At 33.2% G+C, this 144,179-nt stretch overlaps 5 protein-coding genes and 1 pseudogene across 9 annotated transcripts; 2 read left to right on the top strand and 4 right to left on the bottom strand.

Moving 5' to 3' along the window:
* Nucleotides 1-47,280: 47,280 nt before the first annotated feature.
* LOC114402754 (protein CRABS CLAW-like) lies at nucleotides 47,281-49,729 on the top strand. The gene is made up of 7 exons (XM_028365456.1): nucleotides 47,281-47,646; nucleotides 48,143-48,277; nucleotides 48,500-48,605; nucleotides 48,760-48,808; nucleotides 49,112-49,187; nucleotides 49,322-49,378; nucleotides 49,475-49,729. Exons 1-7 carry the CDS (start codon nucleotides 47,554-47,556, stop codon nucleotides 49,481-49,483), a joined length of 525 nt encoding a protein of 174 aa, XP_028221257.1. The 5' UTR covers nucleotides 47,281-47,553; the 3' UTR covers nucleotides 49,484-49,729.
* A 2,006-nt stretch (nucleotides 49,730-51,735) lies between these two features.
* On the bottom strand, nucleotides 51,736-71,989 carry LOC114412308 (transcriptional elongation regulator MINIYO-like). Of its 2 annotated transcripts, none has more exons than XM_028376146.1 (10): nucleotides 71,661-71,989; nucleotides 69,610-70,654; nucleotides 58,618-58,712; nucleotides 58,278-58,465; nucleotides 56,733-56,838; nucleotides 56,388-56,645; nucleotides 56,069-56,254; nucleotides 53,695-55,974; nucleotides 52,623-52,832; nucleotides 51,736-52,194 (listed from the first exon to the last, which is right to left on the bottom strand). In XM_028376146.1, the coding sequence occupies exons 1-10, from the start codon at nucleotides 71,883-71,885 to the stop codon at nucleotides 52,000-52,002; spliced, it is 4,788 nt and encodes a 1,595-aa protein (XP_028231947.1). In that variant the 5' UTR covers nucleotides 71,886-71,989; the 3' UTR covers nucleotides 51,736-51,999. The 2 variants fall into 2 exon arrangements, with proteins under 2 accessions (XP_028231947.1, XP_028231938.1); XM_028376137.1 differs by having other exon boundaries at nucleotides 56,388-56,648; nucleotides 71,661-71,988.
* Nucleotides 71,990-80,862: 8,873 nt separating this feature from the next.
* Nucleotides 80,863-86,768, bottom strand: LOC114412319 (squamosa promoter-binding-like protein 6). 4 transcript variants are annotated; one of them, XM_028376165.1, is made up of 4 exons: nucleotides 86,617-86,768; nucleotides 85,120-85,847; nucleotides 84,265-84,401; nucleotides 80,863-81,993 (listed from the first exon to the last, which is right to left on the bottom strand). In XM_028376165.1, the coding sequence occupies exons 2-4, from the start codon at nucleotides 85,797-85,799 to the stop codon at nucleotides 81,359-81,361; spliced, it is 1,452 nt and encodes a 483-aa protein (XP_028231966.1). In that variant the 5' UTR covers nucleotides 85,800-85,847; nucleotides 86,617-86,768; the 3' UTR covers nucleotides 80,863-81,358. The 4 variants fall into 4 exon arrangements, with proteins under 4 accessions (XP_028231966.1, XP_028231955.1, XP_028231963.1 ...); XM_028376154.1 differs by having other exon boundaries at nucleotides 86,599-86,767; XM_028376162.1 differs by having other exon boundaries at nucleotides 86,451-86,767.
* An 8,840-nt stretch (nucleotides 86,769-95,608) lies between these two features.
* On the top strand, nucleotides 95,609-96,292 carry LOC114396741. The gene is made up of 2 exons (XM_028359125.1): nucleotides 95,609-95,891; nucleotides 95,973-96,292. The coding sequence occupies exons 1-2, from the start codon at nucleotides 95,609-95,611 to the stop codon at nucleotides 96,290-96,292; spliced, it is 603 nt and encodes a 200-aa protein (XP_028214926.1).
* Nucleotides 96,293-117,606: 21,314 nt separating this feature from the next.
* Nucleotides 117,607-120,405, bottom strand: LOC114398364. Its single transcript, XM_028360809.1, has 6 exons — nucleotides 120,274-120,405; nucleotides 119,936-120,163; nucleotides 118,591-118,708; nucleotides 118,016-118,254; nucleotides 117,836-117,891; nucleotides 117,607-117,616 (listed from the first exon to the last, which is right to left on the bottom strand). Exons 1-6 carry the CDS (start codon nucleotides 120,403-120,405, stop codon nucleotides 117,607-117,609), a joined length of 783 nt encoding a protein of 260 aa, XP_028216610.1.
* A 15,554-nt stretch (nucleotides 120,406-135,959) lies between these two features.
* LOC114412341 lies at nucleotides 135,960-139,413 on the bottom strand (annotated as a pseudogene).
* Nucleotides 139,414-144,179: the final 4,766 nt, after the last annotated feature.

The following is a 144,179-nucleotide window of genomic DNA, read 5'->3' on the forward strand; positions in this document are numbered from 1 at the left end:
AGGAAGCGATCTTGAAATGCAACATCTGATGAAGCTTCTTGAACGTGATCAATATATTTATTGGCACAGAATAAAGGATGAAGACGTGGTTCGTGATATCTTTTGGTGTCACCCTGATTTAGTGAAGTTAGTCAACACATGCAATTTGGTGTTTTTGATAGACAACATCTACAAAACAAACCGGTATAGACTCCCATTGCTCGATTTTGTTGGGGTGACACCGACTGGGATGACATTCTCTGTCGGTTTTGCATATGTGGAGGGTGAACGCGTTAATAATTTGGTATGGGCTTTACAACGCTTTCGAGGCCTTTTTTTAAAGCGTGATGCCCTCCCTGAAGTTATTGTCACTAACAGAGACCAAGCATTGATGAATGCAGTGAAAGATGTATTCCCTGAATGCACAAATTTGTTGTGCATCTTTCACATAAACAAGAATGTGAAGGCTAAATGTAAATCACTAATTGCGCAAAAAAATGCTTGGGATTATGTCATGGATTGCTGGGGATCTCTGACTGATTGTCCTTCAGAATAGCAGTTTGATGAATGCTTGAAGAAGTTCGAAGTAGCTTGCACACGTTGGCCAATATTTTTTGACTATGTCAAGGAAACATGGATAATGCCACACAAGGAAAAATTTGTTTCCGCTTGGACTAATAAGGTGGTGCACTTAGGAAACACAACAACAAACAGGTATGAAACTGTTCAACTATTTCTATTAACGTTGAAAAATTTATGGAATTGTATTATTGTATATGTTTATTTTTATTTGTGTATTTGAAATGTAGGGTTGAATCTGCTCACTCGTCTTTAAAAAGACTATTACAAAATAGCATTGGAGACTTATGCAGTGTGTGGGATGTCGTGAACAACATGATTACGTTGCAGCACACACAGATTAAAGCATCATTTGAAACAAGTACACATGTCGTTGGACATGTGTTCCAAAAAACCTTATACAGGAGGCTGCTTGGAATGATTTCAAGGTATGCTTTAAATCAGATTGCTGCTGAATTAGAGTGTGTTCACTATACTGGCAAGAATCCCTCAAGTTGTGGTTGCGTGGTGAGAACCACGCTTGGTCTTCCTTGTGCTTGTGAGCTATCCAAATATGTTGGTGGTTACATCTCACTTGATTCAATCCATATGTTCTGGAGGAGACTCAGTTTTTCAGACCAAGGGTTATCTGAGCCCGAGGTGGGCATCAAGGACGTAATGGAAACAATATACCAAAAATTCGAAGAACTTGATGTTTGTGGCAAGTTTACTCTAAGAAGTAAACTTTGGGAAATTGCACACCCTGATCAGAATTCGATGTGTCCTCCTCCAGCAAAGGTTAACACAAAGGGGGCACCGAAGAAAACTACGAGTAGGAACCCAAGGTCAACAAAGCGCGATCCATCTTATTGGGAGTATGTAGATGCCTTTGAATCACAACAAAATAGCAATTCGTCGGTGAGACGTACTGCATCATCCTCTGAGCAACCGAATCGAAGAACGATGATGCCCATGATGAACCAGTTTCAGCCATTTATGCACGACTTCATTGATAAGATTGTTGATGTCAAAGGTGATGGTAACTGTGGATATCGGTCGGTTGTCGGTTTATTAGGTATGGGTCAAGACTCTTGGTCGGTGGTCCGCAACCATCTGCTTAAAGAACTTGCCAATTTCTCAGAAGACTATATCAAACTCTTTGGTGGCACGGAGAGATTTGAGGAATTAAGGATGTCACTACTTGTTGATGGGTTAACCAAGGTATGTAATTTATGAATTTGATTTTTAAGACTTTAGTTTGAAATTAAGTTTGACGTGTATATTTGTTTTATTCAGGTGACAACGAATAAGTGGATGGATATAACGGACATGGGACATTTCATTGCATCAAGGTATAACGTAATCGTTGTATCCTTGTCTAAACAACAAAGCATGACATTCTTTCCCCTTAGAAGTCAACCGCTGACAAATTCTTCATTGCATCGTATAATTTGTATTGGTCATGTGTATGACAATCATTTTGTTGAGGTACATTGTAGATATGAAGTGTTTTTTTTTATGATTATGCAATGAGTTTTGTAGGATTGAGTTAACATTTTTTTTTCGCATACACAACAGGTTTATTTAAAAGAACGTTGTCCCTTACCGCCTGTATCATTGTTATGGTCTAGCAATTGTCATCCGCAGGCGAAGTCGTGGCCAAATCCATATATTAGCATAATGCAGCATTACAAGAGCTTCGTGATGTTTAAGAGAGACTATGTTGACATAAATGATGATTGAACATGTAATTTATAAATGCCTGATCGTTTTGAACATGTAATTTATTTGTTACGTCCACAACAAAATTATTACTTAATTCTAAAAAAGCATGTATGATATATCGTTGTCTGACTTGACTACACATTATGGAAAACCGTGTATGATAAATTGTTGTCTTCATTAACATAAAGCGCGTGAAAGGATCCTGCACAGCATGACTACACATGTAGATCTGATGCAAGCTAAAGCATGTCATGTCATTCGTGTAGTTGACAACACATACAAAAAGCATGTGCATGTGTATTTTCAATCTTTAAAAAATGTAGCACTGATATTAAAATTCATCTATATATATGGCACAACCTAACCTTGTAAGAAAGCACAAGTTTCAATATCAACCTAAGTCTTACAAAAAACTATGGCATTCTTGGGAGAGACAAGCAGTCAGACAGTTGTGAACTCCACATTAGGTTTTATTTTTCCAAATGGATCCATTGTTCACAACGACAGTGGTGTTTCCTTCCAAGCTTCCACTCCAGTTCCCATTCAAGTACCTAACGGGTGTGATTTTCAAACGTTAAAAACCAGAATACACAATACCCTTAAGCTAACCGACAAGCAATTTTTGGATGAAATTTACTACCGGCAGTTTTTCACGTATGCAGGTAATCAATTTCGGTTTCAATGTATGCAACTGAAAGATGATGCTAATGTTAACACAATGTTAATGTGTAATCATGAATTTTCGTTTGTTGGTCCGATTGAGTCATTATTTTAAACTTACTTGAAACTACTATGAGCCCTACTCATGATGCCCTGCTATATTACAATGGGAGGTGGAACATGTCACGCCAAAATGAGTTTGTTGGTTACTCGTTCACATGAAAAAATCCCAAAAACTTTGACATTCCCACCGGATGTACCATGGATGAACTGAAGGATTTGATCAAACAAGTTGCGCCTCGTGGGATTCCCCCTTATGGTGTTGATGAAACACAAATGGTAAGGCCATTGTTTTTTCGGAAACCAAGTCACCATGAGTATTCAGAAAAAGTTATAAAATTTGAAATACTTGAACTCAAAACCAACGAGGACGTGATGAAGGTTCTCATTGAGTCTAACTACTGGAAAAAGATTGGGCCAATAGAAATTTTAGCTGTTTTCAGTAAACCTGTACCGCAAATGGAAGACGAGTTGTCCTAGTCGCAAAATTAGCATGAGTTAGTTAGTTGTAGTATTTGATGGAAATTTAATTTCGTTCGACTATGTTGAAGTTAATGTACTGTTTGAATTCATGTATTGCATAATCGTTTTCAATTACAAGAATCTCAACTAAAAAAATAGATTTCTATATATAACAAACTAATTAATAAATTATTGTTTTTCTTCTTACGGATCAAGGTGATCCGTACGTTGATCCGTAAGACACTTACGGATCAAGGTGATCTGTAAGTGTCTTACGGATCACCTTGATCCGTAAGAAGAAAAACAAGCAGGGGCAATTTTGGCATTTAATAGGTTTGCTAGGTGCACCAGCAATAGTGTTGGGTGCACCTAGCAACACTCTTAGAAGTAATGGATAGTCCAATCACATAATGGGCTTTCAAGGATGTCCATTTTTTGTACTTTACTCCAGACACAAAAGAGAGTTCTTGGTTCAATGAATTTAAAAAGAAAAAAAGAAGTATAAGAAATTATCCCATCAACAGAAATAGCAATAAACTAGTGATTATTTTTGCGCTAAGGGGAGGTGGATGAAGGGCTTGGGAACAATCGCTTTGTGAAACTAGTTTAGAACATGCTTCTATTTTGAGTGACAATTGGAAATATCTGGTCAGAGCATGCCATGCTCATTTAGGATTTGAGCTTTTTTTAATGTTGGGAAATTTTGGTGAGCTGAGTCTCAAAAGTTTTTCAGGATTAGGATAGTTCACAATTCAAAAATGTTTACTGAAATACTTTAAAATTATCTAACAGAAAGATTTTCATATTAGCAGTAAAATTAGAAGTATTTAAATATGAGTTTTATTATTTGTATAATGTTTATATTAAAAGTGTGGCTTGATGTTTATTATAAGATTGAATCTAAAATGTCATATATATATATATATATATAAAGTATCTTATAAAGGTTATATTTTGGTAAAATTATAACTAATAAACCAGCTGAAAGCTTATAAGTTATAAGTTAGGAGTTGAAAAATAAAAAATTAGTTGAAAACTTATAATTAATTGATTTAATTGAAAGTATTTAATAAGATCAATAGATAAATACCAAATGACGTAAAATGCCATATTTTAATATTTTTTACATTTGAATTTAATTCTAATAAATTTTATTCTTAAAAAGTATGATAATAATTTTTAAATTTTGTATTATAAGAAAATGGTAAATATTTGATAATTTTGCTCATATTGTTTAAACTCAAAATTTTCATTTTATTCCAAATAAGTAAAATAAATGAACTAAATTTTGTTACAATTATTTTGTTTAAAATTATTATTTTTACATTTAAATATTTTATTCATAATACTATTTAAAAACAAAAATGAATAGTTTTTTTTCTTTATAACTTTTTTAAACATTTATTTTTCTATTTATATGTACAATAATAACTTGGATGTATATGTCTCTCATTTGCATAACTACGAAACATGATAAAAAATGAGATCTTTTATTTAAAACTAATAATATATATTTGAAATTCTGTTTAAATTAGGTCATATAATTAAAAATAATAATTCAACAAACAATTATAAAGTTGATATGGTTTAAATAATTCTAACCTTAAGGTACGGCGTGATGATGGTGATTGATTGTTGTGTGTGTAAGAATGGTAAATTAGATAATAAAAGTTTTCTAAACAATAAAAAAAAAAGATAAGAGGTTCTAAATTAAATAAAAGGGTAAAACAAAATTTCAAATAAAATAACAAGGATAAAACTGAGAATAAAAAAGCTAGTAAGTTTTAAGTTAGCTTATTTTTTCATAAGTTACCTTAAGTAGCTTATGTTGATAAGCTACTTGAAGCATATTACGGAAAATAAGCTATTAAAATAAGTTCATGTACTAAACAAGTTTATTTTGATCAAAGTAGCTTATAAGCTAATCAAAAGTGTTTATAAGCTCCTCAAACGCCTTACCAAACATAACCAAGTCAATTCTAGCACAATGTGACAGTGAAAGAAACAATCCATTAATGTTTATTAAGTTTGTTTACAAGGATAGTTTTAAAAAAATACTAATTTAGGATAAACTTAATACTCTCAATTAAATTAATTAATTTTTTAATCTCAACAAATTAATTAACTTTTTTTTTGTTTAACCAAAGGTATTTGGGATTTCTTATCTGACATTCAACTAATCATCTCCTACCGAATTGATCCATTTTTGGATAAAATGATACCTCCACTTGCGACTCCATACCCAAACTGGTGATCGAACCCTAAATTTTAGTTAAAAAACTCAAGTGTCAAATCACTTGTGCCAATAATTTTTTATTCTAACAAATTAATTAACTGGACCTTATAATAATGATCGGAAAAGATATTAAAGAGTATTTCGTGACACTTCTCTTTTTCTATTTCAAATCAATTATGTGCAATTGTGCATGCATCTTGAGAGTATTTTGGTGATGGAATATTATAATATCATGTTCATGTAAAGGCTTATAACGTCCACCGAGGCCTTTTCAACCCAAACTAGGCTAGCACTTTAGCTGATTCAAACAAGCATTAATATCATGGATCAAGTTTCTTCGGCGATGTCACTTTTATATGACCTAAATGTAAATATTATGACCCAATGAAAAGGCCTTTAAATTTGATTGAGATGTCACTTATGAGAAATACATTTCACATATTATCATGAGAAAATAAATAATAAATTAATAGTATAAAATACTTATATATATTTCATTATTATTTATCTCATATCACTAATTTTTGTAGACACACTACTACAAAACAAGATAGAATTAACATCACCCAATTAACATTGGTTTTAAATTAACAAAAGCATGGTAACAATTTTGTAAATGAAGTTTTTTTGTTAACATCATACGACTAAAAACACAAGAAACCACGACGGTGAATTGACGACGGTTTTATCCGTCATCGTTACAAAATCGGGGGTAATTTTTGTAAATTTCAATAAAATTATAACGACAACTTTTAAAAAAATAACGTCAAAGCCTGAAATCGAAGACGATTCTTTGTAGAACTGTCATTGAACTCGTTAATTCAAAGATGGTTTTCAAAAACCGTCTTTGATGGTGAATTGTTTTGGCTTTTATACTCGAATCCTTTCTCAGCATCTCACTCTGTCTCATTAGCTAGCACCCTCTCAGAGTTTCTTTATGCCCTCTCTCACTCGTGCCACCGTCAAAGGTGTCCACCGCCACTGTCAAAGTTGTCCAACGCTGCCGTTGAAGGTGTTAGTGCCACCGTTGAAGCTTCCTTCCAAAGAAGAAGGTTATTGGCTACATATCGGTGACTATTCTTTGTATTTTTTTTGCAGCCTCCGGAGAAGAAGGTTCCTCACACCATCGAGAACACGAGGAAACTTGACAAGATCATTTGCAAGCCCGACGATGATGAGGTTTTGAACTTTTATTATTAGAATTTTTATTTTGATTTGTGCCTTGTGTATTATTGTCCTGAGTTTTAATGTGACAAGGTTGCAAGGTTTATGATAATTCCTTCGTATTCGTTTCATTTGGAACTCAAGTCCAGGTTCATGAATTAGGCTTCTCCTACATGAAATCTGCTTATTGTTTGCAAAATTTGTAAAATACTAATTTGTATGAGTCATAATGTGAGAAAGGAACAAATGGACGGTGGTCTTCAAATTTTTTTGTCGTGATCTCAAGTCTCGATGGTGTCATGGCTTCAAGAGTTGAACAACCCATCAATGGTTTTCTAGCTACCAAGATGTTTGAATAATGTTTCTTTGGGTTCGGATAAAGTTTGGAAATTTGTTATGTGTTTTCTATCTCACCTTTTATTTAATTTTAATTTTATTTTGTGTGTGTGGTTTAATGGGTGAGAATAAGCAGAAGAAGATTGTGAATTAACGTGTCTAAGGCTGTTGGATATACATCAGGTTGTCCTTCCAATCCCATAATTCTATTTATTTTCTTAAGAAAATGCAAGCTTTTTTTTTTATATTTCTTGGTCAATCAAATTCTACATAGGTTTCTTTTTTAAGAAAATGTCGAAATTGTCTGAATAAGTAAAAAAAAAAATTATTGCATGTTGAATAGCTAAATTTGAGAACAATGTATTTGACTTTCAAATTCAAGTCTCTTATTGCTTGACTCTGTCCTCATAATAAAAGAAAGGAATGGATTGATAAGGGTAAAAATATTACATTACTTATTTTGGTATTTACAATGTATTTATTCATTTCATTGTGGGGGAAGTCAAAGCTATGAAATGTTTAAAAAAGAGGAGCTTATCTGATGCTTATGTTCCTTTTTTTTTCAACCCATCATATGTAAATTCTTATGGATTTTATTTCAAGTAATGTAATATTAGTTGAGATGTTTTGGGTCTAATTTGTTGTGTCACTTTAAGAATTTGTGTGATGGAATTAATATATTTGTATGTTGAATCTTCCTAGGAGAAAAGTTCAATGTGTGGTGGTACCAATATTGAATGGAAGCTTGGAGAAGGAAAATATTCAATATATAGATACCTCCTTTACTCTCTGTCAAATTTATTTTGGATTTATATGCTTATTTCTTCCTTATTTTTTTTTTCTATTATCAGCGTATAGATATACAGCTTGGAATGGCAATTGATAGTACCAAAGCCACTCTTGTTGTGAAGTGTAGGCTTGCATGTGAGATGGTGAAATGTTGGCAACAGGTTTTATAACTTGTTTGTATGGTATCTCTACTTGATTGTTTTACTATTTATGTTATTGGGAATTACTCATTTTTATTTATTTGTGGTTGTATCTAACATTTCTAAAAGGATAGCACATTTCTCTTGGGATCTATATTGTATTGATAACAGTTTTTTCCTTTGACAAATTTTTGTCTCTATTCTATATGCTCTACTCATGTGTGTGTGCACTTGTGTGTGCATTAGTAATTTAACATGAGTGCATTTGATCAACATACATTGAGTTGATTACATTGTTTATTTACAGGCTCAAGATAACATTATGAATCTTCCATTAGATAATGGTTGGGGTGAAAAGCATTGTCTTTTTGTGAAATGGAAATATGTTGAAGCAAAGGTAAGTCCTTCCCCTTAGTTATTTGCTTCTTTATATTTAATTATTATTCTTACTGTATAGTTGTATGAATGGAGATCAATTTTCTGGTCTAAAGATTACCTTAAGCAAATAATGGAGATGAAGGTATAAATTGGTTCGAATAATTGATTTTCCTCTACAACTTCAATATGAAATATGGAGTTTGTGTGCAAAATTAAGAAGTCGAGGGGATTGAATCTTTGTTTTATGAGACCAATTTTAGTTGGAACTGGCTAAAGGGGTATTTGGTTGAATTTTCAAAACAGATAGGTGTTTTTGGTAATGAAACATTTACCATGTTGTTGCTAATTTTGAGATAGATGATGATGATTAAATCTTCTACTAAAGCTTTTACTATTGCTATCAACCAAGCCCAAATGGCTTTGATATTCTTGAACCATGATATTGTATCATGTTGTTGCATCTTACATTATAGGTAATCTGATAAATATTTTACCAGTCTCTAAGAATTATTTCATTATATTTTTCAACGCCATTTTATGAATACATATTATACATGATGAGTCCCTAAGGAACAATGTGATTTCGATATAAGAGATAAGGTATCTGCATAGTAGTTGGGGTATGGTTGTAAATGCTCAAGCAATTTGATGTTTTTTCTTAATTTTTTTGTTTGTAATAATTGTATTTAATGGCATAAGAGTGATAGGTACATATGTTATATGTTTTCTTGTGCTTTCAACATATTCATATTTAGTTTAGGAATGAGTATATGGGATGCATTCTGCTGAAGCAATTGATATGAAGTTGTGATATTTTTGTTCTAATGATTTACTAGGCTGCAACATATTATTATCATGGTTTGATTCTTGATGAGGGAAATACAGAAAAATCTCATGGGATGGTTGTAGTTGCTTTGCAAGCAGCAAATGAGTATTTCAAAGAAAGTAAGAAGTTGTGTGAGGCATTCAACGTAGCATCTCCATTGTCAAGGTTATCATTTTCCTTCCCTCTTACACACTTTTATGTTGTTATATGCTCTCAGAAAACAAGGTTTTAGCCTTCTTTAAGAACTTGCTGAACCAACAGTTAGATGTAATGCACATGTTTTTTGAATAATACAATACCATTATTAGTTGTGGTTATCTGCTGGAGCTGGAACTGGTAGTGTGATGTTTGGTTTCATGTTTTCTAATTAATATAATTCCATCTTCTTGAAATTCAGATAAATGTGAGTTAAGTTTCTAGTTTTTTGAGGCTATTCCCGGAAAACCTTGTGCGAAGCATCCTTGTGATCTTTGCTTTCTTCTAGTTTCTTGTACCTTCGAGAATTTATTCCTTACTTTCACCTTTGGATTACCCTTATAATGTGAGTATTTTTTTTTGCTAGAAGGAGTGTTTTTAATTTTTGTGTTTGTCAATCCTAGTTTTTGAGCAATTGAGTATTATAGCTGCTCTTATTTCTCTGCAGGGCTCTAAGCGGTCTCGAACAGGGGTGACAGAGTCGTTAAGTATAGCTACAAACATTTCTGTGCAAGATGCTTACATGTCTGATTTTGGTTCCATGGAAGTGAACAATCCAGCCATTATAGGAGTAGGAAATGAGCCAATTAGGTCTTATTGGAACTGGGATGATGATGATAGAGGCATGGAAATGGATATTCAAGCCATTCTATCAGAGTTTGGTGTTTTGGTGACTTCTTCGAAAATGATGTTTTGCCTTTTGGAGAGGTATCTGAATATTTATACTACTATTTAAAGAGGATTTCTTCTTTTAATTTCCACTTTTTTCTCCTCTATAATCCTGAGTTTAGTTAGAGCCATTGAGTTGTGACTTCCATTTCTTAACAAGTGCACAACACAATTAAACTCCCAAATTGTAAATTACGCATCCATAGAGTTGTGTTACTCTAAAATTATGCTTTTTTTTTCGTTCTAATAATTTATAAATTGGAACAAGTTTGGTTTTCTTATGGATAAAAATACAAGTTCCAAAGCTGGCTATAGAATCTTTTTATTAAAATTTTATTGTTTTATTAGAATTTTTCTTTTTATTATTTTATTAGAATTTTTAATTTTTTTTTAAAACATTCTAAGATGGTTCTTTGAAAAACCGTCTTAGAATCCTCAAATTTTTTTATTCTTTTTTTTAAAAAAAAAAATTCTAAAACGGTTTTCTAGAAAACCGTCTTAGAAAATCTATTTTCTAAGATGGTCTTTGGAAAACTCTTAGGATCCTCATTTTTTTATTTATAAAAACATACATTCTAAGACGGTTTTATGTTACCATTTTAGAAGGGTATCATTCTGAGACGGTTATTTGCCTTAAAACCGTCTTACATTACTAGAAAATAAGGTTTTTACATCGGTTATTTAAGACTTTTAACATTGGTTATTAACCGATGTTGAAGTAGCATCGTTAACATCGGATTTCCAAAACCGATGTTAACTAATAAATACAATATCAGTTATTTAAATAACCGATGTTTTACGATAAGAATTATGAAAAAAGTTATAAATCTAAATATCAACATCGGTTTTTAAAAAAAAACGATGTTGAATATCACTAACAACATTGGTTTTTTTAAAAATTGATGTTAAATGTCACTAACAACATCAGTTTTTAAAAAACGGATGTTGTAAGTGGAATTTAACATCGGCTTTTAAAAAAAACCGATGTTGTTAGTGACATTCAACATCGGTTTTTTAAAAAACCGATGTTGTTTTAGAACTTTTTTTTTAGTATGTTGTCTATTTTTTCAATAAATCCAAAATTAACCTACAAATTTTAAAACCAGACCACATAACATATAATTTTCATTCTGTTTTGAAACAGTTTTTACCCGAAATTCCATGAGAAATTTACTAATTACTATGAATTTAAAGCATATTTAATGTTGAAACATGAATTGTAAAAACTGTAAAGTAAGTAAATATAAACTACAATTACAAAATTGTCTAAACATTCTAAGTTTCATTTTTAACTTTCAAATAATATTTTGCCCACTGGATGCAAAGCGCCTTCAATCTCTTTGGTTCCAAGTTGGCCAACATCATCACACGGAAGCATAGGTCACAGCTTACCCTCCACAACTTCCATGACAATCTAATAATATAACATCAAACATTTTATTTCATGATAATCAAGATCAAGTGACATTTCAGATTGTTATACAATTGAGATTAGCATTGAACTACTTAATTAAACATTTACATAACAATTTAACAAAATTAACTAGGCAACTCAAGATTAGTGTGATGATCATATATACCTTGGTGGGACCATATTTTGTCTCAACGTATAGGTAATTTCTAGTTAAAAGCTCGTTCAATATAACCCCAAAACTGTACACATCACACTTTTCATTATAAGGTTCACATCGAATCACCTATGGTGCCATGTACACACAAAATCAATATCATTACGTGCCACGTTTTGAGAAAATGAAAGTTAACACCATTCAAGTTTATGTCATTTAGTACTCTTCTAAATTTTAAAAATACAAAATCAATATCTCACTCCCTCTTACGCTAAATCTCTACTTACTTAATTTTATCAATTCACGCTAATTAGAAAAAAACTCAATTGATAGGGTTCATACTCAACACAAGAGCATATCAATTTCACAAAAATTTCTTATTGTGGCATCAACTGGTTCATCAAACATATATAATTCAGTTATAATTATAAGGATTAAATAAAAAATTACAGAAACACCTTAAAACTCATTCCAATTGATACTTTAAGGATCCCTACACATGTTCTCACTAATCCCCAATTGTGAATAACTCATCCCTTACCTCGATATAGTCGCTCAAGCATTCTCCGTTATCAATTGTGGCATTTTTTATGCTCTCTAAAGCTCCTCTTTCGATTGCTCTGTTAGGGTTCCCAAACATTAGAGAGAATGAGAAGGGATTGAAGCCTCCATTTGTACTGTCTTTATGCGATTCCTTTTTCTCTTTCCATAAATATTATCTCACAAATCACAATGGTAAAGGTGTGCGAAATTGAATCATGAACCACATATCAAAATTTCACAACAATCCAACGGTTAACGAAACCGGGATCATAGTTTTATTGGGACAGTTTTGGATTTCTACAGGAAAAGAAAAGGCTATGATGAAAAGTGTATTTCTCTCAGCTCCGATATCTTCCCATGATTCCCAATGGTGAGAATACTTGAAATTGAGTTGTAAACTTGGTGCTTAAATTTAACGATGATCCAACGGTGAATGAGTCTGAGATCGTCATTTTTCTAAAACAGGTTTAATGGTATGCGAGAAAAAGAGAGAGTTTTAAGAGGAGAGGGAAAACGAAATTGAGAAAAAGAGAAGACACATGTAAAAAACTGACCTAACACGATTTATTTTTATAGAGAGGGTCTGGTGTGTTTATATTTTTATTACGTTAATTTTAATATTACGACATCGATTTTCAAATAATCGATGTTAAAATCACACTAAATTCAATTTTAACATCGGTTATTTTAAAACCGATGTGTTTAACAACATCGATTTTCAAATAATCGATGTTAAAATTGAATTATTTTAACATCAGTTATTTGAAAACCGATGTCGTTAAACACTTACAATATCGATTTTCAAATAACCGATGTTAAAATCACACTAAATTTAGTTTTAACATCGGTTATTTGAAAATCGATGTTGTAAGTGTTTAACGACACCGGTTTTCAAATAACTGATGTTAATAGAACGATGTTAAAACTCATTTTTTTATAGTGTTAGAATGATAGCTTTTCTAAGACAGTTTTTTTGGAATCGTCAACATTGATTTCAAAGACGATTCAAAACTGTCTTTGAATGTGTTCGAGAATCCTCGTTGAATGCACTTTTTCAGTAGTGTCGATTTTATTAAAATTGATGTTGCTAGTGGTAAGTTAACATCGATTCTAATAAAATCGATGTTATTTTATCCTTAACATCAATTTTATTAAAATTCGATGTTGTAAGTGGTAACTTAACATCAATTTTTAATAAAATAGATATTGTTATTTTTCTAATTTAATAAAACTCGGGCCCAAACATCTTAGAACCTGTTCTTCACCTATCACACGTACGCAATAACCTTTGGAGCCCTAGCCTATCATTGTCACTATTGTCAGTGTCGTCGCCTCTCTGCAGCTCCTCATTCCAATCCTTCTCTTCTCTCTTGTCTAGGGTTCTCATTGATTGAAGGGTGTTCCCATAAGCTGTCTGTATCATTCTCTCTCTCTCTCTCTCTTCTTTTTTTTTGCTAATGGTTGTTTTTCATTCCAATCCCTCTGCATGTTTTCAACTTTACATTTTGCACATGTTTTAGGAGGTCATTAGAGTTGGGAACGAACACTTTTTGATCTTCGTTTCTCTCTGCTCACACTCACTCATAGGGGGCCCACTCCTATTCTCTATCTTTCGCTAGGGATTTCTCCCCAAGGTTTCCATCTACCTCATACCCTAACCTCCCTCCACTTCACGTCTTTGCTGCTTCTTTTTTTCCATGTTTATGCCTTAATTGTTGATTCTTATTCTTTTTTAACTACATTAGAATTGAGGGCTTTACTTCAATCACTTAGGAAGGGGGAAATTGAAAATAGAATTTAATGTTAAATGATGTTCAATTGCAATGTTACGCTATATGTTTTGGATGGTTAGGTTAGGTTATGTCCAATGTTACAACCTTTGCTTTGGTTTTGGTTCCTTCCTTTGTAATGAAAATTCTTGAAGAAATATGTTTTTCATTCGCTAGCAATGTTTTTGTGTCAACATTTGTTTTCTAGTTGGGAAATCTTTATGCTTTGCCATGCTTCCACTTAACATCAATTATGAAAGTGTGATGAACTGTGTGTAAGTGACAAGTTGAGTATGTGTTAAATTGTGAGATCACATGTGTATTGAGATATTATGTGCATTGATTTGTGAGCTATGAATCATCAATCACACGACTGTAAAATCCTTTAAGGGCGACGAGTTAATGTGTGGTGAGTATTATGATGAGATTCATTGTAGGAACCCGACGAGTTGAATCACTTTGAGACACGATGAGTTAAAATTATTTTGAGAATAATTGAGGAGTCGTGTGTTTTGTATAGTTCATAGATAGAGTCTGCGTGTTAAAATATTTTATGGGTTGGACCTGAATCAGGAGGGAGAGACCCCGATGGATTCTTCGGAGTCTAGTTCTTGGGGGTAAATACACTCGATTCGAGTGCTCCTTTAAGTTTGTGTCGATCCCACATGGTTGGAGCATTCTCGCAAAATAGTGTGACCCTGACTGGGATCCCTATGATTTTACCTAGTGAGAGTGACCTAACTTATCAGTGTGTGGTCTGTCTTGTCATGTACTCCTAGGTGCTTGAAGAGGTTTTTCATTGACACGGTACCACATTACGTCTAGGATGGAGTCTTAGTATATCTGTTACATAATGTTTGTGTATTGATCATTATTGTCTAGTTGAGTGATATTGTGTTTTGATCCTTGAGTACATGAATGATGTGAAAATATGTGAGATGTGTTGTGTTGAGATAAGTGGTGGAATGATGTGAGATGTGTTTAAGTAAGTTGTATTTCATTTACATGATACGTATATCTACATGTCTCGTTTCTCTCTATTAGCTAGGAATGTGATAACTCACTCCCTATGTGTTGTTTGTGTTTGGATCCTGTGATAATTTCGAACCTTGTGTTTGTTGAGATACTGTGCTCTGATAGGATGTGACATTATGGCATGAGTTTCTGTATTAATTGCACGAAGTTCTAGACATGTAGGTTTTATCATTTTTGTTTTACATGTTGAGTCTTTAGTTTATTCTCTGGATTTTTGGACAGCCTTGTTTGAGCCGGAGATGTTTTCATACCCTTAATAGATAAGTTTTTAGTTTGGTGATTAACGCGAATGTGAACCTTTTACCACGTGAACTCCTTTATGTTTATTGAATAAAATCATTTTATGTAATTTTGCATTTACATGTATTTTATTATATAAATATGTATATCAAGGTAAAGGGTGTTACAACAATAGCATTGCGATAGACCACGAACACAAAATGATTCGTTCCATCCTTAACAAATAAGGCTTCACCTTAGTAAATTTCTTTCCAAAACCAGCACGACAACATGTTTCTTCCATGTTTGTGTGTTTGATTTCTATTTGCTAATGCTTGAAAACACTTTGATGAGATGTTCCCAAGTGTATGAAGTAGTCTTACTTATAAACACCAAGAGTAATGATTAAGACAAATTGCACTAGGGGAAAGCAAGAGGATAAGTATCGAAGTCCCTGTTTAAAGTTCTACTTTTGGTCAATCTCAAAGAGAAAAGCTATATTATTATTGTTTAGTGGGAGTGTCCGCAACTAGCTTTGCTTGATTCCCTCTCTATTTAGTTGCCGTGAGTCAGAACACACTTTAGCTGCTACAAGTTTTTTTCAGAAACGCACAACAATTAACTTTATATTATGCTACAAAAACAAAGACTATAGTTTGCTTTTATATATCATAATATTCTTACGTACGATTGTCTCTAAGTTGAACATTTTTTTCTTGCAATCCCAACATTCAATTTTAATTTCTAGAAGAGTAGGGAAAGACTACATTTAATAATAGTATAGTATTTTTATTTTTACAAAGGCGCAATTAACCAGGTTTGAACTTGAATCTTGTGTTAATTATTCAAATCTCCCAACACTAGTAGATGTATTAACCGTGTAGTAATTGCTAGGAATTCAAACCTGTTATCTGCTTGGAATTCATCTCCTTAGTTAATATGAGTTTTTTTTAAAGGGTAGATTAATTTTGTTGTAAAAACAAATTACACTGCAATTTAAAATTTAAAATTTATTTTCTGTCTTTTAAGTAGCTACATGTTATAGAGTTACATCTTTGGGTTCCTTGTAGAACCAGATTGGCTCGCTTATAATTATATATGGAAAATTTGGACAATTTTCACTTTTTTATTGAAAATTTGATGTGTTTTCCTTCCTTTCAGCATGTCGTTCCTTTACACATCTTCATTCTTTATTCCACTCCTTATGCTCTCTCTCTCTCTCTCTCTCTCTCTCTCTCTCTATATATATATATATATATATATATATATATATATATATATATATATATATATATTCTGAAAATTAATTGCAATATTTTCATGTTCGATGAAGCTTAATTAGCAGGAGAGAAGAGAAAAGAATTGTTACCTGATGTTAGCCCCAAAGTCACTGACCGCAAATCACCTACAAGCCTAGTTATTGAGGTAACAATTCTCTTACAAATACTATGTTCATTGCAAATATTTAACTTTAACCTGTTACAAATATTCACTGCAAATACTATATTCACTTCAATCTATTACAAGTTTAAAATTACTTGATAAAAGTTGTGTATGGTATGATTATTTTAATGTATCTCTTCATTCTATTAATTGTTGTTTTATATACAAGTTATGTTCATTATGAGTGGTAAACCTTAGTTTCCCGTTTGAAATTCAATACAATAATTCTTCCGGATAGTTTGGATTAATTGTTGTACTGAATCTTGAATTATTTGTTTGGATAGTTTGGGAAGAGTCATTTTTTATAGTAGATTCATACATATAGGTTAACTCTCTTTTCTTAAATTTGATAAAATTTAGGTATACTGAATTTCACTTTGTTCTCCGGGTGCATACTTGATTGTGGTGAAATTCATGTCACCGCTTTCATGTCGTGTACTTGGAGATCAATGTGAAATGTTATTGAAATTTCTTCAAATCTAAGAAAAGAGAATTAACCTTTACGTATGAATCTACTATAAAAAAATGTCTTACAGAATGGGATAGGGCCACACCTTTAATGAAAAAATGAGGTTTTCTTGCATGGAATAGCTTTGTGAGTATCACAAAGTTATTAGATGTATCGAAGTTGGATGAGTCCAAGTCGCATGAGTGCTACAAATGAGGAAGTGGTTGAACAGTTCTTGGAATTTTCCTTGGAAAGAACTCTACCGGATGAGGATGAGAAATATTTATGTTCTTGTATAAACTGTTTGAGAGACGACAAGTAGTAGACGACATATGAGAACATCCTTTGTGTGATGAGATTAAGAAGAATTATACAACATGGATATGACATGGTGAATTTACAAACATGTAAAGAGGCTCCCAAACTGAATCGGTTGATCTAAAAATGGGAGATCAATTAGAGGATATGATGATTCATGATCTTGGAAAGTCTTTTCAGTAAGCACATGACCCTATGTATGATACATTGGAAAGTGATTCGAAGAAGTCTTTGTATTCAGGGTGCAAGAAGTCATTGACGCTGTTGTTAGTGGTGTTAAGTCTTGTTAATGTGAAGGCCAGATATGGGTGAAGTGACAAAAACTTCACTTCATTCCTTAAGGTAATGCAGGGTATGCTTCCAGAAGAAAACATGTTGCTAAAAAGTTACTAAAAGGCGAAGAAGATATCGTGTCTGATGGGTATGGAGTATCAAAAAATTCATGCATACCTTAAAGGTTGCATATTGTATAGAGACGAGTTTGAAGAAATGCATAAATGCCCTAGGTGTGGGTATCATGGTAAAAAGTGAAGGATCATGATGAGTGTAGTAGTGATCAAAGCACAAAGAAAGGCCCCCTAATGAAGGTGTTATGGTATATTCCTATCATTTCAAGGTTTAAGCATTTGTCTGCTAATGGAGATGACACAAAAGACCTTAGATGGCATGTAGATGGGACAAACTGGGATGGAATGCTCTTCCATCTGGCTGATTCTTCCTAATGGGAGAAAATTAATCGTTTGTATTTGAATTTCGGGAAAGAGGGAAGAAATCTTAGGCTTGGACTTGCCACTAATGGAATGAATCTCTTTGGCAGTTTAAGCACTAAGCACAGTTTGTGGCCTGTTTTGCTAGTAATTTACAACTTACTTCCTTAGTTGTGCATGTAGTGAAAATACATTATGTTGTTTATGATGATATCAGGGCCAAGACAGCCAGGAATTGGCATCGTTATTTATCTAAGTCCCTTGATTGAAGAGTTGAGAAAGTTGTGGGACGAGTGGATTGACGTGTTTGATGGGAATCGAAATGAGACATTCAAGTTTCTTGTAATGGTATTTTGTACTATTTATGACTTTCTAGCATAAGGAAATTTGAGTAGATACAGTGTTAAGGGCCATCGTGCATGCCCTATTTTTGAAGAAGACATAAGCTACATACAACTAAAACATGGAAGAAAAATAGTGTACACTCGACATCGATGTTTTCTGAAACCTTATCACCCTTACCGGCGATTGAAAAAATCTTTTAATGGAAATCAAGAGCATAAAATTGCACTGATACCTTTAACTAGTCAATAGGTTCTTGAGCAGGTTAGGACATCAATACTATATTTGAAAAGACCCAAAAGAAGTTGACAAGTAAAACTTGCTTATGGAAAAAGAGGTCGATATTTTTTTATCCTTCCTACGGGTTCGATCTAGATGTTAGACATTGTATTGATGTTATGCATGTGGAGAAAAATGAGTGTGATAGTGTCCATGGCACACTTCTTAACATCCAAGGCAAAACAAAGGATGGTTTGAATACTCATCAGGATCTAGCTAAGATGGGTATACGTGATCAGTTACACCCAAGGTCTGATGGTAAGAAAATATGCTTGCCTCCAGCATGTCATACTTTGTCAAGAAAGGAGAAGACAAGTTTCTGTCAGTGTCTACAGTGTGTGAAACTGCCACTGGGATACTCTTCAAATATTAAAAGCCTTGTGCAGGTGAAAGATTTGAAATTCGTTGGCTTAAAGTCTTATGATTGTCATGTCTTGATGCAACAACTCTTGGTCATGGTGATATGAGACATCTTACTTAACAAAGTCAAGCATGCCATAATTCGCATGTGCTTTTTCTTAATGTCGTATGTTGCAAAGTCATTGACCCTCTATAGTTAGATGACTTGGAAAATGAGACTATTGTTATCTTGTGTCAAATGAAGATGTATTTTCCTCCTTCATTTTTGGACATCATGGTTCACTTAATTGTTCATCTGGTGAAGGAAACTAAATTGTGTGGTTCCATTTATTTATGGTAGATGTACTCGGTTGAATGATACATGAAGATCTTAAAAGGGTATACAAAAAATCTACACCATCCTGAAGCAAACATTGTTGAAAGGTACATTGCATAAGAAGTTGTTGAGTTTTGTTCAGAGTACATTGAAATGACAAAACTTGTTGGGCTTCCCGAGTTTTGGCATGACGAAAGCATGAGAGGTAAGGGTTCACGAGGGCTGCATGTTATAACTCTAAGTCTAGAGGAATTGAAACAAACTCATTTGTATATATTGAATAATAGTAATGAAGTTGTGTCATACATAGTTCATCATAAAGCCTTAGCCGAAGAAAGTAACCCAAAAATGCCCAAGAATAGGGTGTTAAAAGAGCATAACAACACTTTCCTAAATTGGTTTAAAGATTCAATTTTTGGTGACAATAGTACTTCTAAAACGTTATGGAAGTTAGCATATGGGTCTAAAAGAAATGTTAGAACATGACAGGGATACAATATCAACAAGTATTCGTTCTACACCAAATCAGAAGACGACAAGGGTACCTGTTAGTCGTCATTTACGACTAACTTTTGTATTGAAAAGTTTCATGAAATTTATATCTTTTCTCCAATTTGTGGTTTTTTTTTAGGTTTGTACATATTTTTATGTTTAGTTTAATTTTACTCAGTAGATATTCCCAATATTGTGAATTAATGTGGTTCAACTTCAGTTTCAGGCTAAAGGATGAAGAAGAAGAAGGTTGAAGCAGCTGGTGTCTCGCTAAGCGAGGCATATGCGCTTAGCGAGTAACATCTGCTAAGCGAGGCACTCAGCTCGCTAAGCGAGTTGGAGGAATCTGGAAGAGAATCTGTCATTCATGCACACGCTCAGCGCGCGATCAACTCACTCAGCGAGTCATTTGTCTCTTCTCACGCTCAGCGCGCCTAGCTCGCTAAGCAAAAATCCACTAACTCACGCTTAGCGGGAAAATGGCGCTAAGCGAGCCTTCAGAATCAAAAATCCCTTAAAAAGACTAAAGTTGGTGAAAAATGGAGAGTTCTTTTGGAAGAGAGACGTAACAAAGCCAAAAAATAGAGCAAGAGAGAAAAACTTGAACGAAAGGCCTCAGCTTTAAAGAGGATTTTAGGTTTAGGAGTGATTGTTAGGTTTTTAGAGGTGGAGGAGACATCCCCACCACTTTGTAATCTTAATTTTCTCTCAAAAACCTCATCTTGGTGTTGAAAGGTGCTAACTTGCAATGGAAGACTAAATCTCTTGTTAGGGATTTCTGCTGAGCTTTGATGTAAAACTATTCACTATCTATTTAAAGTTGTTTTTATGTGTTCATTGCTTCTATCTGTATTTAATTCTTGCATGCTCTTGGCTTGATCACCCATTTGTGTGTAAAGTTAGGAATTTTAGCATTGGAAAGTGTTTTAAATCCTGGGAACTGGATAGAGCAGACTAGAGAACTGTATGTCTGGACACGGAGTACAGGGATATAGTTTATAATATGCTGTAATCTTAATACAATTCGTTTAGGCTAAGTTCGACAAGGAATCTAGAACGAAGTTTAAATAGAATTAGACTCATTCACTAGAGGGATCTTAGTTTGAGTAGTCGTTTTCGGCATAGAACATAGAAACAACCTTAAATAGAGAAAAACACTTAAGTACATCATTTTGTTTAGTAGAAAGACCCAACGTTTTAATCATCTGTTTATCTCTCACATTTAGATAGTTAATTTTGTAGTTAAATTATAATTGTAGACACAACTTCTCTTTATATTTACTGGTTTTATACAAATGTTTACCTACTGAATGAATGCTCTCTGAATGAAATAAGTTTCCTTTGGACTCGACACTCAGTCTTACCGTTTTATATATTACTTGTGCGACTCAATACACTTGCCGATTAGCATCGCTGACCAGTGGAACAAGTTCTCAACGAAACAACAGTATCGGGCAAAACAGTGGGGTTAGTCTTAAGACTGAATCCCAACACTTTGCTACTATAAAGGATGACAACCCATGTATGGCGTCCTTGCCTTACTTTGGAGTCATTGAAGAAATCTGGGGGCTTAATTATGTTAAATTCATTGTGTGTGTTTTTAAGTGTAAGTGGGTTGATAGTAATATCGTTATGCGAACCGATGATTTCATCATGGCAGAACAAGCTAAATAGGTGTTTTATGTTCAAGATCCTTGTGATGGAAGGTGGTCAGTGGTTCTACACGGAAAAACCATTGGTGTTAATCTTAAAGATGATGATTCAACCCTTGATACTTGTCACACTCTTTTCTCCACACACATGCCTAACATCAATGGAGAAGAAGAAGTTGATGACATCCATGCAAATCGTAATGATGATAATGAAGGGGAATTAATTAACATCATATAATGTAATCATTTTTTATATATACTTGTTTCCATGTTTACAATTACATAACTTACTATACTTTTGAGTTGACTTTAATTAATGTTGTTTTTAACAAGCACATGGCTACACCAACAAGCTCCCCTCCTCCTGAGTCAACACCTTCACCGTCTATATCAAAGAGAACTAGAAAAGCAACACGATTCATATCATTGTCTGCCTGACCCATGGGGGTGGAGAGGCCACCGAATCATGTGAATCCTACCACTAGAAAAGCTTATGGTCCCTACAAAAAGAAATTAATGACCTATTTGGGAGTCATTGCTCGAGACAAGGTGGATGTTACATATGTTAACTAGAAATAGGTTCCTGCAGCTCAAAAGGATTTGATTTGGGAGGGCATTCAGGTATTTCAATTGAAACTTGTATGTTATGGTAATTGGATATATTAAATCGACACATTTTTGTTATTTACTAACTCTTACAATTCATTTTGTATCTAAGGCTCAATTTGATATTCCTGAAGCATCTAATAAAAGGAAAAAGAAGAAAATCCAACAGACTGTAGGATAGCACTGGAGACAATTTAAGTCCGATTTGACTTCCAAATGGGCTCTAGCGAAAGGCAAAGAGGAGGACAATGACAAAGTTTGTGAGAAGTACGGATTTAGAAAAGAGAAGTGGAACCAACTTTGTCAAAGCCGTAGAGATCCTTCATAGGAGGTTAGTTGTGGTCCTTCAACTTTTTGAAATTGACATTTACAATTGATTTAATCATTTTTTTATATACTGTCTATTTCTTATAGGATGTTAGAAAGAAGGCACAATCCATCCAAAAACAAAGCATTGCCCCTCACATGTTGTCTTATGGGGGTTATTATTTTTTTTGAACAAAAGTTAATGGAGGAAAAACAAAAGAAACGATTGGAGCAAGCATCCCAATCTAGGAGCACTAAAACAACCATTGATCCACCATCTCCCATTAAACGACAAGGGAAGTGGAAGATGGATTGCATAAAAAAATCAAGTTAGATGACATCTGAGGCGATATGCCAGATTTCTGATAGGATTATAAGTTAATTTTTAGTTTCAATTGTCTCTATATATAATAACAATAGTTCATAAACAATTTAAGATGTTGTTAATTGCAAGATTTCCTATAAGAGTAGTACGCACAGGGTAGCTTTGTAGCCCATGGCCATTAGGGTGTACTAATTGTTGCCATTGAGCGACTAGAGCACCCTGGTCGTGTCCATGTTGCTAGAGCCAGTGTGATAATTAGGCAATACTTTGGACCAACTTCAGCAGGCTCCTACACATCTACGTCAATCAGCCCAAAAGAGCTGGATTGACTCAAACAAAGTATTAAGGAGGAGCTGACACAAAATATTAGGGACGAGCTAGAGTAGTTGATCACTGAAAAAATGACGAGACAACTAATGTTGTCCTTTAGCCAAATGCAGCCCTAGGGAATTGTATCTCATGTTGTGCCTAAGGTAGCTCTTTCTGGTGCCCATGTCAATAGAAAGGGAAGTTGTGTTGATCGCTCAGGGCAATGGGTTATATGTTGATGACAATCCTCCTTGCCTGAAGAGTTTATGAGGGGTCGACAACCGTGCTCCATGTCCCTTTGGGCAATGATATGGTGAAGGTGGGTGTTGAGGAAGTTTGAGATGTTGATGCTCGCATCCTTGTACCCACTAATGAGGTTCATTTAATGAGTCAGACCCTTAACATCTTTCTTGCTTGGCCAACACATCTTGTATAGCCTTTTTCTAAAAATAGATATTTCATTTTTGTTGTGTTTATTATTATTAAAAAAATATTTATTACAAATAAAGTGTTAACTGTCATTGACTTATGTTTATTAACTGTGTAGGATAAACAGGTACCCAAGGGACCGATGAAGCCTGTTGATAAGTCAAAACCTAATGACGATCTCATATACACTACTACAAAAAAGACAAACGGCGACGGTGGAAAACAACATACAAAGACAATTTTGCACCATCTTTGAAGCTAACGTTGTTGAAAGCTAAGACTTTCAACGACGGTTCTATAAAACCCATCTTAGAAAAACGTTGTCTTCTAAGACGGTGATTAGCTAAACACCGTCTTAGAAAGGTATATTTCTAAGACAGTCGTTAGCTAAACAACGTCTTAGAAAGGTAACTTTCTAAGACGGTCGTTAGCTTAGCAACGTCTTAGAATTTAGAAAGGAACCTTTCTAAGACGATGGTTAGCTAAGTACCGTCTTAGAAAGGTACATTTCGAAGACATTGCTTAGCTAACCACTATCTTAGAAAGGTAACTTTCTAAGACGATCGTTAGTTAACGACTGTCTTAGAATGTTATTTTGAAAAAATAATAATTTAAAATAATAAAAGCATTATTATGAAATGACCAAAACAACATTAAAATAAAAACAATTTTGTTAGTTAGTTGAAGTTCTATCTATAAATACATTAAAATAATAAAAACAAGCATTATTATAAAAACAATTTTCTATTTCACCACCTAAAACAAAGTAAAAAAAGGTAGAAATCCAAAAGCAACTACATGCAAAGAGAAAAAGAACTTCCACAAAAAAACTCTCGATTTTCTTGAAGACCATTTCGGTCAAGCTATTTTAGAGCAACTACCTGCAAAGAGAATGATTTCATTATTAAAAATTAACAATGAGGCAGAGTTATAGTAACAGAGAAATAATCAGCAGGAACTACCTAATTCTTAAATATTTTACAGAAGAGTAGTAGTCATGATAATAGTAGCCATATAAGTTAAATAAATCAAATAATAAAATATACAAAAGAGTTCTTATATTTTATTATAAGTTGAGGGTAAAAATAAGAAATCATTTAATATATTTTATTATTTGATTTATTTAACTTTTTTTCCTAATTTCCTGAAACTATGTTTATGAAATTAAGATATCAAACTCAATTTTGTTGAACATTTCCTTAAGCAATGCAGAATTTCTTCCGCGTGTCATGTATATATATTAACAAACAACATATGACTCATATATCTTATAGGAATGAAAAAACCCTAGTATTGACTTTAGTTATGACTAATGACCTTAGTTTATTCGAGCCTTTCAATGAGCATGTGGGGTAGTGTAGTTGTATCAAAGCCATCATCAATCTATGTGTTTGACCGAGAATAATTATAGAGTTGATTATCCGGTAAAGTGGTTAAGAGGTTAAATGTTCCAAAATTGGGAATATATTGACCAAAATTTGTGTGTTTGAAAATTTCCTAGAAATTAACAACAAAAAGGAATTCAAAATAGTAAACCTTGATAACAATTTGTAGAATCTACTAATACAGTCTACAACTTGCAAGAAAAAATTATTGTTATACTCCCCTCTTAAGAATTATGTTTTATACTTGCACTTGATATACTTAAGAGTCTTGTTTTGACTATTTCCCTAAGGTTTTCTGCACATATTAATAGCTCAAGCTCAAATCAATTTCTGCTACATCATTAAATTAAAATTCTGGAATGGATTCAAGGAATTAAAATACCTTGGCTTTTGTTGGAGTACTATGCTTAACTGCAGTTGTGCTCCCAAAGCCAAACTTATTAGGCTTTCTATTTTCTACAGGCTTCAATATTTTAAAAGAGCACATAAGTTACTAAAACAAGAAAGGATACCATTTTATGTATATTGGGCAAGTTGTGTTAATATGATATTCAAAAGAATAAATACAAAATTTATCACAAATACCCAGAAATTTTTTTATAAATATATTACAAGAAAAAGAGATAAAAAAAATAACAGAAAACAAGTAAGACACCAATAGAGTTTAGAAAATAATGAGAAAAATGTTTCACCAACTAGAAGTAAAAATTAAAATCAGTGTCATATTTCATTTCACATTCCCAAAATTCACTACAAATGCACATGCATAGGTTTAATATCATAATGTAGAAACATAACAAACATGACACAAATAAAGGAAAGGAGGAAAACGTTAACCTAATAACTAAATAGAGAATTTCACTGCTGTAAAGGTTGAAGGGTCTTTTTATTTCCTTGAATTACATGATAATATGCAGTATATAGCATAGATGCCCACAAATTTCAAGTTAGGCTGTAGGAGTTGAACATGATTTTAAGAGGCTGATTTGATGCCCAAAAACAACTTAATTAAGCATAAGTTTTTATATCATACACAATAAAAAAACATACAATTTTATATCATATCATGGCCATACATAATCAAATTAAATATAAACTACAGGTCCAATCAATGAAAAGGCACAAATGATGCTTGCCAGAGAAATTTCAAACATCTATCCATGTAAATCAAATTTATAGAATTAAAAACAAGAATTTTGATTGCCCTTCTTAGTCTTCATTCCAAAGTTACATTGCCAATAACCAGTAAAATCCATACTATACTCTGCATTAACAATTTAACAGGAGAATCCACTACATTAGGCACCACTCAAAGAAACCAAAAAAAAAACTTGAGTATAATTGAAACTAGCTACCAAATCCATTTCACACAAAATCTTCAACAAAAACGAAGAGCAATCAACTAGTAAAGCCCAACAGCTAGCCATTTTGCTCCCAACAATAAACAATCTACTCAAATTAAGTAACTAAACAAATAAAAAGAAAAGAAAGAAACCAATAGACTTTAGATCTTGTCATAATATAAATTATAAGAACTTAAGCATAAAATAAAAGAGGAATGGGGAAAGGTACTTACTATGTAGATAAAAGTTAAAAATGCTAAATATTTAAAACTAGATAAAAGTTAAAATTAGATCCTGAGTTTTGCTCTTTCACTTTTTGAACTTAAAAATATTTAAAACTAGATAAAAGTTAAAACCAAAGAAAGCTAGATAAAGCAATAAAAGTATGTGTAAAGTTCTTTATATTGCAAGTTGCAACTTCTAATTTTGATGTGCATTGTGCATAATTGCATATCATTTTCATATAAGTTGGTAATTAAGTGTTGCATCACCAAATTATGCAAGCATATACCACCAAACTGGGAACCTTATACCCTAAATAACAAACTAATATAAGCTTTTAATATAAAGCATATACCACCAAACTGGGAACCAAAATGATCTCCGCAAGTTTTCCATTGTGCACAAGGTCTTTGGCTGCAGCAATGTCACCAAAATGCTAAAGGTCAATTTAATTAGTATCTATTTGTTTGTATGTTACTTTTCTATATGTAGGTAGGATCTTCTAGTTCACCAAGACAAGATGCAGAGAGCAGTTTAGAATCTTACCCAAGGGCTCCATCGCACATAATTTATATCCATGCCATGGGCCTTCTCCTTCTTTAGTAGCAACTTGTAGAGAGGACCACTAACCTATGTTATAAGCAAGCAATAAAATTTTCTCAATTTTAACCTCTTAATCACATGCATAATAACATTTTAATTATCAACAAATACCCTCTTCACATTAATCACATGAAAATGATTGTATTTTTAATTAGTAAAAAAGAAAACAAGTTGTAATTAGATAATCTGAGTAAATGAAATAAACATAATTATGACAATGGAGAAGCCACATTAGAAATCACAACAACAAGTTCAAGCATTCAATAAACATAATTATTTACTGGAAACCCAAAATCATCTTTAAGTGAAAAAGTGATAACATCCAAGAGGTTGATATTTTGTGTGCAATTATTTTCAGAGTCTTTTTCCTGCATGCCATCCCTAGCAAAGTTAATGCCCACGACAGGCTTAGGAAGCTCTGGAGGAACAAAACTAAAAAAATATAAAACAAAAATACAAAAATAAACCAACAAACAATTAGCACAGTTCACATATGAATGAAACATTGAGTGCATGCACATTGATAAAGAGTATCAATACATGACCATAATTTTTCTTTAACACTTTTGGGTTTTAATTAATTTAACCATATAAAATTAGTACTGCAAGGAAAATGCTATTGCAGTTCATCGAGCACTGCTAGCTGATACTCTTTACATTAATAAAATTTGATTTATCTTCTGATAAGAAATACTAATAATTAACTGGCTATGAAAATTTTGTCTTTCATTTTATTAATTTATTTAAGTCTGAAAGTGAAATTGCCGCAAGAAAATGAACAACTTAATTAAGAATTATAGTCCCCTTTCTCACTGTGTGTGTATGGATTATAATCCTCTTTCCCCTTTTCTAGGCATCAACAATGGCTCTCTTCTACACTCTAATTGGTATGTCTTCGTCTGATGTCTTCGATTTATAGAAGAGATGAACTAGAAATCATGTAATATTTTTAAACAGAACAAGATCATACCCCAAAGAGAAGCACTCTTCACAAGTGGTGGCACAGGTATGTCTTCTTCTGATGTCTTTATGATCCTGGTATTCAACAAGGACATGTGAGAAATTAATCACTCAGAAAAATAAGGATTCATATGTTGTGAACAACATAATATTAAATATTCTTTAGTATGAAAGCTACTTATTAAATATGTTGTGAACACTATATGGACAGTTTCTTTATCAGCAAACCATATGGTGGCACCAGTCTAAAAGTGCTCATAAAATGTTTGTCAAGTGAAAGACTTTAGTTTTTACAATGATGTGACACTTTGGTTTTGCAGAGTTTTTACATGGAAATTATCATATTTAAATATGCATTTATAATTTTACATCGATCAAATCTTAGAAAGCAAATAATAGACTCCAAAAAATGTTGAAGCATATGTATGCTTATTTATAACCAAAAAAATCCCAATGCTTTAATTAATTTTTAGTCATTTTTTTTACTAACAGAATCATCATACTATTAGATGATCCACAAGGCCAATTGCAGATATATGATTAAGTCCAAAAGCTTTAACACATGTGGTATGAGGGAAGGGGGTAGGGTGTATGAACAGGGAACGATACTTGTGTCTATAATCAAGCAAAATATGTATGAACAGGGAACGAGCATAGGGTGCCAACATACCAACCAAAGCAACATTAACAACCAGCCCAACAAGAAGATCTGCAAGATACAACTCAAATTCGACCCAAAAGTCTTTGCCTCTCTTTTTGAATTTCATCAAACGTAGCACAACATGTATCGATGACAATCTGCATATCCAAAATTAACCAACTATTCCAACAATAGTACATGAATGATTTTCACAGATAGCAGAGACCAGTCAATCTTAATTCTTAAATGCTACCAGTTATAGCTTATATGATATGAAGAATACAGCATAACTTCTTTTAGTATATAGATACCTTGTTACATAGGAAAACTATTTTAGTACCACAATTTCTAGCGTTCAAGATAGGGAAAGCAAACCAAGGAGGTTCAACTATGTCCTAGCCTCTCCAATAAATAAAGCACATTAATATATAATAGTTGTCAAATGGTGAACACTTACTGGCATATGTTATATAGAACAGTCACAACAATTGGATAACTCAAGGCACTGCATGTAGTCCTGCCATTAAATAATATGAACAGACAAAATTAGGATTACTATAAGACAAGCCCAACCAACCTCTGAGCCAATTTTGAAAAGAAATGCGGGATCAGCCAGTATTCGATTGTGAAGCATAGAGCATGATTTCATGAAAAATCCTAGAGGCCAAAAAGATCCCTGCAATTAAAACATCAAAAACAACAAAAACAATATTAAGAGTCCAAGGAAATGGTAATCTTGTTTTACACTTGTTGGCACTCGTAACCCATTACATAATCACAACTATGAGAGAATGGGAGAAAAATGTATGAACATATACAAACAGTACCTACAGATCTAAATATCTAAGAAGAAGCACCTTGCGGATTCCCACACTCTTAGTAGCCTCTATGCTATTTTCTTCTTGATGTTGATTAGTACTGCTTCACACCAATTCTTTTCCTTTTCTTCTCTCACTCTCTCTAGCTACCTTTCTTCTCCACTCTCCCAAATGGCCCAAAATGATTCCAACCCTACTCCGCCTCAGGAACCCCATGTAGTCGTAGTCGTAGCGGTGGAACCCATTATTGAGGATTTGGTCCAAGACAAAGAAGAAGAGAATGATAGTAGTAAGATTGTTATTCCAATCCTAGAGAACGAGTCCTTGTCATTGAAGGAGGTAGCAATAGGGTTTTTGATTCTGAGAAAAATGCCATTGATGAGCTGAAGAAACTCTTGAAAGAGGAATTAGAGGACGAGGAGGTTTCCATCTGGGGCGTCCCTCTCTTGAAGGATGACAGGACTGACATCATTCTCCTCAAGTTTCTTAGAGCGCGGGAGCTCAAAGTGAAGGGCGCCCTTGTCATGTTTCAAAACACTCTCCGATGGAGGAAGGACTTCAACATCGACGTCCTTCTGGATGAAGATCTGGGAGACGACTTGGAGAAGGTGGTCTTCATGCATGGACATGGCAGAGAGGGCCATCCTGTCTGTTACAACGTCTATGGCGAGTTCCAGAACAAGGACCTCTACCACAAGGCCTTCTCCTCTCAGGATAATCGAAACAAGTTTCTCCAATGGCATATTCAGTTGTTGGAGCGCAGTATTTGACACCTCGAGGATAATGAAGAAGAAGCTATAGTTGTTCATGAAACGACACACTAGGGTTCAAATGGTTCACGAAATGAGACACTAGGGTTCACGTTTTGGACGATGAAGGGGAAGAGATTGAAGAAGTGAGGCTTTAAGAAGAAGAAGGGGAATGAGGAAGAACCTGTTGCGGACCATTGCAACTAGTTCTCTGGCTAGCCTCAGGTTTAAGCGACACTACCAAGCTAGGTATGTAATTAAACTCCAAAGAAGAGGAAGGGGCGTGATGTGAAGAGGAACAGGCGCGAGGAAAAAAAAATATGTTTGCGACGATCCCTTTATAAACATCGACTTTGCATATCTTATTTTAAAGATGGGTTTGAAAAAAACCGCCTTTGAAAGATATCTTAAAAACGGTTTTGCAATAACTGTCTTTGAAAAATTATGATTATTTACAAAAATACCACCACGTTTTCGAAGACGACAATTTTTCTAGGACCGTCCTTGATGCAGTGTTGTAGTAGTGTTATTTTGTAGTAGTGATACTAGATGACATTGATGATCCCGTAACTTTTCCTCAAGCCTATACAGGTGTCGTGGGATGCAACTATGTTTGGGGTGTACAATGATAATGTCCCCTTGTACATAAAGCATGAAGATCTTGGAGAAATAGCACACAGTGCTCAATGTGTAAACATCCATGTTATACAATTATGGATTATGTAAGTAAATTTAAATTACAGTCCATTGCCTAATTGATTGCTTTAAATTGATGCATAATTTAATTTATTTTAACAAAAATAGGCATATGAATGAGTTAAGTCTGTGATCAGGGAATGCCTCTGTGTATGGATTCCTTGACCCATAGTCCATACAAAGATCTGGGCAATCAAAGTTTGAATTTGAGAATTATATTAAGAAATGGATGTAGAATTCACAGAGAGATGTCTACCTAGGAGTCAACTTGAATGGGTAAGTAAAAATGAACAAAAAAAATTAAATAATATATGCATTATAATAACTTAATGTTCTCCAATGCAGTGGACATTGACAACTGGTGATTATATGTCCTAAGGACAATGTAGTCGCCTGGTTTTGTTCCATGCACAATAAGCTCAACAACTACTTGAAAGGAATGATTAACATGTCAGTTTTAATTTGTAACACATTTACTTTATCATTAGTATTTGATATCAATATTTTAATTGTACAATATACATGCATGTTTCTCTTAATCAATGCAACTACTAAATGGATTCTAGTTAAATTAAGTCATTTAAACAATGTTTGATCTCTTCAAAATGACATTTTATTACTTTGTACATTAATTTTGGGATAACTTTGAATATCTTATTGAATTTAGTGTAATAATCTAATAGGAAGCACTGAGTGTGACTATTACGTCATGCATTGGATGTCAACCATAGTCCTAGGAGGTTTCAAGGATAATTGGAAAATGATAATTGTTTAGTTCAAAACTAAATTCATTTGTTATAGTTGTTGTTATTTACATTGATTAAGTTATGTTTTATTATATCATGCAGTAGTTTACTGACCCAAGACCATTGGAACCAAAAAGAATAAAGGCGATCATGTTCAGTGGGCAAGATCTTTTCTACGAGTTAAAAATGAAGCACTAAGTAGTGTTTAAGAAAATTTTCAAATCTTAGACTTATGTAAATCTTAGGTTATATATGATATTTATGTATTGACATTATTGTATTTATTAGTATTTATTCAATAATAATTTGAATATAATATATATTGTCTGGGTTGATTTTATTTTGGCCTAGATTGGTTTTGTTTTTAATTTGTAGGTTTGGGTTCATTTAACAAGTAAACAAAATATTTAAAAACAAATGCAAAAACAACATTGGTTCTCCCCAAAACTAATGTTGTATAGTACTTACAACATTGGTTTTGGGCAAAACCAATTTGTATATTACTATACAACATCGATTTTGTCCAAAACCAATGTTGTATGATGCATTATAGCATTGTTTTTGCCCAAAACTGATGTTGTATAGCGCAATATAACATTGATTTTGCCTACAACCGATGTTGTAAGTACTATACAACATCGATTTTTAGGAGAATCGATGTTGTTAGTGGATTTCAACATCATTTTTTATAACCAATGTTAAAAATGACCTACTTTTAACGATAGTCATTTCAACATCGATTTTAAACCAATGTTGAACATCCAAAATAATTGATGTTAAAAGCATTTTTTCTAGTAGTCACACTCAAACAAATATTCTTTCTAGTATTTCATAGTATTATTACTTTTATTTATATATGTGTACTTCAATTCCTTACTTGTCCATCTTTTTCAATTTATCATCTTCTATATTTATCTATAAATTGAATTTAATATTTTTTTTTTAAAATTGTCAGTAATTAAATATAATTATATATCACAATTTATATTATGTATTATAAATTTAAAATGCAATTTACATATGAGTTTAATGATCATGCATTGAGAGTGTAAAATAATTTTATACCATCATTCAATCACAAATAACCATTGATATGACTTTTAAAGTAATTATTATAAAAATCAAAAAACTTATCAAAAATGATGGATTGTGATTTGATGACGATATGTGTAAAACTGTTTTACATTGTCAATGCATAACTTATTTTCTTTTTATATATTTTGAAAAATTATTTATCATGAATTTTAATTATAATATAAATTCTATCTTTAAATAAAGATATTTATTTATTATAATTTTCATTATATAAAAACAAACATATGCCATGTAAAATGTATAGACTAAAATAGTAATTAAATAAATGTTTAAAAAATGATTCTACACATCATATTCATCCTTTTCTTAATCAACAATTCAAATTTCATTAAACTACACAAAAAGTGCTTGAAAATATTGTAAATAACCAAAATACCCCCACAAACATTTTACATCAACGCTAAAATTCCCAATTTTATCCATTTGTATCATATCACAAAGGCACCCTGTAAGTATTGTGAATGTATGAATACATGATTTTGATGATGTCAAAGAAGAATCAAACAAAGTTGTTTCAAAGGATAAGCATTGCTTCAAGATTAATACAAGGTTACTTCAACAAACAAAGCTTTGCTTCAAGATTAACTCAAGATCAAGTCTTGCCTCAAAACAAAGTGTTTCCAAGACATCCAAGGCTCTCGTAATCGATTACCAGAAGACAATTTTGAAAAATAGCTATTAAAAAGGATTTTGAATTTGAATTTTGAACCTATAATCGATTACCAGATGTTTGTAATCGATTACAAGCAACGAAACTCTTGAAATTCAAATTCAAAAGTCATGATCCTTCAAAATATAACTATGTAATTGATTACCAGAAACCTGTAATCGATTACCAGTGAAAAAATTCAAAAAAGCTTTTTGAAAAGGCACATCTCTTCAAACCATTTTGAAATGGCACGAAGGGCCTATATATATGTGTGTCTGATTTCAAAAAGCAAGAGAGAGATATTCCAAGAGAACTTCATTGTCAAATGTTCTCTCAACAACTCTTGGGCAAACACTTGCAAATCTATCGAGAATTCATCTAGGAACATCAAATTGTATTATCCACTCTAAAGGAGAGAAATCTTCTGTTCATCTCAGAAAGTAAGTTGTAATCAAGAGACTGGTTGTCTCTTGAATTATGAGTTTCCTGAACACAAGGGAAAGAGATTCCTTGGGTGTTCAGAAGTTGTAAAAAGGTTTTTTTTACAAATTTAGTGAAAATCTCAAGTGGGTTGCTTGAGGATTAGACGTAGGCACGGGAAGTGGCCGAACCAGTATAAATCAAGTTTGCATTTCTTTATTCCCTTATCTCAGTTATTTTACTGCAGTTTACTTTGTCTTGCGCATTTAAAAGAACATTGTTAAATTGATTGCTTCTTCTTCTTCTGCATTATGAGCCTATCATTTAGAAGGGGGTTAAAAGTTTGTTAGTGAGAAATTTTGAAACTTAATTCACCCCCCCTCTTAAGTTATTGAGGCCACTTGTTCAACAAGTATGCTATCACAGTAACCGAATATTAATATATACATCAAAGATATGCATATTAGAAGATTCAGCTCCCAATAAGTCCTATGTATGATCAAATGTTGACCCCAAAGGAACATAATGTGATATCCCCTTCCCTAAAACAAAAAACAATATCCTTCAGTCACCCAATGGGGCCAGCCATTAGACAACCAGCAGGAAAAGAATTCGATTGTTGAAAAGAATAGTGAAAGACTTTGTCATATGCTTTTAACCACGACCACACCAAAAACAAATTTTTTGAAGAATTTCTTGGTCTAGATTCTGACCATAAAAAATAAGGTCATTTCTTTGTTGTCATACACACCAAGTGATTGCACCCCACATCGTCGGCCATCAAGATTGCACCCACCCACCATTGAGACCCAATGCATCTTGCCAAAAATGTTGTCTATTATTATTTGGAAGCACGGTGCATATACCAAGAAGAAAGTAGCATTTCATCCAAATGTTTTGTATCACCCTACATGAGAAAATAACTTGTGACATAGATTCCTCCTCCTCAAGACAAAATGGAATAGAAGATCTCCATCAAGCGTAAGTATGTGACATATCTAGAGATTTTCTTTTATTTTTGGAAGTCTCATGAAATATCTCCACATGAATATAGCCACCTTTTGTGGAATGTTCAATTTCCACAAAGCTTTGAAGATGTCTATCTCTTCATTGCCAAACTTCAAAGCATGTAATTCCAAATATGATGAGCTCACCGTGTATATACATGAACCGAGGATCTTCCAAGCCTACCCTTCATCACCAACTTCCTTAATATTCACATTCTCAAAGCAATGGTAAAAAGTTGTTACCTTATCCTTTTCCCACTCAAATCATTCCTTCCTTTATTTAAACTTCCATTCCTATTTGCCTAAGTTATATTTTCCCATATTTGCGATGTTGTCCCCCCCTTTTGATTAGAATTTAGGAACAACCTAGGAGACTCAAAAGCCAAGCATACCCCCCCCCCCCCCAACCAAAATCTAGTCTTCCTCCAATCTCTAATATTCTACTCCACCAACTTATCAAACCAATTATTTTCCTCTGACCCTCCACACACTAATTTTAGTAGGTCCCGCCACCATATAAACTCACAGTTATTATCTACTTGCTCACCCAACCCTTTCCAACCTTGGCATTTTGACTCTAACACACCCACCCAAAGGGACTCCATATCATGGAACATATTCCATTTCCACTTTGCAAGTAATGCCTCATTAAACAAAGCAAGATCTTTAACCCCTAATCCTCCTTGCTCCCTTGGGTTGCAAATAGTTTCCCACCTAACCCAAGATATCTTCTCCCTACCATCTTCATTTCCCCACAAAAAACTATTTTGCAAAGCAATCAAATTCCCTAAAACCCCTTTTGGGATTTTGAAAAAAAAAGGTATTGAAGAAAGTACCGAATTTATCAAACAAGCTCTCCCGACCATGGACATGTGTTTATGTTTCCACATAGCAAGCTTTTTCTTGAATTTTTAATAGGACCTCATGTCTCCACCTTTCTCGAATTGACTCCATTCGGGAGGCCTAAATACATAAAGGGAAGGTTCAATATTCTACAATTCAAGTATCTTGCATATTTTTCAATAGCTTCTCCATCCACTCCAATGGCACCAAATCTACTTTTAAGAAAAATCACTTTCAACCTGGATGCCAACTTAAAACACCACAATATGCTTTTGATGACCACCACATTGTTAAGGCTCATTTCCCCAATATAGATAGTATCATCCACATATTGTAATAAATTCACTTCCACATTATTTTTACCCACCTTAAAGCCTGAAAACAAATTCTTAGAAGTTGTTTCCCTCATCAATCCACTAAGCCCTTTCCCCACTATATTGAAAAGAAAGGGAGCTAGTGGATCCCCTTGCCTAAGACCTTTTTGAAGCATGAACTCCTTGGTGGGTCTCCCATTAATGAGAATGGAAACTGAGCTTGATGCTAGACACCCCTTAATCCAAATTACCCTTGTTTCATTGAATCCTAATCTCCTCAACATGTAGAAAGGAAGCTTCAACATACAAAATCATAAGCCTACTCATAATCTACCTAGAAAACCAAACACCTTTTTTTCTTCTGTTTAGCTTCATCGTCAACTTCATTTGTAATCATCTCACTACGTAGAAGATTCCTACCTCCCAAAAAGGCATTTTGCCTATAGTCAATCACCTCATGTAACACCTTTTGCAATCTTTTTTCCAAAATCTTTGCCACAATTTTATACATACATCCCACCAAAAAGATTGGTCTAAAGTCCCCTAAACTAATAGGATTATTGATTTTAGGGATAAGAATGATAAAAGATGCATTTGTCCCTTTAGCAAAAGTTTCGGATGTATGAAAATCATCAAGAAATTTAACCATATCTTCCTTCAAAACCTCCCAAAATTTCATGATGAATTTGAAATTGAAACTATCGAGTCTTGGACTCTTTGAGCTACCACAATCCCAAACTGCCTCCCTAATTTACTCTAACCCAAAAGAAGTCATAAGCATATCATTATCTTCACTCGAAATACTTTTCAAATTCACCATATCTAGTGTAGGTATCTCTCAAGAATCTTCACTAAATATTTTCTTGAAGAAATTCCTTGCTTCCTCTTCAGTGCATAAATTGTGCTACCACTCCACGTCTCAAACCACTCATTTGATGTCAAGAACCTATAATTTCTACTTCTAGCTTTTCCATTAGGCCTAAACCAAGTGAAGTTTCTACCAACAATAAGAGATCCAATTCCAAATCATTGATGAAATTGTTGAACTCCAAACTTTCACCTCTTCCATAGTCCACCACACTTTCTCCTTGTCTTTCATTAATAGTCTTACACAATTAAAATCCTCAACTACACACCAAATTGTGTTTGAACTATTCACCTTAGATTTCTTAATATCTCACATAACCTCCACTTAGCTTCCAAATCATAAGGGAAATAAACGATTACAATAGTAACATTGTGACCTCATTTCTTCCATATCCCCTCCAAACAAATATATCCCTCCCCTTGATAGGAATTTAAAACTTGGAAAATGTCTTTACTCCATAAACACAACAAACCTCTTGCTCTATTAAATGTTGGTTATGAACACCATTCCACCTCTACATCCCTACCCCCTAAATGGCTTGACATAATTCTTTATTGATCACCTCTCTCTTTGTTTCTTGTAGGAAAAGCAATTGTAGTTCCTCCTTTATAACTATTTTTTTCACAAACTTCCATTTAACCCTCCCCCCAAGCTCCTCACATCATATGATAGGACTTTCATTGATCAAATCTTGTAAATCCTTCCTCAAATCTATGTGTTGCCCTTATTGCCTCCATTTGATCTCTCTCCACATAATGCACTAATTTTCCCATCAAAAAGTCATTTTTACCTTTACTCGACACTTTTAGCTTCATACCAACATCCCATACCTTTCCTGCCTGTTGCATCTCATCTCTAATTCTCAAGAGATTGTTACAGTTCATAATACAACCATCAGACATATTATCACAAAAGTCTAGAGATGCACTCCTTACCACCTTGTGCCTCCTAGATGCTTCCTTGCAAGTGGATATGTTTCCTTAAGAAATCGTTGGATGATATTCAATGGGGCCTCTTTCAAATACACATGAACTACCCACCTTTCCACCTTGAATACGAGATTGAGAGCCACCACACTCGCGCCACTATTTTGTCTCATAAGAAGTGCAATTGCACCAGGCTGACTAAGATCATGTTGTACCACTTGACCCCACCCCCTACATAGTTTCAACCCAACATTAAACTCCAAATACCCTTCTTATTTTCTGGTTGTCCCAAATTTATGTTGTTTCTATTAGCACTCTCACCACTAGATTTGTGAATAATAGGTCCACTTACATTAGCTTTGGGTCGAGTCCCATTATTTCCCTAACATCCTTGCAGAAAATTGTCTATAATGTCCAATGTGTCACCAATGGGCCTAAGTATTACTGCTTTAACATTTGGCTCATTTACTTCTTGAACTTCGCATGCAAAAGTTTGAATTTGTGTGTTTCCAACTGTCTCATATCCATCACACTTTATCCCCTCCCCTTGCTTTCTAGATTGTTCGGTTTCCTCATTATGACCATCTTGTTCAAAGGACATCTTTGTTGCCTCCAAACTCCCTTGTGTCGTCAAACACCCCCTTTTCGTGTAAGTCTTCCCTTTGAATCCCTTCAAATCCGCCTATCAAACCAATTTCTTTTCCTTTCTCCCCTTCTAACGGTTGAATTCTATCATCCTTTAGGCAGCTTTCATCAAAGAGACACTCTAAGTTGTTAGATTATTATCCAGGGGGTATTGTATGGTTCCCACTCTCTTTTTGTTGCAACCCTAGATCTTCCTTCACCAGTGGCCACCATCCTCCGCCCCCACCTCTATGTTATCACGAGCCTCTACTTTCTTGCAGAAAGATTGAACATCTATTCCAAGATCACTAGCACATGAGTTTTATGCCTCTATTGACAGTCAATAACACCACCCTTTACCTCTGTTACATGTCACCTTATATGGTAGTTCCTCAAATACATTTGTCTAGTAGAACACACCATCTTTTCTTACCCTCAAACTATGCAAAATTATCTGATGAGATGAAGTTCAGATAATAGCTAGAGAAAATTGCATATTTTCCAATTGCAAAGTTTCCTCTGCCAATGTTATCACCAAACAAAGGATCTATGAAATACACTCCAAATCCAGGTTGTTAATGTGATGCCCACACGCCGCACCTATGTCAGATGATTCCCCAAAATCAATCTCGGGTTCCATTTTTCAATAGAGTTTAAGATTGACCACAATCCTTCTCCATTCACCTTATTGCCCTGATATCAGTACCATATCATCCCCCAAGTGCTTCATGGAAATCTCCCAAGATACTCCAAGGAAAGACTCTTCATGGATTTTGTTGAACATTGTTACATCCTTAAGTGTGCCCACCCATTATCTTGTTAGCCAATTTAATGGAATTGGATTCATTTTGAAGTCTAACCCATTCCATGGCTCTTCACTTGATTCCTTTGTCCTATTCTTTCAAACTTGCCACACTTAATTTTGTTTTGTGCCACCTCTACCTGCATTTTGAAGGTAAGCCTTTTTCCTCCTTTCTCCAAAACCCTGTGTATTTCTTGTTGGCTGGTATCTTAGTTTATTAGCCCAATTCCCTCCTTGAAATCTATTTTGCCCCTGTCTATATGTGTTTTGGGTGTGATTGTTTTGTTGCCCATGCTCTACTTTCCTCCTTTCCTAACCATTCTCCTCCTTCCTTCTATATTCCTTTAATATTCTTTCCTCTTGCCTCCTTTCTTCTATCCTCCATTTGAATTTGGGAATGTTTACTTGAATCTTCCTATTCTAGATGAAGATATGATCAAGTTTTCTTTCCAAAAAAATTTCATCCAGCACTCCATTATATCTGACAAACCAGTATTTGAATCCATCATTATTCCTTCTTAGAACGATAAATAATTCTTTCACCTTTTCCCACCTTTGAAAAATAGCTCTCATGTCATTTTCCCCATAGTTTTCACGGAAATGTGAGAAGTAGAATGTTGATATTGCATCCTTTGGCTTCCTATTCCTTGGGCTAAATGTAGTCCATCCATCTTCATCGCCTGTTGTGCCCTCCCCTTGTGTTTCCCTACTGTCACTGGTTGTTTTCCCCTTTCCCTTACCTTTTCCTTCTCTCTTTCTCACTCACTCATCCTTTTTCAGTACCAAACATGTATACTAACCCAAGTAGCTAGTAATATTAGTTGGTACTTGTATTCATCCATGTCATTAAAAAAGAATCGTGTGTAACGTTGAATTATAATTGTCATATACTTAAAAATTGTTGATGAAAAATAAAGTAAAATTATTCTTCATCATGGATGATTGGTTGCCTTGTGGCTTGTTTTGTATATCTATTATTAGCCCCTGTAAACGTGATACACAACTGCTTTTTTATGATTAAAACTTGTAGAACGGGAAGACACTCTAAATACTATAGGTCAGGGCACCAATGACATATTGGGACAGCCAGAAGATGTCCACCTAGAGGATTACTGTATAGTCTTGAACTGCAAGATGTTCCACTCAGTTGCAACTAATCAACTACCCCCTAAGCATCAGAGGATCTCCCTGAAGAGGATTGCCCACCAAGCGGGGAAAGTGACGTAAGGGGGACAACAATTGCTTGATGAAAAGGGGTAAATTACAATTTTTAATTCTTATATTTTAGTTTATGTATTATTTTGGTTCCTTAATTAGTACTTTCATTTAGATTTTATAATTTTTTAATTATTAAAATTAAACTTTAACTTTAAATATCAACCAGTAATTAATGAAAATATAACAAAATATGACGTAAAATTAATTTATATTGATTAAAAAAATAAAAATATGTCAAATTTTTAAATAAAAATTAAAATAATGTGATTAAAGCTATTTTTTATCCTATTAAATTTATTTAAATATTCATACAATTTTCATTGTCAATTTATACAAATTAATCTCACTTTAAATATTTATTATATTCTCATTAGCAATGGATAAAATTTGAGGTTAACGACTTAATTTTAATAATTAAAAAGACTATAAAATTAACTCTGAACATGAAAACCGTGCTTTTAATAAGCAACATTTTGTTGATTTTGCGGTGGAAAAAAACTAGTTGGCTATTTAACATTATAATATTATTATAATAATATTTTAATATTCTTAAGGACTATTACACATTTAAAAGTGATTTTTATCAATATATCCAAACAATATTACTTTTACTAAAATCACTTCCTTCAAACTCACTTTTAATCAAGATCATGTACAAACACATTCACTTAATTAAGCATGTCACAAGAAATCCCTTCATAACATGATTATATTATGCACTATGACATATCCACGTTTAGACACGATAAAACTTTCATGATAGCTAGCCATTACTTTTGGCCATGTTTTGTCGATGAGTATTTTGTCTCATTGACCCTTCAGATTATGTAGCTAATGAAAGTAAGAGACAACCTTAGTCAGTGTAAACGAATTCACTTCTATCATAGAGGGAGAGGAGAGGAGAATTCGGGTTTTGTCCCAGTTTCCCGATATGGATAACAAGTTTGGGTAACTATAGATCAAATGATTGTGTCCAAATAAGTTAATGAACAGAACTAAACGTAGGAACATGATGTGAAAGGGGGGCGGTGTGCTATAGATATATGAATTGAAAAAAGACAAAGGAATCTCTAGGCCAAAAGTTTAATTTCAGTGTACTTTAAATATTTTTATATTCTCGACCAATTAAAAATTATTATAAATATATTTTTTAACATAATTATAATAAAAGAAGATATAAGATTGTGTTGATAGTTAAAGAGAAAAGAAGAAAGAAGAAGTTGTGGGTTTGAATTACTAAAATTAATAATTAATATTTTTCAATAAAAAAATATAATTATCATAAAAGTCAATAATTTTATTATTTATAATAATATCTTTTAAAAGAGACCACGTTACTTGATTTGAGTTAGAAGATCACAAGTAATAATTTTTCTTTTGAGTTTTTTTATTTATCATTCAAAACTCATATTTGAGACTGGTTATTAGATTAAAACAATTGTGTGTCAGTTAATTCTTGTGTATGATAATATATTACTCTCTCCGTTTGAAAATAAGTATCATAATAGGTTGTTTTATACAGATTAAGAAAACTAATAAATGAAAGAGAGTGATAATTTTACAAAATTAAACCTTATTAAATAGATGAAATAGAATAATATTAATATTAAATTTAAAAAGTGAAGTAAATTTTTTTAGGGATATTAGTGGAAAAGAATAATTAATGTTACAATGAAAAACCAAATGCAACACTTATTTTGAGAGACAATTTTTCCCAAGTGCAATACTTACTTTGGACTGGAGGTAATATTAAATAAGAATGTAATAATCAATATGTCACTGAACTAAGTGAGATTCGATTCAAACTTTTTAAATAAGATCTCATATTTGAATTATGTAGATAAAAATAAAAAAATAAAAAGACAAATATTAAATTATCTTATCCATGACTTTTTTTACGTTCTCTCGTGATTTTCACATTAAATACTTTATTTTTTTAGTTTCTTAATCAATGTTTTACATTGATTAGCAAGTCTTATAAAAAAAGTGATTAAGATGGAATACTTCCCTAAAAATGATCAATCAATTTTTTTAAATTTTTCGGCATATATTAATTATTAATAAAACCAGTCAACAGTACGAATAACATAGTAAGTAAAAAAAATATTGCGAATAAAATTTATGTATTTATGTGTATATCTATATCCCCATGGTGTAGTTGAATAGTCTCATTGAATTTATGTGGCAGCAGCAGGAGAGGAGAGACAGAGAGAGGGTTGAATGACTGGCCATTCATCGGACTAGAGAAAAGGAGAGGGGCTATGTAGGTGAGTGAATGAGCAAAAGGTGTGACTTGTGAGTGTGAGCCCTAGGGAAAGTGTGTATTTATACAAGCATAGAAAGGTAGGGGCCTGAAGTGAGGAGATAGATTTGTTTCCTTGTTTGGGAATTGTGAATCGTCCCATCACAAAAAGACACCACAATGCATTTGCCCTTTGCCTTGTAATGTAATTAGTCTCTGCCATGACCTTGACATGTGACTCTACCACATGTCACTCTCACATTTCCACTTCAAGCGCTGCACCCACAAAAAGGGGGTTTAGATAACAGGGTCCCTTTTCTTCACTATCTTTTCCCTCTTCCCTTTCCTCTCAATATTCAGCTTCTCCCAACTTATCTCGTGCTTCAACTACATTGTCATTGCCCTCCTTTTACATATATCTAGCCAGCCAATGCTTTAAGACTTAAGTATAGTCGGTTATTGATGTTGTTTTGGTGTTAATTAAGATTGGAGTCTCCTCACTTTAACATTCAACATTGACATTTATTATGTGAGAAAATTCTAATTTAATTAGAAAATAATTACATATTTTCTTTTTATACAAATCACACGTATTTTTTTATAAGAGATAATTTTACTTGAGTTAAATATGATTATTATAAATAATTTTTTTCCAAAATATTTAACCTAACTACAAATTTAGGATTTGAACTAGATATTACTTGACATTATCACATGTGATCTTAAACAACATTTTTATCTTAAAACTTATTAGTAAAAATGTTGTCAAAATTAAGATTTTAGTAATGTTTTTATTAAATGTTAAATAAAAAAAATATTAGTAAAAGTCACATGTGTATCAGTGTAAATTCAACATTATTGATTAAGTTAAAACAATGCTGCACAAACTAATTGACACGTTGACTTGACTAAACGTATTTAAGAAACTACATTTAAATATCGTTTAAATAAATATTAGTTAAGATTAAATATATATTATTAAATATTTGTTGCTTTTTGAAAAAATATTACTAAATATTTGTAATATTGTTACATGATTTTGTGTTTTTTACATAGTAAATAATTTCTTCTTCAAATAAAAACTTTCTATTTTTATTTCTTAACATTAGTTAGCATTTGTCCTTCAGCATGTGCATGTCCTAGTTTTATACCTCTAATTATTATAATTTGGTTTTTGGTTTATCAATTACTAGAAACTATGGTTCATGTGCCCATTTCATAAGGCTCGTAGTTTTTTTTTTCTTTCGAATTTCCATTATTAATCAAGATGGGTGAAAAAATTAAAGAAATCCAATGGTTTTTGTAATCAAATTTTTAAAGTATCTTGAATTCTGGCTCTGATTCCTTGTGTGTATTATGTTGAAGTTGACTTCTTTTTGGTTAGCTCATAATTGGTGTTTTGGAAGTTATTTATACACTTTTCATCTTCAGTTGATTTAATTGAGCTTCCCATGCATATTTACAGGGTGGGCTTCTAATTCCAATGAGGTTTATTACCATTCGCTTCGATCTATAGGTGGTGCAATCACTGCATCTGAGACATGAATGGGTGGCAAGGTGGGATCTGGGAAACAACTTGAATAAGCAATGCATTTATAATAATGGGGCAGTTCCTATACTTTATTTTCCATATTTGAGATGTAGAAGCATTATGGGTTGCAATTTGAGGGAAACATAATGAATAACGTCCAGAGAAAGTTGTTTTGGAACGGTTGAATACTAGGGTTACTTACGAAGTGTGTGTGTGTAGTGGTGAAAAAGAGGGGCCAGCTGCATGTTTATTTATGCAGTGGAAGTTTAGGGGAGGGGAGGGTTAGCTTCCAAAGTCATGATATGGTCAACTAGACTTTATGATGTGAAAAGATTTAGGTGTAACTAAAACAAGAAGTCTCTTACTATATGCTAAATGTGTACTGCAATTCAGTTATGAGAGTTATTTATATCTTCTACTTTAATAACATTTCATGAATACTTTAATTACATTTTTAATGTTTTTATGCAAGCTAACATACTATAATTAAGAATAGTATGAAACACATGTGGATTGCTTCCAAAAGATAATATATGTAAGAACAAAAAAGCACAAATCAAAAGACTAATTTATATCTTTAGTCCTTAAATTATCGTCAAAATTTGGTTTTCTTATTTTTTTTTTTTTTATATTTGATACCGTTGAGGACGAGCCCTGGTGCAGCGGTAAAGTTGTGCCTTGGTGACTTGTTGGTCATGGATTCGAATCCGGAAACAGCCTCTTTGCATATGCAAGGGTAAGGCTGCGTACAACATCCCTCCCCCATACCTTCGCATAGCGAAGAGCCTCTGGGCACTGGGGTACGAAATTTTTATATTTGATACCGTTATTATTTTACTCGTGTAATCTCTATTTGTCTGTTAATTTAGCATATAATATTTAACAAAAATATTAATGCTGGCATGGCATTGTAGGAGAGTGATATTTCAATTATGAATGTGTTGATGCGGAAGCACAAGAAAGTGTCATGTTAATATTTGCATTAATATTATATGTCAAGGAAAAAGGTAGTTCAGAATTATGCAATTAAAATAATTGGGAACCAAATTCCCATATACAAAATAAAGAGATTAAAATCAAATTTTAATAATAGTGGAAGAACTCAAATTGCAATTAATTAAGGAAAAAAAAGTAGGATTTGCAATAACTTTATACAATATTCTCTATAACTCGTTTTTTTTCTCTCTTTCCATTACATAACTTGTAAGAATTGTTGTTTTAAAATGTGTAAAAGTAAAAGTGTAAAACTATTCAAAATAAAATACTATTATATGGAAACATCTAAAAATATTTCTTATAAAGATTTATATCGCCTACCAATTAAATAGCATCAAGGATCAAACTTAAATCTTTCAAGAGTCTGTTAAACGTTAACCAACCTACCTTAACGTAACATGTTCATAGAATTAAAAAAAGAATGTTATATAACTTAGGAATAAAAAAGGCACGGGGCTTGCAAAAAAACAAAAAACTTGTGAATGTATAGTTTTCGCAGAAAGAGTGGGGATGAAAATTTCGGTTTTAAGTCGACATTTATAAAGCATTGGACCAGAGATTTAAAGTTATTTTATCCCCTAAAAAAATCTAGTTAAAAATACAGGAGTATTAAACAAGTGTTTTAATTTTGAGTGGTACATATAAACTAGTTAATTTAATTACAATTATTCCATATATATATGGCTAGTGGATGTTTGGAGTGGTGTAATTCCTCAAAGGAATATTGAAGGACCAGAAACATGCATGATTTTTTTTTTTTATGAATTTTGGTTGAAACAATTGAAAATCAACTTGTGTTCTTAAATACATTTAAGTCAACGTAAAAAAACTTGTAGCTTTTCAATTGGAGTGAAAAACTTATATTAAGTTTTAGATAAATTTTAATTACTTCCCTAATTAGAGTATAGTTAACTGATAAAAAAGTATTCTTTTAATAAAAATATTATTAATATATTCCCATCATGAGTATCCCTAATGTGATTTATACTAAGCTCTTTTTAATTTATTGTCTTCTTATCTAATGTCTTAACGGATTAACACGATCCTAAATTTTATCATAAAACTGATTTTTAAAATAAAATTTAAACGTAAATTACTTCATTTCTAAACTTCAACTAAAATTAACTTTATAAATCCAAACTATTCAAATTAAATTTAAAAATAATAACTCAAATACACATATAATTTGTCAAAATATTGTTTAAAAATTAAGATAAAATATGTTTTTTTCTTCAAAAAATCTCAAAACTCTTATAAAAATTTAATACATTTTTAATCTTTATATTTTAACAGAAACACATGCTTGTATTCTTTGATAAGGGGCTAAAACTGCATTACTTTTAGTAAATATGAAAATTAAAAACATATTAAATATGTATATATGGGGACTAAGATCAAAATTTAAAATATTTTAAGAGATCCAAAATATATTCTACCCTATAAATTATTATACCTAAAAAGTTATAACCGATGACAAACACTCCTTGCATTTTTTTACATTAGATGTCAAGCAAACAAAGCCTCCATTTTCTCTCTAAATTTTCCATTTACGATTGTAAGCTATACAACTTTTCTTTCTGTACATTATAACAAATACGTGCATACACAGATATATGCATATTAGTGTGTATATAATAAAATAGTGATAAACTTCTTAAACTCATGCGGATTTTTTTAATCATTCAACTGTTGTAAATTAACCTAATGAATGACTAGCCCTATAAATTTAAATTAATATTAAAGCTTACCTACAAAATAGTCTTCGATTAATAATCAAATTTTGAAACAGGATTTTAATTATATATATGGCTCACTCTCTCATTCATGTTCCTGCAGAGAATAGATATAGATATATAATACATGTATATATGTGCTAGTATAAAGTAATGAAGAACGATATTTTGGCGATTGTAGATGGTTAATTAGTGTCAGTGCTTGGTGCAGGTCATGTCTGCAAACAAAGCGTGCAATATAATGCTGCAGCAAATTGTACTACAAGAAGACCAAGTGGTAAAACCAAAACTACTCTTCTTTTTTTGACGCTATACCCCACAACACAACACAACTCCTATTCCTATTCCTATATATCACTCACTGACCCTTTCAAATTGCTATCTTAAACCCTACAACTGCAACATTTTCCTCCCTCTGCTTAACCCTACTCCTCTCTCTTTCACCCTTCTCCTCCTAGCTAATCCTTGTTCCTTCGAAATATGAACCACGAAGACAAACTCACCATGGACCTGGTTCCACCATCTGAACACCTCTGCTACGTTCGTTGCAACTTCTGCAACACTGTCCTCGCGGTAACTTCATCTTTAAACACCACTACAAAATAATATATACCTACCCCCTTTAACTTGTTTAATAACTCATGTTTCTACTCATTCATATTTATGTTATAGTATCATAAGGTTACGTTTATATTGAACTTTTATGTATCATACAAATATATATACCCAATGTTTTAAAACCGGTCGAAGACCATGATTTCGGTTGTAACGCCAAGGTTTTCGTCCACAATTTCTCGCAATAGCGAAACACAATGAAACTGCAAAACCGTGACCATCGTGATCATAATTTAAAACCTAGCATATGCACCTATTGGAAAATGGTTAACAATTTTTTTATATATATAAGAAAAATTAAACTTGTTAAATTCATGAGTACACAAGTGGTATACTCAGAATTACATTAACAAAAAATAATGTTACCTAAACTTGAAAGAGGGGAATGAACTAGAGATATATTTATTTATACATATATGTAGGGTCATATATGTTGATGTTTTTTATTGTGTAGGTTGGTATCCCATGCAAGAGGCTGTTAGACACTGTGACAGTGAAGTGTGGTCACTGCAGCAACCTCTCCTTTCTGAGCACCAGACCCCCAAGTTCTCAAAACCAAAGCATTGATCATACCACCCTAAGTCTGCAGGTTGTACATGCACCCCCCATAATAAAACATTAATTAATATTCTTGAACAAGACACATTTATATTCTATATATACTATACCTAATGCTTCTGTTTTAGTTTTCTTCTTCATTGTTATGCTATATTTGGTCTTTTCTTTGAGATGAATAGTATAGTGAGGGTTGGTTAGAAAAAGTGAGAGTGTGCATGTATACAAACATAAGCATCTGTTTTGTTTCCAGCAGGGGTTTTACAGTAATGCCAAAAAGGGGCAAGCATCATCTTCATCTTCCTCACCAACAACATCCAACGAGTCAGTGTCCCCAAAAGCAGCATCATTTGTTGTGAAACGTACGTAGTTACAACAGATCGAAACAAACCCTTTTTCAGAACCCCTAATCTCCAAACAATTATATAACACGACATTTACATAATCATATGATGTGCTTTTTTCTCAACCCCAACCATTATGTGTCCTTATTATTTTGTTTGATTTCTTTTTCAGCACCTGAGAAAAAGCACCGTCTCCCTTCTGCTTACAACCGTTTCATGAAGTAAGTGCAAAAGAGATGTGTACTTTTTTTTGTCTTTTTCTCTCACAACACAACCCTAAACAGTTTAACTAAAAAAAAAAATACTTGTTCAACATAGTTTTATTGTCAAATGAAAGTTTATTCATAAGTTTGATTATGAAGCTTAGTTAAGAATAACTTATTTAATAATTTCTTGAGAAGGGTTATTGTCTTATCGAAATGAATTTAAAAGGATTTTATAAAAAGATCATAAGTTGCTTTCATCAACATAATTTTCTTTTATTTTTTCATTTAGTACTTGGTTGATGTTGTTGTAAATGTCAGAGAGGAGATACAGCGCATCAAAGCTGCGAACCCTGAGATCCCACATCGAGAAGCTTTCAGTGCTGCAGCGAAAAATGTAATTTTTTTTTCTAACCCTTAGTTTAGTCTTCAGGGTTAGCACTGCACATACTTGTAACTAGCTTAACGTTTCTTGAAACTCACAAAATGTTCATACATATTCCTAACTTGTGCTTTACAACCAATTCACAGTGGGCTAGGTTCATTCCAAATTCACCAACCAGTTCAGTTTCTGCAACTAAAGTTAACGTAAGAATTCGTGATCATTATTATTATTTCCATGATTTAATGTTTTTCTCCAAGATTATTAATTATTGGTTAATTTTTATTAACTCGTGTGTGCAGGCTGATTGATAGAGTTGTGGCATGATGGTTTGGAGAGAATTGGATCAAGTTGACTAATTAATATAAACTAGGTGTCATGCACTTAGTTATATTAAACTATGTGTTGTTTAATTTCTCTATCTATATCTTTTAATTTCCTTCAGTATCGAGATGAACTTTATGCATGCCTATATGTAGATCCGAAACCTGTTTAATTAATGAAGGCAGGACCTATATGTATTTAGTACCAAATAGTAGTATTTGTTAATCTAAAAGATAAATAGCTAGAGTTTAATAGTAATGTTATGAAGTAAAAAAAAAAATAGTAATGTTACATTTTTAACCAATCAATAAATCCACTTTTCCTTTTATTATCTTTTAAATAGCCAATAAAATGCATACACGTTAACTAGTGCATATTTATATTGCATCTTTTTTTACGAAATAACATAACTCTTTTCGTATAGAGAAACGTTTCTTAGGAAAAAAAATATTTTACAAAATACACACAGGTCCTTCTTTGATTTTCAACAATTTCACTTTTCCTTTTTTTATCTTTTGAAATGTATACATGTTACTTTGTGCATATTCTTGCTATATAAGAGGTAATGTAATGGCATATGGGTGCATAATTGCTATATAAGAGGTAATACAATAGCCAATAAAATGTATACGTGTTTTTGTTAGAGAAAAAATGTGCATTCTATAACAACGGTTCGTAAAATGTCTGAAAACGCTTCGGAGTTTTGGTTCTGAGATGAATCAGTATACATGATAAGAAAGGGAATATGATTAATATGTATATGCTTATAACACTCAATCACGTGCTAGATGATTAATTGTTATGGAATGCTCCTAAAGCTGATTCACATGTATTAATCCTTCTTCCTTTGTTAGCACATGCATATTGTCTCTTCGACGGACCTAATACTCCTAGCTGTATAAGCATCTACCATACAACACTGGACTTCGTAAAATGTGTACGATGGCTATTACAAGGTTGATATAATACGCGAGTGTGAATTGAGAGAACTATTTTTATTCCATGCTTATATGAAGTATAAAAATGACATCTTATTTTATTTTTTATAAAAAAAATACCCCTTATAGTCCTTAATATAATGACAAATGGAAAGGTAAGTAGCCAACAAACATAAAGTGTGGTCATGACCGTTTTGACCATTTTCATTTTGTTAAACTAAGAATCATTTGTTTCGGCTAATTTTGGGTAGAGAGAAGTGGGTGAAAAAAAAAAGTGTGAGAATAAGGGCCTATTTGGTTTCTTCATTTTCTATTTTCATTATTAATGAAATAGAAAGTGATAAAGAAAATGAGTTTAGTTGTGTTTTAGGAAATATCTTTAATGAATTTTTTTAAAAAATTCTTGTAAAAATTAAAAATGATAAAAAAAAGTCATTTGCAGCATTTTCTCTAAAACATGAAAATGCAGTACATGTGGCACCACGACAAATATAACATCATTCATTTTATTTTGTTGTGTTTTTGCCCATGGTAACCGCTTCTGATTGAGCTCTCTTCAACGAACTGTTCTTTGTTTCCGTTTTAGAGATCAATGGGAAAATGACTGTTATCAATAATGCTTATGCATCAACATTTCACTGGAGAATTCACAAATCTCATGCTTGCATTAGTTTGAAATTTGGTATAAGGAAATTTTGTATTAGTTTATTTTGTTATTATTGTTTGCTTTGGACTGGAATTTGGTATATTGGGGAAGAGTCAGTGTCAATGCTGGCTTGTGTCAACCATGTTGGGAGGTTCCAAGTTCATTTTTTTAATGTTTTCCACTTTCAGAAAATTGGAAATGAAAATTAAAAATATTTTCCAAAAACAAACAGCCCCTAAATTTTCTTGTTTGGAAGTGGGAGACGAGACAAAAGTGTGGTGGAATCCACACCAATAAAACAAAATTCTCTTAAAAGTGCCGAGATTATGGCTAAAAAGGTTGAAAAGAATTGTGGGGCCATTAAAAAAAATTAAAAGGACAATTAGCCTTTTTAGCATTGTGTAAATACATATCTTTATAATATACATTTTTCTTTCTCTTTTACTTCTCTACTCTCAGTTCTCCTATACTTCTTTCTATTACAGTTCTCTCTACTTAAAATCTTCCATCATTCAAACAAAACATAAAAGAATAGTACTCAAAATCCACCTCAGTTTGAGGTAGATTTGAATGGAAGAGAAAAATGAAAAGATAAAAGAAAAGAGAGAAAGAGAAGCGACAAATATAATAAAGGAAGTGATAGAAAAGGACTAAATAGAAAGAAAATGGAGTGAAACAGTGTATTTTATAATAACCCGACTAAAATACTTGTATTCCTTCATTATGTACATTGCATGCCTTAGGACTCGATTAAAAAATCAGCAGACTCCATTCTAACAAAAAATATCAATATCAGTGGCCATGTATGCTCCAATTAATGCATTTGAGACCCCATTGCAAAAATCTATATATAAACCTTAGTTGTACTCATCGTATATCTCGAATATATTTACAAGCATTCGATATATTAGTTACCTCACTATGAACTCTTTTCTACAGCAGCCTTTAACTTCTCTACTACTATCAAAAGAGAGGAATTTCCCTCACAAGCCTCAACCAATACTTTTAATCTGGACTCTAACCAATTCCTTTCAGAAAGTACACCACCATTCAGCTCCTCTCCCATGACAGATGGTGGCGGCTTGTTATGGTGAATGAGGTTCAGTAACATACCCTGCAACAAGGGTTCCATTAGTAATGTCTGGCTACACCAACATTATGGCTATATAATCGTAAATACAGACGCAACAATGCAAATTAAATTAGGATGAAAAAGATAGGACAAAATCTTATACTTCTTCCATGGCCTCAAATTCTTGGTAATAAAAATACTGCAACTAGGATTTACCTAAACAGTGATGTCTCACTGCACACTCTTAAAATTTTATTAGGTAGGCCAAAGTCCTAGCTGATACATTCCAAACAACGTGATGACAGAACAAGCACACACGTGCACAGCACACATTCACATATAACATTTGATTTCCATAATCAGATGGGATAAAACTAATTGGAGAATGAATGGCAGCACAAGCTCTGAATGGTGATTTGCTTAAACTACCATTTGTCCATCAGGATAAAAGCTTTTAAGACTTTGGTTACCTCGTGTTGCTGTTTCCCAGCATAATCTCGCAACAGAGACCTAGCAAGTCTGTTTCGCAGCAATAACTTATCCATGGGACAGGCATGAAATATAAAGGAGGAAAGATGATGGACAACAAGAGTATATGCAACTGATCCTCGAATTGCAGCCCTGTCAAGGGCATCAGAAACCCACGACTTCGTATAAGCCTCCAAAATGGCTTCATTATCCTGCAGAGATACAGTACACCATTAATGTTGATAGATATATGGTGTATTCTGAGCCAATGACTAGTATGCATTGCTGGTGCAACCACACAGGTGGCAAGTGCACCCCTCCACAGATAATACAGTAGTAAACAATTATCACCTACCCATTTCCAATTGTTGCTATTCACAGAAGTTATAGATATTAACAAAAAATGGAAAATAAAAAAATTTAGATAAGGAAACTTGATGAACAACAATCCTCATTCCTCACGGTAACTTACACAACAAAGCCATCGTGATAGTTTCTAACTTCAAAGTATCAAAGATACAACCTTACATTTCTTCCCTACTAAAGACAAGCTTTAAAAACATGTCATTGTAAAAAATATGTGCATGTTTGGTGCTAAGTGACCCTATCTGTTATATTGCTGGAAGTATAAGATCCTTCACTATATCCAAAATTCCAATTAGGAACTTCACTTTATTATGCATCATATAAAAAATAAAAGGACCCAGTATCAGTATGGCTTATTTTGGTATTTCCTGTGCTCTCAAAAGCTTCCTCAAAATTCATGACAGATGCTACAATACAACCAATAAATGTCAAAGGTATTGTAAATTTTGTAACACAGTTAAACTCTGCAACATTAGCTGTACTTTGTAGCATACGCTTTTCTGTTTTTAAGCGCATTTTAAACAACCACTTTTTGAAAATTTACAAAATTATAATAAAATATAAAATATAAGTGACATTTATATATTCAACCCAATATCATCAACATAGAAAGGAAAAAAGTATCAAAAGAACAAGTACTCAATCAATATCCTCTGCAAATAATGCTCCAGAGTAAAATAGCTGGTAGTTAATGATTATTTTTTTTACCTCAGCAGGTTCAAGGTATCCTTCAGCACCAGAAAAGCATTTTTCTAAAGGTGGCAAAAGCTCAAGAACACGAGCATTGGACAGTGTATTCCAGGCAGCAAGTCGAATGGAAGTTTCAACATAACGGTGTAGATAAAGTGAAACTTGCCGGCCAAAAATAACATCACCATAAGAAACAGCAGAAAACTGCTCCACAAGTTCTTCAAGAAAAGTTGAGTAACTTTCATGAATCTCAGTTTGGAACCTCAGAAACTCAAGATGCTTTTTATCATTTGAAATAACTTCTTTACTTTGGTTTAACCTTGCCTTATCAAGAAGCTCACCATAAAGATCCTGCAAAGCTTCAAAAGTAACCCTGCTCCGATCTTGTTCAAGTATCTCCATTCCAACAAGGAAATTGACAGATAAGGAATGTAACTTCCATGTCAATGATACTTGTTCAACAGGAGAAGGAATGTCAGTGCCATGAAAAATGGACATTGCTTCAACACCTAAAACAAAGAAAAGTCCACATTTGGCAACTTCAATCAGATAAGATGGATCATGTAGTACATCATCAACTTTTTTAGTACCAGCCCGCTTGCTATGGAAAATTGTTGAGATTGGACTAAGGTAAAAGTGAACTGGAAGTGGTAGTTTCTGGTGAGCCCATTCTATCATTAAAGAATTACAGCACGGACTTGTCATGGAAGACATGTCTGAATCCTCATATATGGTTTCCAAACAAGCACCAACCTTTGGAGAGGTCTTAATGCCAGAGGAACTACTGCCATCCACAGATTTAGACTTCACCTTTACAGACAACCATCTGCTCCTGAAATGAGATGATAACATTCTTCTTAAGTGCATGTAATCCTCTTCTTCATGTTGCCAGCCAAAAGTTCTACCCCTTCTATTGAAGAGAAAATTATGTATGCAGAGATCAAGGTTCTTCAAAACAGAGACATGGAACAAGAGATCCAATGCCTTTTCTACAACAACCTTTTCTCTAGGTCCTGCAGTTAAACACAATCCCAAGCCAGCATTCACCCTTTGGATAATGAAGGTTGTTTCTTCAGTCACAACACCTTTAGACGCATTTTCAAAAATTTCCAGCAAAGAGACGAGAAATTTTGCATCTATTTGTGCCAATAAAAATGTTGCTGACCAAAATCCTCCACTTGGGGCACCCCATCCAATTCCTGCCCCTGGAACTGGTCCTCCTCTGCCAAATGACTCAATGGACTGTATGTGGTGCCACCCTGAAGAAACTGAAAACATGAAAGCATCAAGCATATACCTTAACTCAACCAAACACCCATTAACAATGCCGTCCTCAAGCACTTTTCCTTCTTTTGAGAGACTTTGTTCTTGGCGTGGGAGACTACAGATGCCAGCTTTGGCAGACAGTATCAGATTATCAATTGTAGTAATAATCTTGACCATTCCATTTAGACAACAGGTGGAAGCTAAAGACATTTCAATATCATCCTTCTGCCTCAAATAAACTAGTTCCTTCATAAAAGATTCACCTTCAGAATCTCTTCCAAATTTTGCCCCAAAGGATGCAGAAAAGCCCAAAAACCAATATTTGATCAACTCAAGTCCAATCTTAGGTACAAATTCTGGAAGCCATGGCACATGCCCTTCAGTTTCAAAAGAGCTGATAGTATCCCCCCATGTCATTCTTTCAAGCACTCTGAAAAGCATGCGAGTCACAGCAGCATACACCCACAACAAAGGAGTTGCAGAAAGATCTCGGAAAGGAAAGTCACATCTTCCTTCTTTCTGTCCCTCAAAGAACTTGGATACTTCTGGATCACTTCTGCTTGCTATCCACTTTATGGCTAAGTCAACCATTGGACCAACATAATTCCAAGACCATACCTCGGTGTCACCAGCAGACTCTGGAAGTTGGTTGTTTAGACACTGCTTTGAAAATAGATTAGGAAGCCTTCCAGCCAAAGACTCCAGAACAAGGTATGCCTCCCTAGAGATGGAAGTAGATTCATCCAAAACATCGTTTTCAACAAGTTTTTCAAATGAAGGTGGATTCAACCAAAAACACAAGGCAGGGAACATTTCCAAGAAGTAAGACACACAATATCCATATTGAATGCAGACCCTCCAGAAACGCATTTGTTCAACAATCAGAGCAGATGTGAGTTTACATTTTTCCTTCCCTAGCCTTAGCCAGTGGTCAACGGAGGAAGGACTTTGATATAAATTCCAAGTCATAGCCTGAAAATACCCTTTCTTTATAAACTCTAAACAAGTTTTCTGGTCTAACCGAGCAAACACCTTTTCCAAAATCAAATGAAACATTAGGAATGATTCTCTGGCTGCTGATGTAGAAATCACTTCCTATAAAATAAAATGGAAAATTACCACTCACCTTCAAGAGTTTTACAGATTTAGTCATAGAAGATCGAAGTTCAAAATTGTCAGCAGTAAATCTATTCACAATTGTCTGAACAAGTCTTTCACATTTCAGTACAGCATTAGCACATGTAGGTGAATGCCTCGCTATAGCAATCAGTATAGAAATGATACATTCTTCTAAAGCTGTTGTAGGATCTTTCTGCAACCATTAGAGAATAATGAATTTGACAAGGAAGTTCAAACATCATAAAACAAAAATATCCTTAATCTTTGTAGATAGAGTCTCATGACATCAAATGTTTCAGCATGATCAATGATTAATTATGTTTTACCTCCAAAAGATAACGAAGCCTAGGAAGGATTCCCATGCGAACTAGACCTACAGTAAAATCTTGCGCAGCAACCACTATATCGTCTTGAATAGTATGTTTTCCTTCAGTCTCATTATCCATTGAATCATCGCTGAAAGGAAGAATATTAGAAGGTTTGGCACTGTACTTCCAGAAACCCCCTTGAAGGAATCCATCATTAATATCTGGTCTGCTCCTAAAAACTGGAGCCGTGCAAATATCCATGTCACAAGTTGCTATCTTCTGGAATTAAAATAAAAAATCAGATGAATCTAATTTTAAACATAATAATATTGTCAAATTAAAAGATAATAAAAATCCAGTTACCTCTGACATATCACAGTAGTTCTCATTTGCATCATAACTCAATACAGATTGAACAACTTTTGTGCAGGCCAGAACTACAGAATTGTGGTTATCATCAAGACATATCCTACAAAATTAGAGCACAACTGCCGTCAAAAGATGCCCATATAATGAGGAAAAAAATAAATTTATGATAATACAATGAGAAAAAGGATTATGTACTGACAGTGTAAAAAGTTTTACAGTTATCCAATCACAACCCACAATGAATGGTAAGTTTTTTGACTTATAAAATAATTATTTTAAAGTAATTCAAACATTGATTTGTTATTGGATGACAGTGTCAAACTTTTTTACACTACCAATGCATGGGCATTAAACTCTAATACAATTTGAAAGAATTAAAGTATTCATCAGTATATTTATCATAAGCAACTCAAAATACCACATGGATTACAACATAATAATACCATCTATAGGCAAAATTCAAACATATTGACAAGATATATAGCCATCTATTTGGGATGACATTTATTTGCATTTAGTAATTTATAATTCATAATAAAAAATCTTTATAGCCTCACCAACACTCCATATTATTAAATACAAGAGGACAGAAGGTGTGAGTCAAGTATGCAATCTAGATTCCCACTCTTCCAATTGAATTTTAGAAACAGTTATGCAGGAAGTAAAATTCCCTAAGGGTCCAAGGGCCAACCAGCATCCATTTTAACATATGATGATCATCACAGTTTTAGGATGAAGACCACAAAAAAAGGGCACAGATTAGAAAAAGCCAGTATACACAAGAGCTCATCCCAAAGCATAATAATCAACAAAGCTTATATAAGCAAAGAATATATTAAGATAGAAGAGAAAGATACAAATATAAGAGGATAAGAATCCTCAAGGACTAAGGACACAGCGACCAAAAATTAAAAGAAAAAAAAAAACACAGAAACAAAGATGAGCACCCGTTTAGAGAACAAGGCAGCAAGTGATGGGGTCAAATCACAGATGATGGGATCACTTCGGAACCAGGTTCATATTATGGGGATTTAAATAAATAAAGAGAATAGGAGAGAATTTTATCTTCATTGGTGTGTAATGATATTTTACAAAAGACAAAGCACTAACCCTCATCCTTAAGACAAGGTTCCAAATCCTAAATTCCTAATAATTAAAAAATCATCAAAAATAATTAAATATGGAAACCACTCTCGAGATTAACTAAGATACTCTAAAGTATTCTAAGGCATAATAATATTATAAAACATTTTACCACAAATAAGGCTGGCTTCTAGGGTGCAAGACATGTAAATACTCAGTAATGGAACCAGATATATGTCACACGCCAGATGGAAGTGATATTAAAATTACACACATAAAACCTAGCTGGAATTTTACTTACATCCAAACCAATCAACTTGTATGCTTAATGATTAACAGCAATATAAACAACATTATTCATTTTCTTAAAAGAGGAAAAAGAAAACCATGCATCTTCACTCAGTTATAGCAGGTAGTTTATAATACCAACAGCTTGGACCAAAAAGCAAACTTTACCTAAGTGACAACACAAGCTCAGGTTCTGGGCCCAGTGCAAAAGCCCAAACAGCTTCCCAGTCAACTGATTTGTCAACTTTGTTCTCATTTTTTGTCATATACCCTGTTCTGTCTTTGCAAATATAGTGTAATGCCTTATCAAGCACAGACGAAAGGAGATGCAATGCAAGGGCTCTTTGTCCAGGAATCTAAAAAAAAAAATATTTGGCAGATGCTGTGTTACTAAAGGAGAAATACTATAAATTTTATTTATTTTATATTCATAATTGTAAATCCATGCAAACTGTTCCAGGTCCAGGCATCCAACTGAAATATACATCAGTTACAACAAATAACATACCACACTTCTAGTGAGTGCCACTGCTTCTTTAATTGTATAACCGGAAGCACCAGGATCTCCCTCGGTCCGTAGATAGTCTCGTTCATTGACATTGTCTGTATCATGACAGAATTGTCACATAAAGAAAATTCAAACTTTATATTTAAACCTCCATCCTATTTCCAAAATAAACAGGATATCAATGAATAGAGTAATATACAACAAATGCTAAGATTTGATGGATATCAGTGCTAACAATAATCAGGATGATATCCATGAATATTCATTATTCAAATCTTTATTTGCACCTCCATTCTGTTTTATGCAAATGCTAACATCAAATATTCTGAATATAGAACAGTAGCCATCTAATCAAGTCTATGAAACTGGAAACATTTAGAAGCAAAGGAAACCATACCAAAATTTCAGGCCAGACATGAAACAGAACAATATTGTAATTTGTGGCACAATGCAGGGGGGCAGGGGGCATAATCTACTCAGTGCTCTCAGACAGGCCATGATTTAGCAACACCATCCTTATTAGTGTATAAGTAAGTTTTACTTCATGATTAGTTAGGACAGCTGTTAGTATAGCTGTCAATTCTGTTATTCTGTTAGTGCAGTAACTAAGGTTAGTTAACTGCCTTAGTTAGGTTAATTGTAACCACAGCTGCTTTCTCTATAAATAGAGAAACATAAACCCCTGTTTTTCCTTCTCTTTTCTCTCTCAAAATCTATGATGGTATCAAAGCTTGAGATCCATCAATGGCGGCAAATCAAAATTCCACTTCTGCTACTCCTACTTTTCATCTGATTTCTCAGAAGTTAGATGATTCTAACTTCTTGCTATGGAGGCAACAAGTTGAACCTGTGATCAAGTCCCATAAACTCCAGCGTTTTGTGATGAATCCTCAGATTCCAATGCGCTTTCTCACAGAGGCAGATTGTGAAGCTGGAAATGAAAATCCAGCATATTCTGATTGGGAACAACAAGATCAAATCCTTCTGTTGTGGCTTCAATCGACTCTTTCGTTTCAATCCTATCTCGAATAATTGAATGTGTTCATTCCTATCAAGTTTGGGAACAGATCCATGAGTATTTTCAAGAGCAAACACGTGTGAAAGCTAGGATACTTTGAGCAGAGCTCAGAACTACATTGCTTGAGCAGAAAACGATGCATAAATTTTTTCTGCACATCAAATGTATAGTCGTTGCGCTTAAGCTAGCTCATGGAGTGAGAGTTGTCCCTCACTTATATACTCTATCTTGGCTTTATTTTTAGCCGATGTGGGACTAGAGTTTTTTCAAATTAAATGCGTAGTAGATGCGCTTGGATCATGAGGAGATCCTATTCTTCCGCGTGAACACCTCGATGTGATACTTGAAGGCCGACCGGAGGAGTACAGTCCAATGATCTCAGTGATCAAAAGTAATTTTGAGCCACTTCCGATTGGAGAAGTAGAGATGCTACTGCTGGTGCATGAGGCACGTATGAAAAAGTTTCAGAAACGCTTGGTGGATTCACCTTTGATCAATGTTGCTCAAGGTTACAATTCCTCTTCGAACTCTTATAGTTCCTCTTCGAATAACTTCATTTCGCAAAATCGGTCCAATTATTCTGGAAATCGCGGTGGAGGTCACCGTGGTGGTGGCAGAGATCGTGGTGGTCGTTATGCAAACTTTCAGTGCCAAGTTTGCTATAAATTTGGTCACACAGCAGCAATGTATCATTACCGCTATGATTCTGAGTATCTTTCAAGGCAATTCGTCGAACACCTTTGGTTCAGAACAGAATCAGGGAACTAATTCCAACAAAGACTCCCAACCTAGTGCAATGCTAGTCAACTCTGAAAATCAGAATCCCAACTCTACCACATGGATACCTGATTTTGGCGCATCCTTCCATGTGATTGGAGAGTCTCATAACATACAGTAGCTTGGTCCATTTGAGGGTCCAAACCAAATATGCATTGGTAATAGCCAAGGCAATCCTGCCTAGGGTAGCTTTGCTATTCTTAGCCGATCCCAAGCCCGGATAAAAGGAGAGGGTTGTGTTAGGCTTTCGACAGCCAACGTTAAACTTTGTCGAATCTCTATGACATGGATCAATTACGTAATAATGTGAATGCTAGGTCGTTGTCCGGAAGCAACGCGCTGTATGGCTCGAGTACAGTGTCAAAAGAGCAAGGGCCGCTGCATCGCCGCCCGGATGTAGTGAAAAGTAAGCAAGGGTTCCCACATTTTCGTGAACGGGTGTGGGTAAAGAAGCTAGTTCATGACAGGAGGATTCGCTTTGGTACATGGAATATAGGCACACTTACTGGAAAATCTATGGAAATAGTGGATGTTATGGTGAGGAGGAAGATCAATTTTATGTGCCTACAAGAAACTAAGTGGACAGGTGAAAAAGCGAAAGAATTAGACAACTCGGGATTTAAGCTGTGGTATACGGGAAAAATCAGATCAAGAAATGGGGTAGGGATTATTGTGGACAAGGAGTGGAAGAAGGATGTCGTGGATGTAAGAAGAGTAGGAGATCGTATCATAGTCTTAAAATTGGTAGTGGGACAGGACACCTTTAATGTTATTAGTGGGTACGCACCTCAGGTTGGGTTAGCAGAACACTTTAAGGTAAAATTTTGGGAGGATCTAGAAGGGGTACTTCAGGATATACCCCAAGGAGAGAAAGTTTTCCTAGGAGGGGATCTCAATGGACATGTAGGTAGCGTGGCTAGAGGTTTTGAGGGGGTGCATGGGGGTTTTGGCCTAGGGGAGATGAATGGGGAGGGTAAATCCATCTTGGAGTTTTCGGAGGCTTTGGATCTTTCTATAGCCAATACATGGTTTAAGAAAAGAGAGGAACATCTTATCACTTACAAAAGTGGAGGGACATGTTCTCAGATAGATTTCTTCCTTATCAGGAAGTCTGATAGGAAGTATTGCTTGAACTGTAAAGTTATCCCGGGAGAGAGCTTGACTACCCAACATAGAGTTTTGGTTATGGATGTAAGAATTAGAGATAGGGCAAAGAGAAGAAGTCCTCTGGTAGCACCAAGGATCAAATGGTGGCACTTGAAGGGTGAGAAACAAGGAATCTTCCAACAAAAGATATGGGAGGGTTGGTGTGGACAATCACAAGGAAGTGCAAATGATATGTGGAACAAGATGTCCCAAGAGATTATTAAAGTGGCTAAAGAGACGTTGGGTGAATCTAGAGGTTTTGGACCTAGGGGTAAAGAATCGTGGTGGTGGAATGAAAATGTTCAGAGCAAAGTTAGAGTAAAAAAGGAGTGTTTCAAGGAGTGGTCTAGGTGTAGAAATTCTGAAACTTGGGATAAGTATAAGATAGCTAGAAATGAAACCAAAAAGGCGGTGAGTGAGGCAAGAGCCCAAGCTTTTGACGGACTATACCAAGCTCTAGGAACCAGGGACGGAGAAAGATCTATATATAGGCTTGCTAAGGGTAGAGAGAGGAAGACTAGAGATTTGGATCAAGTAAAGTGTGTTAAGGATGAAGAAGGCAAAGTCTTAGTGCATGAAAAAGATATCAAGGAAAGGTGGAAGGCGTATTTCCACAACTTATTTAATGATGGATATGGATATGACTCTAGCAGTCTAGACACAAGAGAAGAGGACCGGAACTATAAGTACTATCGTCGGATTCAGAAACAGGAAGTAAAGGAAGCGTTGAAAAGAATGAGTAATGGTAAGGCGGTGGGGCCAGACAACATACCTATTGAAGTGTGGAAAACTCTTGGAGATAGAGGTCTTGAGTGGCTCACCGAACTCTTTAACGAAATTATGAGGTCAAAACGCATGCCGGAGGAATGGAGGAGAAGCACGTTAGTGCCAATCTATAAGAACAAGGGGGATATACAAAATTGTGCAAATTATAGGGGAATCAAGCTCATGAGTCATACCATGAAATTATGGGAAAGAGTGATCGAAAGGAGACTCAAGTTACTGAGAATCAATTTGGTTTCATGCCGGGAAGGTCGACCATGGAAGAGATTTATTTATTACGGCGGGTGATGGAGCTATATCGCATGGCCCAACAAGACTTGCACTTGATTTTTATTGACTTGGAGAAAGCATATGATAGAGTGCCTAGAGAGATTTTGTGGAAAGCTCTAGAGAAGAAAGGGGTTAGGGTTGCATATATTCGAGCTATCCAAGATATGTATGATAGGGTATCGACTAGTGTTAGGACACAGGGTGGAGAGTCAGACGATTTTCCCATCACAATTGGTTTACATCAAGGGTCAACCCTTAGCCCCTACCTTTTTACCTTAATTCTGGATGTCCTCACGGAACAAATCCAAGAGATAGTGCCGAGATGCATGCTTTTTGCAGATGACATAGTCCTCCTTGGAGAGTCGAGGGAGGAGTTGAATGAGAGGTTGGAAACTTAGAGACGAGCTCTAGAAACACATGGCTTTCGCCTAAGCAGAAGCAAATCGGAGTATATGGAATGTAAGTTCAACAAAAGAAGGAGGGTTTCTAACTCAGAGGTGAAAATAGGAGACCATATTATCCCTCAAGTCACACGGTTTAAATATCTTGGGTCTGTAATACAGGATGATGGGGAAATTGAAGGGGATGTGAATCATCGCATTCAAGCAGGATGGATGAAATGGAGAAAAGCATCGGGGGTGTTATGTGATGCAAAGGTACCGATCAAGCTAAAGGGAAAGTTTTATCGGACTGCGGTAAGACCGGCGATTTTGTACGGAACAGAATGTTGGGCGGTAAAGAGTCAACATGAGAATAAAGTAGGTGTAGCGGAGATGAGGATGTTGCGGTGGATGTGTGGTAAGACTCGACAGGATAAAATTAGAAACGAAGCTATTAGAGAGAGGGTTGGAGTAGCACCTATTGTAGAGAAGATGGTGGAAAATAGACTTAGGTGGTTTGGGCATGTAAAGAGAAGACCGGTAGACTCTGTAGTGAGGAGAGTAGACCAGATGGAGAGAAGACAAACAATTCGAGGCAGAGGAAGACCCAAAAAGACTATAAGAGAGGTTATCAAAAAGGATCTCGAAATTAATGGTTTGGATAGAAGTATGGTACTTGATAGAACATTATGGCGGAAGTTGATCCATGTAGCCGACCCCACCTAGTGGGATAAGGCGTTGTTGTTGTTGTTGTTGTAATAGCCAAGGCCTTGCTATTAACTCTTCTGGTTCCACTAAATTTTTTCTCCTATTAACCCTAGAGCCTCTATCATTGAAACAGTTATTGCATGTGCCTGCTATCACTAAAAACTTGATTAGTGTCAGCAAATTTACTAAGGATAACAATGTTTTCTTTGAGTTTTATCCTAACCATTGTGCTGTGAAATCACAGGGAACCAATAAAGTCCTACTTCAAGGTTCACTGGATCCTGATGGTCTCTATGTGTTTCCACATCTTGTACTCAGATTCTACTTCAGGCAACCTGCTTACTTTCAAATTCCAGTGTTGATTCTGTTGTTAATCCTGTTTCTAGTAGTTCTAATGCACAAATTTCTGATTCCATTGTAAATCCAGTTTCTCATGCTATGTCTGATGCCAAAACAGCACCTAGTACTAGCTCTCAAACTATATGGCACCTTAGATTGGGCCATCCTAATGCTAATGTACTAAAGCTTGTGCTTAATCATTGTAATATACCCATGGTTAATAAAACTATGTTTGAACTCTATGCAGCTTGTTGTGTTGGTAAGTCACATATCCCAAACTGTATATTCTGCTCCCCTTGAGCTCATATACAGTGATTTGTGGGAACTCTCTCATGTTTCATCTTCAAATGACTTCTCTTACTATATAAGCTTTGTTGATGCCTACTAGGTTCACTTGGATCTATTTTCTTAAAAATAAATCAGAAACTTTTCCTATTTTTCAGCAGTTTAAAACCATGGCTGAACTTCAATTTGATACTAAAATAAAGAGTGTTCATACAGATTGGGGAGGTTCATTTTTCAAACTCATGGAATTATTCATAAACTGATTTGCCCTCACACACACCAACAAAATGCTGTTGTGGAGAGAAAACACAGGCATATAGTTGAGTTAGGTCTCACCCTACTCAAACAAGCTTCTCTCCCTTTAAAATTTTGGGATTTTGCCTTCCAAACTGCAGTTTATTTGATAAACTGACTTCCCACTGCCTCTCTCAAGTTTCAAGTTCCTTACCCTGTTTTGTTCAATAAGTCACCTGATTACACCTTTTTGAGGAACTTTGGATGCTCTTGCTATCCTTTTCTTAGACCCTATAACAAACACAAGCTTGAGTTTAGGTCCCATGAATGTTTATTTCTTGGCTATTCCACTTCTCACAAAGGCTACAAGTGTCTCTCACCTAATGGAAAACTGTATGTTTCCAAAGATGTTGTCTTTAATGAGCTTAAATATCCTTACAATGATGTTTTTCCATCCTTATCCAACTCTGTCACTCCATCTAAGAGTAACTTTTTACCAACTGCTCATATTCCCATTGTTTCACCTTCTCCTAATGAACCCAGTCTTCCCTCTCAAACTGCTGAAACTAATCCTCCTTCTATAAATGCTGACCCTCCTATTCCCCTAAATGCTGAATCCACCAATTCCCAAAATGTCACACTATCTTCTCCCTTTTTGAATGCTGAACCAACTTCTGTAAATGATGAACACTCTAACACTGTTTCTGACTTTAAACAGAGATTCAAGTGAACTGTCTAATACTTCTTTTTCTAATTCTCACACTGTCAATCCCCCCTCTTCTAGTCCTATTCTTCATCCACAAAATGTCCATCCTATGCAAACCAGATCCAAGTCTAGAGTTCATCAACCTAGGCTGCATCCTTCACTATTTTTGGCACATTGTGAACCTAAGACAGTTAAACAGGCCCTTGCAAACCCTCAATGGTTTGCTTCTATGAAACAAGAATATAAGGCTCTTCTTAATAATAAAACATGGGATCTTGTTCCTCTTCCTAAAGATAGACAAGTTGTGGGTTGTAAGTGGGTCTTCAGAATTAAGGAGAATGCTGATGGGTCAATTAACAGGTTCAAGGCTTTGTTAGTGGCTAAAGGGTTTCATCAAGTTGCTGGTTGTGACTTTAACGAAACCTTTTTTCCTGTGATAAAACCTGTAACAATTAGGTTGATTATCACTCTTGCTCTCACTAATAAATGGGATTTGTTCCAGCTAGATGTCAACAATGCCTTTTTAAATGGCTATCTTGAAGAGAATATCTGCATGCAGCAGCCACAAGGCTTTGAAAGTTAAGATAAAACCCTGGTTTGTAAGCTAAATAAAGCTTTGTATGGCCTTAAACAGGCCCCAAGACAGTGGTTTGATAGATTAAAAGGGACTCTTTGGGTTTGCAGCGAGCAAGTGTGACCCTTCTTTGTTTGTTTACAAAGACAAAGGACATATCATCTACATTCTTGTTTATGTAGATGATATTATTATTACTGGTACCTCTAATGTTCTGGTTCAGCAACTCACCACCAAGCTTCATTCTGATTTTTCTCTTAAACAATTGGGGAAGCTTGACTATTTTCTTGGTATAGAAATCAAGTTTGTGGCTGATGGGTCTATTCTACTGACTTAAAGCAAATATATCAGAGATTTGCTTCAGAAAACCAAAATGGTAGAAGCACAATCTATTTCTTCCCCTATAACTGCTAATTGCAAGTTAACCAGAGCTGGCTTGGATTTCTATAATGACCTAACTCTCTACAGATCAGTTGTTGGTGCTCTCCAAAACACAACCATTACAAGGCCTGAGTTGAGCTATGCTGTGAACAAGGTCTGTCAGTTTATGGCTAATCCTATGGACTCTCACCGGACAGCTGTTAAACGCATTCTAAGGTACCTAAAAGGTTCTATTCATCATGGTCTGCATCTCAAGGCTGCTCCTTCCTCTCAGCCTTTCACTATTAAAGCCTTGTGTGATGCTGATTGGGCCCCGGATCCAGATGATAGGAGGCCTACCTCTGGTGCAGTGATTTATTTGGGTCCTAATTTGGTCTCTTGGCGGTCCAAGAAACAACAAATTTTGGCTAGGTCTTCTACTGAAGCTGAATACAAGAGCTTGGCTCAAGCCACTGCTGAAGTTACATGGATTCAAAATCTTTTAACAGAGTTGTCTGTTACTTTTCATACACCAGAGATTTACTGTGACAACCGAAGTGCAGTGGCTTTCATTCATAATCCAGTTCTTCATTTCCGGACTAAGCACATGGAGATTGATATCTTTTTTGTCAGGGAGAAAGTCTTGGCTAAGGAGCTCAAAGTGTATCATATTCCTGCTATAGATCAATGGGCTGATTCCCTCACTAAGCCTCTCTCACCCACTCGGTTTCTTTTTCTGAGGTCCAAACTCAATGTAGTTGAGTCTCTTTCTGATTCTCAACCCCATTGAGTTTGAGGGGGGTATTAGTGTATAAGTTTTACTTCATGATTAGTTAGGACAGCTGTTAGTACAGCGGTCAATTCTGTTATTCTATTAGTGCAGTAACTAACTAAGGTTAGTTAACTGCCTTAGTTAGGTTAATTGTAACCACAGCGGCTTTTTCTATAAATAGAGAAACATAAGCCCCTTTAACTAACTTTCCATTCTGTATCAATAACAGAACTTCTGTTTTTCCCTCTCTCTCAAAATCTATGATTCCTGTATTTGTATTTACCAGCAATATATTGCCTACAAGATACACATAGAAATGCTAACATGTTTGATAAAGATTAAATTTGTATAAATAATCGCCAATTTTTTAAAATCTCTCCTAGAAACAGAAAAAATGTGATTATTTCTCCAAATAAGTTGAACCAAACACCAAGTGTTTTTGGTTCATGTTATTAGAGTAGTAGAAAGGGAGGTGCAGTATTCAACTGCACACTCACTTAACTGTGACAGTCACCAAGTTAGTTCTTAGTTAGTTAAGTGTCAGAGTTAGTTAAGAGTTTGTTAGAAGGTTAGTTAGTAATAACCAACTGCTCTAGAACTCTATATATACTTCTCTTTGTAACAGAAATCAGTTGCCCAATCATAATAACATTTCCTGATTCTAAAAGTTCTTTCTCTTTTTCTCTTTATCTCATCTTCTTCAGTTCTGTTAAGAACTCTTTTATGGTATTAGAGCTTGGTGACGATCATCAATGGTGACACAACAGAATGCATTGTTTTCTGCTTCTTCATTTCCGAATTCAATTTCTCACAAGCTTGATGATTCAACTTTTCTTCTCTAGGGACAACAAGTCGAACCAGTTATCAAGTCCCATCAACTTCAGCGATTCGTCGTAAATCCCCAGATTCCACTCCGCTTCCTCTCTAAAGATGATCGTCACGCTGGCATTGAGAATCCAGCTTATGAAACTTGGGAGCAACAGGATCAAGTGCTCCTCACATGGCTTCAATCGACTCTCTCTACGTTGATTTTATCACGAGTTCTAGGATGCACCCACTCCTATGAGGTTTGGGAATGCATTCACGATTATTTCCACAAGCAAACAATAGCCACAGCTAGTCAACTTCGCACTCAACTTTGTGCTATGACACTTGCAGGCAACTCAATACGTGAATTTCTGTCACAGATTCGAGCAATTTCTGATTCTCTAGCTTCTGTTGGAAGCCGGATTATGCTTCAAGAGCATATTGATTCTATTCTTGAAGGTCTTTCGCCGGATTATCATCCGATTATTGCAATCATTGAAAGCAAATTTGAACCCCAGCCTATTGATCAAGTTGAGGCGTTTTTATTGGCTCATGAATCACACTTCAATAAGTTCAAGCAGTCTTCCTCTGGTTCGCCCTCAATCGCTCAGGTGTCAAACAAACAGGATCCAGAAAGCTTCTCCAATTTTCGAGGCGGTTCTAGCCATGAAGGTAGCTATAGTGGTGGTTTTAACCACAATGGTGGTCGTCAAGGTGGTGCCAGTAGTGGTGCTGGTGGCAGCAGTGGCCGTGGTCATGGTGCCGGTCACTACGCTAATTTCCAATGTCAGGTGTGTTATAAGTATGGGTACACTGCGTTCATTTGCCATTTTCACTTTGATGGGAATTATCAACCAAATTCCTCTTTAGTCCTTCATTTTCTTTTTTTGATCAGCAAAATTAAAATTATATTATAAATAATTCAGTACAAGGAGTACTGATGAGTGTACAGATCTTGAGCCAGATAAACAGAAATATGGTATCCTAATACAAGCTATATCTCAAGAATTAGGAGAACCTATATCTGACAGAATGCTTAGCTCACAACTACCCTCTTTAGTCCTTCATGATCCTACCTCACAGAATTATAGGCCTCAGAATCAGTACAATGGTGTTTCTGGTCAGAGAAATTCTAACCCTAATTCTGGGCAATATTATGGTGATTCTCGTCCCTAAAATGTTATTATACTGCACCTCCCTTTCTACTACTCTAATACATGTGCATTTAGAAGGGCAGTCTACCAAAAAAAGATCATTGATTGCTGGGAACATAAAATCATATAATGTATAATATTGAATACAAATCACAATCTATAAACAACGGTAGATGTTTCATGAAGAAAAGTATTCAAACATTAACAATGCAAACTATCACTAGCTGAGCTGAGCTGAGCTTTGATTTACTACATACCCCAAAAAGATAAAATTTAGAGGAGCATATATCTACATTAAGAAGACATACTATCACTAGCCAAGCATCTACATATGCAAAACACTAAATACAGAAGAACCCATATATTGTTAGGATTCATCGAGCAGAGAGAGAGCATTGAGATATTCAGACAGTGATTACTGATAAAATGTTTATTCATTGATTGAAAATAGAAGAGGTACGTCTGAGATCTATAGAGATAACCTAGCTGAAATTAATCTGTCAGTTACAACTGACACCAATAGCAGAATTCTTAGCTGGCATACATTAGTTAACTGCAGAATCCAGAATGGTACAAGGAGATACTCTAATAATACACACATGCTAGGATCATACAATGCATCATCTTGATATTAGAACCAAAAGATAGAAAAGAAACATAAGAAGATAGAAACACATACCATAGACTGATACACGTTCAGAATCAACAACATCCCCAGCCAAGGAAAATCGTAGCTCCCTAACAGCCTCAACTCTATTGCTCCAAGCATTCCATGCGCTACTACTAGCGGTGGTTGAAGTCTTTGTGCTAATTTTCTCATCATCTAGCTTTTCTTTGGATGGCGGCGCAATCACTGTTTGAGTGATGCCATCCTCTGTGTGCAGATGTTTTGCATCCTGAGGACTCTGAACATGTCCATTCACAGAGTCTGAGCCAGTACCCACTTCAGATTTTAGTTTCTTCAATTTATCCTGCCCCCTCTTCTGTAGTGCTTTTAGTAATGCAGGGCTCATCTTCTCCATTATCTCAGCCTGGGCTTCTGCAATCTCCTCAGCTGACATTTGCTGGATCTGAGCTCGATTCTCAGCATCAATTTCACTCTCAAGAGACACAGACTCTTTTTCACTTCTAATACTATTGGAACTAGGACAAGACCGCATGCTTGAAGTCAAGTCAGTTTGCCCTGGCCTTTGCAAATCTAGGGATCCAAAATTGTAATCAGCCATCCTATCAGAGGAAATTTGGTCCAATCCAGGCACAGATTCATTTTGTCCCTTGTCATCAAAAATTCTGGTGTATTTAACTTTTGCCTGGTGATTTACCTTATTTGATGTATCTACTTCCATAGTCGTAGTTGAATTGATAAACCCACCATCTGAGTTATCTAACAGTGGTTTAGTATCCACTTTCATCGGAGAAATGACATTATCATCTGAAGATGAGGTTTTCTTGTATGTACTCTTACTGCCCTTTTTGTTCTTTTTCCCTGTAGTTTGGCTAAAGCTTGACACATCTTCCTCTGTTTCCTTCCCCATGGAAGAACTATCATCCCGAGTGATCTCTTTCCATTTTCTAAAATCCAAACCCTTTTTCCTCCTCCTTTGTACCGGCATGGCAAAGGCTGAAACTTTTTCAAACTCCTGGAAATTTTTATCTTCTTCATCCTCAACATTATCATCACCCTCACCATCATCATTCCCTTTACTGCTCAGTGGACGCCAATGCTGTAAAATCACCAGAACCTAACTATCAGTCCACAAAGCTTACTACCCATTACACAAACTACATTCACAATAAACCAAAATGAGTCAATGTAAGCAGACATACTTTTATCTTATGCAGTCAACCCCACCACACGCAAAAACAAAGTATAACTTTGTGTATATCTCCCATTAATTTTTTTTATTTTTTTAAATGCAAAACGAATTTGTTAGATGCTGAAATGTAAAAGAGTACAAGATGTACCCATCCACTAAAAAATCAGATACAAGCAGCAGGAAGGTTCCTGCATAAATCTACATGGCTGCACTAATAATTTAAAACATACAAAACAGAACAGCATCAACCTATTATTTCCACTACTTTTTACCTCCATGACATGTCAGTTAATAAAAACCTCATGACAATTTAACCGCTCCAACACAGATGGTCTCTACACAAACCACCGATGCCAATGAATATCATGCACCAAGTCCTGTTGGCAATATGCTTATAATATCCCGCAACAACTTTGACTTCACAAACCTGCATCTCGTTGAACTGTTGCCACCATGATACCAATGAAGTACTGCATTAAAAGTGACAGAACCCATATTCCAACATACAATTAACCACCAAAATATCCCATGCCCACCACATATTTGAGAGAACTCCTGGTCGAACCTTCTCGTTATATTCAAACCACTCTCACTTATTTATACTGAGCAATTATTCCTTGCCATCCCCCTACATTCCTTCTCCATCAAATGCCATACCAACCCAGCCCTCTATCACTCTATGCATACTGTTTCCCATTAATTAACACTCACTAAATCTTAATTCAGAATTTTCCAACATATCCTCCTCAGCTAAACTCCCTATACGCCTAGAAAACATTAAAATTCTTTTCTTTTCTTTCTTTTCACACATTACTCGTAGCAATACATCTTAATTTCATTTAAGTTGAAGCATAATACAACACAACACAAGACTATTGCTTTACACTGAAAAGGGTAGTTACAGGGAACTTACAGGGCCATGTGAACGATGGCGCGCAACGGGGAAAGGAAGAACAGTGGGCTTGGGGAAAAAATGGAAGGGTGTTGTTGTGGGGTTGTTGTTGTGTGAATCAGAGATACCCTTTTCCACGATGGAACCAACCAAGTGAAAGGAATCGTTTTGGTTTATTTGGAGGGAGCTCGTGTTCACCACCTTCTTCTTGGGTTGCTCTCCTCCTTTGCCCTTTTGATTCTCCATTGTACAACACACTGGACCAATGCAACACAAGAAGAAGCGAAACAGAACAGAAAAAGTCAGAGAGGGAAGAAAAAGAGTGAAACTTTGGAGGGCAATATTTTGGGCATGGGTTGCTTGCCGGGAGATTTTCTTCCTGCACCAGCAATGTTCTTCATACATCCAGCGGTGAGAGAAAAAAACCGAAAATACCCTTCACTTAACCTACACATTCACCTTCTCCCCTTTCACACCATTCACGCTAGAGTTTCACCCTCTCCCCCTTCGCATCATGTTGTGTTCATAGATTCTCCTCTTCTCTTCATGGATCCCTTCACCTCATCAATCCATCCTTCATCAATTTGTCTCCCATCATCCTCGCGGCCGCCATCGTCCCACTCTCACAACAATGGCCATCGTCCCGCTCTCGCGGCAAACCGTCATAAGTTTTTTTCATCGTATTCTACCTATACGGATTGAAAATCCGTAATGCCTATACAATCCGTATGAACTATACGGATTGTCAATCCATATGGACTATACTGATTGTCAATCTGTATAGCCCAATAATCAAAATCTATTAGAAAGGATATGCTTCTCTATTATGTGTAAATCATATTTCACTTTCACTCACATTTTTTTAAGTGTTTTTTTTTTTTGAAATCTTGATTATAAATATTCTTTTGCTTGCCTACTTTTTTATGAAATAGTATTTTTTATAGTTACTAAATGACATTAATTGATATTAATGTGTAAATTTTTAGATTATGGTTAGAACGAGAGGATTGCGTTGGGGTTTAGGCAGAGCTTTAGGTAGAGAGGTTAGTGGTGATGAGGAAGAAGCCCCTTAGCGTCGACGACCGACAGCATTGGCACGTAGACAACGGGTAGCTGCAGCTGTTACCGAGGATATTTAGCATGTGGATGATGCTATTGACGAGGCTCATGAGGAGCCTCACAATCAAGTTACAAAGAATGTAGATGCTTATTCATAGGATTTTCCAGGCAAGCCCCAAGATACATCAGTGTTGATATCATGTGTTGATCATGTGGCAATAAAAGTGTGGGCAAGAGAGATAGTTATTTCTTTAATTATAACATATTTAAATTTTATTTGTGATTTTAATTTACCTAATTAATTATAATTATTTACAGAAACATACTGAGTTGAAGTTGGCATCTCATGGGAGGAAGGTCGAGAAATTAGGAAGGTCTATACCTCAAATTGAAGGTTTAGTGGTTGATACAAGCTTAAGTTCTTTTTTCACACAAGGAAACTAGCAGTTTCCATCTGCCCATAGGAGAGATGCGTATAACCCTCGATGATGTGGCATCGTTATTACATCTACTCATTATAGGTGCCTTCCATACCTATGTTGCAATAGATGCAGACCAGGCTGTGGAGTTGTTAGTTGAGTTGCTTGGAGTGACTACACAAGAAGCAATAGATGAGACAGAGCAATGTAGAAGGGCATATGTTCGTCTTGTCTGGCTATGAGACATTTACCGTGCCAAATGTCACGCAAGGCAATGGACACTAGCAGTTAGAGCATATTTGTTGCATCTTGTAGGTTGCATACTATTTGCTAACAAGAGTTCCACATATACCATTTGTAGTATTCTTGAACGCATTTCATGACCTTAATCAATATGGAGGGTTTTCATGGGGAGCGGTTGTACTAGTACTTATGTATGAGAATTTGAATTATGTGTCTCTGCACAAGGCTAAATATCTTGTAGGATATATCACTCTCTTTTAGGTAATTATATTGATTTTTATCATTGTTATTTGTTTTTAACTTTATATGTATTATTAACGTTTTCTTATTCATTTTTTTAAAATATGTGTAGTCTTGGATCTACGAGCATTTCCAAAGTATTGGGAATACGATTGCTAATGAGGACTACCATGAGAGCAAACCATGTGCGTGTCGTTGAAAGTGTGGGAAGGCATTGCTAGTGACCACTTATCATAAGTGGTTGGATAGGTTGACAGCAAATGTTGTTTGTTGGATATCTTATGGTGATCACCGTGCTTTCAAAGAATTTGAGTTGATTTCACTATTTTCTGGACATATTAGATAAGGTCCATATATTGTTAGACACCTACCAGAGAGGCTATTACTATAGTTTGGCTATGTTCAATCCATTCCTCCATTCCCTAGGGATTATAGCTCTCCATCTCTATCCATAGAGGACATTGATGATAAATGACTGCACTTTTCACAATACCTTGCACTGATAGGAGAGTTTGTTACTTTTCTTGCTCAGTGTACTCCAGGCTATATCGAGTGATATGATGTCTCACCCATTCATGAGCCCATCACAAGTTGGGGAGCCTCCTAGACATTCACTCATGGTGCATGATCCGACAACAATTATGACACATTCACCTGCAGCAGCACCTATTGATGCTAAGATGTCTCGACATGCAGTGGTATAATGTACTTACAATTCTATTAAGCAAAATTTTTCTTAAATATTATGATATTTATTATTCACGTTGTTGCCATTGTCTTAAGTCGTATGCCAAAAGATAGCAGAAAGATTGCAACACATGTCAGATATGAAGATGGTGATTGTTGGAACTGATGCAGACACTATAATAGACTGTGTATAAGATTAGTCAGGGGTGTCACTGAGAATGAAATTTTTTTATGTTCGGTCAAGACAAAGGAGGGATACACAGGGTAGAGATGATGGTGGACGAGGATGATGATTTTGTATTATTTCATTGACTATGTATCTAACTATGATTAACATATGCGTTTATTTTGTATCTGAATATTATAATTCGGAAACAAAAATTGTCTTCATTACACAAATATGATTACTAAAGTGTTACATGCATTATCCATGACATTACAACTGTCTAACTTACAAACCCATCAACAATAACAAAATCTTCCATCTTCAATCTTCTCATAGATCAACATGTTGTGTGGTCAACCTCATGAAATTAGTAAACCGGTGTATTCGACTAATATAAGGAGTAGGCCACTGTTTTGCTTCATAATAACAATTTGTTGACCATAACAAAGTAGTTCATGGCATAGGACAACCATCTCTCAAAAAAACCTATTACAATGACCAGTACACATTCAAATGTTAATAACATACGTTATAATAAAAAAATTAACGAAATGGTTCATTGCTATACCTGAACAAAATGATTGTCATAGACATGACCAATACATATAATGCAATGCACAAAACTATCTCTCGATGGTTGACTTCTAAGAAGGAAAAATGTCATGCTTTGTTGGAGAGAAAGAGAAACAAGGATGTCGTTATACTTTGATGTAATGACATCACTCATATTGATAATATTCATATACTTATCCATGTTTACCTGTACGTAAGAAATTTAATCAATATTATAATTATAATATTTATCCATCAATGTGTAACAAAATACTTTTATATCATGCATAACCCATCAACAAGTAGAGACCGCTTTAAATATTCATATCTATCTATGCCACCAAACAGGATTATATAGTCATCACGCCTTTGCCCAAGTTCTATGAGCAAATGATTATGAACCAAACACCATGAATCTTCACCCAAACCTAATAAGGAAGCAATTACACGATATCCACAATTATCATCAGCTTTGACATCAACAATGTCTTCAATGAAATCCTGCATGTATGGATGAAATTAATCCAATATTGGCATGTTCCTCTTCAGTTTTGTTTGTTCAGATGATGATCTAGACCGTTTCAGGGTGGAGGAGCTATCTTGCACCGAATGTAATGCATCCACATATTCAAAGTAAGATGGATCATGCTTCGTTGATCTTTGTTGTTCGATCATCCATTTCTTTTGACCACCTTTTGCTTTGACGTTTTCAGGAGGAGCACACATCAAAGTTAGGTTAGGGTATGCAAGTTCCCGAAGTTTACTCCTTAGAGTCACTTTGCCACATATATCAAGATTTTCAAATCGGATGAATATGGCTTCTATCTCTTAGGTCATGCAAACTTCAAGCTCAGATAAACCTTGGTCTGAAAAAATTAGCATTTGCCAAAACATATGGACTGTATCAAGTGGTATGCTACCAACAACATATCTAGCTAGCTCACATGCACATAGGAGACCATGAGTAGTCCTCATAATGCATCCACAATGAGAACTGTCAATGTCAGCATAATTCACTCGTTCTAACTCAATAGCAATCTGGTTTAACGCATATCTTGGTACCATGCCAATTAGTCTCTTGTATAAGATAACTTTAAAAACATGCCTGACCACATGTGTGTTTCTCTTAAAAGATGTCTTTATTTCATTGTGTTGCAAAATAATCATGGCATATCAAATACTACATAGGTCTCCAAGTCTATTTTGGAGTAATCTTTTAAGGTCCAATGTGAAGACTCAACCCTGCATTTAAAAAGGCAAAGAATTATTTTCATCCATTAATGTGTTCTTATAAAAAATAATATAGATTAACAATTTTCATATCTATTAGTTGTTGTATTTCCTAGATGTGTTACCTTATTCGTCCATACTTTTACAAATCTTTGTCTATGGGGAATCAATCATGTGTCTTTCACGTAGTCAACAAACATTAGCCATAGTGAACAAGCAATTTCAAACTTCGTAAGGCAGTCATCATACTCTATCTTAGTAGGACAATCCACAAGACTTCCCTTATGCTTCCATCACATAGCCTGATGCATTTTTTGACCCACATACATTTTACATTTTACCTTAACATTCTTATCAATGTGAAACCGACACAACAAGTTAGTTGACTCAGGGAACACAATTTTCACTACATTCATCCATGTTGAATCTCTGTCACTAATAATTACTTGAAGGATTGCATCACTTCTCATAAAAATACCTATAAACTGTTCAAGAGCCCAGGCAACATTGTTTATAGTTCACCCTCCAAATAGGCAAATGCAACTGAAAATGTCATCCCAGCAGATGTCACACCAACAATGTCAAGTAAAGGCAATTTGTATATGTTTGTTTTGTATGTATTGTCCATGAGGAATACCAAATGACATGCATTACTTAATTTTACTGCATCTGAATGTGTCCAAAATATATCACATACAACATTTTCATCCTTCAATCTATGCTAATGAATATACATATCACGTTCAAGTAGCTTCATTAATTGTTGCATTTCAATATTACTACCTCTTATAGAAGAACAATAAGCATATCTTGCATTATAGACTTGCCTCATTATTGTACAATTGTTGGCATTGTACTCCTTCAAAGTGAAAAGAATATTCTTTGGTTTTACCATTGACTTTGTCATATCACCAAGAATAATCTTCTCATCCTTAGTTAGTCGACCAACATATGGATGTCCACTCAATGACTTAGTCAATGTATGATTATGAGTCTCACATATTAACTTGACCATCCACCATTCACCTCCCGGAACTGGTTTCGCTCGTAGCTTAAAAGGGCAACCATATTTTCTAGTGCTAGTCACCATCGGTACTAAATCTTTCTTGTATGCTCTATACTTTCCAGTCCTCTCACAAACCAATTAAAACAAATGAGGTCTTTTTTCTCTTTTCAATTGATGTGTCAGACCTCATTATCACAGCCACAAAATCATATCATACGCAACAGTACGAGCCCATTACAATACGTCTTCATGGGTAAAAAACACCTACAAAAAGAACAATACATGTTTAGTCTTGTTAGAACTTTCATTTACATATTTTAACCAAATAGAAAATTATATCAATACCTGAGAAGTATTGAAGACATCAAAACAATCAATATTTTCAACCACAACAAGTTTGTCTCTTGTGTCTTCATTCATATTAATTTCTTTAGACATAATGCTCTCATATATCCACTTATCTTCATCCATCTTAACAAAACATTAAAAAGAAAAAATAATAATGACAAACTAAGGAAAACTAATGAAATTCGATACATATAGCCTATATGAATTGACAATCTGTTAGCTCATATAGATTGTTAATTCATATAGGCTATACGGATAAGTATTTCGCAGATATGTAAAAAACTTACCTTCGGACTGTTGTTGCCACCACAACAACCACCACCACAATAATGAAGGCAATGCAGGTAACAAACCACCACAAGTCAAGGGAAGAAGGAGCTCAACGAAGTAAGAAGAAGAAATTGAATGGTGTAAGAAGAAATTGAAAACGAAAGGAAGGAAGGAAGGAGAATAAGTAAAAAAAAAAAGACAATGTTGGAATTAATAAAAAAATTGAATGGCATAAGAAGAAAAACTTGCTTGTCGATGTCTTTAACTTGAGCCTCGGCCCATGTGAGCCCAACATGGTCGATGGAAGCAACTAATTGAAGATTGTTGCTTCCTGCATTTCCAAGTTGTCTTCTTTCACCTTTTTCAAAATACTTTCCAGAAGCCAAAATAGGAGATGCATTCTGCAATATAATTTTACATTCTAGATGCCAAAAAGATGCATACAGTAATTTGGAGGTGTAGGAAGCAACAACCCGAATTGACATCCAAACTCCGAATGAATGTGTGGGAGGGATGGGTGTATGTGTGTGGCTATTGCTATTTAGACTCCCTTAATTTATCAATGCCTCCCCATTTACTTTATGTTTTCTCGAATGATCCTGTAGAATACACTCCCTTTTATCAATATGCATCAACTCTCCCTACAATAGCACTAGCAACACAATTATGATAACCAAACCAAGAAGGTCTAGTTCAATTTGTTAAGTTGTATACGATACGTGAGTGTTGTAAACTTTTGATATTGTCTTTAATTCCTAAAAAAAAGTACAATTATGATCATGAGATCATTGACCTGATGACAATAGCATCGACTCACCAAGGCGTATAAATGTTTTTGACTGTTTCAAAAGTGAAAGTGGGGTGAGACAATAAAATCATATATCCCTTATTCTTTTTACAAGAAAAAAAGGTTTAAGTATGTTTTTAATCCCTATAAGTTTAAAGTTTTTTAATTTTGGTTCCTATAAAATATTTTGTCAATTTTTAGTCTTTGTAAGTGGATATTGTTTCAATTTTAATCCTGTAACATATTTTGCTCATTTTTAGTTCTTATAAGTTTGAGTTTTTCCAATTTTCATCCCTATAATCACAAACTTGTGGACTATGAATGAAAAAATTAAAATCTTAAAGAAACTAAAATTAAAAAAAACTCACAAGGATTAAAATTGAACAAAAAAACTTACAGGGATCAAAATTGAAAAAGCGTCAACTTACCAGAATTAAAATTAAAAAAAAAATGAACTTACAAGAATTAAAATTAAAAAAAAAATTAACTTTCTGGGTCCAAAAAAAAAAAAAGCGCTTACTACATATTGATGATTGTATATTGTTTTTATTTTAACAAATTGATAAATTGTACATAGTGTTTTTTTTTGTTTGCTTTGTTTTGTTTTATTCTCTGATCAAAGACTATATATATAGTTAATTTCAAACGCTACCATTATCAATGATGAGATGATAGGAGAGGCAACAGCAGCAGCATATATATTATTGAAACTCCCCGGTAGGTATATGAAGACCATTCACACGTGAACTATGATGCTCAGAATATTTTACGACTATGATTCTATCTTGCAACCATAATATGTGCTTTGTAATGATGGAATCCATTACATGAAGTGTGCAAGTTGGCGTTTCATGCAAATTTAAAAATGAAAGTGTTGCTTCTGGGAATTTGCTTACTTTATTCATTCTATAGTTTGTTGCGTGGCTGCTCTAAGCTAATTTTCTTATGGCAAGTGCTGAGGCTGTAAAGGGGATTCCCCTTCCCCTAGCGCAAAAGGATGCAACCAAATAGAACTATACCTAATATGGAACAATCATTCTAATTATAACCATTCCATTTTTAAAATTAAAGTTTGGTCTGGTCAAGAAGCCCTCTTAAATTAAACTTTCAAGACCATAGAGGCAAAAGTTAAGCTGAAATTTTGCAAAAGGTGACACCCTCCTAAGAGGATACGAAGACTCTTGTATATGATGGAGTATATTCTTCATAAACAAATCAATTGAAAACTACTCCGGTCTTTAAAGTTTAAACATTATTATCGTTGTCTTTGGACCACCGAAGAGCCAACAACCTGAATTAATAAGAACCTTAAATTAATTATTAAATTGTAAAGTAGAGACCTCAATTATATATCTACTTTTGCTGTCCCGATTCCATTTTGCATCTTCTCTTTGAATGTACCCCTGAAGTCAGAACCTAACCAAGAGCTTTATAGTAACATTCTAGCTAGGATTAATAATTATTTGGAATTATCTCGTAGCGCATGATCTAGTTTAGTGGCATATATATGCTGAAATGAAATCCTAGGAAGCACAATTCATATGTATAATGGAATAAGATTTTTTTTTTTTTAGAATAGTCGCACTGAAGTTTAAACCTTTGATCTCATATCTATTATCCCAAATCCTTCATCAATAAACCGATACTAGTGGTTCTTGTGATATGATTAATTAACACCGGGTATCGAATTTTTGCATTTATAGCACTTAATGATTTTTTTGCAGAATACAAATTTAATCAATTCAACCGTCCGATAACTTGATATTATCTTTTTAATCATATACATCAAATTTTACATAATTTAGACAATCATTTATATGTTATCCAGTAATGAACTTCTACTCATATTTTAAATAATATATTTGCTAAAATAAAGCAATGCTTTGAAATATCATTTAGTTTTTTATTTGTATGAAATTTTATAAATGAAATATATTTTATACAATAATTCAATCGAGCAGTTTGATTATTTAAATTCATATTCTACTAAAAAAGGTATTAATTTAAGAGAGGAAAAAATTGATACCTAGTGTAAATTGATTGTTTGTATCCTATAAGAAACGATCATGAGAAAACTTCTCATAAAACAATTTATTTTAACCATGACATCTATAAATGAATAATTAAGATCATAGATAAAATCAATATTAACCATTTTTATATATAATTATATAATCAAGATTTACTGTTCTGGTTAGAATAATTCACATGTGCTATATGTGCACATGCACACATTTTGCTCCCTTATCATTGGTTGACACTTAACATAAGTTTCATTAATAATAAAAAATAAGGTTATGTGACAAAATGAAATGTGTGCATAGACACTACTATTGTTGTTGTCCAAAGACACAGCTGAATTTCACCTAAACTACAGAAAATACATGTTCACTTCAAAGACATGAACATGAGTGTCACTGTCATTAACAACAGTTAATACAACTCAACCCAAATGGCTCGGTTCTTTTTTTATCCTTTTGAAATGCTCAAGTGGTATATGTGCTATACAGTTGGATTTTCTTGACCTTCCTTTTTCTCCTCAATACAAACACTCCGCTACCATGGTTAGTTAATAAGATATTTCTCCCTCCCCTATGAATCAATTCACCAATAACAGTCCCGCTAGACCACTACTACAGCATCACAAACATAGGTATCAATAAAAATGGTCATGCTAATGACACTTTGAGGCTTTAAACAATAAACAACCTTTCACACAGTTGGGAAACAGTAGTCCTCATTTTCCCACTTCACCAAAACAGAATTTCTTTGCTGCTCCACCCTCTGAAGATGTGAGGACAGTTGGAACAAATCAACCGTGGCTGCATGTTCCGAGGAAAAATGGTGTTTGACGTCGAGCAACTCTGATGGTTGGCAAATATCATCTCCGTGGTGGACTCGGAGAGCATGACCAGTGTTAGAAAATGTCGCAGCGGATCTATTCTTGATAACCTCCTTGGAGGTTGTATTACATGGAAAGGACTCATTTGGTGCATGTTTATCTGCAGAGCTTATCCTCAAAGGAGTTTCGGAAATTTGACCATCTCTGTTGGGTATGCAGATGCCACTAAAGACTCGATGACTGGTTAATGGATTGCATGCTGCGTGGTGTGACAGATACTGTGACTGATCTGACAGAAGAGAGAGAGCACAGCTTGATGATTCCTGATCAAGTGTGATGGGTGCAGTAAGTTGGGAACTGTAAATCGAGTCCTCTTCCAGTTTGACGCGTCCACTCTGAGAGATTTGAGCATGCTTTCCGGGGAAAAGGATGCTGCTTTGAAATATGTCTTGAAAGGGAAACATGGGTTTGTTCTGTAGTGAAGACCCCAGATACTTAGTACCTGCTAACACAATCAATATAAGAGAAGTCTCAGTCTCTCAGTGTAACTGCAGATACCCTTCCTATTGGGAAGGTTTGTTGGAAAAAGTAAGATTGTGACAGGAATACCAAAAATCCAACAAAGAAAATAAAAAAACAAGGAAAATTTTCTAGAGCACTTGTGAATGACAGATGAAATTAGAGTTGGATCTTGTATAACTTCATTACAACAGTTACAATCCTTAGTGTCAAGTTTAAGTATGCATAGTGTACACTTAGGATACATTTTACATTTCTCAGTGATTATGGAGTACACATCATCCTGGTAAGAAGATTCCAGCAGTGAATTTTGTTTTTCAAATTATGAATTGAAAAATCTTTAAATAACTGTATAATTGCAAATATACAAGTCCTACTATGATAAAGAAAAACATGCTTCAATACTGGTATGCTTTGCTTGAACTTTGTGCATAACTGCATAAAAAATTTTAATAAATAAATGCCAACATTTGTTAAATGGTTCACATCATTCCCTGGGACCACGATATAAGGTGATAAGAGTGATAACATAAAAAGAACCTGTAAGCACTTCTTTTGTCTGGAATGTTTAAAAAATTCATGGTGTCTTTTCAAGATATAATGGTTTTAATTTTCGTTCATGGCAGGAGTTGTATCATTATCTTTTGAAAACTCCTCCGGTGTAGTCAAAAAGTCATTGGACGGGGAGAATAAAAGAAGCTTTCAGTGCAGCTAACATAACCACATTAGCTTGAGTTGACCAAAATATCCCATGGTATTGGCATCTTACTGTTAAAAGAAGACACATTTGCTTTCTTGTTTAAATGACTTCATTCCCATGATAGATATTTGATAGAACAGAACATTTGAAGAATAAATATTATAACAGAATCAAACAAACATTATTTAGTTATACACTATCAGACAAAATTCTAGACATATCTGCTTATAGTGACCAAAAATGCATGATATCTATAGCATATGTCTAGAGGCAACTAATAGAAAATGCCAAAACTTATTTATATTTTGTCCCTTGAGGATGAGGATGAGGATTGACTATTGAGTAAAGAGATTTCTGCTATACAACTTGTACATCATAGACTCAGGAATATAATCACATAGAAGAGCACATAGAGTTAAAAAGAAATATATAAGCAAAAGGGAAAATAAAATAATATACCTATCAATGTCATATGGTGCTGCATCAACTATCAAAGTAAAAAATGTACACCAGTCTTCAAAATTCTTTTAGTAGTTAATTAAAAAAAATCTTCTATTCAAAGTCCTCCATTACATAGTTATAATTGCAGATAGACCCCACCCACCTTCACACATAATCCTAAGTAATATGGTTATGAATGTCTCTTGACATAGAAATGCTACAAAATGAAGCCACATAAGCAACATTGGCTCACAGTTTTGGCAATCATAATGCAACCACAATTGTGACTATGACCGCAATTTTAAAACTTGATAAAAACTCAATTTTATGTAATAGTGCATAGAGCCTATCAAATTTGATTTGCAGTATGCTACTCAAATTTAAGCAAGGGGTATGATTTTAATTGCTTTTTATTTTTTTCACTATGGATAAGTCATGCTTGCTTACCTAGCAGGTACTCCAAGTATGGACAACATGATATCGTAAAGAAATCATTATGAACAGCATGATGTCGATTTTGAAATATAATTCTAGTTGTCAGGTTATTGTATTGAAAGCTTCATGTCAATATCATTTCGCCATGGTTACATTGAACTATGTGTGATCAGCTAATAAGAACGGATTTTCAGTATGCATTGTCCTTCTTATTCTTTCTTATCAAGTGCTATAACTTCCCCTAACTCTTTTTCCAACATACACCTCTATGAAACCTCTAACTCTTCATAGTTCATACTAAAGCATTAGTGTCTAAACATTATGAATGTCTCAACTTTCTTGAATGATTTCTCTTTTTCTTTTATCAAAAATATCACTACCTAATATCCAATGGCTTCATTTATCCCTTTATCCTCATTCTATTGTATACCTGATTATTCATTTAAATTGTATTTCTGCTAAAGAAGTTAAACATGAAAAATTTTGAAATATGAAAAGTGCTTAACAAACTGGACATGAAATGCATCCACTAGAGCTGCTAAATGACAAGTCACACATCAAGAAATTACCAATATCAAAAATTGCAGTTGGACAATAAAATAGAAGTTTTAAAAGTTGAACTTTGAATGATAACTGTCTTATCTAATGCCAATGAAGACTATCAGAATGCATTTTTCATACCTTGATATGACTGAAGAATCTTGTGTTGTTTACCAGTCATGTAATCAAATTGGGGTTTCCTTCGGCGTTCATTGTGTCCTGCTAGACGCCTGCGACAACTGCGCTTACCATCATCGAACTCGACAAGCAAATGGAACCTAATTTAATAACAAAACAAATGGTGTAATTCAATACATAAGTAATAATCAGGTTCACTTTGCAAACATTAAAATCAAAATCAAGAAGATAGGTCACCTGAAATACAACAGTCAATCTGTGCTTATATAAATTGATTGATTGGAATTTGATCAATAATGTATTGTCATTTGTCACGTCCATTTGAAATACATTTGTTGTAGGCAAAGAAAACTCTTAAATTATTGTATTAATAGGACCCACTAGAAGAACCATATGAAAGTAAAAATAAGAGAAGCACTGCGAGTCTTTGATTTGGGAAAAGGTTCTGTTTTTATTTTCTTTTTCACTAATAATTATAAAAAAAATTACCTTGCTTGTTTTCATTTTGTTTCTTGCTCTTCACCTTGTTTATGTCTTCAATAACAATATTTCATTTCATGCACAATATTTGAAAAGAAGAAACAAAGTGAAGACAAAGTAACACTTTTGTAATTAACAGCAAAAAGAAATAACACCAGATATGAAAAAGATAGTTCTTTAAACCAAACAAACCGTGATATTTTTAGTTCATTTTTCTATAGCAAATAATTTGCTCAAATTTTATTTGTTTCTAACCAACAGGATTGGTGTACCTCACCAACTAAACAAATATAAGGAGCTCACATAAATGTTATGAGTTGACCACCTGATTGTATGAAAATTGAAAAGTAAGATATCATTCAAAGAAACCAAAATTACCTGCTGCACTGCTGACAAAACCTTTGTTCAATGCCATTTACAATAACTTTAGCTGTTTTGGAGTGAGCATCACAAACTTTATGTCTTTTGTGGTAATCTTTTGAGGAGCTAAGATCCATGTTACAACCATAAACTTGACATACAGGAGCCTGTGCAGGCAAGCTGGAAGTGCGAGCTCTCTTCGAAAGCGTGGTCGGATGTATGGAAGTTAAAGTGAATCCTTCTTTCTCAACTTTATCACTGCTTGCACCTTTACAATCTGCTAATCTCCCTAGTTTCAGATCAATCAGTGAAGAATCCTGAGTCTTGGACTCAACTAGAGAACTTAAATGCTTTGAATTGGATTCTTCTTCCCCCATAGAAGAATCCAAAGCAATGACATGTGTGGAGGAATTCCCTCTTTTACTAGAATTATTACTATCGAGTTCATAGCTAGATGTCTCTAGAGGCAGGCTTCCATGAAAAGACTTTTGCAACAAGTCAGGGAATCCCAAATCCACAAATTCCATGCTTTTAACTACCTCTCTGTCTGAATTAAATCCATCTCTCTCAACAAAGTTGGATTTGTTGTCCCATTCAACCAATGCCTTTCTACTTCTCATGAAAGCATCAAGTGAAAACTCCATTTCATCAGAAAACAAATAGCCTTTCTCTTCAGGGACATAACTCCAAGATTCCATTAGTACAACTCAATTGAAGTCACAGATGATGTGAAATAATGAAGAAACCTATCACAATCCAAAAGAAAAACACATTACTCCCTAGACAAAATCAAAAGTTTTACCAAATTCAGACATATACATAATATACATACTTCACAAGACATAATTATAGCTGTAGATAAATAAAGTACATGTACTAATGAACACTAGGGAAACAAAATAAAACAAACATGCATGACAAGCATGTGAAAATATAACAAATTCCCACAAACTTGTGAAATCAAAATTTTCACCAAAAGAAGGAAAAAGAAAAAGAAAAAGAAAATCAGATCCCACTTTGTTTCATGGACAGAAAATTCATAACCTCCGACCTGCTACCAGCCAAAAATAGCATCCAAAAATCTCAACTTTTTTTTGACAGGGACATTGACAGAGGTAATCCAAGCAACCAGAGACAAAAAATTTAAAGGGTAAACAAAACAAATCAAATCAAACCCAGATTGAATGATTAGATATCTTCCATGTTCCAACTCTCACAACATTCAAATCCCCAATGGACAAAGTTAAAATGTTGGTAGCTCAAACTGTGCTGAAGCAGAATAAAGACCATGAAAAAGGAAGCTGAAAGGACTCATTTTTCTGAAGAAGAAGAAGAAAAAGGAGACAAACCGCCAGAAGAAGAATGCAAAACAAGGGTGCTGACACAGATTGAAGAAAAAAATTGAAATGATTTGGTGGCCTTCTACTGTTCCATGATTCTATATTGTAAACAGTTTCTCGGGAACCAAACACCAGAAAAATGGTATCTTGAAATAACCTGACAGATTAGTGGCACCTTGTGAGTGGTTTTGGTTTTGGTACACAGCAGAGTGAACAGTAAGACAGAGAAAGAAGTGTTTTTTTTCTTTCTTTTTTCGTTTACAGTAGTGGTAACGTTGAAGCAGATAGAGCGTGAGTCAACATGATTTCTTCCTCTACTACCAAACCAAAAGCATGTTGAGGTCTTTTGTAGCTTTTGAGACAGCAATGCAATGCCATTCTAGTACATTTGATTTGGTTCTATTTACAGAAACATACCAAAGACTAGTGTTGAATATTTTATTGAAAGTTGAAACAAAATGTGTCTTTGAATTGAGTTGTTTTGTGTTAATGATAAATAAAACTTTGAGTGAAAGTTAAAATTAGTTAGTAGTAAAACTTTAAACAACATACAATAGTTGATCATGATTATGATTTTTCTAACCGTAAAGGGATGAATCTCGCTTCTCAAGGCACTTTTTGCCAAAGTAGAAAATGGCCCTTTTAACAAATTTAGTTTGGTGGCTCTCTTACCTTTGAAATTATCATGGGCTTTTCATAGAGAAGAAATTTTGAGTTTCTAGGTAATCAAGGGTTAGGAATTCTAATTTTTCATGTTTAATATTTATTTTTAAAAAATAATATTTTCTGAAAAAGGATGTTTTTTAGAAATATTTTTTAACTAGTTTTTTATGAAAATTTTCCGATGAAAAGATAGAAATCTTATTTTTTTTCAAGTTAATTTTTCTTTTAATATAATAAAAAATATCATATTATTTTAGTTAAATTAAGATAACTAATAAAAATATTACATAATTCTTGGATTATCTAAATATTCAGAATGATTAATCCAAATTCTCGAAAATATCATTCTTAAAATTCATGATTCCAGATATTAAAAAAAAATCCCTGTCAAATAAAAAATCTCCTTAAGTTAATAGTCACTTTTTTTTTAAAAGTTAATAATCACTTATGTTAGTTTTTGAAGAAAAATATATTCATAGTTTTTAATTGATTTTTTTTCAGTCAAATTAGTTGTTATGTTATAAATATTAAATATTAAGTTCAAATATTCTTTTGATCTTCATAATAGAAATTATATGTAATTTTGTTCTATTAAATTATCTGAATCAATTCATTTTTTGTATTTTTAAAATTAAGTAAATTTGTTCCTTTATCAAGTTTCTATACATAAAATTCTCATATTCTTATTTTTATCTATTTGTTGGGAGTTTATAATGGATTTGGGATAAAAAAAAATTAAGAATTTCAAAGTTAGAATTTTGTTAGGAATTTAATAAAATTTAATTATTTTTTTTGTAAAATGCGAGATTAGAGATTAAAGAGAAAATTTGAGTAGGAAAATATTTAGAAGAAAAGTAAAATTTATTTTATACAAAATAATAAAAAAGCAAGTTAGTATACTTTCATAAAAAAAAGTTAGCATGCATGAATACTCTGTACGAATTCAAAACTTCTGTGTATAAGTTATTTCTTAAATTTTGACATTTATAACAATTTATTTCTTCTTTCATCTTTGCTGATTTAGCACATTAAACGTGAGTTATTTATTGCTTATTTGAATTAACATTTTAAAAAAGCACCTATTAAACCCTTTTATTTATAGAAAAAATATCTTTAAAAAAGATAAAATAAATATGCATTTAATTTTACAAAGTGGTAACTTTTTATTTTAAACTTTTTTAGAAGAAGCCTTTTGTTGAATTATTTTGTAGTTCCAACATAGTCTGTTTAAGGTTAGATCATTCAACATAGCTAATTTAAATGCACACCACCAGTTTGTGGTTAAAGTGCCACAAAAAGATGCTCCACGTACACAGCCCAACACTCACCAAATACGCTTTCTTGAGGGGTTGCCGACTAGCTAGTAACATTCACACCACATATATAGCCAAAATATTAATATTAATGTCACTTCATGAGGAATGCTTCACCAACATGGTTATGTGGAGGCATTTAATGAAACACGTTTTTATTCTTGGTCATACACGTGGCGCTTAACATGTCACACCAAAATTTAGCATGTTATCAAAGAAACTAATTTGATATGAATTTTCAGCATATAAAAATTAATATGAATTTTAAAAATATAAAATTTTAAGTAATAACTTGTAAATGTAAATTAATTATTTTACCAATATAGTGTGATATAGCTAAAAAATACCTTGTAAATATAAATTAATTATAAGATGTTTGTTTCATGAAATCATCTTACATTTTTTAAAATATGATGATAAGAGTGTTTATTTTCATGTTTGTTAGGAGATTATCAAAAAATATTCTCGGATATCTTTCACTTTGAGGAAAATTACATTCCGATTATTACATAATTTTTATTCTCATGCTAATGGAGCGGGAATCATACATTCCCATGGAATGTGACAAATTATTTTCTAACTTTAGTATAACTTTCATTTTTACTTTTATTTTTCATTTATCATTTTAAAACTTTAAAAATATTCCTAGGATTTAACAACCCATTTTTATATATGTCAAGGAATAATATTCTCAACTATAATATTCATGGGGATGTGATTCACATGAATACAAAGTGATTATGTGAAACAAACACTCCCTTAAGCATATGTGATTAGGAATTTCATCATATTTTTAAGATCTAGCTTGATGAAAAATGTTGGTTAAATTATAATTTTTGTTTCTCTATAGTTTCAAATTCACGATTTTGATCCTCATATTTCTAAATTAAGATATTTAATCCTCTTATTTTTCATAATAAATAATTTTGGTCCTTTTGTGGTCATCAAAAGTCAAATATTGATTTTGATATGGCGTATCAATGTTGACGTGATATTTATGTAAGTGGCAATAAGGAGTTAAATAAAGTGAAAAAAAAAAAACATGATAGGAGTTGAATTCACCACCTTTTACTTAAAGCAAAACAATAATCCACTAAGACACTTGTTTTGTTTAATTAATTTTATAAATACTATTTTACATTTATTATTAGTCAAATACTATTTTACATTTATTATTAGTCAAGAGTTATTATTATTTTTAATTATAAAAATTTATAAATTAAAATAAAATACTTAATAATTCATTTTACATGTATTCCTTTTTATTATAAAACTATATTTTAATATAAATTAATGAATTATTATACATAAAAATTTGTTCTTATTTTATTATAATTTAAAAAAATTACATAAACTAATATATAAATTATTTTATGTAATTGATAAAAATTACGTAAATTAAAATAATATTTAAATAATCTAAAAATAAAAATTAATTTTTTTTTACTTTCTATAATTAAAATAAAAATTTGTATTATTTATATATATATAAATAATTTTACATAATTTATATAAATTACACAAAATAATTTATATAAATAATTTGCATATTAATTTATGTAAATTTCTTGATTTATATAATTGATATTAAAAGTGTATCTATTAAATAATTTTTATAGTTAAAGAAATATTAACATGTAAGTTTCCTAAAAAATTAATATGAAAATTTTATTAATTTATATAATTAGAATAAAAATAATTTATATATCAAAATAAATTTACATGATTTTTATAATTTACATATTATTAGATAAAATTAGAGTAAAAATAATATATATTAAAATCAATTTACAAAATAATTTAGGTAAAAATTTATATATTAATTTATGAATTTGAATTATGAATTGGTAAAATGAAAATAAAAATACATAAAGTATTCAAAATAAAATTAAACATATTTATATATTAAAAAAATAAATTATAATTTTTTATAATTAAAAGAAATTAATAATTCTTGACTAACTATCCATACAAAATAGTGTTTATAAAATTAATTAAATAAAATAAGTATTTTAATGATTTATTACTTTATCTTTAAATAAAAAATTATGAGTTTAACTCTTATAAAGATTTTTTTTATTTTTAATTTTTGTAACATTTTACCACATAAGCGTCATATCACGTCAATAATAATATATCACATCAAATTTAATGTTTGATTTTGAATAATCGATGGAAGAACTAAAATTATTTATTCTAAAAAATTAATTGTCTTGATATAAAAATAGGAGAACCAAAATTATAATTTAGTCAAAAATATTTATTGAAAAAAATCAACTCTTTAAATGAATAAAGGTATATCAAATAAATAGTTCATAATTTTCGGAAAACAACTACTTTAGGTCCACTCAAGAAATAAATGAATTATTTTTAGGCTAACTGTAAGCACTCGAAATTTGTAAGAATTAAAATTGTCTGTTTACTTTATTTTAAAAAACTAAAACTAAAAAAAAGGAGATATTTTTTACTTTTAAAAATTATTGTGTTCTATGAATAGGAGACTAATACTAATATTAATAAGAAATAGCAGACAATTTTATAGAGATTTTCCACTTAATATATACATTCCTCTTAAATTAGCTCAGTTGAAATATGGGAACTGCTATGAAAATAAGAAATATTAAAAATAAGTGGTATAATGTAAGAGAAATGTATATATAGAATAATAAAAAAGTATATGATAAATATCTTATTTTTTCAGATATATCATATTTTATAAATACCTAAAAATTTCTTTGAACACAATGGTTTATTGTGTTCTATGTATTGGCTTATTCAGCAGTTACAACATAGCATATTATTAGAAGTATACAATACAGTGGTTAAATGTTAAGTGAATGGCTAGTATTAATAATTAAAAAGTAATAATATTAATTAATTAAGAATAAATGAACAGCCTACCGTAATCAAAAGTTGCAGCACGTTGGCATATAGGAATGGCTGTGGCCCCTGCTTCTGGTATGTTGATGGCTGAGTTGATTTTTTTTACTGTTGGAAAGCATGCTTTCCCATTTTCAATTGTCCACGACCACTAGGATAACAATTCAGAGACTTTCCCCAGTATGGCTACTTTTTGTTTTTCAAAAAGGTGTACTCTCGTGAAAAGTGGATGAATAATGCATAAACATAAGTTTTTTTTTAAGAAAAAACATAAGGTATGTTTTTTTTAGAGAAAGGTACGGGTGATTTATGAAAGAAAGAAAAAAAAAAGTAAACATTTTGAAATATGAATGTGTAAATCGATGATTATTAAGTCCTTAAAAAAATAAAATTTTGATTTAATCATATAAAAAAATATGATAATTATATTCTATTGTTAAATTTAAAAAATTATTTTATGATTAAGTTATAATGTTTTAAGACAAATTTAATAATAAGATATATTTATATGACTAATTTAATAATAAATTATAAAATTTAAGAATCAATTTACCATTAAATTATATCCATAACATAATTGTTACCTTTATTACACATTCTTTTGGTGACTAAAATGTCACTCCTTTAGTGCATTTGAGAAAGCATTAGTGAGGCTAAAAGTGATTTTGCCATGGATCAAGGTCCTTGTTTTTACATTCATTTTGCATTGGAGGTTAAATTTGTTTCGAAACACCTTCCACAACAAAAGCAATGAGAAAACAAACATACCCTTACACATCCAAGGATCAAATTGGTCTTTTACATAAAAAAAGGAAAGAACATGAGTGAAATACTTAAATAATTTTGTTTAATAAGAAAGAAAATGAAAGGAAATAAAATTAATTTTTTTGTTGTATAAAAATAATATATATATAAGTAGTCCTAATAATATATTAAATTATAAAAAATAAGGATAGTTTAAATTTTTATTACGTAAATCACCTTTTTCTTTTCTTTTCATACGTGAGTTCTTGTTTTTTTTTTTTTTCTTTTCTCTTCTCTTTCAGAAAGTTTTCAAACAAACGAAAGATTGTGCTTTTTTTTTTTGGTAGAGCTTAAACATTGTGTGTGTATACAATAATAGTGAGATAAGAAGTTAAGGTTTCATACAAATGATCTAAATTTCCTGTCATTAGACTAACTCTGATAACTTCTAAAAATTAATGCATGTTTCATTTGAGTGTGGCTTTTTGTTACTATTATATTATTAATATATAAAATCTCAATGTCTACAATAGGTTAAATTTTTATAAACATATTAAATTCATATTAATGAAAACAAGTCTAACGATAAATAGTTAAATCCCCTCATTTTACTAAAATTATATGCAACTACGAACCTTTTTCATTTTACAACATGTATCTTAATCATTTTTTATTAAATTAAATCAATATTTTAATTGGACAACAATTAAATCAATATATTTTTCTGTTTCTTAATTATTTATTAAATCAAATAAATTTTGATTATTTTATTTAATTATTTTAGTCAACATTTAATTTTTAATCAATTTTAAATATAAAAAAATATTTATAAACTATTATTAAAATAATTTTTAAATTAAAATTTATATTTTTATCATTGATAAATAATTTTTAAAATATATTTTTAATATTTTATATATGCATATAAATTTATACAGTGCACGAAATACTTTATAACTTTTTATGCATGTTAAAGAAATGAGAAAGGAATGCCCGCCGCCATTTTGTCTATAGCAACCTAATTCACTAAATAAAACCCATAATCCTAACCTTTGTTTTATCCCATATAATGCCTTTGAAAATCTAGTCTAAAGTGTAGGACACGTGAGTTAACGAAAATCCAAAAAATTAAATAAAACTAATTGACCATAAGACATTAACAAATGCAAGTAGTGAATTTTTTTAATAATTTACACATTGTTTATTGGGATGCGTTGTCTTTTACATATGAAATCATTATATTTTCTTTAAGTTTTTTTAGAAAATAATATATATATATATATATATATATATATATATATATATATATATATTTGAAAAAAGGAACTAATCTATGCTCATACTAAACTTTGATGCAACAAATTTAACCGTAAAAAATACAAATTATTTTTTTGACGTTATGAATTATAATTATAAAGTTTGTTGTTTGACATACTTAAAATCAAAATTTCTTACTGATCTCCAGGCATGATTTTCTTTTCTTTTTTTATGTTTTTGTTGGATAGAAATTATTGGAGTAAGTCTCACATTAAATAAGAATAAATAAATTGAGCAATATATAATTGAGAAAAATTTTCAAACAAAGCATATTAAGGTTTTGGGTTAATATACACAGTTAAATTCACTTGGGTAATTTGCTTGTGATTTATTGACAAAAATTTCCTTGATGATTTATCATCCTTCTAACTCCCTCCCAGAGACATCTCTTATGAAGCTTTTTCATTTATGCTTAATAAGATGACCTAGACACACGAGCCATAATTTTGTGGCATCATCTTCAGACTCAAAGGATGCAACTCCACCCACAATTGTGTTCCACAATAGTTTGTAAATATTGCATACAGTATGTTGTTCTTCATCATAGTCAATTCTTCCATAATTCTGGAGTGTGTATGTCATCCCTTACTATAATAGTTTAAATTGTTAGTCTCTGCCACATTCGCAGAATGAAATGACCCTTCACTAAGTTGTTTCTTGTTTGGACAATACTTCTTATAATGCCCATGTTGTTTGCACCTAGAACACTACACTGTTCTATTGCTTATAGTTTTCTCCCAGAACCCCCCTTGCCTTGTGTCCTCCCACATTCCTGATTCTCCTTCACTTACAGAACTGACTTCACCTTGAGAACATTCCCCTGCATTTTTTTTTCGCAGATAGTGAGACATAAGTGTAATTGTGATCTCCTCCAAACTGATGGTGTCTTTCCCATATGTTAGGGTGGTCACCAAGTGCTCATAGGAATTAGGAAAAGAACACAACATAATTATTGCTTTATCCTCGTCATCAATTTCACATCAAGCTTTAGTAAATCACTGATAATCTAATCAAAGAGATTGACATGTTATTGCAAATCAAAACCCTCCTACATCTTCAGCTCATATAGCTTCTACTTCATAAACAACTTGTTAGTCAAGGACTTGGGCATATATTAACTCTCAAATTTCGTCCATACCTCCCCCCTGAGGCGTTGGGTCCATAACATGGTACAAAACCTCGTATGCCAATCATAAACATATGGTCATTCCAACTCTCTCCTTCAACTCCTCCCAATGTAGATCATCCATTCCAGTAGGTTTAATAGCGTGCAATGCCTTTAGAGAACCTTGTTGTAACAACAAATCCTTAACCATCTTCTGCTACAATATGAAATTGGAATTTCATCAAACTTTCCCACTTTTAAATTTGCACTGAGGTTAAGCACCATATCATACCAATTGTTAAAAATAACAACCAAATTCTAAATAAATAGAGTAATCATGCACACACACATAGAGAAAAATTTAACGAGGTTCAACAATGTGTTTATTGTTAGATAAAAAGATAATTCAGATGATTAGTTAGTTAGTTCTATCACTTGTATGTTAGTTAGTGGTAGTTATAACAGAATTAGAAGAATAACCATATATAACTTGCTGTAGTACTGTGTAAAAAATAGAAAAACTGAGTATGAGAATGGTGATCTGATTTCTTTGAATCTGTACAAGAAAAGCTCTCTTTCTTTACTTCTTCTTCTTCCTTGTGAGATTGCCAAATTATCAGTTTTCAACAGTGGTATCAGAGCAAGGTTGAAGGGTCTGTTTCTATGTGAATCAACCCGTGAAAGGAGGGACCTGGGACTGAAGCAATCGAAGGAGATTCTGTGTGAATCCACGCTTTTGAGGAAGACGAATTCGAGTAGAGGAAGAACCTTGAGCCATGACGAGCAATGGAGTTCTGATGAACAATCTCCCAGTTCTTGGTGAAAAGAATTTTGATCGATGACATGTGCAGATGAAAGCTCTTCTGGGTTTTCAAGATGTGTATGAGATTGTCACGAGCGGGTATCAAGAACCCAGTGCCAGTGCTATTGAGGCACAACAATCTACCTACAAAGATTTGAAGAAAAAGGACTGCAAAGCCTTATTCCTAATTCACCAGTGTGTAAATGATGTCAACTTTGAGAAAATTGCAAATGCCACAACCTCGAAGGAAGCATGAGATATTCTTATAAAGAGTTATGAAGGTGCAGAAAAGATAAAGAAGGTAAAGCTTCAAACATTGAGAAGACAGTATGAGCTTCTTGCAATGGAGGAGACTGAATCAATAGCTGAGTATTTCACCAAGATTCTCACACTCACCAATAAGATGAAGTGTTGTGGAGAACAGATTAAGGAACAACTGGTGGTTGAGAAGGTGCTCAGAACACTGACATCAAAGTTTGATCACATTGTGGTGGCCATTGAAGAATCAAAGGATCTTACATCTTTCAAGCTTGAAGAACTACAAAGTTCACTTGAAGCGCATGAGCAGAGATTAAGAGAAAGGAATCCTGAGAAGCACAATGATCAAGCCTTACAAGCTCAAACAGGCATAAAGTTTGACAAGCAATGAGACAAATCCAAAAAGAACAAAGGAAAGTGGTGTGATGAGAAGTGGAGAAAGACTGAAGATTCCAAATGTGGTGATTCTGGATCATCTTCACAGAAAGTTGTGTCAAATCCAAGAAGCCAATTCTCAGGGAAAAAGAAATGGGTCGACAAGAAGAAGGTGCAGTGTTACAACTGCAGGAACTTTGGCCATTTTGCAGCTGATTGTAGATTCAGTAAAGGCTCTCATGTGAAAGGTGAAGAAGCAAGGTTGGCACAAGAGGAGAATACAGAAGATGATCATTATCTGCTGATGGTTACCACCAAAAATGATCTTCAGTGTGCTAATTTCTGGTACCTAGACACTGGTTGCTCAAACCATATGTCAGGGAGAAGAGAGTGATTCACAACACTTGATGAGACTTCCAAAAGCACAATGAAATTCACAGATCACAGCAGAAGGGATAGGGAGCGTGATGATTCAAAGAAAAGATGGAAAGAAAGCCTGCATCTCAAATGTCTTGTATGTTCCCAAGATGAAAAGCAATTTACTCAGCCTTGGACAATTGCTTGAAAAGGGTTATACAATGGAGATGAAGGACAACATGCTGAAAGTTTTTGATAAAGACAAGAAGAGTGTCCTAAAAGCTCCACTCTCGGCCAACAGAACATTTAGAATTGAAATTCAGATTAGTGATCAGAAGTGTATGTAGTCCACCACAGAAATTGAAACTTGGCTATGGCACAAGAGGTATGGCCATCTAAATTTCAAAAGCTTAGAGCTACTAAATAGAAAAGGTTTAGTAACAGGCCTACCAAACATTAGAGTTCCTGAGAAGCTATGTGATGAATGCCTAATAGGCAAGCAAGCTAGAAATTCTTTTGTTTCAAGCATACCTACAAAAACTGTTAAACCACTTGAAGTTGTGTATACTGATGTGTATGGTCCTTTTGAGGAGGAGTCTCTTGGTGGAAACAAGTTTCTTGTAACCTTTATTGATGATCTCACTAGAAAGGTGTGGGTTTATCCTATTAAGAAGAAGAGTGATGTGTTTGACACTTTTCAGATTTGGAAAACTCTGGTCGAAAAACAGTGTGAGTCCAAATTGAAAGTGTTAAGATATATGGTGGAGGAGAATACATGTCAAATGAATTTAAATCCTATTGCACTAAGGAGGGGATTGAACATGAGGTTATAGCTCCCTACACTCCACAACACAATGGCATAGCAGAAAGGGAGAATAGAACTATCCTCAACATGGCAAGGGGCATGCTAAAGACAAAGAACCTGCCAAAGAAATTCTGGGCTGAGGCTGTTTCAACATCTGTGTATCTGCTGAATAGATGTCCAATAAAGAGATTGGAAGACAAGACACCAGAAGAAGTCTGGTCAGGCACTAGACCAAGTGTGAGCCATCTCAGAATCTTTGGGTCTATCTGCTATAAGCACGTTCCAGACGCAATAAGGAGAAAATTGGATGACAAGAGTGAGAAACTCATATTTCTCGGCTACCATTCTACTGGTGCATACAGGGTTTTTAATCCTCAAACTCAGAAACTAGTGTTGAGTAGAGATTTGAAGTTCGATGAGGGTCAATCCTGGAATTGGAGTGATAAGCAGGGCACATCTTAATTGAGAACCAGAATTGAAGGTCTAAACACTGATGTAGGAACAAAAGACAATGTTGTTCATGATGAAGCAGTATCAACAAGACCTCAGAGAAATAGACAAGCCCCAGCAAGGCTGGATGACTATCAGATATTCCCAGATTCCTCGATTACAACTGATGGTGACTTTGTCCATATGGCCTTACTTGCTGAGATGGAACCTATTGGTGTGGAAGAAGCTTTGAAGCACTCACATTGGGTTGAAGCAATGGAAGAAGAGCTAAGGTCTATTGAGAGAGACAAGACATGGAGTCTCACAGAGCTACCAACAGGAAAGAAAGCCATAGCAGTAAAATGGGTCTACAAAACTAAGTTGAATTCTAGAGGAGAAGTAACAAAGTTCAAAGCCAGACTGGTTGCAAAGGGATTTCTGCAGAAGCAAGGTCTGGATTATGATGAACTATTTGCCCCTGTTGCTAGGTTGGAAACAGTGAGACTTGTAATAGCAATGGCTAGCTACAATTGCTGGGAAATACACCAAATGGATGTAAAATCTGCATTTCTTAATGGCTCACTAGAAGAAGAAGTTTTTGTCACTCAACCACCAGGGTTTGTGATGAAAGGTAGAGAAACAGAGGTGTACAAGCTTCATAAGGCCTTGTATGGTCTGAAACAGGCTCCCAGAGCTTGGAACAAGAAAATAGACACCTTTCTCTTGCAAATTGGATTCATGAGATGCACTATTGAATATGGTGTGTATGTTAAAGGAGAAAGTCTTTCAGATATCCTCATAATGTGTTTATATATGGATGATTTACTGATAACAGGAAAGGATTGCAGTGCTATCTCGACATTCAAGCAAGAGATGAAGTCTGAGTTCGAAATGTCAGATCTTGGAGAATTATCATATTTTCTGGGCATAGAGTTCAAGAGGGCAAAGGCTGGAATTTTTATGCACCAAAGCAAATACACAATTGATGTCCTAAAGAGGTTTCATATGCTGGACTACAACTCATTTTCAACTCCTGTTGAAACTAGTGCTGTGCTGGATCAATCTGGGCTTGAAAAATTGGTGGATAAGACTATGTTCAGACAAATGGTTGGCTCCTTGAGGTATATATGCAATACCAGACCAGATGTAGCATATGGAGTTGGCTTGGTGAGTAGATTTTTGAAAGCACCACAACAAGGTCATTTGAATGCAGTGAAAAGGCTATTGAGGTACTTGAAAGGGACTATTGGTTTTGGTTTGCTGTTTCCTACAAACTTGAGTAGCAATTCCTGTGAGATGATTGGTTTTTTAGATGCTGATTGGTGTGGGGATAAAACTGATAGAAAGAGTACCACATGGTATTTGTTTCAGCTAGGAAATGCAGCTATCAGTTGGTGTTCAAAGAAGCAATCTGTGGTGGCCTTATCGTCATGTGAGGCTGAATACATAGCTGCCAGCATGAGTGCTTGTCAAGCAATATGGTTAGAAGCTTTGCTGAATGAGTTGAAGGTAAAATCTGAGAATGGAATGCTGTTGATGATAGATAACAAGTATGCTATAAGCCTTGCAAAGAATCCTGTTGCCCATGGAAGGAGCAAGAACATTGAGACTAGATTTTACTACTTAAGAGATCAAGTGTACAATGGAAGATTGAGGTTGGATTTTTGCAGATCTGCAGATCAACTTGCAGACATTTTAACAAAACCTTTGAAGAAGGAGAGGTTTGAAGATCTGAGGAGAAAGATAGGACTTAGAAGCTCAAATGAAATCTGAATTAAGGAAGAGTGTTAGATAAAAAGATAATTCAGATGATTAGTTAGTTAGTTCTATCACTTGTATGTTAGTTAGTGGTAGTTATAACAGAATTAGAAGAATAACCATATATAACTTGATGTAGTACTGTGTAAAAAATAGAAAAATTGAGTATGAGAATAGTGATCTTATTTCTTTGAATCTGTACAAGAAAAACTCTCTTTCTTTATTTCTTCTTCTTCCCTGTGAGATTGCCAAATTATCAGTTTTCAACATTTATGTCCTTGGAAATAGAGTAACTATGTTTCTATTGTTAACGGGAAGATAGGATTACATCATGTATTTATAGACTACAATTCAAATTACAATATCACCCATGTACTGTATTGTGGTGCGGTGCTAAGCCCTTGCACCCCAGATCCACTTAGTCTAGTTGCATATAATTTTAGTAAAATGAGGGGATTTAACTATTTATCGTTAGACTTGTTTTCATTAATATGAATTTAATGTGTTTATAAAAATTTAACCTATTGTAGACATTGAGATTTTATATATTAATAATATAATAGTAACAAAAAAATACTAATAATAAAATTGTAACACAAAAATATTAATGTGGATATATAATATTTACATTTTGTCAATTAAAACTTATATCCATAAAAAAATTTATTGACTAAATCTTTTGTTAATATATAATTTATTTATAATATTAATGATTTAAGAAGATTAAATTTGAGTGTATGTTCTTTATCATAAACACTGTGGAGTTTCCCAATTATAATTAAGTTAAATAAATAAACAAATATTGTGGAGGTTAGTTGCTATGTTGCATCTATATCAACTTAGATCTTACACGTGAAGATCGATCTATTGTGGAGACCACTTTCTTCATGTGTGCATAATGACCTTGGTTTCTACATGACTTAGGTTTCTTTTTGGCAAGATAATTGGGTGGGAACCTCCCACCATTTTTGTTTTCTCATCTCACAAAGTTTTTCACTTTGCACTCTTGATTTTTTTGCATACTCAGAAGTCAGAATTAGACTCGTAGGAGATGTGTAAAATTAACATAAATACAAGTTTGTTGATTAGCAATTAACTAAGAGTGCTAGCTCCATATTTCTCAACAACAATTGATACTAGTCCAAGCTATTACTTATAACTCATCCCTGTATATATAAAATCTCTCCAGCCTCCATTTTTACCACCGACGGGTTGATTGTTGGTGTTATACGGACCCACTCACTTTTCTCATCCTCTCTCTTTCTGTTTGATTTTTCTTCACCGTGCATAGCCACAGGCTTTTTTGCTAGTAATGTTATATATTATTATAACTCAAAGTTTTTGCTAGAAGTATATGTTGACAAGCAATTACGATGTGCAACATATTTTCCACCATTGTAAAAACAGGCCAATTACGATGTTCGTTACCATTCTTACCAAACAAATTAATAACTTTTGTCACACCCAATTAAAGAAATAATGGCACTTGCTCAGAAGATTGTAAAATTGTTGGCCACCTTGAATTGAAAATTTCAAGGCAATCATGTTATAATCTGTGTCACTTTCTTATGGCATGGTTGTTTCATGATTTAATTTGGTCATTGGATTGCTTTCGAGTTTTCTAGCTTTCGAGCCTTCGAAACTATGATATGATTCTGTCGTTGTTAGGATGCTTGTGCTTGTCCGAAATCAGATTACAAATAAAACTAACGTCATTTAAGATAAGATTATGAGATTCTTTAACCTAGCAATATAATCACAAGGAAGCATATATAGAAACATAAAACAAAGACAATCATATGTTATTTGTATTCAATACGGTTATATATATATATATATATATTATACAACCAAACTCGGCAAATTTTTTCATCTGGGATAGTTTTAGAAACTATTTTCCCAGATGGGGTTGTTTTGAAATTATTTCCGGCAGGAGACACTTTTTTACGTGAAAAGCATGCATGCAGGACCCAAACTGCCAGAACCAGTGACGAGTTTGGTGTCCTTGAGCAAATCGCCATTGACACTGGCGATACATGCATGCAGTGACCAAATCGCCACTTGGAATGGTGACATGCGCAGCGCTTTGGGAACCGCCAGTCAAACTGGCGAGTTCCATGGACTGAGGGTTGCAGGCCTTGGAACGCAGCAGCTCAGGTGGCTGAGCTTCGTGAAGTCGTGTCAATGGGTTGCAGAGCAAATCGCCAATATGAATGGCAGTTTGCGTTTTGACTGGAATCGTCAGCATGGCTGGCGGTTTGCTTGATTCAAATTTTTGGTCTCCTTCCATTATAAAAGAGGAAGCTCCCGAGAGAGTGCACCTGCGCTTCCTTCTTCCTTCCATTGCTTTATTCTTCTTCATAAGTTCCCCCATTACACTGCTTTGTTGTTATTGTGTTCCAGTTTTTTATTTTTGGTAAGTATTTTTGAATGGTAAATATTTGTTGTGTTATATATATATATATATATATATATATATATATATATATATATATATATATATATATATATATATATATATATATATATATGAATGGTAAATATTTTGTTTATGTTTGTAGGGCTGTGCTTTATTCTTGAAGTGGTTTCACTCCTTGTACGTGGTTCCTATTACGTGATTTCTGTGTTTGGTAAGTGGTTCTTAACTTGATAACTTTAGTTGATAGGTAAATATTATTTAAGTTAGGTTTTATACAATATATGTTATTAGTTGTGTTATATATATAGATATATGTTAGGTTAGTTATAGTTAAATTGATAATATTATTTTGTTTAAATTTTGTAAATTACCATGGTATTAATTGTTTTATATATACATATGCTACGTTTGTTGATGTTAGATGGAATTTTGAAATTTTAAGTAGTACATTGAAATATTAATATTATTTGTGTTAGATGTATATGTTACAAATTTGAGTTGGTATATTATGATTTGTACGTTAGTTGTAGTTGATTTATTAATATGATTTTGTTAAGATTTTTTAAATTTGTATGTTATTATTTGTGATAAAATTATTTGTATGTTAATTTTAGTTGTTATGTTATTATTATTTGGTTTAGATTTATTAGGATTGTATCATATTATTTGTATTTTATATATGGTATTTTAGGTTTAGTTAGAATGTGAATATTATTTAATTGATTTATTTATAGTTTTTATTGAAATATATGATATATATATATATATATATATATATATATACACACACACACACACACTGTTTAAATTTTTTATTCCATGAAATTTTTTTGATTTAATACCATTTTTTTGTGTATTATATTTGTTATTTAATTTAAATTTTAATAATTGTAAAAAAAATATGGTCATTTAATTAAATTTATGTAGGTATTTTAATATTTAATTTTGTTTTGTATAGAGTATTTTAGTTAGTAAATTAAGTTTGGTTGTGTTAAATTTATGTACGTGTTTTATTTTATAATTTTATTATGTACGTATTTTAATTTGGTCATTTATTTAAATTTATGTTGCTATGTTAATTTTTAATTTTGTTATTTGTAAAGTATTCTAGGTAGTATTTTAAGTTTTTTTGTGTAAAATTTATGTACGTGTAACAATTTTTAATTTTATTATGTATTTTAATTTGGTTATTTATTTGAATTTTTGTAGCTATTTAATTTTTAATTTTGTTATTTGTAGACTATTTTAGGTAGTATTTTAAGTTTATTTGTGTACAATTTATGTACGTGTTTAAATTTTTAATTTTGTTATGTATTTTAATTTCGTCATTTATTTAAATTTTTGTAGTTATTTAATTTGTAATTTTGTTATTTGTAGACTATTTTAGGTAATATTTTAAGTTTATTTGTGTAAAATTTATGTACGTGTTTAAATTTTTAATTTTGTTATGTATTTTAATTTGGTAATTTACTTAAGTTTGTGTAGGTATGTAATTTTTAATTTTTTTATTTGTAGAGTATTTTAGGTAGTATTTTAAGTTTTTTTGTGTTAAATTTTTGTACGTGTAACAAATTTATGTATTTTAATTTGGTCATTTATTTTAATTTGTGTAGCTATTAAGTTTGTAATTTTTTTATTTGTAGAGTATTTTAGAATATTTATTTAAATTTGTGTAGCTATTAAATTTGTAATTTTTTTATTTGTAGAGTATTTTAGAACATTTATTTAAATTTGTGTACGTATTGTTATTTTTAATTTTGTTATTTGTTCAAATTGATGTATTTTGTTATTTATTCAAATTTTAATTATGTGGTATGTATATTTAATTGATTTTTTTTTAAATGTAGTTAATTTTTTTAATGTAAAATTTTTGTTGTCAATTTTTTGTATTATATTTTACTTTATAGTATCAATGACATCTTCGTCGTCATTTTCATGTAGTATACACATTAAGTCTGGTCCAATAGATGAAGACGTTTTATGGCTGCAACCTAAACATGTTTTCGAACATGTGTGGAATGGGGAACCAGACAGAAAACTACACATCAGACGAGTTGTACCCATCTATCAAGGACAAGAAGAAATACCAGAGGAAATTATTCCTCTGCTTCGCCAATCTGGATTTTATTGGATAATGAAGATAGGGTACCTAAAAATTAATTCTTCATTAATTGCAGCCTTGATTGAAAGATGGAGGCCCGAGACACACACGTTTCACTTGAGATGCGGAGAGGCTACAATTACTCTTCAAGATGTGTCAGTCTTGTTAGGTCTTCATACTGAGGGGACACCTTCGACCACCGCGAATGCTAGAGGAAGGACACCATCATTTCCATCTTGTGATGTGGCCATTAAGAGGGTCCCACGGTATTTGTCGTACAAATATGTGCCGTCAACTTGTATGATTGGCTTACAGTACTTGAAAGCCTCTTTACATTGGCCAAAAGTCCAAAAAACTCTATGAAATTGGCGGTGTTCGCGACTAACCGTATTTCCAACGATAAAATTGTCATGTAATATTTGAAAATACGATCCAGGAGAATGATTTTGCATGTGTGTTAGCCACGACGAAAGTTTCGCATATGACTCATCCCAATCGCCATATTCAATAGCAATGACTTTTTGTTTCGCCAACCAAGCTTTTTTGTACGACACCTTGTACGCAAATTGACTGTTAATCCTCTCTTGAATCAATGAAATTTTTATCGATGGATCTTCTCTGATCATGCCTGTCAATAGAATAACAAAATTTAAATGACAATTAAGGCTAAACAATAACATAATATGAACATAAAATATGTACCTACTACACAAGTGGCAATTAAATCTGAATCAAGTTTCTCGTGATCTTGGGTCATGGTCATATTGAGACATGTGTGTGGTCCACCCCATTGAGTGACTTTCCATGAATCAGTTTTTTTAGATAGAATTGCCCTCATGTAGAAAGGGCAAGGACAATCTGCATTTTTATTCAAGCAACAAACCACATACTTGTCCCATTTGCTTTCAACCACTTTGAAACTTTGATGCACCTTCATAACATATTGTTTGACCGCTTTCTTGACCGCATCTTTACTATCAAATTCCATGCCAACATATAATTCTTGGCCAACATTAAAACTGGATGGCATCTCCAAACCACAAATGTCCTCCTCATCAGGATGACTCCAGTTGATATTATTATAATGCAAAGCATCATTCCAAAATGGATTATGAATTCCTTGTACACCTTATAGTCCAAAAAAAATTCAAATCATACTTATTTGGCATTAAATACAATTGTCGTGAAATAATAAATGTATTGAGTGAAGTATTTTTTAAGAGGAAATTATACCTTCTGTTGGGTGAACAATTCTTACTGGTGGAATCATCTCGGTGACTTCATTTTCTGTATCAGATATACTGTCAACACTGTCATCTTCGTCTAAAGACTCTTCAACGTATGAGTTAGACACAAGATAATCATCATCATCTTCGTCAAGATGTAAATTGCTCATATTTGTTGGCGGTTGTGTGTCATCATTAGATAAATAATTTCCACATGATGTAACCAAATTTGTAGAATGAAACATTGAACCACCAACCACATCCTTTTCTATGTGCAATTCTAGAACTAACATTTCTTGTTGTTGTTTAAAACTTTCCAGCATCGTTTCAACGTCTTCGTCATCACAAATTTGCAAGGCAATATATTTTCCTGACACTAAAAATCTGCAACTGATAGCAGAAATAATTTCATTATTTTGTAATTTTATCTTGTCTCCAATTTTTTTCTTCAAAGCATTGAAACTAATTCCACATTTAATCTGACTCGCTTTTTTACTGCCTTCAAATATTACACCATCATTATCTTCATATACCCTTCCATTGAAATACAACACTATTATAACTGAATTCATCGTGTACCTACAAAAACAATATTTTAATTAATTAATCATAATAAATTCAAAATAGTAAAATGTAATCACAAAAATTTTCTTCAACACAATTTGACATTAAAACTTTCTTCTATAAAAAATTTATTAACTTGAAATATTTTGGATGGTAAACACTTCAAAAAAAAATACGATTCCAAGGTAGTAACTTTAAAGCCCAAATAAACCATAAACAAAGTTAGTATTATTTATAAATAATTAATTTTCACAATAATAACTTCAACATACATACTTCAAATAAATATAATGGGAAAAAAATTAAATTTTAAATACCGTTCATGTTGAATGCAAATAAATTTTTAAGACACACCAACAAATCATGAACATCAACCTTATCTAATTAAAAAATTAATATAACTTTATATCAAAATAAATTTCCACACTCAAAATACTTAAAATAATTATGATGTTACAAATTTTTTTACTTTCACACACTTTTTGACAATACATGCTTCATTAATTTTTAACACACTAACAAACTATCAACACCAACCTAATCTAATTAAAAATATACTAAAAAATTCATATTTACCAAATTTTTTCGGGACTAAAATATTTTCTTTAAATAAATATCATCACATATTTCTTCTATTTTATACACACAAACAAGCATATAAAATATAAAACTAATTTAATTAAAAAATTATTAACAACTATAAATTCAAACTGGTCTAAAAAATTACTTCAAAAATATTTTATAATATAATTTATTTGACTGAAATTTATGAACCTCAGTCACAAATTTAATCCTCAAGAACCAAATTTCAAACCAATTAAAAATTTGATGACAAATTTCTTCTATTTTATACACACAAACAATCATATAAAATATAAAACTAATTTAATTAAAAATTTCATAAAAACTATATAGTCAAACTGCTACAAAAAATTACTTCAAAAAAATTATAATACAAATTATTTTACAGGAAATTATGAAATAAAAATATAAAACTAATTTAATTAAAGAATTAATAAAAACTATACCTTCTAACTGCTATAAAAATTTAGTTAAAAAAAAATATAACACAAATTATTAATTTCAAAATTACAAACCTGATTCAAATATTTAAGTTCAAGCAAACAAATTTAAAACTTTATGCGGATAAATCCCTAAACACTCAGAAAACTCAAAGCTACTTGTGTATTCAAAACTCAAAGCCACTGATTGTGAGCACACACAGCTGAAAGAATTCTTCGTCTCAAAGCTACTTGTGATTTCAAGAACACAGCTAAAAATGCTAAGTGTGATTGTGAGCACACAACTGAAAGAAGTTTTCGTATATATAAGCACAAAATCGCCAATCCAGATGACTATTTTTTCTGCCCTAAATCGCCAATGGGAGTTACAACTTGCACTCAACTCGCCAATGACAATTGCAACTCCCATTTCTCTAAAAAAGCAGTCCCCCTAACACTGAAAAGCAGCCCCCTACCACTGAAACCTAGCCTGCAGCCTGCCACTTGTGAGTCGCCAATCAAACCAGCGGTTTGTGAAACCACTGGCTGACTCGCCAGTAGTGGTGGCGAGTTCCACCTGAGATGAACTCGCCAGCGGAGGTGGCGGTTTACCTGTCACCTGGCTTCTCGCAGTGAACTCGCCATTAGCAATGGCGGTTTGCTTTGTAAGTCCATGCAGTTTACGTAAAAAAGTGTCCCCTCTTGAAAATAATTTAAAAACAACCCCATCTGGAAAAATAGTTTCTAAAACTATACCAGATGGGAAAAATTGCCACCAAACTCCCATTATATATATTTGCGTATCTGATTTGCAAGTGGGACTCACACCCTTTAAAGTTTAAAATATCATTTATGTGTATTTTCACGAGTGATTATATTTTGACAATTAAAATTTTTAAACATTTAATTAATATTTTTTTCTTTTTATTATATTATATCATTAATTAAATCAATTACTTATGTCTTTTTTTTTCTCTCAAACTATAAAATTGTTTAAGAAATATTTTTCTTTGTATTTTTCTTTAACCGATGAACCTACGATTTGTCAAATCAAAATATGTAAAGGGGTGAAGATGGAGAGGGTGGGCTTGAGTGGAAAATGGGAAATTCCAACCTTGTCGTATGTTGAGATGACACTATGCCTAGCTTGATTTTCCTTTTCAGTTTTAAATTTTCAAAGCAGGCCAGCCAAAAGCCAGCAAGCCATTTATGTCGCAAGAGAATTTTGTCCACTAGAGAGCAATACTCCAAAAGCAAGTCTTTGATGGCATGATGGGATATTTTCGTCACACAATGAGAAACACACATATGAATCAAATTATTTGATTAATTAAAGATTTAAATATATTTTTAATTTTTAAAATATTAAAGATGCGTGTGAAAGATACAAACCTGTCCTCCTCTTTATTTTGGAAACTCTAATATCATTTTCAAAAGTGCAAGGTTATTAGAGTAAATATGCCAGTGGAAATAGTTGAAGCGGAGGGGCATTCTAGCTAGTTGTATTTAGGCACCAGAATTTAAAGATGCGACTCTCTTAGTAGCTATTATTTTGTTTGGTAGTATGGGGTTTATTAGGGTTAAAGTATGTCTCAAGACTTAATTGAATGCTTATTGAGGTATTTATAATTCGTTCATCAACAAAATTCTCACATCGAGATTCAAAATTACGTTCTTGTGGGATATGAATCTAATTAATATTAACTGGATCGACCTTTGTTAGTACTTGGTGATTATTATTGATGTAATACCTTCTATTTTTCTTGAATGCAAGTTTTAAGTATTTTTAATTAAATTAAAAAGAAAAAATAAATTTATTTTATGTTAGTCTAAAATAATAATTAATGTTGACATTTCATTGTTATATTGTTGTTTGTATGTTTTAGGCTTATGTATTTGGGCCTTGAGTGGAATTTAGAGGTATTGGCCAGGGTGAGTTGCTAGTAGACTGGAAGGTGTTGTTGAGGGGTTAGAAGAGAAATTCCCAAACTCCTAGAATCTTTTCTTTTTTCAAGGACACTCAGAAAAAAAAAATCTTTATAAGTTTTCTCTTCACATCTTTTCACTTCCTCTCCTCTTTTTTGAGGTTAATTCTCACTCCTCCTCACAAATGGGTTACTCTTCCTCTCCCCTTAATTAGCTTGTGGAGACTATCATAATGAATATCTCTTCCATGAGTTGGGGCCAAAGGAAGATTTTGAATTCAAGAATCTAAGTTAGGGTTTGGCCTTTGGTTATTTTGTACTCTTGTACTTTGAGTCGGTGGGTTAAGGGAAGCTCCTTTAACTCAACGTGTCTAGCTTTCTCTTCTTTTTTTAAGATCTTAATTTAAAGAGTACTTTAGAGGTAAGACTATTTAGACTTTAATATCGTTTGAGTGTATTTTTTTTTTAATTTATTAATTAGGATTGTTTTTGAATCATTATCCATTTTGGGATAAATTGTAACACCTATTATGATCTCTGTGTTGGAAGTCATAATATTCATTATGATTATTTATTTATTTTTTTAATTGAAGTTGTAAGTTTTTTACGACTTTAGATATATTTTTTTAAAAAATTTAACTCTAAAGTGGTAAAGTTTTTTTTTTTTTTTTTTTACATTTGAAGTTGTAAATGTTTTTTTTTTTTTTACTTTTTTATGTTATTTTTTAAAATTGTAAGTATTTTTTAAGTTAATTTTTAAACAAATTGCAAATAATTTTTTTTTATTTTTTAGTTATATTTAATATTTTGTATATATTTTTATATGGTTTTATTTAGTATTTTATATATTTTTTGAATATTATTTTATTTAATATATTTTTTATATTTAAGATTTTATATTTTTACTAATGTTCAGGAATTTGATTTATTTTGTTAATGAAAAAAATAATGCAAAATACTTAAATCAAATAATGAAAAATAATACAATACATTTAAAAATGAATATTACAAATTAAAGAGAAACATAATACATTAATTTAGTAACGACAAATATTATTTCTACTTTTTATATATTTTTTTAATTTGTATTGTTCATTTTATATTAATGTATTATGTTGTTTTTTTATTTAAACAACAACTTTTATTACTAAATTATTATCTATTGTTAATATTAAATTTATTTATATAATAAAATTAACATTATTTAATAAATTATAAGATAATATTAATAAAAAATATTTTAATATTTTTAGTTAAATTTTAGTCAACTTATATTAATGCATTATGTTGTCCTTTTATGTTTCTCTTTAGTCTTTTTAAATTTAAATATTTTGTATTATTTTTTTTCATTTACAAAACAAATAAAATTCCTTAATATTAGTAAAAAAAATATAAAATATTCAATATAAAAAATATGTTAAATAAAAAATATATTAAATAAAAAATATAAAAAATTATATAAAATATAAAATAAAACCATGTAAAAAATATATACAAAATATTAAATAAAAAAAAGTAAAATAAAATTATCTATTAATAATAATTAAATAAAAATTATTTACAATTTTAAAAAAATGAACTTAAAAAAACATTTTCAACTTTTTTTAAAAAAATTTAACGTAAAAAAATGACATTTATGATTTCAAAGATGTAAATGTAAAAAAATATATTTACGACTTCAAAATCATAAATATACAAATAAAATTTTACGACTTTAAGGTAATTAACTAAAATTGTAAAGTCATGGATGTTACGAATTTCAGCATATAAGTAGTAACACTTCTTACAACTTACTAAAAAATGAGTAATAATTCAAAAATGATTCTCAATTGGTAAATTAGAAAAAATATTATACCCAAATGATATTAAAGTTGGCTAGTTAGGAATCTTTTATTTTTTTCAACCTAATAGCTGTTTTGATTTTGGAAAAAATATCTTTATCAATATATTCTTTCTTTTACACATTTATCTAGTCTTTTATGTTTTTTTTTGTTAAAATTGGTAATGGACTATGATTATTGTTGAATTCTATTTTATCCATGAAATGGTACTCTTGAAAAGTTGAGATTTGAGCTTGAATGTATGACCTTTGGATATGTGGTGAGAATCCTTGTGTTCTTCATAAATTTTAATCATCTGTTGTGAATGTTAGAGTGCTCTCAAGACATGTTATAGGAGCAATGCAGGACTCAAGCCTATTCTTAGGATCCAGTTAGGATTTAGTTATGTATGTCTGCCCAAAGTAAAAATAATCTATAAATTGAAAATTAAATTAAATTAGCTAAGAGTTATATATATTGAATTAATATATATATATATATATATATATATATATATATATATATATATATATATATATTAATTTTAGTCCTTGCATTTAGCAAAAATATTGTTATTTTTAAAACTAATCCTTATATTTTTAAAATTTGCCAATGCATTAATATATATTTGAAAATTTCTATTTTAAAATAATTTTCATAATCTAATTCTTTCAAATAATAATAAAAATACTATTTTAAAGGTAATTTACTAAGCATATTTTTTTGAACCAACTAAATATTTTATTGTTCACTGTATTTTTAATGTATTGTATATTTCTTATTTTACACACAATACAAAACATAACCCTTTTACCGGTGAATCTTCCCTGAAAAAAGAAACAGTAAAGAACAAACGTTTAATGCAACAAACACAATGGATTGCATTACTTACTGTTGAAACTTTTGGGACATCCGAATATATCAACTATCACAAGGTTAAATATACATTTTGAACCTAAAAATACGTTGATTGAAAAACACAATCACATAGTATTATAGCAAACTTTATAATGGCGCGCATCCTGTGGAACGTGCAATAACTTGATTTAAGCCGAATGAAAAGTGATCACTGAAATGTGGTCAGATACTCATTAATGCTGGAAATGTCCAAAGAGACAACGCGCCCATTAAAGCTCCAACCTCCATGGGAGCCAAATTCAAGTATAAAGTATGTCGTTATATTTAGGTTAAATTTCTACATCTCCTTGAAATATTTTTTCATTAGGTCTTTATTTTTTTTAATTGAGTGTCTGAACTTGTACATTATAATGAGAAGATTAAAATAATTATATATTATGATGATAAGATTAAAATATTCTTTTAGCTTTTATTTGTTTTTGTTTTGTTTTCTAATTTTAGAAAATTACTTTGATTTGTTCAGATGCCTTTATTACATCAATTTATCATATATTATATTAATATACAAAACACATGTATCAATATATACAAAACAATTTATATTAAACAATAAAGAGGTCGTGGATTCATGTGGGTGAAAAATGTCAAGTATAAAAACCAATCATACATTCTACAACGATCAATTTTATCATTTAATATACAAATTTTAAAAAATATACGTGGATCCATCAGAAAAGCATCATTCTCTACACAATGAAATTCTATGTATTTTTGCAGACAAATATACTCACAACAACAAAATTAAGGCCTTGAAAAAAGTTCAACCCACACCCTTTTCTCCAATTTGCCTCTCATTTATTGGTTAATCCCGGTAGAACCTAAGCAAAAATTGTTAAGCAGTAAATTCATATAATTAAATATTCACAACAAAAAAAATAGATAAAAAACATTGACAATGGCAGTGCCGAACCCATACCCGGCCCCATGAAATTAGTTTTTGCTATGCCTGTTGAATTAAATAAAGAAAATTAAAAATAAAAAGATGTGTAGGAGTGAACAGGGATTAAACCTGCAAAAGCTAATACACAGATAGAGTGACGTGGGAGAAGAAAGATGTCCCAAGCCAGAAACTGTGGCGGATAAAAAAAAAATTAGATAGCAAGACAATACTTATATACAAATTGATAACATTAAAAATATGATATAATATTTTTTAAAGTATAAATATTCACCAATTATTCTCTATAAATTTTCGTATTCTGAAAAAATTGAATGATTTTTTCATTTTTAACATTATAAAATTTTTCCCTCTCGATGTAACTAACTTAGGAAAGCAGAAACTCTAAAGCATACCCAAGAACCATTTACTGGGTTTAGTATGATATATATATATATATATATATATATATATATATATATATATATATATATATATATATATATATATATATATATATATATATATATATGACATTAAAAACTACAAAAGTTACTAATTATTGACTTGAGTTAGAAAATAAAATAAGGGCATATTTTAACATGTTAACGTATATACATTTAGTTGCCTTTCGTTTGAAATCAATATTGCATGGGCATCTTAATACATTAAATATATACTTATATATAATTGAGGGGCAAACATGCATTAAATGTTGCATCTCTTTTATATAATGGTATAGATAAATTGTAAGTCCCAAATTACCCTTCTTTATTCCCGTGTTCTCACACCCTTCTGAAACCCTAAGTCCATAATGCTTCCAAACCATCGTGCATCGCCTGATTCATGAATGTAGTTATAGTAAGAAATTGAAACTTTCCTAAATAACTGTATCTCGTGTTCACTTTTAATTAGACGATTAAAGCAAATTAGTACAGAGAAAACTTTGCTTTTGTTTTCTCAAATACATGTTATGCAATAGCAACATCGCTACCATCATAATGTCCTAGTCTCTAGCTTGATGTAGTGCTTTGTCATAATTTCGGATTGGCTAGCTTGTGGATCAATATCTGTAAAATTATGAACTAGTAATGTTGTATCACAATTGCTTTTCTGGAACTCATTCCATTTCTGGATTATTTTTCTGGATCAATCCAATATTAAGCAAGTGTTTTACATTCAATTATCGACTTTTCCAGGACAATCATTTTGGAAATAATTAAAATCAATTCCAAAATTAGTATAGTGGAATATTATACGTATTCCAGAATAATTAATCAGGAATGTATAAAAAATTGTGAATTTATTGTTTTTAATTAATTTTATATTTTATAAATATTAAATAGTAAATACTTACTAAAATCTTGAATGTATTGTAAAAAATTATTAAGGGATTTCCTAGACTATTAATGATAGGAAACAACAGATCTTGAAACCTATGGTTCTCACAAACAATCAATAAACAACAATACATAATGATGTGTACCTTTCTCCATAGGAAAACTTGTACCTTTCTCCATAGGAACTTCTCTCCGGTGCACTTTAATCTCTTTGAAAGAGGAGAGAAATAAGATTTCACTTCCTTAGGCCTTTTTTTTCTGTCTCTCTCCGTTCGTGATGACTATGAGTGAGAGAGAACACTTACTTTTCTGGTCAGGAAGGGGACCTTATTTCATGCTAGTGGGTATTAAGCCCCTTTTATAACCACTACTCCCATCAAGTAGCAGTTAGTTCTAGAAACTTCTCCTATTAAGCCCAATTACAATTTAGCCCTTAATCGTTAATTATTTACTTATTAGTTCCTACATAAGTCACATGTCTCTCACATGAGACATTAATTCTTACATGTATTACCTTAAATGCTAATAATAATTTATTTAACAAAAAAATAAACTAATTAAAAATTAATATGTATAAAATATTAAATTAATTTTTTAATAAAAATGGGTTGGTGGGTTGACCCGTGTTACTTTTTTCTCAACCCGTTTTTGGCAAGCCAAAACAGCGGGTTGAAAATCTCAACCTAATCCGCCAAAAAAATGAGCCAAAAATCAATCCGTTTCTGCCACCCCTATTTACAAGTCATGATGTTGCCACTCTCACAGGTTCAACTACTACTTTAGGGTGTTTTGGTGTATACAATTTCTATACTCATTTTAATCCTATAACTACATTCATAAGTTACTATTTTATCCTTATAACTACCTTCAAAAATCACCCACTAACTTCTATTATCTTTCTTTTTTATTTACCAAAAACATGAAAAAAACAGTTGGGTAAAGAGTTTTGTTTTCCCCTAGTCAAGAATAATGAATTTCTTGTTATGGATTAAGAAATCCGTAAATTCACACAATTTTTTTTATACATTCTGGATTTGATGATCCGGTAAGGCCAAATGAAAGATACGAATGAAGGGTAACTTTTGAAATTGTCAAATTAAATTGAGGTGCAGGATGATATTTATCGGGTGTAGAAAGTAACAGCAAGCTTTGGTGGCTATATAGAATAATGGGCTTTCTTATTCTACTAATGGAAATCGGGGTGTTGCTAGGTGCACCCAGCATTATTGTTGGTGCACCTAGCAATTTAAGTGAAGTGGCAAAAATATCCTTCACTTAAATTTTAAATACCCTACTTATGCAGGCGCTACTGTTCACATTCCGTATGTCGTCGCTTCCTTTCCTTCTCTCTCCCTACGCGTCCGTCTTAAATAAAAATAGTTTATTTTGAATTATGTTTTGAAATATTTATTTATTTTAATTGTAAATATGCTAATTTTGTATTTGTTTTAAATAGTTTTTTTGTATGAAATATAAATATATTATTTTATTATATTTTTGTAAATATTTATTGTTTATTAGATATATAAAAAATAGTTTATTTTGTATTATGTTTTTAAATAGTTATTTATTTTAATTGTAAATATAATGAATTTCTTTTTCTTTTAAGTATAAAATATTTTTTTTTTATTTAGGAATGATTGTATTGTAATTGATTTAAGTATTGTTTGAATTTTGACAAAAAAAAAAATTTGTATGAGGAAATTTGTAGATTGTGGTTAGAACTAAAGGTTTAGGGCGTGCCTTAAGCTGAGTTATAGGAAGAGCCCTGGGGAGAGAGGATAATTGTGATTAAGATGATGTTCCCCAACAGCGAAGACCCACAGCATCCGCACGTAGGCAACGGGAAGTTGCCGCTGTTGTTGAGGATGCTCCTCACGTGGATGATGCAGCTGAAGAGGTATTCCAACATGTTGAAGAAGCTGTTAATGATGTCGAGGGTTTTCCAGGCGGGCCTTGTGACACATCAGTGTTGACTACCTATGCTGATCATGTTGCAATCATTATTTGGAATGAAGATGTATTTATAGTTTTTAATAAATAATATTTCAACAAGTATTTGTTATTATCGTTAAAATTGTTAAAATTATTTAATTTTTTTTAGGAACGTCCTGAATTGAAGTTATCCTCCCATGGAAGAAAGGTTCAAAAATTCGGGAGGCCTGTTGCTGAGATTGAAGGGTTGGTCTCTACCACAGGATTACGTTCTTTGGTTGCATGCTCATTGGACACTGGCGATCGAGGACTTATATTCGCTTTTGTCGAAAGTTGGCATAAGAAAACGAGCAGTTTCCATCTTCTAGTAGGAGAGGTCACCATCACCCTCGATGATGTGGCCTCTTTGCTTCATCTGTCCATCATAGGAGCATTCCACAGCTTCAACACTCTTCATGTCGACGAAGCGGTATTGCTGTTAGTGGAGTTACTTAAAGTCACTGGAGATGAAGCTAGAGCTGAGGCAGTGCAGTGTCATGGGGCATACGTACGCCTATCGTGGCTACAAGAGATTTATCATAGTAAATGAGACTGAACGCTGGACTGTAGCAACTCGAGCTTATTAGTTGCACTTGTTAGGTTGCACTATTTTTGCTAACAAGAGTGCAACACACGCGCATGTTGTGTTCTTAGACGCCTTTCGAGACCTCAGTCAGAATGGAAGCTACGCATGGGGAGATGCTGCCTTAATGCACATGTACGATAATTTGAATGATGCTTGCAAGAGCAGCGACAAATAACTTGCTGGATATATCACACTATTACAGGTAATTATTAATGATTGTTATTTAATTGTTGTTTTTAATAATTTTTTAGTATGTTCATGTGTAATTTTTTTTGTTCTTATCAAATTTGTGTAGTGTTTGGATTTATGAGAATTTTCCATCTATTCCTGAGGCTTTTACGAAATCAGACTATGATGAAAAGTCACCACGTGTCTGCCGCTGGACATCTACAAAGGCCTCTACGAAGGCATTACTTGCATCGACGTATCACAAGCGTTTAGATCGATTGAAGACTGCTGATGTTTGTTGGATGCCTTATGGTGACCACCGTGCAATTCGGGAGTTTGACCTCATTTCATGCTTTTCTGGACATATCCGATGGGGTCCCATTATTGTCATACATTGACCAGAGAGGATGGTGCGACAATTTGGATATGTTCAGATGATTCCTCCACATTGTGCGGGTCTAAGACTATGCTTCAAAGACATTGACGATAGATGGATTCATTTCTCTGACTACCTTGCACCAGTGGGCCCGATTTGTGTTGTGCCTGGACAATGTGCACATGACTACATGGAGTGGTTCTACATAATTTCACATCCATTCATGAGGCCTGGTGATCCACCTAGACATTCATCTGTCATGCAAGATGGGACATATATGGAACCAGATATGTCTGAGATCGCGGTGGCAGCAACATCTATGGAGGAAGCACCTGCACAAGCACCTTCTGATGTGGAGCAGCCTAGACATGCAATGGTAACATTTTAATCCATGTTATTCTTAATTTATTTTCATTTAATTATGCAATATGGTAATACCTTATCCATTGTTGTCAATGTGATAGGAGGATTGTCAAGCAATTGCAGAAAGGTTAGAGCGGTTGCTCAACCTAAGGATAATGACTGAAGGCACAGAAGCACATGATGTGATGCAAGACTGCATACGGATCGCTAAGGGTGTCACTGTGGATGGTAATGTATATGTTAGGTCACGATGAAGGCGGCGCACAGATTACGCATGAACACTATGTTAATCATTTGTAGATTATGTTTATCATTTTATTTTGTTTGACAACATTTTCTGGTGTTGCCAATTTTATTTGAATTGTTTTTAATATTACTAAAGCCAAATGTATATCATTTAACACTAAAGCATAACACTAAACCTTGGTTTTCACATCGCAGTTAACTCTAACAACACACGTAACACTAAACCCTAAGTAATATATTGATGTAACAAATAATTATATATTAATGTAGGACATTACAATGTCATCGGAACCTAAATGTTCACTCTTCACTTAAATCAACATAGTCTTTTTTCAACATCATTAAATTTCTGCGCTGATGCATTCTACTAATATAAGGAGTTGGCCACTGCTTTGCCTGAGGATGACAATTCCTAGACCATAACAAAGCTAGAGGCGGTAACGGACAACGGTCTCTTAAATAAACCTGTTACACATTCACAAACAATTTCAAGTTATGAGCACACAATTATTTACATTATGTAAAAAATACCATTACGATGAATGTACCTGAACAAAATGATTGCAAAAAACGTGACCAATACATATTATGCGATGCACAAAAGAATTTGTTGGTGGTTGGCTTCTAAGAGGAAAAAACGTCATGCTTTGTTGCAGAGACAATGATACAAGGACTACATTATACCTCGATGCAATGACATATCCCATGTCAGTGATATCCATCCACTTATCCATAGTAACCTGCATGAACCAAGTATACGGATGACATTTATTTAAAGTTAATTCTAAAAAAAACATAAATTACATACCATGGATAATCCATCAACAAGTAGAGACCTCTTTAATTCCTCAAATCTGTCTATACCACCAAAAAGGTTGATATACTCATCAGGCCATTGGGCAAGTTCTTTAGGAAAATGGTTGCACACCAATGACCATTACCCATACCTAATAACACAACAATTGCAAGATATCCACAGTTACCGTCAGCTTTAACATCCACAATGTTTTCAATGAGATCATGAATGAACGGATGAAATCGATCCAACATCGGCATGGTCCTTCTTGGAATGGCCTGGTCAGAAGATGATGCACTACGTTTGACTGAAGAATTACTATTTTGCACAAAATGTAAAGCATCAACATACTTCCAGTAAGACGGATCACACTTTGTTGATCTTTGGTGTTTGGTCATCGGTTTCTTCTGTGCACCTTTGGTGTTGACCTTTTCTAGAAGAGGACACATAGAGTTTTGATCAGGGTAGGAAATTTCCTGGACTTTACTCTTTAGAGTTACTTTGCCACAAAAATTAAGCTCCTTAAATCACTTGGATATGGTTTCCATCTCTTCTGTTATGGTCACTTGGGGCTTAAATAACCCTTGACCTGAAAAACTTAGCCTCCGCCAAAATATATGGATTGAATCAAGTGGGATGGTACCAATAACATATTTGGATAGCTCACATGCATATAGAAGACCATGAGTAGTTCTCATCACACATCCACAACGAGAAGGATTTTTGCCAGCATAATGTACACACTCATACTCAGCAGCAATCTGATTTAAAGCATACCTTGGAACCATATCAAGTAGTCTCTTGTATAAGGTAACTTTAAAAACATGTCCAACCACATGTGTACTTGTTTCAAAGGATGCCTTAATTTCAATGTGTTATAGCGTGATCATGTTGTTTATGGCATCCCAAACACTACATAGGTCTCCAAGGCTATTCTGTAATAGTCTTTTTAAATCCCAATGAGCAAATTCAACCCTACATTTCAAATACACAAAAAAAATAAACAAATACAATAATTAAAATCCATGAATTCATCAACCCTAATAAAAAACATGAACATTTTCATACCTGTTTGTTGTTGTGTTTCCTAAGTGTATCACCTTATTCGTCCATGCTTTAACAAATTTTTCCTTGTGGAGAATTATCCATGTTTCGTTAACATAGTCAACAAATATTGGCCATGGTGAACAAGCAATTTCAAACTTCTTAAGGCAATCATCGAACTGATGCTCGGAACGACAATCAACCAAACTCCCCGAGGCATCCATGATATACTTTCATGCATTTTTTTGACCAATTAGGGATTTACATTTTGCCTTGACATTCTTGTTAATGTGAAACCTTCACAACAAATTAGTATACTTAGGGAATACAGTTTTCACCGTATTCATCAATGTTAGGTCTCTTTCGGTCACAATAACTCCAGGGAGGGCATCATGTCTTAGAAAAATATCTCGCAACCGTTCTAAAGCCTATACCACATTATTTACACATTCACCCTCCAAATATGCAAAACCAGCAGAGAATGTCATCCCCGTTGGTGTCACACCAACAAAGTCAAGTAATGAGAGTTTGTACCTGTTTGTTTTGTAGGTACTATCTATCAAAAACAACAAATTACATGCATTGCATAACTTCACTGCATCAGGGTGACACCAGAAGATATCATGCACAACATCTTCATCCTTTAATTTATGCCAATGAATATATTGATCCCATTCAAGAAGCTTAATTAGATGTTGCATTTCAGTATCACTTCCTCTAATGAAAAAACGATATACACTTCTTGCATTGTATATTTGTTTGATTGTTTTACAACTATTGGCATTGTGCTCCTTCAACGTTAGCAAAATGTTTCTTGGTTTCACCATTGACTTTGTCATATCAGCAATAATTGTCTTCTCATCCTTAGTCAATCGACCAACGTATGGATGTCCAACTAATGACTTGGAAAATTCATGATTGTGACTTCCACACATTAACTTCACCATCCAACCCTGCGCTCCAACCACTGGTTTGCCACGAAGCTTGAAAGGACACCCACATTTCCTACTGCTAGTATCTCTTCTAACAAAATCTTTCTTCCTAGACCTATACTGACCACTCCTTTCACAACCAATTAACACAAATGAAGTCCTTCCTCTTATATCAGTGTTTGTGTCTGACTTCATAATCATCGCCACAAATCCAATTTCATAAGCGACTGATCGAGCCCACTGCAAAACATCATCTCAGGTAACAAACACCTATAATGCAAGCCACACAATTTTAGTCTTCAAAGGGACATTCCTTTTATTAATTTAATAACAACAAATCACATTATTACTTGAGAAGTATTTAACACATCAGAACAATCAACATGTTCTTCTTCATTCAGACCAGCTTCGTTTTCATTTTCATCATTCATATCAACTTCTTCAAACATTATACTGTCATACATCCATTGATCTTTGTCCATCTTAACAACAGATTCAAAATTTTCAACATCACAAACAAACAACACCTAACCGCACCATACATATACTATCACACAAAACTCTACGTAATTTTTTACTGCATACCATTTTATAAACATTAAAATTGATAACTCTATATCAATCTATATACGAATTATATTTCAAATAAACATATAAACAAATAATTTTTATTTAAAACAATAAATACTAACATATTTATAATTTAAAAAAAATTAAAATTTTAATATTCCTTTTGTTTAATTTTTTTTTAAAATCCGTATAAAACATACAGATTAAGTAATTCGTATAGTCTATACGGATCATGTAATCCATATAAACCATACAAATTACTTAATTTGTATGCCTTATACGGATTACATAATCAGTATAAAAGATACGAATCATGTAATCCGTAAGTTATATTAAAACTTACGGATTACTTAATCTGTATGTTATGAAACACAAAAATAAAAAATGGCGTACCTCCGATTGACATCGCAACCGAACCAACCACCGCTACAATCACCACGACGAACCTCCATAACACTTTCACCTCGACCGAAGCAACACCTCTCTCAACAATGAAAAACCAACACCAAACGGAGAAAGCAAAGAAGAAAGCGAAGCGTAAATGAAAAAAAAAATGTTAAAATGCAACTTAAAAAGGAAGAAGGTGCAGGGGTATTTACTGAATTAAAAAAATTGCTGGGTGCACAAGCAATAATGCTGGTGCCCCTAGCAATGCCCTGGAAATCAAGATAACCCTTTTGTTCACAATTAAAGGGTGTTACTATTGGCCCTAATAAAATTGCTCTTGGTCCCTACCAACCAATAGTAATTATCAATTATCAAACTACCCTTCCCCAACTCCCCTATCTTCATTCTCCTTTCTCGCTTTTCCTTTCTTCATTCATTCTTCACTCTTTGCATTCACGTTGCTAGGTATTTTTTTTGTTTTCGTGGTCAAACAGAATCATGATTTTGTTGTGAATTTCGCACAACAAAATCAGGATTTCATTGTTTTCGGTGTTGTTGATGCACAACGGAATCGTGATTCCATTGTGCATTTTTTTTTATAGAAATAACTATATTTTTTAATTGATTATATAGGTCAATGGATTGGAATACGTTTATATCTGACGAGATTACAATGCCAATTGGATGGCGAAACATGGATAATGGAAGCCAATTCTTTTACCAGCTTGATCTCTTATATGGAGCCGAGCTTAATGATGGTTGAGGAATAATAATGATGAAAATATGGGTGATGAAGACACTGATATGCAAGTGCAACCTAGCTATCTTGACATTTCTAGTTATTTTATGATTGATAAGATATATTTCATTAGACTTTTATTTGTATGTGTTTTGTGTTTTGTTACTGAATAATTTTTTTTGATTCTTTTAGATTTTTCAAGGGTGCGATGATTTGTAAAATTGGACTCTACATGTAACACCTCATTTTTTGTAAAATAAATAAATATAATTTTATTTAAAAATTAATAGAGTTTATAGAAATTAAATACACGAGAGAAAAGGATTTAGGTTAATTAAAATAAGGGTTTAGTAGTATTAAGAAATAAATAGAGTAAAATGATGTTTTAGAAAATAAGAAATGTTTTAATTGGTTATTTATTTAATGAAAAAGTAAAATAGAGTTTCTTTTTTAAAATAATAAAATAAAGAAAAATAGAGTAAATAGTGGACTCAGAGTACCCTAGTTATAAATAGAGACATATTAAGTCAGTTCTTATATTTACAATATGTTTCTATGCCTTTCTTCCTCCCAAATTTGTTCTCTCTTCTTCCCCCAAAATCCTTTTTTTTTCAGCATACACTCAAACCTATTATAGAAAAACTACGATCTCGAACTCGTTAACTGTTGGATCGTTCCTAAATTTGGGAACCACTTTCGAAACATATTTTCAAACATTCTCATTGTTTGAATTTGCGAAATAATGTCTATAGAGAGAGATAAAGAAGTTTCCCTCGTAGAGCAACCAAAGAAAAAGCTTGAGGAATCTTAGGGAATCATTAGAGATGCCGTTATCGCTGTCGAACTACACATGTGAGCCCACTTAGAGGTAAAGGATGGATTTATCACAATTGGGGTTAGAATGAATATGCATAAGGATTCTTAGAGGATCAAATTAGGGTTTATTTTGGGATGTTTTCGGTATTGTAATTTTGCCTTTATGATTATAATCACAAGATTTTTATGTTTGACGAGCCAATTGATGCCCTAATGCGAATTGGTTGATAAAATTGAGTGCTTTTGATGTTTTTCATGTTTTTGAACCTATGATTTTGATTCCTTTGATTTTGATATGATCATGTGAAATTATTTGAGGGGTTTTACTCCCCATGTTGTGAGAAGCATTTTTGTGTAATTCGTTTGTGTTTTGGACAAGATTTACTAGATTAGCATGAGAATTAGATTGTTGGAAACGTTCCTTGTCATGTTTTGGTCTCATAAGCTTATTATGTGTTGATGATTATAACACACACACACACATGTATATGAATTGTTAAAATAATTTAGGAATTAATAGTTCAAATAATAAAATTAAATTGAAGGAAATTAATATATCAAGATTCAATGATAAATACTTCCAATGCATTTTTAGTTTAATTATTTATTAATTTTTTGAATTGAAAATAGTATAGTTCAATTTAATAGATACATGTTTTGTGCCATGTAAATATTAATATTGTGAGATGTTCATATGATTCATGAGGTGTGATAACATGCTGTGTTGGGATTATAACATTATGATTGAGATTGAGTGTGTGTGATAAATTGAGTATGTGTTGAATTGTAAGATACATGTGTATTAAGATTTTATACACATTGAGTTGTGAGTTATGAACTGTACAATCACATAACTGTAAGACCCTTTAAGGGCGAAAAATTAATGCGCGACGAGTATTGTGATGAGATCTACTATGGGAACCTAACGAGTTGAATCACTTTGAAGTGCAACGAGTTAAAATGATTTTGAAAACAATTGAGTAGTTGTGTCTATTGCATAGTTCAAACTCCAGTGATACATATATGATTTTAAATGCCTGTTTTAATGAGATGATTAGTCATATGAACATAACATTAATATTATTACTATGTGATATGTATATGATGCATGAGGCGTGATAATATGATGTCTTGGGATTATGAAAGTGTGATGAACTGTGTAACTGACAAGTTGAATATGTGTTAAATTGTGAGATTACATGTGTCATGAGATGTTGTGTGCATTGAGTTGTGAGCTATATGAATTGTACAATCACACAATTATAAGACCCTTTAAGGGCGACGAGTTAATGCGCGACGAGTATTGTGATGTGATCCATTGTGGGAACCCGATGAGTTGATTTACTTTGAGGCATGACGAGTTAAAATTATTTTGAGAACAATTGAGGAGTCATATGTTTTGTGTAGTTCATAGATATAGTTTGTGCGCTAAAATGTTTTCTAGATTGGACTTGAATCAGGAGGGAGAGGCTCTGACAGACTCTTCGAAGTCTAGGCCTTCAAAATTGTTTTCAAAATCATTTTAACTCATCGCGCCTCAAAGTGATTCAACTCATCGGGTTCACACAGTGGAATCCATCACAATACTCATCAAGCAAAAACTCATCACCCTTAAAGGATCTTACAATTGTGTGATTGCACAGTTCATAACTCACAACTTAATACATACAACATCTCAATACACATGTATCTCACCATTCATCACAGGTTCAATTTGTCACTTACTCACAATTTGAATCACCACCTCATAATCTCAATATAACAATTTATACAAAATGCTTCTCACAACATGGGGAGTAAAACCCCTCAAACAATTCCACACAATCATATTAAAATCAATGAATCAAAATCATAGGTGAAAAACACGAAAACATCAAGAGCACTCAAGTTTATCAACCAATTTGAATCAGAACATCAATTGGTTCGTCAAAAACAACAATATTGTATTTCTAATCATAAAGGAAAAATTATAATTCAATAAACATCCCACAATAAACCCCAATTTAATCCTCTAAGTATCCCTACACATGTTCACTCTAACCCCAATTGCGATAAACTCATCCCTTACCTCTAAGCGGGCTCATGTGTGTATTCTAGTAGTGATAGCGGCATCTCTAGCGATTTCCTGTGATTCCTCAAGCTTTTCCTCTGGTTGTTCTGCTGGGGTTTCCAAGTGTTAGAGAGAAGGCGAAGAAATTGAAGCCTTCATTCCACTGTTTGTGTGTGATGAGTATTTCTCTCTCCCCAGACATTAATTTGAAAATCCCAACGGTGACGATGTGCGAAAATGAATTGCGAGCCTGGTGTCCAAATTTCATGATAGTCCAACAATTAATGAGTTAGAGATCGTAGTTTTACTGGGACAAATTTGAGTGTATATGGGAAAAGAGAAAGCTCAGTGCGAAGGATATTTCTTCCATCGCAGACATTATATAAAATATCCCAACAGTGAGTGTGTGCGGCTATAAGTTACAAACCCCTTTTGCGAAATTCACGATGATCCAACGGTTAACAAGTCCAGGATCATTGTTTTACTGAGACAAGTTTGAGTATATGCGGGAAAAAGAGAGGGTTTTCGGAGGGGGAGAAAGAAAAACGAATTTGAGAGGAAGAGAAAGCGTAGAGAAGTATCATCAGTCTAAAAACTGACCTAACATGCATCTATTTATAGCTAGGGTACTTTCAGCCTATTATTTACTCTATTTATTTATTTTTATTATTTTATAAAAAGAACTCTATTTTATTTCCTATCAAATGAATAAATAAAATATCCTTTTTATTTTCCTTCAAACCATTATTTTAATTAATAAAGTTATTTCTCTTTATTTATTTAATTATAAAAACCCCATCATTTTTTTAAAGCTCTATTTATTTATAAATAAAAATCCTTTTTAATTTATTTACTAAAAATGGGGTGTTACAGTGAGCTTACTGAATTTATCAATATATATGGTTGCATTCCCTTGAAGAATATTCATGTACATTGGAAGATGTTCTCCATTCGTAGTTCAGACAACACAAGTAACTCTCGGGGGGACTTAACTTTGACACACAAGGTTGATGCATTGTTTAAGATATTTTCACAACTAGACGTGTCTGGTAAAATTACCTTGAAAACCAAAGTTTGTGAATTTACATTTTCGGATTCCACTTTGATGTGTCCTCCCACAACGAAGATAAAAACAAAGGATGCACCAAAAGTCTGTGAAATCTACCAAGTGTGAACCTTCAATGTGGGAGTATGTCGATGAAATAAACATGATGATTGGTAGTTCGGGAACTCCAACTGTCGCTCGCAAGGGTGAATGTGACAACAAGAAGAAGAAAAATGGAAAATTATATGGATGAATTTCCTAATGAATTGAAAGAATACATTTTGAACTTTGTTGATGTCCAAGCGGATGGAAATTGCGGTTACAAGGCAATTATAGCTACGCTTGGCCAGGGTTAGGAGTCTTGGTCTCTCATTCGTCAAGATTTGATTGAGGAACTTCAAACATGACACTCTATTTATGTTCAATTATTTGGCTCAAAAGAGACCGTTGGAATTAATAACCTCTTTGTATGTCGAACATGGTCTAGTGCCTTATGAGAAGTGGATGACCATTTCCGACATGGGTTATGCTATTACTAGTCGGTATAATGTTGTATTGGTCCACTTATCTAGGATGCAGAGTTGGACCTTTTGTCCACTTAGGGGTCCCGTGCTAGCAAAGCCCCATCCCATTTCCATTGGACTTATCAATGGAAATCACTTTGTGCAGATATATAATATTTATTAAACATATCATTTACCTTTGTAAGCTAATATTGATTTTTTTTTTGCTAACTTCGTCTTTTGTATGTATGATAATGAAGATTTCTTTTAAAGGATTGTTATCCCTTGCCTCTTTATGTACCACAATGGAGAAGCTACTGCATACCGGAAGCCCGCTCATGGCAAAAGCCTTACAATCATCGCATACAAGATTTCAATGCAATACAATTTCAATTAGTTAGAGGATCTCAATATGTAGTAGTCCTTTTTAAGGATTGAAATAGGTAATAGTAATATGTAGTAGACCTTTCTTTAAATATGTAGTAGACATTTTGTTTATTGAAAATGTTGAATGTGTATTCCATTATTTTTATGGATGTGAACCTCAATATGTAGTTGACATTTCTATGAAATTGTTTGCAATACATGTCATTTTCGTAGACTTTTTAAAATTTTGGAAAAAATACTAAACAGAAGTGTCATTCCATTGTAAACAATGTACAACGGAATCACACTTCCGTTGTACATTTTTTTTTCTGAAAAAAAATACTAAATGGAAGTGTGATTCCATTGTACATTTTTTTTCAAGGACAAAATCTAAATGGAATTGTGACTCTGTTGTACACGTACAACAAAATCACACTTTCATAATAATGTCATGTTTTAACCCCCATCACATAATGAAATTATGATTCTTTTGTGTATTTTTTCCCTCCTCAAAAAGCATTACGACATTGTGTTATCGCTGCATAAAAGGATTGTGAATTTTTTACACAACAGCATTTCAGGGAGGGATAATCTTAAAATTTTAAGGGATTATAAGGGACAATAGCACCTCCCCAGTTTAAATCACCATAATGGACATAGGTCATAGAAACATGTGGATTCTTGACCAAAAAAAAGAACAATATAGACAATAAAAAATAGAAAAAAGAGAGAGAATCTATTACGTTAAGCTTTTGAATATGCTAAACAGAGTAATGGGTCTAAAAGTAAAAAATCCTAATTCCTAAAGCCTATGTGGGAAGTCCATCTTCATCTTTATTGAATTAATTTCTAACTTTGTTCCCGAAAGCAAAGTTTGTTGTTTTGGATCAACATGTAGCACACATGGCTTTAATAAAAATCAATAATAAATATGTATTGGGAGCCAAGTTCCCAACAAGTAGTCTATGAGACATGCAATTTATTTTTCTCATCCAACAAATAGCTATGTTCCACCACTGCAAAAACAACATTCTCACTACTACAAAAGCGGTTATTTATGACGCGCAATCTACGACGGTTTTGGAGAATTGTCTTAGAATATGGAGCGGTGACAATTTTGTAATTAGTAGAATAAAACTTGTTTTTTACGTTGTACATTCTAAAAGGGTTATAAATAACCGTCATAGAATGTCTGCTGGTGACAATCTTGTAATTACGATAAATTAAGACAACGATGGTTTTGACCTAGGATCATCTTCGTATAGCATATTTATTAATTGCAACTTTCCGCTATGAAGAACGACCTAACACCGCCCTCCCTCAAACATTCTCCTCCGTTGTTCCCTTACGTTAGCCCTCAACCATTCTCTCCCTCAAACTCAGGTGCATCAAAGCAGAGCATACCTCAAACAATGTCTCCCTCAAACCCTGTTTCGTTTTGTTAGCTTAGCAGCCATCGAAAGTGTGTGTTCGCACGCCTCTGTACTTAGGGCGTCATGTAGGTAATGTTGAAAACCCTCAGTCTATTTCCCGTTTAATTTCGTACTACTAAGAGGCATGTGAATCTCCTGTACGTTAATTTTTTCGTAGATTGTGCATTTTCCAAATAGTGCATGTTGTCGTCTGTGGCACATTTTCATGTTTCATGGTCTAATTGGTATTGATATAAGCGTACTTAAAACACAACAATTTTGTGTATATATCTATGAAAAACAAGGGAGAATAGTGGCATATTAGGGAAGACAATTTTGCTTCAAATTCCTCTTCATCCTTTTGGGGTCTTTCAGATGTTTTGACTTTGGTTAGTATTGTTGGTGTTGGTTTTGCTTCAAATTCTTCTTCACCCTTCTGAGGCCTTTCAGTTGTGTTGACTTTGGTCAACATTGTTGGTGTTGGTTTTGCTTCAAACTCCTTTTCACCCTTTTGGGCTCTTTCAACTGTTTTGACTTTTGTTAACATTGTTGGTTTTGATTTTGCTTGAAATTCCTCTTCACCCTTTTGTGATCTTTAAGCTCTTTTGACCTTGGTTAGCATTGTTGTTGTTGGTTTTGACTCAACCACCTCTTGAACCTTTTGAGACTTTTCATATGTTTGCATTGTCGCTACCCTTGGTGGTGGTGTTGGTTTTGGCACCAATTCCTCTTTCACCTTTTGATCCTTAATTGGTTCTGAAAGGATTTGAAAATCCATTTTTTGTTGTGTCTTTAAGTCAGGGCTTGGAGGTGAAACACTTTTCTTCTCTTCAATTGCTTCTTCCACTTTACTAGTAGTTGTAGTAGGTTGTGGTAGAGTGGTGTCTTGTACATTTTCTGTGGGCTTTGGTTCACCTTTCTCTTGGGATGTTCCCACTTATTGTTGTTTAGGAGCAACTTTAGAAGTCGTCTGCTTTGGCATTGCAAGGGTGAGAATTGGAATCTGAAACTTGCCCTGAAGTGCCTCAGGCTCACAATAGTCAGGAATGTGATATGATTGGTCCATTCTGTCCCATCTATTGCCTTGAAGTGGTCTAGGAATATCTTGTCTGATATATTGCAAAAGTAGTAGTGCTTTCTTTCATTTGGTGTCTAGACCTTTGTCATTTTTCACCTCAAGTATGCTATATATATATATATATATATATATATATATATATATATATATATATATATATATATATATATATATAACCTTTTGGTATGATGAATGATATCAACATGCATTTTGCACCAATATCAGTAGCTTAGTGTAGGAGTTCACCTTGTTCTCAAATACAAGGCCCTCACCTACCTTCTATTCATAACAGATTCTGAGTTAGAGTAGTTTTAGGTTCCATAGTCACACTAGGAGTCACTTGACTATGCAACATAGTATTTCTCCTTTGCTCCTCACTCTTGACAACAACAAATGCGTTGTCTGGATTGGGAAAAGGTTCCGTATGAAGAATATCACTTCGAACACGATCATACAAGTCGTCTAGACTAGCTAAAAAGATGTAAACACGTTCTTCGTCAATTTCCTTTTGTTGAGCTTGATTGACATCAGGCTGAGAAAATGTTATTGGCTTGCGATACTCTAATTCTTGCCATATTGCATGCAAGTCAGCATAATATATGGAAACGGGCCTACTATCTTGGCTCATTTGCATTACACGTCAAGATAAGTCATAAATAATTGTCAGCCCCTTCATAATAAGTATGAGATAAAGCAGTCCAAATACTCTTTGCTATGGGCAAACGAACGTACAAATTCATCAAATCAGGTTCCATAGCCCCAATGAGCCAACCTTTCACAATATCATTCTCCATACTCCATCTGTCATATGAAGCATCATCTGTAGAGGGATTTGGAGTTTTTCCTATTGAATAACCAAATTTACCACGACTAGCAACAAAGGTCTCAACGACTTGAGACCAAAGAGAATAATTTACACCATTAAGCTTCACACCGTAGGGGATGGCTACAGGTTTTGGTCCAAGGCTCATAGTTTGGACATGGATATTCTCAGGTGAAGGTGTCAAAGGGTCTTTAGATGAATCACTCATGGTAGCAATTACAGAGCCAAGGATGGCTTTGATACCAACTCAAAATAAGGTAAAAACAGAGCGATATTATTCTTCTCTAGGATAGGCAATATATGTATACAAATGTGATAACAACTTACCTAATTTAAGCATAATTACAATCTCTAAAAAAGTTTTTGAAAGATAATTTATATAATTACATATATGACAATTACTATGATCATAACATAATTATATGTATGACTCATGCCAACACACCATTATGTGTTCTATCCCCTTTGCCATACCTTGTTTCTCTCCCTCTCCCTCTTGTGTTTACCTCTCCTCTTCCTCTCATGTTTACCTCAAAAGAAATTAATATATCGATGCAAAAAAAAAAATTAATATATAAGTTGAGCACAACCAAACCATCAGCACATATCTCCGAATAAAAAAGAAAACCAGAATATATTTACTAATTACTGCCTAGGATAGGTTTGGCTCATTAATATTGTAAGCAAAAATACATGATGATGCTTATAAAGTAAAATTACAAGTTAGTCAACTTAGATCTACTACATGAATTCTTATGCTCAACTTACAAGTTATTCGATGAATTGAATCAAGTATTATACACAATAATTATATCAAAATCATATAATTATCGAATTTTACATGAACCTTATTACCTGCAAAATCAATAAGCATTCTTTGAATGGTAGATTACAGATCAACTAATAAGAAAGTGCTTTTTAAAAGTTTGTATTGTGTAACAGCCGTAACTTTAATAAGTAAATAAGAAAATAATAAATTAATAAATTAATACATAAATAAATAAGAAAAAATAAAATAAAAATTATTAGGTCATAAATTCCCACTATATAAGCCAAATGTTAACCTAGAGCAGCTTTTTGGAAAACACATTCTGTTCCTTTCTTCTTTTCTGACGCACAAGAACCCTAACAGAGTAATCAGAGGAGGAGCTCTAGAGAGCACCAGAGACGCCACCATTGCTAACAGAGAACATTTAAGCGACTACCTCGAGGTAAGGGATGAGTTACTCACGCTTGGGGATTAGAATGAACATGTGTAGGGATCCCTAGAGGATCAATTTTTGGGTTATTTTGGGGTGTTTATGAATTTAATTATGTTTTCATGTTTAATCGCGGATTGAGTGTGTTTGATGAACCAATTGGTGTTCTGTTGCGAGTTTGTTGTAGAATTGATGTGTTCTGTTGCGAGTTTGTTGTAGGATTGATGTGTTTCTGTGTTAGGTGCGTACCTTAGGAATTAGAATTCTTTATAATTAGCATAAAAATTGTGTGGTGGTGATTTTGTTTATACCAGATATGTTGGCCTTTCAATCTTGTTCTTGTGCTAATGTATATTGTGTCCAGATAATTATTTTTACACCGCAGTGTATACGTGTACATATATATTGATACTGTTGTTTTTACAAACTGTATATTTTATTTCACGTGGGTGATTTCTTGTCATGAAATTCATAGGTGTAGGGATTGTTGGATAATTGAATTGGCTAAAATCATTTAAAGAAATTAACTAAAGTTGTATTCACATTGTAATTAGACATTTTCTTGATGTTGGCAACTTAGTTGAAATATATTTAAAATATAGGTATACATGTTGTTCATAGAAATCAATATGAGTATATATTTTATTGTTATATATAATTTGTATTTACTTAATAATATATTTGATATTATTGTGATTACTTTATATTAATATATATTTAATACTTTTTATATGTTATATATAATATGTACGTTTACGTTTACGTTAATATATATTTTGTTATATATTTTGAATATAATATACTTATATATATATTTTACGTGTATTTTATAGTTACTTGTTTATAAGCCTTGAAGTTAAATATTGTATGTTATTATTATTATGATACATTGTTATCTAATTGTTGAGTATATTTTGTAATTAGTTAGAGTGTGAAATGTTAAACTGTAGACATGAAACATGGTTGTGAATGAGTGTGTGATTGATATTTGTAGTGATATTACTTGTCATGTGAGTTATGAGTTATACAGTAACCCGACCAGTGTGTACCTTGAGAGAACTTTTATGCGCAGTGTTAAAGAAAATTGTAGGATTCCTAGTTAGGATCCTGAAGGGTTAAACTATAGCGCAATTTGTTAAATATGTTTGAAATATAAGAGTAAGGTCGTGGGTATTATATAACTCATAAACAGTGTCTGCGTGCAAATAAAAAAAATATTTTAGGGGTTGGACCTGAATGAGGAAGGTGAGGCCCAAACGGATTCTTCGGAGTCTAGGCCTTGGGGCTAAAGATACTCGGTTTGAGTGCTCCTTTAAGCCCATGTTGATCCCATGTGGTTGGGGCATTCTCGCAAAACAGAGTAACCCTGACTGGTCACCTTATGATGTTACTTAGTGAGAGTGACCGAGTATACCCATTGTGTGGTGTGCTTTGTCATGTACTCCTAAGCGCCCCAGTGTTGTTTTTCACTGACATGGTACCAAATTGCATATAGGCTTGAGTCTTAGTACAATTGTTGCATAACGCTTGTGTTTGAATTTCATTGAGTTAACAATTGTGGTTGATGTTATTTTATGGAGTGTGTAAACTTGAATGGGTGTGAATAATGTGTGCGATTTTGTGCAGTAATGTTATTTATATAAATTCAGCTTTAAGTATTATATGTTTCACATGCTCTAATGTTTTATTATATACGAATGTGATAACTCACTCCAGGTGTGTATTTGTGTTTAGGCTGATTGCCACTTTGTTTCAGGTGAGCCTTCATATGATGAGTCACATGCTAGAGATGGAGAGACTTAGTCTGTGATAGGGATTATGATTTACTGAATGATATAATTGTGTTATACTTTTCTACTTTAGTTTCTTTTTATTATTTATTTAGAGTGGACATCCTTGTTTTGAGCCGGGATAATCTTATCTTTTATTAAAAAAAATAATATTCTATTATGTTTTCACTAAGTGGATGTGAACCTTTATTCTTTTGAATTGATTAAATTAAATGTGTTTAAAAAGAAAAATTATTAATTAATTTTGCATGTTTTTTTTTTCCTTCTTTTATTATTATGTGTTTATAATCTTTTAATTAAATTTTGTATGATTTATTTAATTAGTTAGTTATAATTGTAAGGGTAGAGGGTGTCACATATTGCATAAACTCCTAAGCATTGTTGATATTACTAAACATCTAAAGATTAGTTGAATGCATGGGCATCCTCCCCAACCCCGTTGACCCCAAATACACACCAAGACAAACTTAAGTGCATGAAAAGATTATTATGTGACATTGTATTCAAAAGATTCCAGTGCAGCTGTGCAGGATTTTTTTTTTCTATTGACAAATATTAGTTTATTAGTTTTATTAAAATGTCAATGGGAGAAATTCAAATCCATGATCTCTCCCTCCCTTTTTTTCTTCACCCTTAAAGCCTTCAATTTCCAAACATCAAGCTAACCGTATATCTCCTTCCTAAGTAGTTTACTGAGTAATTATTGAAGAATTACAGCAAGATAAAATTGAGAAAACTATTGATGGAAGTCCCGTCTAGTAAAAAATATTGATGGCAGTTGAGGCATAATATAATGTTCATTTAATGTCCCGTTTAGGTTGAATAAGCTACCAATAAAAGCTTACCTTTTCTAGTTCTTCGGGTGTAAGGGCTCCTTTAATGTCCCGTATATTTGTTATATTGTATTAGTAACGATTCACCAGATAGCCTCTGTCATATAAAAAACTTCGTACCCCATTGCCCAGAGGCTCTTCGCTATGCGAAGGTATGGGGGAGGGATGTTGTACGCAGCCTTACCCTTGCATATGCAAAGAGGCTGTTTCCGGATTCGAACCCATGACCAACAAGTCACCAAGGCACAACTTTACCGCTGCACCAGGGCTCGCCCTCTGTCATATGACAATAAAAAAATAATGAGATTTGAGAATACTAGTAGTTGACAAACACTCAAAGAAGAAGAAGAAAAGGAAATAGTAATTATTGAACATCGCAAGTCAGTAACAGTGAGAAATATTTGAATCTCATTTTAGTAACCCAAAACAAATGTCTTAAGTGTTAAAGAAGAGCAAGTACTCATGATTGTTTTAGTACTAAACAGGATTTGATGCCCTGCATCCACTAAGGACTAAAAGTTTGAATTAAAATTGTGTTGTTTGTACGAGATCTATAGAGAGAGATAGATAAGAGATATGAGAGGGTGGTAGCTATAATTGGAATTATATGCAAGACACTCTTTTTTGCTGTATATATAATGTGGTTAGTTAGTTAATTGAGAGTATTTTTTTTTGTTCCTTCTTCCTTTTCCTTTCGAGGCTAATAATTTGGAAGTATGCATGTGCAATGATCTATCCAACTAACCCGGCTATGCTTGGCCTTGTATTTGACTCAAATATTAAAAAACAACACTAAAAGCTAGATTTGATGACTATCACAGGCTTTGTTCTGAAAGAACAGTCAAAGTATCCCGAATCATGTGGGATTTGAACATCCTTCTTAGTCACATTCTTCTTGGCTGCAAATTCGTTTGTTCTGCTGTTAACAAGGTATTTTTTTTCACTACTATATCCCATCATAAACACTGGACTAGGTAGGGAAAACCATGTTAATATGTTATGTTGTCATGTTTTGACATTTTCTTCACGGAACATATTTTCATGACCACTTTTTATTCGTAGGCGGGATTGGCGAAACTCCTATGCTGGAGAGACCAATGTTAAAGTGAGTTCTCTATTTCTGATTTCGGAAATAGTCCTTGATATGAACTGTGGTGTGTGACTCAAAATCACAAAAATGACGCAAGTGAGAAGACTTTAAAATGGTGCTGTCATAACTGTTTTAAGCTATTATAACTGAATTGATTTTGGCACCAAAACATAGCTAGAGTGTACATATATATTCTTGATCATGTAATGCAGTGTGGGGTTTTTTTGATGAGAGTGGCTGAAAAACAAAGAGGCTGAAAAACTGCAGAAATCAGAGAGTTCAAAAGGGAGGTAGTGAGCTAGGTGATTGAGAGAGGTTTTGTTGAAAGAGAAACCAAGAGAGATCAAAGCTAGCTGCTGCTTGTATTGAACTTGTAATTTCATGATCAATGTGATGATGATGAGTTGCGTTTTCCCATGGATGTAGGCACATTGCCGAACCACGTAAATCTTTGGGTTCTTGCTCTGCTGTGTATTGCTTTGCTGTGTTTTTCTTGTTTTTTGATCTTGTGCAGACAAAGAGTAGCAGACTTTATAACTAGAACCAACATGAACAAAATAGTGTTTATAAGTAGGGCCAATTATGACTTTTGTCTAAACTGAGTTAGGTCCAAACTCAAATTTTAATATGATATCAAAGTCTATTCTTAAGATTGTTATTAGGCTTGTCAACCATTATAAGGTTGTTATCTGCATATGCTCGGTCCTATAAACTTCTTTGTTTGAGATTTCACATTGACTCGTATTATGACTAAAACAATATATATAAGTTGGACAATCGTCACTTTTTGAATTAGATTTTTGGGATGATCTAAATACAAAATCATATGATTTGTTTTTCTATATACCCTATTATATTTTAGCTTTGGTGTTTTCTCATATTTGAAGTACCTTTTTGTAGGGTGAGGAGCAAAAGAAATTGGATGTCCTTTCAAATGAATTATTTGTGAAAGCCTTAATCAGCAGTGAACGCAAAGTAAATTTGCTTCTAGTTGTTGTTTTCTATGTTATCCTTTTTCTTGATATGAATTGGAGTTTGATTCATATGCAACCCTTTTGTGGATGCAGCCTTAAATTATCTAATATCATCTTCAATAGAAGATATAATATACATTTGTTTCTCTTGTGGATGCAGGCATTTCTCATTCTTCGTCTTCTGATATCTAGTAAGTCAATTCACTAATGTTTCCTTTTGTTTTGAAAACTTAATTATGTGTGCCTAAATTGAAATATATCCATGAAACATGAAACTTTGTGGTTGCTTGCATGTTGTTTGAATTGATTGTGGATAGACATAAAGCTTTTGATTTAAGTTGTCAGAAATTTTCCTTTTTCTGAAATTATAAGCGGGAAAATTATATATATATAGAGTCAGTGTGAGGAGCAATACATTAGTAATGATTTTGATTCTATTTGTTCTGTACTTTTCAGTCTCATATCAGTTTTAAACTGGTCTGCATCCCTCCCTACTGTTGTAATCTCATCTCTACACCTCTATTCAAGCTAGTCTCTATTCAAACTTGATTTTACTTTGCTTATGTGAATACCATTAAAAATCAATCGATCAATTCCTGCTGCCAAACTTCTCCAAATCCCAACAAAATCCCTACCATTCAAACTTACTTCTACCACTGACATTTTGCTTTGAAGATAATCCAGGGCTTCTATTAGAGTCTTTGACATAGTCCATCCTTCTTCACCCTCTAGCCATTGCCTCTTGTTATTCACATAATCTCGAGAATGACAATCAAAACCTCTGAAAATGACTAGGGAAATCTTTTCAACCCATTGTGTTTTGAACTCTTCTAACTTTTTGATCTCATCATAAAAAATAAACCTTTTGGAACTCTCTGGCAACAATTCACCATAATTATTTGAATTGTTTTCCATTTCTGGTTGATCATCCTCATCCATTCCCATCTCAAGGAAAAAGACATCCTCAGACCATTCCTTTAGAACAGATTCAAAGTAATGAGCAGCATTGATAGAAATTGTAACTTTAATTACTTTTTCATCATCGGTTAAGGCATTCAAACCTTCAGCTTCTTGGCAGCAGATAAGTATGGAATCAAAAAAATTTCATATAATATGAATACATGCAAATCTGAGAAATTTTTTCCTAAAAAATACACTAGGAAATGATTGGCATCGATCAATAACAAATGCTAGATGGGGAAGAAAGGCATTAGAAATCATAGGAGACTTGTGATCCCAGAATGGTCTACCAAAGACTTAATCCTTTTGTCAAAAGCTATCGTCAAATCAATGAGATGTAGCCATGATACTATAGCAGATGACTGAATTCCTGTAACCCTCTCTTCATCTACTTGACTAATGTAACTAGGGAAAATTTCTTTTGCCAAGTATGTGGTTAAAGAGGTTACCATTGCTGAGATCCATTCTCGTCTACAACTGTAACCAACCAACTTTGCTTCATCAACCAATGGTTGCAACAATTCATCCATAGAGTCAACATAATCCTTTTGGCAAGCCAATTCATTTGTAGGTCAACTTGTATAACTAAACAAATACAGGAAGATAGGTGTCAGTATCTCAATCAAGGAAAGTACAGCTGGAACTATGGACAATGTGTACAAAGACATCATAAAACTGAGGGGACCTCATTTACTTTTGGCAGCAATCTAACATTATTGGCCTAACATGAGAAGCAATCTTCATCATTCAACTTAGTGCATTATTTACCGGCAACAACCCATATCCCATAGAAACTTAGAAACTTGGTTTAATTTCATAGTGTAGAGTACCCCCTCAAACACTATTCCACTAGGTATACACATGACATGAATTTAGACAGATTTACCAATATACCATACACTAAAGCAAAGAATAAGCATTTAAGTATTAAAAAAATAAAAATATATGATTTATTGGTTTATATAGTTGGATAAGAAAAGGATAACAGAACATATCTGTCTAAGCCTACTAGGTAATCTTAAAAGAAAATAAAAAAATATGGATCATGAAAGAGACAAACACATCCAAATAAGATGTCAAAAGAAGAAACACAAATTCTCATCAAGGGAGAGGGACAATTAACTTGGTAAATGAGATGAATCAATAGGGAAGCACCCCTGAAAGCGAAGTCAGATTGTAGATACCAGCAAATCTTCTACTAAGTGAATCTAAAAGCATCTCACCGGACCATCCCATAACAGCATAGTTGTACACAAACACTCGAAGATGCTCCTTCACACCAAGTACTTTCCAATCTATGGTTCCATTCCTGAACCCTGTCCTAGGACGCCATCAATTCAGCACAACAACTTCACCTTCTGGACCCCTTTGTCCACTCATAACCAGAAGTTTCTCCCCACAACCCTTGAAAGCCAGGCCCCATCCATTAGAAGAATCAGCCCGTACTGGAAGCCTTCCCAATTCACTCCAGGTGTGCCTTTCGTTGTCATATTTATTCACCATGTTGGTTAGATGTTCTTCATCATAATACAACTGGTTATCCATAATTGCCACAAGTGGAGGTGCTTGAGCACCCCCGTTAACATATGGTTACATACCCTCTATTTTCCGCCAATTTCTAGTCTTAACATCATACTCATCCCCACAAGTCAATGAAACAATAAGTGGATACATGCTAGCAATCACATAGCATTTGCCATCCATAAAAAAACCAGAGCACAATGTACGTGGTGTATGCATGTTTGGCAATAGTTCCCATGTACCTGAATTTGAGTCATACAACTCTGCCGATTCAAGAACATTTCCATATTTATTAGTTCCACCAGCAAAAACAACAATTGAACCAACACTGCCACATCTTCACCCAATTGCAATAAATCAAGCTGTACTTCTAAATGGCAAAATCCATCAATTCCCGACCAAAAACCAGCATTTCACTCCCCACAGCCGAGGACTCCTTGCCTGGATGATTAAAATAGTCATGACAAGGTATCTTAGGTAATGTTATCCATCTATTTCTCTTGGGGTTAAATACCTCCCACCCTCTTGGATCACAAACCAACTAAACCAAATGCTGTAGCTCCACAATCCCCGGCTTATTCCTCAACTCAAATAGATACCCACTCCTAATCAGCAAGTTGTACCTTTTATTTATACATGCTAGTGAAGCATAATCAGATCTACTAGCCCAAGCAAGACAATTCAGCGCAAGATCATAAAAAAGACCAGGAAGAAGCGAATCATTTGCTCCAGCTCCAGCTCTAGGAAAACCATCATTCACTCCTTCCCTTGTATCCAATTCAACAGAGCTATTATTCACTTTCTCTACATCCTCCGGCAAGGAAGAATCCTTACGTATTCTCTTTGTCATGTCAATAAACCTTCAGTGAATTATAGATAGAACCTTCATAAGCAACCCACACCCACAAAGTCCATCCCATCAAAGTGCATGGCACTAATCTCTATCTCCGTATTCTTTCCCTCAAATCTATGAACTTGTTTTAAAATCTGTAATCACCTTATGCTAAATAATCATCCCTTCACTGGACTTACACCCATTTGGTACATTAACTGGAAAACCATAACCTCATATAAAATGAGAAAAAAAATATAGCAGCAGAAACTTATCTGATAGAAGAACATGCCAAAGTTGACAAGGGCCTACTTTTGTGCGTTTAGATACTGTTATTGCTCTCAGATGGGGACAAGCAAATGCAGAATTAGTAATCTGTTTCTGGAGAAGCCTGCAATAGTTGATCCACATAAGGCATGTCATCAGTCCTAAAATATTTCCATGCTTGCCCCTTCATCTTAGCTCCAATGTCTCCTTCAAGTAGAGTTGCAGCACCAACTTCTCAGAAATTATATACTCTCATGCCTTGTGAATTTACAGCATGATCACTGTATTAAAATATATTTGATATATACAATAAATTTCTGAAGCAATTTAAGAAGGGATAAATTATAAAGAATAATAGAAATATAAATAAACCTACACCTATAGATCAAAACCAAATATAAAATATTAATTACCTGTGAGCTTTCATTGATGATGACTGCTGCTTCTTAAGTCTTAATAGCATATTTAACATACATATTAGGTTATTAATAAACCTGCAATCAGTAGTTTTATAGCCAATTTTCTTTTCTTAAGTTTAGGTAATAATAATTTAGCAAAATTACTTCCATGTGAATGAAAATTGGTTAACCAATAATTACACGCTCTTGTGTCAATGATATATGAAAGACATTGTTGCTGCACCGGTTCATTCATCAACATGTATTTGTTGATGACATATACATATGTCGTTTGTGTGTTTGAATAAATTTTGTTTACACGATTGTACTCCTACTTTGGTGTTAAACATAGTGTATTGTTGTAGGTGGTACTATTAAACCCTCTATCGTCGGTTAAGGATACAAGGTTTCTACTTGTTGTTTCACTGAACATACACTCATCTAATAATCACCGGCATTATTGCAACCTAAGTTTTTGTTAGTAGAATCTATCGAGGTATGTATGTCATTCTGACACTTATGTCATCGTTAATTATTAAATTTGTTGTTCACATGTGACTATTGTTTAATATTACATTTTTGTACATTGTGAACGAACCATAGTCCATAGTTCCCCGTTTGAGATTGAATACAACGATTACTACAAACAGTTTGTATTAATTGTTGTATTGAATCTTGAATTGTCCGTTTGGACAGTTTGGGAAGACTAGTTATTTTTACTTAATTTTTTTTTGGAAAAAATATAAATTATGTTAAACAAAAAATGATACAACAATAAACGGGGCATACCCCGCAGCTAGAGAAAATCAAAAGCCTCCCTAATACAAGAAGACCTATATCAAGATGTTAAAACAAATGCAACATGTGCGCTTGTCTATACATAAGAAACTTAATCTTGCTAATAACTTCTATTACAGAAAATTGATAATCTTCAAAAATCAGCTTGTTCCTAGACAGCCAGATGCAGTAGACTGTAATTGTTATAGCCAGACAACGAAATTTTCCTTGAACACCTGATGTGGATCTGCCCCTAATTAAAGAGTCAGTAATGCGCTGTAAAGAAGTGAAACGCCTGCGGAAAAGAGCCAAATCACGAATGTAAGCCCAAACTTGGAGAGATTTCATGCAAGAAAAGAACAAATGAGCATTTGATTCAGCTTCATTTGAACATGAAGGGCAGAGGGAACCCTTGTTAAAAAAAGCAGCTTTGTCAAGAATAAACAGTCGGTTCCTTTTAGCAAACCATAGAATGAAAGACATCTTAGGGGGGATTGCTGGGTTCCATATAACAGAACACCGACTAACAGTAGGCTTGACACCTCTAATGTATTCATAGACTTTGCCAACAAGCAATTGTTCATTGGTGCTCCAAGATTGAATCCTCTTTTTGGCCTCTTTCGTACTTAGCTCTTTGGAGATAATAAAGTCCCTTATTTTTACTTAATTCTTACTTATAAGTTAAGTATGTTGTGTTATTTTTGACTAAATTTTGGTTTAGTGCATCTTGCTTTGTTCTCCGGGATTGGGTGAATTGATGTCACCACTTTCATGTCGTGTACTTGGAGACCAAAGTGAAATGCTGTCGAAATTTTGTCAAATTTAACATAACCGTTTTAACTTGTTTGTTTGAATCAAGTAAAAAGTTGTCTTCCCGAATGGGATATGGTCACACCTTTTTATGAAAAAAGAGAGGTTGTCATGCATATCGGATAATCTACCCCGTATGACAGTACACCAAAGATGGATCAAAGTTGGATGAAAAGAGCACGCATAAGTCACGAGTATGAGAATGGCGTTGAATATTTCTTGTAATTTGCCCAAGAAAATGCACCAGAAATGGATGGAGTATATTTGTGTCCATGTGTTAAATGTTTGAATGGGAGACGACAATCATTGGATGACATTAGAACACATCTTATATGTGATGGTATCAATCCTACTTATACAAAATGAATATGACATGGTGAGTTACCACAAATGTCACCAACCCTTCCGACTGATGCAGTTGATGTACAAGTCGGTGATCGTATAGAAGACATGGTACGCGATCTTGGACAAGAGGCTTTTAGGCAGGCACATGCACCTTATTATGAAAAATTAGATACTAATTCTAAGAAGCCATTGTATCTCGGATGCATAAACTACACACGGTTATCGGGGGTGTTAGCTTTGGTGAATTTGAAGGCAAGATTTGGGTGGAGTGACAAAAGCTTCAATGAATTACTTTTGTTATTGAAGAATATGCTTCCTGTAGATAACACGTTACCAAAGAATCATTTGAGGCAAAGAAGATATTATGCCCTGTATAACATTCCATTTTTCGTAAATAAATTAAAAATAATTTTTAATAAAAAAATAATAAAGTTTTAGAAAATGGTGAGGTTTTTATAATTAAATAAATAAAGAGAAATAGTTGTATTAAAATAATGGTTTGAAGAAAAAATTATATTTGATTTATTCATTTGATAGGAAATAAAATAGAGTTTCTTTTTATAAAATAATAAAAATAATAAATAGAGTAGTAATAGGCTATGAGTACCCTATCTATAAATAGAGGCATCTTAGGTCAGTTTTCAGACTGATGATACTCTCTACGCCTCCTCTTTCTTTCAATTTCGTTTTCCCTTTCCCTTCTCCAAAAATCATCTTTTTTTCTCACATATCACCAAATCTGTTTCAGAAAAATGACGATCTTGAACTCATTTGCCGTTGGATCATCGTAAACGTTGAGCAGCAGGTTTGGAACTCATTTTCATATATTATCACCGTTGGGAATTACGAAATAATATTGGAACTGAGAGAAATACACTTTGCATTGTAGTTTTTTCTTTCCCGCAGAAACCTAAGCTGTCCCAGTAAAACTATGATCCTGGACTTGTTAACCGTTGGATTGTCGTGAAATTGAGATATGTGGTCTGAGATTCATTTCCTCACATTTTTACCGTTGGGATTTGAAAAATAACGTCTGTAGAGAAAGAAATGATCATCGCACGTAGACAGTGGAATGGAGGGTTGAATCCCTTCTCCTGCTCTCAACGTTTGGGAATCCTATCAGAACAGTAAGAGGAAAAACTTGAGGAATCTCAGAAAACCGCTAGAAATGTCATTATTGTTGTCACAATACACACGTGATCCCATTTAGAGGTAAGAGATGAGTTATTCGTAATTGGGGAGTAGTGAGAACATGTGTAAGGATCTTTAGAGTATCAATTGGAATGAGTTTTGGGGTATTTCCGCAAATTTTGATTCTATCCTTATAATTATAACTGTGAATTATATATGTTTGATGAACCAATTGATGTCCCAATGAGAAATTGATGTGTTCTTATGTTGAGTGTGAACCCTTAAAAAAATTGAGTTCCTTTTATTCACGTGAATTATACTCTAAATAATATTCTTTAATGACTTATTTTATACAAATTATTATCTTGTTCTAATTTTCCCATGATGATGGTCAACATGTTATGTGTATATATATATTGTAATACTAAAATAATAAATTAAAGAAAGTTGTAAGGTTAATGCTTTGTAGTAATTTCTTTTGATGTAATCTTAGATTAATTGTTATAGAAACTCTTTTAATTAAAAATAATGTAGTTTGATTTATTATATATATATATATATATATATATATATTTTGTATCATGCAAATATTATTACTGTGTGATGTGTATATGAGTTATGAGGCATGATAAATTATTATAATGAGATTATAATATTGTTATGGAGATTGAGTAGTGCAAAGTAGAATGTGTCAATTTGCGAGATACATGTAAACATGAGATGGTTGATTGTGACATAATGAGATGTGAAATTGTGAACGTGAGTTTTAGTTGTGAATAAGTGTGTGGTTAACACTGGATATGACATTACTTGTGTTGTGAGCTATGAATTATACAATAATCCGACCAGTGTTTATCTTGAGAAAAGTGTTGATTCGTAGTGTTAAAGAGAAAGTGTAGGTTTCCTATTTAGGAACCAGTGTTAAATTATAGCGCAATGTGTTGAACGTGTTTAAAATACGAGTGTGAGGTCATGGATATTGTATAATTCATGAGCAATGTCTGCATTCAAAAATTGTTTTAGGGGTTGGACCTGAATCAGGAGGGAATTAAATTGGCAGGTTTGAATTAAATTGTTTTTAGACAAAATTTGAGTTAGGTAATGTTTGTTAAACTCATTATTTAGTTGATACTATTTTTACATCTTGATAGGGAATACGGAAAAAAGCTCAGGAGATTCAAAAATTCAATGACTGTCCCCACTTACTATCTCATGGGGGGTACGATCTTCTCGAAAAAAAAAATTGATGGACGAGAAGAGGAAGACAAAACTCCATCAAGCTGAGTTTACCGAAAATTCAGCTATGATCGTAGACCCTCCATCCCCGAGTGCAAGACATGTGAAGTGGAAGATGGCCAGAACAAAGCGGTATGGCCGAATGATATCTACAACGGCTCAAGAAATCTCTGACAAAATTGTAAGTTCAACGTATGAGTTCATTTGAATTATAATTTTTATAGTGCAAACCATAAGCTAACAAGTTTGTATAAGTCCTTTTTCTTGTTGTTGTTACATGATGATTTATAGGAACAAACGACTT

This window comes from Glycine soja, chromosome 1 (genome assembly GCF_004193775.1).
Source record: "Glycine soja cultivar W05 chromosome 1, ASM419377v2, whole genome shotgun sequence".
NCBI classification, from domain to species: domain Eukaryota; kingdom Viridiplantae; phylum Streptophyta; class Magnoliopsida; order Fabales; family Fabaceae; genus Glycine; species Glycine soja.

Coding starts and splice junctions, on each gene's coding strand:
- LOC114402754 (XM_028365456.1), top strand. CDS start 47,554: ATGAACCACGAAGACAAACTCACCATGGACCTGGTTCCACCATCTGAA. Junction 48,606..48,759: donor AGCATCATTTGTTGTGAAAC/GTACGTAGTTAC, acceptor TTTCTTTTTCAG/CACCTGAGAAAAAGCACCGT. Junction 49,188..49,321: donor TCAGTGCTGCAGCGAAAAAT/GTAATTTTTTTT, acceptor ACCAATTCACAG/TGGGCTAGGTTCATTCCAAA.
- LOC114412308 (XM_028376137.1), bottom strand. CDS start 71,885: ATGGAGAATCAAAAGGGCAAAGGAGGAGAGCAACCCAAGAAGAAGGTG. Junction 58,713..69,609: donor TGAACGTGTATCAGTCTATG/GTATGTGTTTCT, acceptor GTCATGATACAG/ACAATGTCAATGAACGAGAC. Junction 56,649..56,732: donor ACTACTGTGATATGTCAGAG/GTAACTGGATTT, acceptor TTTTAATTCCAG/AAGATAGCAACTTGTGACAT.
- LOC114412319 (XM_028376165.1), bottom strand. CDS start 85,799: ATGGAATCTTGGAGTTATGTCCCTGAAGAGAAAGGCTATTTGTTTTCT. Junction 84,402..85,119: donor TTTTGTCAGCAGTGCAGCAG/GTAATTTTGGTT, acceptor TTATTAAATTAG/GTTCCATTTGCTTGTCGAGT. Junction 81,994..84,264: donor GATTCTTCAGTCATATCAAG/GTATGAAAAATG, acceptor TGATTGTGTTAG/CAGGTACTAAGTATCTGGGG.
- LOC114396741 (XM_028359125.1), top strand. CDS start 95,609: ATGGAGGAGACTGAATCAATAGCTGAGTATTTCACCAAGATTCTCACA. Junction 95,892..95,972: donor AGCCTTACAAGCTCAAACAG/GCATAAAGTTTG, acceptor GAAAGACTGAAG/ATTCCAAATGTGGTGATTCT.
- LOC114398364 (XM_028360809.1), bottom strand. CDS start 120,405: ATGGACAAAGATCAATGGATGTATGACAGTATAATGTTTGAAGAAGTT. Junction 118,709..119,935: donor TTGGAGCGCAGGGTTGGATG/GTGAAGTTAATG, acceptor GCTTTAAATCAG/ATTGCTGCTGAGTATGAGTG. Junction 118,255..118,590: donor GCTATCCAAATATGTTATTG/GTACCATCCCAC, acceptor GTAATTCTTCAG/TCAAACGTAGTGCATCATCT.